Source organism: Littorina saxatilis, linkage group LG5 (genome assembly GCF_037325665.1).
Source record: "Littorina saxatilis isolate snail1 linkage group LG5, US_GU_Lsax_2.0, whole genome shotgun sequence".
Taxonomy (NCBI): Eukaryota; Metazoa; Mollusca; class Gastropoda; order Littorinimorpha; family Littorinidae; genus Littorina; species Littorina saxatilis.
The window spans coordinates 19,103,017-19,247,195 of record NC_090249.1 but is presented as its reverse complement, the minus strand read 5'-3'; the positions used below and the strand labels follow the sequence as shown (position 1 = coordinate 19,247,195).

General features: G+C 42.5%; 2 protein-coding genes across 3 annotated transcripts; one reads left to right on the top strand and one right to left on the bottom strand.

The window, feature by feature from the left end:
- The first annotated feature begins 4,881 nt into the window (after positions 1-4,881).
- Positions 4,882-30,720, top strand: LOC138966487 (dynein light chain Tctex-type protein 2B-like). Of its 2 annotated transcripts, none has more exons than XM_070338755.1 (4): positions 4,882-5,144; positions 26,407-26,475; positions 26,951-27,200; positions 27,761-30,720. In XM_070338755.1, the coding sequence occupies exons 3-4, from the start codon at positions 27,040-27,042 to the stop codon at positions 28,176-28,178; spliced, it is 579 nt and encodes a 192-aa protein (XP_070194856.1). In that variant the 5' UTR covers positions 4,882-5,144; positions 26,407-26,475; positions 26,951-27,039; the 3' UTR covers positions 28,179-30,720. The 2 variants fall into 2 exon arrangements, with proteins under 2 accessions (XP_070194856.1, XP_070194855.1); XM_070338754.1 differs by having other exon boundaries at positions 4,883-5,144; positions 26,407-26,513.
- Positions 30,721-85,645: 54,925 nt separating this feature from the next.
- LOC138965931 (transcription factor AP-2-epsilon-like) lies at positions 85,646-135,134 on the bottom strand. Its single transcript, XM_070338011.1, has 7 exons — positions 135,126-135,134; positions 132,992-133,465; positions 107,650-107,707; positions 103,330-103,528; positions 93,705-93,823; positions 91,239-91,383; positions 85,646-90,900 (listed from the first exon to the last, which is right to left on the bottom strand). The coding sequence occupies exons 1-7, from the start codon at positions 135,132-135,134 to the stop codon at positions 90,567-90,569; spliced, it is 1,338 nt and encodes a 445-aa protein (XP_070194112.1). The 3' UTR covers positions 85,646-90,566.
- Between the last annotated feature and the right edge of the window lie 9,045 nt (positions 135,135-144,179).

The following is a 144,179-nucleotide window of genomic DNA, read 5'->3' as shown; positions in this document are numbered from 1 at the left end:
AACACACACACACACACACACACACACACACACACACTTACGCACACAGACCCAAACAGGTGCCAACACAACAGCGCACTCTCTTCCTCTCTCCTTATGTTGAAAGGGAAAAAAAAAGGCTGAGAGAGAGAGAGGGAGAAAGAGAGAGAGAGAGAGAGAGAGAGAGAGAGAGAGAGAGAGAGAGAATATGAGAGAGAATGAGAGAGTGAGACAGACTGACAGACAGACCGAAAGACAGCCACAAACAGACAGAGAGAGAGAGACACACACATACACTGACACTAAGATAGTAAGGCAGCGAGAGATGTCACTCATAAGCACACACAAACACACGCACACATGCACACTAAATTACAAGAAGTTACACTACAATTCAATACAATGATATACTTTAATATCATAATAGTAGATTTTATACATATTTGTGAATCGCCACACAACATTAGGTGCGTAAATAATTACATGTTTTGTAAGTTTGTTTTTCGTCTGCTGCAAATCTAGTCTTGTTGGTTGACGGAGAGAATAAAGCTTCAATCGTACCTTCATCAACAGGAATAAATGCTCAATCCGCTGTCAGTTCGCAACTGAACCTTGTTTTTTTTCTTTAACTTTTTGATTAACATTGAAACGGAAATCCAAAAGAGTGTTTCAGCTGTTTCAAGACACAGGCTTAGCTCCTTCTTTTGAGTTGCTTTTCAGTCTAAAATGACACCGGAAGCGAACAAATTGTCGCGTATACTGTCGTCACAAAAAGACTTACACGCAAAGCGAAAGAGACTTTGACGTCATTGCATTTTTTCCGCAAGACCGTACACTCGTAGCATCGTCTGTCCACCGCTCGTGGCAAAGGCAGTGAAATTAACAATCCAGAAAAGCGCTGTAGCGGTTGCGCTGAGGAGGATAGCACGCTTTTCTATATCTCTGTTCTTTTTAACTCTCTGAACGTGTTTTTAATCCAAACATATCATATCTATATGTTTTTGGAATCAGGAACGGACAAGGAATAAGATGAAATTGTTTTTAAATCGATTTCGGAAAATTTATTTTAATCATAATTGTTATATTTTTAATTTTCAGAGCTTGTTTTTAATCCGAATATAACATATTTATATGTTTTTGGAATCAGAAAATGATGAAAAATACGATAAACGTAATTTTGAATCGTTTTATAAAAAAAGTGATTTTAATTACAATTTTCAGATTTTTAATGACGAAAGTCGTTAATTCGTTTCTGAGCCTCCAAGCTGAAATGCAATAACGAAGTCCGGCCTTCGTCGAAGATTGCTTTGCCAAAATTTCAATCAATTTGATTGAAAAATGAGGGTGTGACAGTGCCGCCTCAACTTTTACAAAAAGCCGGATATGACGTCATCAAATATATTTATCGATTCTGGGGATATCATGCCCAGGAACTCTCATGCAAAATTTCATAAAGATCGGTCCAGTAGTTTACTCTGAATCGCTCTACACACACACACACACACACACACACACACACACACACACACACACACACACACACACACACACACACACACACACACAGACAGACACACACACATACACCACGACCCTCGTCTCGATTCTCCCCTCTATGTTAAAACATTTAGTCAAAACTTGACTAAATGTAAAAAGAAAAGAAATACGCGAATTTAACAGACCTTTATGTATTCCAACAATTAATGAATAAGCACATCATGTCTGAAAAAATGACTCGAACCAACCTATTGAATACCCAACCGGGACTCGGACCAGAATCAAGAATAACACTGACATTGTCAATTAATTGAACAGTGAGTATTGTATTTGTATTGATTCAAAGTTCTATTGATCATATCAGTGCTTGTTCCCGGTCCCAGACCCGGAGGTCTGGGTTATGCGGAGGCATTTGCCTGTGTGAACGGTGACATTCCGGAACTAGTTTTAGCGCCATTTTGTTGTGAAATACGTCATCAGTTTGTGTACACAGAAAGTTGTGACATCCGTCACCCTATGGGAGGTGTGAAGGCAAAATTGGTCATCACTGAGTTTGTGTAACACAGGAAGTTGTGAATTACAAAATTGTTCAACAAAAACATGATAGAAAACATCATAGATCGAATTGTGCAGGGTCAACCGCAACAAACTCAAACCGAGCCATGTATACTTACTTGTATTTGAGTGACTTATATACCAACATTTTTATTTCTTATTTTCAGCACAGGTGTAGGAAAAATCATGAACCAAAATGTTATTTATTTTCTATTTAACATTTGTTTACAAATGTGACCCTGTTCTTTTAAACAAACAGTGACATTAAACATTGTTATGTTAAAAAAAAAGAAAAAAGAAAAAAAGCTTTTGCGCACAAATCAGAAAATACATTGTACATTTTACTAAACCGTGAGTTTCTGTGGCAAAGCCCGACCGAGGAAATTGCACTGGTTTTATTTTTAGATCAGTGGGAAATTTTCAAGAACAGACGCTTGCATTTGGATGTGTCCAATGATAGTAGCGGGTTTGGTTGTGATCAATCAGAATAATGTAGGCAGGGATGTCGTTAGGCGTCGGACATCGGACATAGATGAAAATCCCCAAATGTCCGATTCACATTGCCGCATGTCGGCCAGATGTCCTATCGTTTTAGCCTGAGCGTGGTCATTGTCCGATATGTACTCCATTCCTTCGGACAGCGCGATATTCGTTAATTTTCATTTCAAGATACAAATCTTCTGAAAGACCGAACGCTCTCGTGTTCAGCTGACACTGAAGTTGCCCGTGCCGTGTGCGGATCTGTTCTTTTGTTGGGAATTCCCGAACCGTCTCGGTGCAGCGCACTGATCTAAACTGAATAGTGGATTATGTTTAGATCAGTGCATGCTACAGGAGTACGGGAGACAACTCCAACTGACTAAATTTGTCGTCTGCTTTTGCCTTTCGATACGAGACGAAGCACTGACTTATGCCGCTGAAAAAAACTAAAGCCTGCAAAAGATCAGCATTAGATCAAACCGATCAACTTTTATCCAAATCATGCAGTTTGTAATCAAAGTAAGAGCTCTGAAGTTGTTCATGTTGATTTCTTTTTACATTTAGTCAAGTTATGACTAAATGTTTTAACATCGAGGGGGGAATCGAGACGAGGGTCGTGGTGTATGTGCGTGTGTCTGTGTGTGTGTGTGTGTGTGTGTGTGTGTAGAGCGATTCAGACTAAACTACTGGACCGATCTTTATGAAATTTGACATGAGAGTTCCTGGGTATGAAATCCCCGAACGTTTTTTTCATTTTTTTGATAAATGTCTTTGATGACGTCATATCCGGCTTTTCGTGAAAGTTGAGGCGGCACTGTCACGCCCTCATTTTTCAACCAAATTGGTTGAAATTTTGGTCAAATAATCTTCGACGAAGCCCGGACATCGGTGTTGCATTTCAGCGTGGTGGCTTAAAAAATAATTAATGACTTTGGTCATTAAAAATCTGAAAATTGTAAAAAAAAATAAAAATTTATAAAACGATCCAAATTTACGTTCATCTTATTCTCCATCATATTCTGATTCCAAAAACATATAAATATGTTATATTTGGATTAAAAACAAGCTCTGAAAATTAAATATATAAACATTATTATCAAAATTAAATTGTCGAAATCAATTTAAAAACACTTTCATCTTATTCCTTGTCGGTTCCTGATTCCAAAAACATAGATATGATATGTTTGGATTAAAAACACGCTCAGAAAGTTAAAACAAAGAGAGGTACAGAAAAGCGTGCTATCCTTCTTAGCGCAACTACTACCCCGCTCTTCTTGTCAATTTCACTGCCTTTGCCATGAGCGGTGGACTGACGATGCTACGAATATACGGTCTTGCTGAAAAATGCCATTGCGTTCAGTTTCATTCTGTGAGTTCGACAGCTACTTGACTAAATGTTGTATTTTCGCCTTACGCGACTTGTTCAAGTTGTGGTTTCTTTGAAAGTGAAACTAAACAAATACAACATTATACGCACACTGTGTTGAAGTATTTACTATATTATGTGTGTGTTCTACAGCGCCCGCGCGTGGGTGTGTGTGTGTGTGTGTGTGTGTGTGTGTTCGTGTGGGCGCATGACTTTGGGGTTCACATGGTTTGTTTGTTTGTTTGTTTCAGACCACACCCATATACACACATTTCACATTTAAACCATTTGTCGGCCCCCTGTCGATATTTATCGACTAAGTTCCTTTGTGTTGCATTGTTGTGCAAGATGACTGAGTGTGTGCAAGAAACCACTTTGACCATTCACCTAAAAATTACACGAAGGAACGTCTGGGAACCTGCTGATTTGAATCAGCAAATTTTCTTGTTGCTGTTGTTGTTATTTCTATGTATGTCACAGGGGGAAGGGGAAGGGGGGGGGGGGGGCATTCACAACCTGAAAAGATGGCAAAGTAACTACCAACACGGCCAACACTCAGTCACCTCACAAGTGGATCACCTACAAGTAAATATCATAGAGATGTAAATATCAAACATTGTCTGCAGACGACGCGAGGTGATACGTACATTCCTGATTCCAAAAATATATTGATATGCCATGTTTACTCAGAAAATGTACTCTGAGAAGCAAGAAGAGGTATATATATAGTAGACACCAACTTTAGTCTTCTTCTTGTCGTTCGCTGTAGCTATTTATCCGGCGGGATGTGTGTGTCTGTGTCCTTCTGTGGCCGAGAAAAAAGAAAAAAAAATAGAAAAAAAAAACAATCAAGCAAACCAGGAAATTAAGAAAGCACAAACGTTGTCATCAAAAATGATGGCCGAATGCTTCTTGTGCCTGTGACTGATCATGAGCCAGTGAGCGTACTTGTCCAAACAAGTCAGGGGAGAGTAATCCGTTGAAAAGAGTTCCGCGTCGCAGACGACACGAACCTAAAAGGGGCAGCAGACAACAAGTTGGGGTAGAGCCGTTTGGCTGACAGACAGGTCGATTTGGTTTCTATTAGTCGAGTGGTTCTGTTTGTATAGTGTGCTTTGGGCAATGACATGACAGGAGAGATCTTTCTGTTTGCTTCGGTGCCGCTCGGTGTGTTTTAGTTATCGCATGGGTTCTTTTCCGGAGGACTGGAAGGAATTGTTTCTGCTATCAACAGGATACTGGATAGTCTCCGACTTCTTAGCGGCAGGTGAGCAGCTAGTAATCATTAGTCAGAAAAAAGGAAAGAACAGTTATAAGAAAAAGCGTGTCCATGTACAGTGATGTTTAAAACATCAAATTATAATTCAAACTTTACATAACGTGTATGTGTTGCTAACGATTTTCCATGTTAATCTTTTGTATCTTTTTCTTGTCACGTTTAGTCCAAATTATTTTATTTCGATAGTATACACTATTCTTAGTTTGTTTTGGTTTGTTTGTTTTATTTGTTGTATAATCTCTCTCTCTCTCTCTCTCTCTCTCTCTCTCTCTCTCTCTCTCTCTCTCTCTCTCTCTCTCTCTCTCTCTCTCTCTCTCTCTCTCTCTCTCTCTCTCTCTCTCTCTGTTTATATCGAATGATCAAGAATACAAATTTATTTTAAATCATTAGCTTCAGAAAAGAAAGAAACAAAAAAATCATACTTTTAATATCATTGAATGATTGACAGAACACTATCATTAATCCAACCTTTCACGCAGCTCATGGTCCACGATAATTGTTATCTCAGTTCTTTGTTGTAGCGTGTCCAGTGAGTAGATCAAATAATAATATCCATTGCCTTTATTTGTCTTAGATCAATGACAACGCAATGTCGTTCACAATACGCCCAATACAATCATGACTCTAACAAGATATTATAGAAGACAGTAGGATTCTTCGAGCATTTGACGAGGCAATGTTTGCTATCATTGATTTAGTCTGTGATGCCAAACACTTCTGTTTACCCTGACTGGCGTGATCTGTCTTCTCAAAGGAGTTGCTGTTTACCAGATTGCGATTGGCGATTAGAAGATATAGTCAAGATACGTGTTGAAGTACGGAGCTTCGCTGTGTGCGTAAGGATACCATTTATTCACGCAGGGGTAAAACTATTTCAATTTGTTATCATTTTCACGAGTTTTCATTCACAAACACATGGGAAATAAATCTCATGTTCCCCATGCAATAAATCGAGGTGGTGAATGGGTTTGAGCTTTCAGGTGAAACGTGGATTGTCAAAGTAAAAACCAATCAGGCTGATTGTTCGATGTGTGGAACCATCGCGGCTTTGGATTTGTGTTTCCGAGGACAACGATTGTAAGCATTCACTCTCAAAGACCCAATCTTCTTCTTCTTCTTCTTTGTACGACGGTTGTGTCAGGCTCGGAATCCCGAGGATGCCACGAACATGGACGTTCTTTCCAGGTCCTCCAGTGCTCCCCACATTTTGGTCCTCAGATCTGTTGGGTCAGGCCATGTCTGGATAAAGACCCAATCAATGTTGATAATTACCGCGGCGACTCATGGTCAATTTGCAACTCAGTATCTCTGTAATCGCAAAATCCACAGCGAAAAGTCATAAACACTTAAAAAGAAAAGAAATATGCTCAACACTTAGATCTACTGAACTCACACGTATGATCGCAGCTCTGTACATTTTCAGACTGGAAGAAAAGCGTCAACAAGCTACGTTTGACGTCACATACAAGGTTGACGTTATCTCGGGCTACTGTGACGATGCTTTGTGGCCCGGAGTTGGATTCTAAAAATTCGTCTCCCTGTGGGTTATTGTGCATTTTGTTGCACAACCAAAATGATGACAAAAACGATGTTTGGTGGCTTGTCGTCAGACCAGCATTTTGTTGTTGGTCCTCGGGGAGCATATCGCCTTTTGTCTCATATTTATCAACCGCGGCCTTCGGCCTTGGTCGATAAAGATGAAACAAACAAGAAATTCCTCCGAGGTAGGAAAAACACCCCCGTCAAAGGGAAATAACCTTCTCAGTTGGTGGCAGTGACTGAGTGAGAATGGTTATTTCCCTTTGACCATTAAGATGTCCCTCTATAAGTCCTTGTATAATTTTAATCCACCAATAACTCCCTAACCGTGTGTTTGACTGGTCCCAATTTTTGTAAGGACCGTCTCAGGAATGTATAGAACCTGTTCACCAAGTTTGGTGACGATAGGTCCGTTCATTCTTGAGATCTATATGCGAACACAAACACACAAACAAACAAACAAACAAACAAACACACACATCGACCGAAACCTATACACACCCCTATACCGGGGGTGTAAAGACGATATGGTCCCCTTGGACCAACAAAAAAGCTGGTCTGTCAACAAGCCACCAAACATCTTATAATATTATACGGGCCGGTCTTTTAGCCTCCTACTACTACTTTATCATTGTAATCTTGCACAATTGCAAGGCTTCTGAAAATGGTGAAATATAGATATCTTTATTGGCAGTTATTGTTACTGCTTCTGAAAAGTTTGATCTTTTAAAATTTAATCATTTCGTCATTGACAGTTTGTGTTGCTGTTTGCTGTTTTGTGGAAAGAGTACTTCTGCTGTTTGGTTGCAAAGTCGGACGGCACAATGTCAGTCGGAAGATTTGATTAGAAACCTCCATGTTGAGTGAACTAAATTTCTTTCTTTTTTTTTAAATTTGTTGGACTTTTTCTATATTTTAACCTTCAAGAGTAGGTCGTGTGTTACACACGTTTTCGGCCATGGAATAATTGACCAGAATGTCCTAGAAAGAAAAGCAAACTGCTTCCTTTGTGAAAGAGAGTAATTGTGAACTTACGCGGTCAGCCGCAATGACATGACAAATCATTTGTATTTACGGAGTGTCAGTGCGCATTTGGCATATTTTTTTATTCAGTTTTTCTTAGGTTAATCTGTTCTCTTTTTGGTGAGGAGGGGCTGAGTGCGACTTTTTGAGGCCGACTGGGGTTTAAACATGCATTCTAGTAAGCTTTCATCTATAGATCTATTGATCAAGTAGCAATGATTCGTGAGTAAATCGCTATAAACCCGTTTAAATTCCCGTTTTTCTACGCAATCTGTTTGCAGTTTGAATCATGAGTTTTGTCTACTTAGCATTTCCACTACGGCTGTGAAAACCTTGCTCGGTTCGTAAGACATGTTCAGTCACCAGAACTATTCCCCGTTGTCACATGCAACGGACCTGACTGGGTGGGGGCGTTCTTTTACAAAGTTAGTGTCCACAGTGACATTCTTTTCTCAACAATGTGTCAACCAAGGCTTCTGAATTCAGAAACCATCTTTTGTTGTGAAGATTAAATACAACAGTGACTTTGGTCAGTTCGATCGCATATCGTGTTGTCGCGAATGGCAGGCAAGGTTCACCGCTGGCAACGCCGCTTCCTGTACTCTATTCTATGACAGGGATGGCCAAATCTCAAAATTGTAACTCGTCAGCCGGGCGAGAAATTTCAAGAAAGTCGCTAGCCCGCCAGAAATTTCGCTGGGCCGGTACATACCACAGTTGCTGCATCTGCAGTGTTAACATGATTTTGAAACTCGATATTTCAACCAAAAGTGTTGCATTGGACAAGAATTTCCACTGGCCAGCCGGGCGAGTTGCCAGGCGGTTTCTACTAGCCCGGCGGAATTTTTACTCGCCCCTAGCGATCGGATGGACGATTTGGCCATACCTGCATGAGTTACGCCGTTTTTGTTGGACGAAGTGATTTTTACTTGTTAAATAAAGTGGGACAGTAGAAAACGAGAAAACTTAAAACGCATTGAAGGTACCTTTTTTGCTAAAGATTTAACTCAATAATGGCTTTCATGGATTAGTTTGACGTGTTGTCTAGATTGGCAACGCTGAAAATGTGAGTTATAATTGTACTGTCACACAGTTGGACGAGGTGGTTTTAGATGTTCAGTGGGGTTTTTTTCATTCTGTGAAAACACAGGCACAGTGAGAAACTTAAGGAAAATGTTAATTTTAAGAAATAAATATGAATTCAGATTTCATCCAGCAGATAGATAGACGGGCTCTGACTTTTCGATATTTAATACATTTTCTTTGCATGGATCACTGCTGACAACATTGAACAAACGTTAAATAAGTACAATTGCCTTTTTTATTTTTATGCCTCTCTAAATTTGTAAGAACAAGAACTCATGCGTGTATAAAGATATCACTTTTGTTTTTACTGTCTTTCAGCAATTAACAATTGCTGTCTCCGTCAAAGGTAGTTAACAGTAGATCAATGAGTTAATGTGTAGATTATTCTATGTCTACAAGCGCTAAAACGCTGTGAGGGGATTTACGATTTCGTTTTACCGTGACTAAAAGCCATCAAAGCCGAAAAGCACTGTTGAGTCGATACCAACCCTTACCCTGACCCCTTCAGTAAGGAATTGATTTGTATTCCAAGCACGCTTTGATCCTTTTGACAGTTCCTAGTTTCTATCAACAAGGATCTATTCAACTCCGCTTCCATGGTCTCACAGTCGTCGCTATCTGTTTGACTGCGAAGTGTTTGTGTAAATATCTAAGGGTCTGGTTTCGTGCATTGTGGACCTGCAAAATAATATATATCTCGTTCAGTGGCACAACAGACTCTGTTTCGTTCTCACAATATGCACTTTTTTCAATTTGCACCTACCATTTACTGCTGAGCACATTGAACTTTTAGTCTCTCAGACTTAGTTTTAGCAGCGTTGAATGCGCAGTAATCAAGTAGGATTAGTCTAGAGAAATGTAGCGTGTCAAAGTTACAGGTTGCCGGGAGGTGATTTTTCCTGTCCGTGGCTCCTTGTAGGCCTTGCCTTGGAGCACCTGGATTTGTTGTTTTGTGGGCGGAGATGGCCGCCGCTCTGGCACTGTCACGCCTGAGTGACTCTGTGACACGGTTGGTTTCTGTCAGAGGGCAAGATTTAGGGTATGCAAACTTCGTTTAGTATCCACAGTTTGTTTGTTGTCCTGCTCGGACATAGTTGAAATGGGTATTAGTGCTTTAGTGCTCATGTTCTTTTCCGCGAGTTAATTGCACTAATTAGATTTTCGAAGTGCTTTTAACTGCATCCTTGGGTTAATGAGTTCACAAACGCACCGGTGAAATTGGTCACACAAACACACACAGACACACACACAAACACACACGAGCGCGAACGCACACACGCTATGGCAGAGGGAGACAGACAGGGCGGCAGGTAGGCAGACACTAAGACAGATGGAGTGGAGTGGAAATAATGTTTTTGAAAAGTAAGAAAGACTCATACAATGTTAAGTTTTTGAACAGCTGAGAATACATGAGACCAATGCCTCTAACCATGTCCAAATTCATAGACTTGCGAATTCTCTGTCCAAGCCGGGATAGGGCAACAAAAAAACAAAAAAAAGGTGTGGTTACGGTAACATAGCCAAAAAAAAATAGGGTAGGAAGGTAGGCAATCACTTTTTTTTTTTAAACTTTTTTTTCTAATGTGTACAAATTAAACCTACTTGACAGGGAAATAAGTGTGCGACTCGAGCGCTTTCGCTTTCATTGCGTTTTCTGCACTCGTTTTTGACTCACATGCGAAGCAAAAGTGAGTCTATGTACTCACCCGAGTCGTCCGTCCGTCCGTCCGTCCGGACGTCCGTCCGGACGTCCGTCCGTCCGTCCGTCCGTCCGGAAAACTTTAACGTTGGATATTTCTTGGACACTATTCAGTCTATCAGTATCAAATTTGGCAAGATGGTGTATGATGACAAGGCCCCAAAAAACATTCATAGCATCTTGACCTTACTTCAAGGTCAAGGTCGCAGGGGCCATAAATGTTGTCTAAAAAACAGCTATTTTTCACATTTTTCACATTTTCTCTGAAGTTTTTGAGATTGAATACCTCACCTATATATGATATATAGGGCAAAGTAAACCCCATCTTTTGATACCAGTTTGGTTTACCTTGCTTCAAGGTCAAGGTCACAGGAGCTCTTCAAAGTTGGATTGTATACATATGTTGAAGTGACCTTGACCCTGAACTATGGAAGATAACTGTTTCAAACTTAAAAATTATGTGGGGCACATGTTATGCTTTCATCATGAGACACATTTGGTCACATATGATCAAGGTCAAGGTCACTTTGACCCTTATGAAATGTGACCAAAATAAGGTAGTGAACCACTAAAAGTGACCATATCTCATGGTAGAAAGAGCCAATAAGCACCATTGTACTTCCTATGTCTTGAATTAACAGCTTTGTGTTCCATGCTAGGTTTAGTTATTTGACCTTGACCCTGAAGGTCAAGGTCATGTAAAGGTCAAGGTCAAGCATGTGAGTCGTATGGGCTTTGCCCTTCTTGTCTTGTTTTTTGTGGGGTTTTTTGACAAATGTAATAAAAAGTTATAGGGTCGGCCCCTAAAAATAGGGTAGGTCGGGTTACCGTAACCACACCTATTTTTTTTTAGGCCTAGTAAACGAGAACAAACGCCTTTATACTCTGGGCCGCTACCGAACCGCCAACCTTAGGCCCTATCACCCAGTCTGTCTTGGATTGCTCTTCAAATAATCGTCCTTTCACTGTTCCACGTACGTATACGGATTATTGGTAGAGGTGTTTGAAAACGCTGGTATTTTGTTTCTTCCACAGGTTGTTGGTGTGATTCTTTTAGTTTTTTGGTGCACGGGATTTAATTTACCCCAGTGTACACTGCATGTTAAACCGTTAGAGTTTTCAGGCATGGGAACTGTCAGACTCGGAAGTCGATTTTCAGCGGTTTCAGATAATCCGGACGATTTTCAGATGATGAGAAAATCAAGTTCTGACGTAATACTGATCCACGCTTTTGACTGTATTGCAGTTCTCGTGAGTGCTGTCACGGTAAACGCTAAGTTGAATTCTTCCTACAGATCAACCCAGACTGTTTGATAACCACAATTAAAATCATTTAAAAAGGTATTTGAATTAATGCCTTTGGAAGCTAAATAGTATATAAACCATGTTTTTCCAAGGGAGTAGGCCTACGTGAGAAAATTGTCCCTCTTACTGTAAGATTTTTTGGACTGGGGGACTTTTCCCATGCCTGAGCTATAAACGTTTGCAGAACTAAAGTCAGACGGACTTCAGATTAGTTCATTCTGCAGTGATTGCACGGACAGTCAAATCCAACCACAGCAGATGCCAGAGATGTGGAATCAAGGAAAATATATCAGTCTATAATGTACTTAATTATCAAGTCCATGGTGAATATTCGAGTAAGTAATACATGTAGCATGTGACTCCTGAAACGATACAGTGAAAAACTGAATGCATTTGTACCCCGCTTTTAATCAATCAATCAATCAATCAATCAATATGAGGCTTATATCGCTCGTATTCCGTGGGTACAGTTCTAAGCGCAGGGATTTATTTTTATTTTTTTATTTTTTTATTTTATGCAATTTATATCGCGCACATATTCAAGGCGCAGGGATTTATTTATGCCGTGTGAGATGGAATTTTTTTACACAATACATCACCACGCATTCACATCGGCCAGCAGATCGCAGCCATTTCGGCGCATATCCTACTTTTCACGGCCTATTATTCCAAGTCACACGGGTATTTTGGTGGACATTTTTATCTATGCCTATACAATTTTGCCAGGAAAGACCCTTTTGTCAATCGTGGGATCTTTAACGTGCACACCCCAATGTAGTGTACACGAAGGGACCTCGGGTTTTCGTCTCATCCGAAAGACTAGCACTTGAACCCACCACCTAGGTTTGGAAAGGGGGGAGAAAATTGCTAACGCCCTGACCCAGGGTCGAACTCGCAACCTCTCGCTTCCGAGAGCAAGTGCGTTACCACTCGGCCACCCAGTCCACTAACACTAACCACTTATTACTAACAATCTGAGAATATGAGATCTTAGAAAGTGACATAGTCTTAAAATGGAGACAAATGTACAGAGGTTATGAACAGAAAACAAATAAAGCAGGGTCTTCAAAGTGGAAGTCTTAAATCAAAAGGTCTTAAACAAGGGATTCCAATGCTACGCCAATGGGTTGTTTTTTTTTTTTAAATCCAATACACTGTCTTTCCCTGCTTTGTTTTGCGTGTGATAGATACCTTTGCCGAGCGCATGAAGTTCACAAAAATAAAACAAACTGCGCCAAGTTCAATTTGTCAGTCGGGGTTTGAGAGTGCCCGTGTCACAGAATGTCGGCACACCCAGCGGCTCCTGTGTTGACACAGTAAGTGCTCGCCGTAGCAATCGAAATGGGATCCTTTTTTGTTCCCTCTGTTCAATGACTGTTGGGATCACTAAAAGCATTGGCAGATCGGTGTGATATGGCTGCATTGAATTACCTCTTACACTTCTCTTCGCACCAACACGTGTGCACTGCAATAGGTTATTTAAAATACTGATTATGCATTTACAGTGGAACCCTGGGCCTTCTTTACTAGGTAACTTTTTTTTTTAACGAAGTTGCCATGGAAACATTGAGGAGAAGTCCTTGCAACTATTGTAAACCGAGAACACACACACGCACATACGCACGCAAGAACACAAGCATACACACACTCGCATACAACTACTCGTACACACACACACACACACACACACACACACACACACGCACGCACACATACACACGCACGCACCACACACACACACACACACACACACGCACACGCACGCACGCATATATATACACACGACGTTAAATAGTTAATGATTCAAAGATCTGATCAGACTGATCTCCTCAATCTCTGGAGGAAGTAAGAGAGAGATTACGTGACTGGAACAGTAACAACAAGAGAAGAACGTTGTGATCGTCTAAATCCCATATTGTGTCTGTTAGCCGGCCTCCTGTGGACTTTTGGCTTTGCGTTAAATTTCCCCGTCGGCGATGTTCATGCGTTGAACAAAGCCTGTGTAACACCCCAAACGTGGCTGACTTATCGCTTGTACGTTTTATTACCCAAACATTGGATGGCAATTGTGTTCGGTCTTGTTTTTTGCTTGCGGGTTTCTTTGACTGCAACGAAAAATGCAGAATCATCGTGCGGTGTTTTTTCAACTCACAAGGCTGCAGTGGAGAACTAATGTATAGTTGAGGCACCATGCAGGAAAGCCGCGGGTAAGTCCATCTGGACAAAATGACATGCATAAGGATAAGGCCTTAAGGTTTGCTATTTTACATACCCTATTAGCAAAATTGTCCCTGATGTGTCCGCCATCTGTGCAGTGTTTTGTTTTCTAAACTATTTGAGCTGAGGATTCATTATTTTACAATCTAACTACATAGTATCGTTATTTATCGGTAGGCCTACTGGGGGAATACTCTGGCATACACCATTTTTTTTTGTATCGGTGATCAGGGTCAGGGTTACTTTTAAGATAAATTGGTAGATAGTGCATCAGTTTGTCACAAAAATGTGTGTTATAGTTTAGCATCCTGTTTTTAAGTTGGAGACTGAGAAACAAAATCATTAACGATTATTGAATCCACACATTTGGGCAGCTCAAAACCTTTGAATTACGAAAGCTTTTAGAAAGAAATTTGTAAAAATAAATCTTTCATGAAAAAAGCACGGTGCTGCAACCACTACAAGCAGAGAACGACTTGCAAAGACTCAGGGACTTAACGCCACTCGGCGTTGTTCTTTTTCATTTAATTTTAGTGACACTGACAACATGACCACACATTATCCTTCCCTTGTTTACGTCGAGTCCAGAGGTATGAAGACAAACAAAACAAGTCGAACATGATACGCATCCAAAATAAACATTAGAACATGACTTTGCTCGCATGCTTGTTTGCTTTGTTTTGACAAATAGAAGTATAAATAGTGCTAGTGAAAGCAAGGAAATGATGCGACAGCAGAAGTGTTGAAACAAGTGCCTGTGGTTTTCTTTCAGTCTCGATCAGCCGCGTTGCAATCGTCACAGTGAGTCTCGATTAGCACAGTCTTACTGCTTGGGACCGAGTCTATGTGGGTCACAGTTACGTCATTGTGTCCTTTCTAATGACGTAAATCTATTGCATACTTCGAAGGAATTCGTGCGACAGCCAATTGATACGCTCACCTGAATCCGACACTACTACACAACAGATATAGGACTACGAAACTTCAACGGCAAGTCTTTGGGCGACTTTTCTTTGCCTCTTGAAATTTGGCACCCAGTTGATTCGTTCGTTCGTGACCCTTTGTTGGTATCACAACACTTGTTTTGTTGTCAACGATGAACGGAAATGCGCTTGCACTTGGCCTTGTTCAGACCACAGGCGGAAGGTATCGTTCACTGGACCACTACTTTCATAGTAGTGGTCCAGTGAACGATACTTTCCGCCTGTGTTCAGACATTGTGACTGTCATTGTGTGTGTGTGTGTGTGTGTGTGTGTGTGTGTGTGTGTGTGTGTGTGTGTGTGTGTGACAGTGTGTGTGTGTGTGTGCGCTGTATCTTTGCTTGAGCATTTGAAACATCTGTGGTGCTGATTTAAACTTGGTTTTGTTTGGTTGTTTTTTCTCCCTTTTTCTCTGATCGGCCTCTAATTAAAAGTTGCTTGTGTACATTTTTGATATTTTCTGAATTGACTTCAAACTTTTGTGAAATAAGTAGTTTCTAGCTTTTTGAATGATTTCAATTTTGTTTCAAAGGCAAGCATCGGCTAGAGAACTAATTGGATATTGCAAGACACTTTGCTTCTACATAGTTGATTTAGAATACAGCAATGTTCTGCATGCAGGTATAACCCTGGCCCTACCTGTTCATTTCCCCACCTGCTCTGTGCGAGAGGCGAAACTTTCGGTCTCCCTTTAATTAAGCGCAGTTCTCGTTGCTAGCTTTAAATGAGACTCTTGGTATATTGACGCAGTCTTACATTTCTTCATTTGCTCGCCAGTCACGCAAAGACAAGTACATGTATGGTAAATACCCTTAACCCTTGTCCAAGAAAGATCAATAAACCGTGTCTTTGCCCCTTTCTGTGTCTGACTGAGCCATCGATCTGAGCCATCGATCGTGCTTTAATCCGGTCCCGTCGCGTGGTGTTTTTTTCCTGGCATTGACAATTATTTCTTTGATTGTGGAAGGTACCGTCCATCAAGCACGCCGCCACAGATCTGTCCCCAGGGTTTATAAGTGATTATACCATTCATTCATTTGGGCCACATACACACATCAACAGCCTGGCTGCTTCCAAGTTCCAATGCAGAATATTTCTTCGGTTTCGTGTACATTATCAGTAGAGCACTTGTAGTATTTTTCTTTAATAGCGAATCATTGACGGTGAAGACGGACAAAAAAAAAACCCACACCAGCTCAGTATCCCCATTACTGTCGGCACAAACCACACACATGTAGTCAGCCAAGGTCCACTTGCTTAGTGAGATTTAACAGTTCTTCTCGTTGTTCGAAGTCTGCATGAAACGCTTCAGGAAGAAGGTATTGTATATATATGGTTGCTATCAGAACCTTGCTGGCCTTCCTTTCTACAGCGTCTTGCATTGTCTGCACTATTGATCGGTTGGCTTTCAAAGCTCAGATAGCTTGAATAACTACAGTTGGCATTCTTTCCATAGCTCTCTGTTGTGAAGTCTTTTATGATAAATTGTGCACATTGGCAAACACGAAACAAGAGGCAATATGGTATGTTTGCTGGTTTCAACCAGCAGATCGGAATGGGTTCGTACTCGTTGCTTTTACCCTTTAAAATGGAACTGGAAATCATATATCAAATCGCTTCTCAAAATAGGGAAATTGTCAGGTTGATACGGTAAGTACATTTTTCAACAAAAGCACACTATGATAGTTGACCACCATAAATCTTAGATCTCATCGGAAGTAGTTCAGGCACTAAATGAACAGGTATGAAAAACAAAATACAGCTTTCCGATTCAGGTTAAACACGCACAGTGGAATGTGATCGATCTTTTGTTCGGAATGAGGTCTGGTAGTGCCATAGAACTATTGAGTCTGTACGCTACGAATTAAATCATCAACCGGAACGCACACGTCAGCCAAACAAAAGCGTTATTCGGCAAATTGGGAGAGCGCGTGGGAAGGAAAAGGTCGCACAGAGGTAGCTTTCTAGCTAATGTGATAAAAACGCTGAGAGTGATCCAACACTGTGAAAAATGACGGTGAACTTCGCGCGTCCTATTGTCTGTGTCCAGCTGATCGATACCACAAAAAACGTGATTCGATTTGTCAAGCTAAACTCAGTATAGGCAATGTTGGCACTTGTGATCATTGACAGAAACAAAATTAGTTGTTATCGATTTATTTCTCTCTATGATATCCTCAGTTAACTTTTAGTATTATACCTTTAGTCATAAGAAAGACACAGCTGGTCTCCAAACTTAAAGGCACATTCCTTCTCGTGTAAACGATTCCGCTCAACGTATCAGATCGATCTTGTCAGTCTTTTACACGGGTCGGATGAGGCCATCCCCCCACTTGGACGTATACCGAAAATCATTATCTAGACCTGTGCATAGTGTTTCGTGAAATAAAATCCGAAACACGAAGATTTGTCTGTTTTATGGTATGCAATTTATGCGCATGGAATTTTGGCTCAATCAGTACTCTCAGCGTACTCGCGTTACCGTTGTAGCCAAGATGAATTTCAATCAGTCCCACGTAATCAGGTTCGTCGTCATATCTTATATTGCTAAGGAATGGTGTGATGTTCATCATGGTGCTGTAAAAAAAAAAAAAAATGTGCATGCTGGAATGGATGTGTCATTTACATGATGATGTGGAGGGAATAGCTAAGATGTTTTGAAGTTTAACATACTGTGCTTGGAAGGTCTTGCTTGCCCTAGTTTAGTATTGCAAATATGGTGCATATAAAGTAAGCTAGCTTATTCAGTGGCTGGAATATCAAATCAAATCAAATCAAATTCACTTTATTATCTTAGACTTAGAAATTAGACCAAATTACTGTGGGACAAATAAGACAAAAACAGCACAGCACTTAACAGCACCTCCTGAGTCGCCCCTTGTGAAACGTCCCTCCCTATCGATCAAATGCTAAAGTTTTTCGAAAAACACAGTAGACACGAATACACACAGCCGGTTAGAATTCATCATTACATAGGCTACTGCCTACACTAACGTGAACGCAGGGGCTCACATCCACGTCGGACATCGGACATACACGGATATTTTTTCCAAATGTCCGATACATTTTTCATGCAAGAGGACATATGTCCTATTGTTTTTGTCACTTAGTGGTCATTGTCCGATTATGCTTTCATTTGATCCGAACATTGTCAGTACTTTCCAATTTACAGTAGTTTGAATTGCTATTTTATCGATGTTTTGCGAAGCGATGTGTCTCTCCAAGCTGACGAAACTTGGATGTAGATTTTAAGGGGCTTATTGTCCGTCAGGTCTTAATTGCCTATATTGGACATGAATTGGTTTATACGATTCGAGTTTTACGCCCTCACGGCTTTTTGATGTTTGCGTGTTTAGGTGGTATCAGCCATCTGCACTTATGGTAGAATGACCAAGATCTTTAACGTGCCATTGTGGTGACACGGGGGTGGGAGATGGATACCGTCTCTGGGTCTGCACATAAAGTTGACCCGTGTCCGTCCCGGCCCGGATTCGAACCAGCGACCTCTCGATCACAAGTCCAGTGCTCTACCACCTGAGCTACCCGGGCCCCCACGAAACTTGGGGGATTTTGTGTGCTTTTTATAGAGAAGAGCTTCCAAGGGTCGCAACTCTGAATGCTCTAAGCCGGTTGATAGTTGCCTCCCTTCGCGGTTTGTTTTCTCCGAAAAAGCAACATAACTAAAACAAATGTCCTATTGATTTATTTTTGTTCAGGACAAATGTCCTATCACTTTTGCATTGTCCATGACATTTGTCCTTTAATATATGCCACCTCTCATGGATGTGAGCCTCTGTGAACGGCCAAAAATGAGTACGCATTCAGCATTACCCCCAGGCTAAGCTATTACCGTTATGTAAGGTTGCAGCTTACAATAATTTTAATTGTTTGACTAACGGATACGCTTCCACGGTGGTATAACTACTACTCACCTTTGTGTGCTCACACTGGCTCGGTTTTCAATCATGTTTTCTTGGGTTATTTGTGCTTCTTCTTGTCGGTTTTTAACTTTGTTTCCTTGTACGATTAATTTACCAAAAATACCTCAAGTACTTAGTACTACCACTTTAATAACCCCCCGCGGGTTAGGGGGAAGAATTTACCCGATGCTCCCCAGCATGTCGTAAGAGGCGACTAACGGATTCTGTTTCTCCTTTTACCCTTGTTAAGTGTTTCTTGTATAGAATATAGTCAATTTTTGTAAAGATTTTAGTCAAGCAGTATGTAAGAAATGTTAAGTCCTTTGTACTGGAAACTTGCATTCTCCCAGTAAGGTAATATATTGTACTACGTTGCAAGCCCCTGGAGCAAATTTTTGATTAGTGCTTTTGTGAACAAGAAACAATTGACAAGTGGCTCTATCCCATCTCCCCCCTTTCCCCGTCGCGATATAACCTTCGTGGTTGAAAACGACGTTAAACACCAAATAAAGAATGAAAGAAAGAACCACTTTAATAAAAGAAAAAAAAAGAGAAAAAAGTGGGCGCACGTCAATGACCCCGTTTACCCACTGAGTACATTGTATTTACTAAAGACGTCCGCCTCCTCCTCCTCCCCCCCCCCTCTCCGAACCCCTCTGAACCCCCAACCTTCCCCGCTACCTCTTCCTACCTATTATTTTTTTCTATTCCCAGATCACCCCTTGTGGTTGTTGCTGTTTTCACGAGTGATTTATTTGGCAGTAATCCAAACCGTAAACAGGCTGCTGGCGACACCAGATCCCGCCAGAACCCCATTATGAAGAAACGAACCCTGTCATCTTGTGTCGCGTCAGGCTACATGCCAGCTTAACTGTGTTAAAGGCTCCAGATGGGCGGATCACCAAGAAGCATAGTGTCACTTTGATTTGTTTTATGCTTCGTACAGCTTCAAAGTTCAAGCCAATTATAGTTACAGCGTGGCAACGATCTATGTTTGTGAGTTTCGGCAGCGTTCTTTGATTCTGCACGGAAGAGCGGTTATGTACCATGATTTTGTTTGTTTGCTTGTTTGTTTGTTTGTTTGTTCAGTCATTCAGATAAGAACACAGATGACTTAATTAAGCAATCAAGCAAAATGATCTTGCATAATCACAGCACATTTTGCAATTTTGCGCACTGGAGAATATTGATAAGCAGCAAATGCTAAATGACCAGTTAACTTGCACTTTGTCTTTGGTAATAATTATGATCAGAAACGGCATTCTAGTGATTCGTAATGCTTTATTAGTAAGCCAAAGATAATCAAGACAAAGTCGGTCGCGTGTTTTTTCAGGAAGAGTGAGCCAATAAAGGCGTGAGTTTGTACTTACTCAGGAAGGGTCGTATCACAACCGGATTGTCTCAAGTCTTGAAAACCGGCTTTGGACGGGGGTAAGGCGGAGGCGTAGACCTTGGGCAGGGGAGTGGGAGTAGGGACGGAGGCAAGATTGCAATCAATGGGTTCACCGATCGTGTGTGATCAGTGTCCATTTCGTGTGATCGGTCTCAGCAGTAATACACAACTGGCGAAGACGATGAACAACTTGAATGTGAGGCGACGAACCGTTTCCAGAAAGGCCTTTATGGTTTGTCACGATATAGTACTAGTTACAGTAGCCATCAGATTTGGCAGGGTTACGGTCTTGGGACGTTCCTTTTCTTCTGGACTACTTTTGTTCTGGAATATTCGTGGTGGTCGTGATACAGTTTTATGGGCGTCAACACGGAGGCCAAGGTGTTCGCTGTACGATGAGACGTTTTTGATCAGGCTTTCTCAACCGTTTCGTCAAAACTAATGCATTGAGGTTTATGTCGAAATGAAATCTGTCTCTGTCTCTACCTCTTTGTCTGTCTGTCTGTTTGTCTGTCTGTTTCTCTCTCTCTCTCTCTCTCTCTCTCTCTCTCGTGTGTCTCCTCTTTCTGTCTGTCTGTGTGTGTGTGTGTCTCTCTCTCTCTCTCTCTCTCTCTCTCTCTCTCTCTCTCTCTCTCTCTCTCTCTCTTTCTTTTTCTCTTGCGTGTCTCCTCCCTCTGTCTGTCTGTCTGTCTGTCTGTCTCTCTCTCTCTCTCTCTCTCTCTCTCTCTCTCTCTCTCAATCTAACGTGTGCCCTGTTGATGAAATGGATAGCGCCGATAAGCGATGTGATCCCTACGTTTGCACCAGGTCATCAGAGGACAAGGTGGCTAACCAATTTGGTTGGGAGCTACTTTCCCTTTGTACATCTTTTAGTATCCATATTTTCCCTTTGTACATCTTTTAGTATGGATATTTTAAACGGAAACTGCACTCCTGATTTATCAGAACACTATATATGTTTCTGTACATGGAAATAGCGTCATTGACTACTTTGTTGTCACTGATGAATTATCGTCACGTTCTAAACGTCTAGCCGTAGATGAGAGGGTTGAGTCATCGCATATGCCCCTCTTGTTAACGTTTAGCGTCGATTGTGCCCATGTCCGTCCTCCCATCAGTGAAGCAACACAGCCATCTACAAAAATACTCATATGGGACAGAGAAAAAGAGCAAGAGGTCAAAACTTTGATCCAGTCTGAAAGCTTTGTAAACAAACTGGCAGCTGCTACAGCTAGGATCAAAGAGGACGCAGAGGGGTCAGTGGAGTTGTTTACGTGTGCTTTGAAAGACGCTGCCAAACCAATGGAAAGGGTGTTTAACGATGACTCACCTTTAATCTCCGAAAACAACAAGTGGTTCGATTCTGAATGCCGAAAATTAAAAAGACAAACACGCAAGGCATTTCGGATGTACAAAAAGGAAAAGACAGGACAAGAGAAAGACAGGTTAAAGGGGTTATACCTAACGGAGAGAAAGTCATACTCCAAAGTGCTCGAACAGAAAAAAGACAGTCACAAACAAAATAGAGTAAACAGCCTACTGTTGAATATTTCTGACCCTTATGCATTTTGGAAGGAGATAAAGAAATTCAGGAGGAAACGTAAACCCGCAGGAACTATTGACAACAAGGCATGGTATGACCATTTTAAGAAAGTACTTAACGAGGATGATGATAAAAGGCATGTTCAAGAACATGACCCTACTGACACTGAAGAAGAAAACGAACTTGACTGCAACATTCTTAAAAGTGATATTACCGAAGAAGAAGTGAGGACTGCTTTAAGTGGCTTAAAAAAGGGGAAAGCAGCGGGACCAGATGGCGTTTTAAATGATCTCTTAAAAACCTCAGGTGACACAATCGTCCCCTATCTTTTGATGTTGTTTAACGACCTTTTTAGGACTGGTGACTACCCTTCAGATTGGGCAAAGGCCATTCAACCAATATTTAAGAAAGGTGATGAACCCTGACAATTATAGAGGCGTCTCTTTGAACACAGGCACTCGAATCCGGGTGGGGGTTGGAGAGCTGAGAGCAGAATTCAGCGCAGAATAGAATTTTTTTGCTGGGTTAATTTAGTAGATCGACATCGGTGTTACTTTACGAAATTAATTCAACACAAAATCCCCACTCTGTAAAGGAAGCAGCCATGCTGTTGGTTTTAAGCACGGGTTTAGGTCAAACGATACTCTTATCCCGTGTAAAAAAAAAAAAAATAAAAAAAAATCTGTGCTGGTTAACGCGATCGCTCAAACGAGAAGGAATGCACCTTTGATATCGAAGTTCCGTTTTCCACCATAACCAAACAGAACCAGAACAAAATGCGACCGCAAGAACATTCCTGCTTCTGTGGCCAGTCTGGATCGGTGTTTTGCTCACCCTTATCTTTTATCTAAACTCTTGAAGTCTTGTCGGGAGTTTGACAACAGACTACCTGGTGGATCAATGTAAGTACACACCCACCCCTGCCTTCAACCAGTCTACTTTCGCAAAAAGATAAAGTATTATTAATTAATCAAATAAAAAAAGTGCCTTTTGTCTGGTATTCTGAAGTGTTGGGTCATTTCTCTTTGGACAATTCTAGTGAAGCAGGATTCTATGCAGGTGGTTGCAGGGCAAAACCAATCTGAAATGCCTTGTGCCTGTGATTTTAAAGTGTCGGGACTGATACTGTATTTGTGTTTGGACAATTCTACAGCGAAGTAGGATTCCTATGCAGGTGTTAGGTTTCTTTTTGTCACCAATGTGTTAACCGTGAAGTTACGACGGTAGAGCAATAAAGGAGTCGGCAAACATAATGGAAGGCGAGAGTGTTGCGCCAACGCCTACATAAATACATGCATACACTGCCGTTACTTCAGAAGAAACCGCATTGGGAAGACTTCTGTATAGCTGGCATTCTTGCTGTTCACATGGGCATAAACATACAGAAGAGCAGGTACAAAATAATGATACTGGCGTTTTGTTTTGACATGCGTAACTAAGAAAACGACATGACTGAGCCTTACTTATTGTGTCGGTCGGCTTTATCAATGGCATGGAGGTTTGTTCTGTTGTCATTCATGCTATAAACTTGGGCGTACCAGTTTTATTAGCCGGTATATTGATATTGGCGTTTTCTTTTGGCATGTGTAACTTTGAAAACGGCACGAACCTTATTAATTTGTATTGAATAACATGTAGATTTGTTGTTCTGTAATTCTTGCTACAAACATGGGCATAACAACCTGTTGAGCTGGTACAAATGGTATTGGCGTTTTGTTAACGGCATGATCGAGCCTTCTTGTGTCAGAAGTTTTATTAAGGATAGGTAGTTTTGTTCCTCCGGTATTCATGCCAAAAACTTGAGTATAAAACGCCTGTTAAGCCGGTACTAAAGACATTGGTGTTTTGTTTCAATGTGTGCATAAGAAAACAGCACGAGACTGATAAAAAAAATTAAAATGAAAAAAAATGAAACAAATTAAATGTATAGTTTGTTTATGCTGTCATTCTTATATACTTAGACATAAAAATGCCTATTGACCCTGTACACACAATGTGGATGTTTCGTTTCGGAATGTGCAACTAGGAAAGACGGTACTGGCACAGTCCTGCCTTGCCGTGGTTGTCATACTGCTTAGTTGTTGTGTTTGCTTTTGAAGTTTATTGACAAGCACAGGACAAAGAGTCTATAGTCCTGTCCCTACGACAGTACGTAAAATGTGTGTCAGGTCGGATTGACTTTAAAGGCATATGTACGCGCTCCCGTGTTTACAAAGTGTAGTTTGCCCATAATCGATGTCAAACGCACCATAAGACCATATAATGACGATATGTCACCATGCGCGGACCATAATACATGCATTACAGCTTGTTCTAGCCTCTGAAAAAGTGAGGATGTCAACAAAGCCGCGGTGTTAGCTCCCTTGCATCAACGTTACATGTGTTGCCAAATCTATAAATAGGACGATCCAGATCAAAATGAAAATTAACATATCTCAACATTGAAGGGGTCCTAGACCACAATATTTTGCAGGGAACTTAATTTAGCATGTCTCCAGCTGTTGGTAAAGCAATTAGCGCGTATAGTCATCGAGTACATATGCCTTTAAGGTATCTCATAATGTGTACCGGTTTACTCTTGCATAAGTTTGGGCGGTGATGATGAAGGGGAGGCACCTCTGTCGGTATTACGTATGCATTTTCTCGTCATTTTCGTCAGTGAAATGACCAAATTAATTAATTATACTTAAAGTTTGGAGCTCAAATTTTCAATTAATTTCACGATAAATATTCTTTTGTTTGATTAAAAGGACTTTAAATCAAAAATGCCACTTGGTTGTGAGCTATGAATTTATTTACAACGCTAAAGTTCAACATAACCTTTTTAGGTGGCGATCAGGCACAAAACGCGTTTCTTTACACTGCCGCGGTTCTGGACGGGAAAGAATGTAGGTCATGGCTTATGTCTCGAACGGTTAACGTTACATTATGTGATACTGATAATTACAAACAAAATTACACGCAGACCTCTTTTTTTGTCGTGTTGAAGTTGGCTTCGGCCTCTATCCGTGTCACTTGCAAGAGAGTTTTAAGGGTATCATGTATATATATATATATATATCCCTGCGTGTGTGTGTGTGTGTGTGTGTGTGTGTGTGTGTGTGTGTGTGTGTGTGTGTGTGTGTGCGCGCGCCTTCACGCGCGTGCTTCGAAGCTCTCCTTTTTTGCATACACTTTGTACATCTCAACAAAAAATAGACTGTTCAGTGTACAGTTCAGAAATACCCACAAGAACGAAAAAAATAGGTACCCGCACGTTAAATCTAAACACTGCTCGTTCCAGTCTGTTAGCTTGCATGCAGTGCTTGATAACAAAAGCCGCTCGCAGAACAAACAAGTGGATTTACCGTGACTAAGCTAGGCTCGTGGCGTGGCCGTGTGAACTCATGCTGGTATATATTGCAAACAATCCATCATTCTTCGGAAACCAGTCTTAATCACAGGACAGTAGAGCATACTGATTTGTTGTTAGGGCCGTTGCTGAGAGATTACAATGGAGCCTTAAAAAAAACACCTCGTGATCTGATCGAATTATATTGGTGAAAGAAAGTGGGGAAGTTGGGCGTGTGAATCTCAGTCTGTCTGTCTGTCTGTCTGTCTGTCTGTCTGTCTGTCTCTCTCTGTCTGTCTCTCTCTCTGTCTCTGTCTCTCTCTCTCTCTCTCTCGATGTGCTCCATTCAGACATACACACACCAACGCACAGGACCATTTCTTCAAACTACCTGACAATTATAGATTGGGAGAGGATTTTCTGTTCTTAGCAGTGTACTTCTATCCACGTTGTCTAACATAGTTCAGATGAATAAATCTGTCAACATGTTCAATACCTTTTGCGTCAGTGACCCACTGTAAAGGTCCATGGACGAGTGTCTCGCGATTAAAATATGTCGAGTCTTGTGAGGTCTTTGTTGACACTGCACCTTAGACATTCTGGGCCATGTGGATTTTGTCCTGTATGTTCGAGACTCTCGGAGTTACTGTTGAACTGTGATAGAGGCACACACACACACACACACACACACACACACACACACTCTAACTCTCTCTGTCTCTCTCTGTCTCTCTTTCTTTCTGTCTCTCTGTGTCTGTCTCGCTGTCTCTGTCTCTCTGTCTTTTTCTCTGTCTCTCTCTGTCTCCCTGTCTCTCTGTCTCTACTGATCTTGCTCTCTCTCTCTCTCTCTCTCTCTCTCTCTCTCTCTCTCTCTCTCTCTCTCTCTCTCTCTCTCTCTCTCTCTCTCTTTCTTTTGTTCGTTGTGGGTGTTGAGTGTAGATAACATTTACTGCCAGTGCTGAGAGAGGAAATCTGGCCATTGCCGGAGTCCCTGCACAACAAGCTGTACGGGCCAGTGGCTGCGCTGCAGAGGACCACTAATTATATCTCAAGATCTGGACTCCAAGTGTGATCGGCGATCGAAAAGAAGAAGACATTTACTGCCTTGTTCAAGCCACCGTCTTTGTAGTGTCTTTTTTGGTTCCTTCTGTCTTGTATTTGGTTCTTTGGCGCTTGATCGATAAGGCTGTCTATTCGTTTTTGTTCTACCCAGATTTCAACGAACGAGCCCCATCTGATCTGCCAAGTGCTCTAACGACAGTCCCATAGCCAGAGACACAGAGTGTAGATCTGTTGCCATTTCCCTTGGAGCAGGGCAAAGTGAGTATATAAGTAGTTGTTCAACCTTGTCTGTTTTCTACAAGACTGTCGATGCTGGCTGGCCGACTCACAGAACCTTGTATCAAAATACTACCAACAGTACGATACTTCGATCGACTGGCCTTGATACAAACGCCTGTGGGCTGACTATAATATGTACCGATGAAGAAGTTTGACTGGATTTAGAGGGCCAGGAAAAAGAATAAATGAGAGAAAAAAAAGTATTGTTTGACGTGAGTTGCGGCGGGTGCGGCTAGGTGACAATGACCTAGTTTACTTCTGTTGCCTATACATACTTGTAGGTTCTCTTCGGGGACCCCCTTAATCGAAATGAGAAATGTGACTTGTGCCACGCTACAGAGAATATAGTTTCAATGAGAGATTTCAGATACATGTGCCCATGACACTGTAATCAGTCTCTTGAGGGTTTTTTTCAGCAAGCTTCAGCCGTTGACAACTCTGACCAACATCGCGACCCTGCTTTGACCTTTTCAGACGACAACTCCGTGCTCACACGTCATCCATCATGGCGGAAGAATCGCAGGAGCTCGCTTTGTCGCGCAAGAGGCGCAAGTCGCAACAGGTGGACACTCAAGGTCCGATTATACGTCGCATGTCCCGCCTGGAGCCCCGCCATTCCGTCCAGTATGGGGGAGCCAATTCACGACGTATGTCCTATGCCTCAAGGTAGGGTACACGGACAAGGGTTTTGCTTTTTTGTTTATCTCTGCCTCTCTCTCTCTCTCTCCGTCTCTCTCTCTCTCTCTCTCTCTCTCTCTCTCTCGTGTTTGTGGTGTGTGTGTGTGTGTGTGTGTGTGTGTGTGTGTGTGTGTGTGTGTGTGTGTACGCGCGCGCGCTCAATGGTGTGTGTGCTAGCGTTTGTAAGTGTGCAAGTGTGTTTCTATCAATTTGATCTATTTTGGTCTTGAGAAGGAATTTAGTTAGGCATGAGTACTTTTGGGACTACTCTGCGACTACTTAGCTTTAATAAAGGAGTGTTTTGTCTGTGTGATAAATGTTTGCCGTCAACAGTATAATGGAATTTTTATGGCAGCCCCTATTATGTGGTGGGCACCAAGGTCAGCCCATACAGGCTGTGAATCGTATAGGTCCAAGGTAGATCATGCAGTAGGCCACACTGATACAACCCGATATGTGTACACACTTCCAGTCTCTAGGGCTGATCATCACGAATAAGGCTGCGTTGCGACTGAAGGGACCATAACTGATGCCTTGTGTGTTTGCAGGTCGTCCATCTCGGGCATGAGCTGGTCCGGCCTGGGGGGCATGAAGCCGGTGACCCGCATGGCCAACACGTACCGCATGGCGCCACGGCCCGAGGAGAAGTTCAACGCCAGCACCGCCCAGCGCATCATGTCCTGCACGCTCCAGTCCTACCTGGAGGGCGAGCGCTACGACAAGAACCTCAGCATCAGCCTCTCCAAGACCCTGGCTGACGTCATCAAGGAGCGCATGAAGGACCAGGGCTTCTCGCAGCGCTACAAGTTCGTCTGCCTGGTCACTATGGGCGAGAAAAAGGATCAAGGCATGGCCGTGTGCTCGCGCTGCGTCTGGAATACCGACACCGACAACTACGCTTCGTCTTCCTTCACCAAAGGAGACCTCTTCGCTGTGGCGACTCTCTACGCACTCTACTTTGAGTAGAATCTTCCATACCATTTCCTCTCTCCTTTCCCCCACATCGCCATCCCTTGGGCCTGTGTGTGTGTGTGTGTGTGTGTGTGTGTGTGTGTGTGTGTGTGTGTGTGTGTGTGTGTGTGTGTGTGTGTGTGTGTGTTGACTTCTCAGAGTGTGTATGTTGGAGGTGCTGTCCGAATGCGTGAGTGTTTGCAGTGGTGATGCTGCTCCGGTAGGATGGTGGTTTCGTTCTTGGTTCTGCATGCATGAGGCCTGAATGTTCCTGCTCCACTGTTCACTTAGAGATGTCATACATACTGTTAAAAAAACGTGCACCGCGGAGATTGACGTACAAACTGCGACACAAGACAGGACGTAGGAGGACCATGGTAGGAATAATTATCAATACATAACTGCAATAACTTAAGGACAGTATCTTATTTCTAACCTAAGTTGACTACAAATAAATAAGTACAAGACGCGTAGAAACGCGATCAGAAAAACAAGGACACACAAGACCGGGCAGAGTGATAGTTATAAAAAAAAAAAATTCTGAGCATATGTGGATGGTCCACGACACTTAATCGAACGACATTTGGTCGAGGCGACACTCAGAAGTGGAACAACATTCAGTCGACCGATATTTTATCAAACATTGGATAAATTATACATGAAATAGAAAAATGTGATTTTGAACCAAATGCATGTCCGCGTGAATGCGTGCGTGGACTCGTGCATTTGTACGTGCGTTCTTGTCAGTACACACAGCCAAGATTCGACCAAGTGCTCAACATCAAACACACATCTACACAAAGACGCACACTCACATGAAGCAAAAACATACACGGCTAACGTTTGACGAAGTGTCGTTCGAGTCGCATCGGCGCACATTATTCGACGGAGTGTCGTTCGACCACTTGTCGCTTTGACCTAAGTTTGACTGCAAAAATATGAAAACTCTGTTTTATTCAGATCTCTACTTTAGGATACACACGACCGTCGAACGTGGATTGAACTTTGTGATGATTTCGACTGAATACATTATTTACACGGTCATGCACTTGTGACTAAGTGGTATGAGTGGTCAGAATTAAACTGCCTTTACAATTAAACGTGTATGCATGTTGGTCTGTGTGGTGTTTTCTTTTTCCTTTTCTTTCTCTTTTGCAACATATCTTTGAATGTTTTATTCCCTGCGTGATAAATGTCATCCTTTTGGCGTTGTCAGTTCGTTTTAAGCATGGATGTCGGTCCTTTTTGACTCACATGCGAAGCAAAAGTGAGTCTATGTACTCACCCGAGTCGTCCGTCCGTCCGTCCGGACGTCCCTCCGTCCGTCCGTCCGGAAAACTTTAACGTTGGATATTTCTTGGACACTATTCAGTCTATCAGTACCAAATTTGGCAAGATGGTGTATGATGACAAGGCCCCAAAACACATACATAGCATCTTGACCTTGCTTCAAGGTCAAGGTCGCAGGGGCCATAAATGTTGTCTAAAAAACAGCTATTTTTCACATTTTTCCCATTTTCTCTGAAGTTTTTGAGATTGAATACCTCACCTATATATGATATATAGGGCAAAGTAAGCCCCATCTTTTGATACCAGTTTAGTTTACCTTGCTTCAAGGTCAAGGTCACAGGAGCTCTTCAAAGTTGGATTGTATACATATTTTGAAGTGACCTTGACCCTGAACTATGGAAGATAACTGTTTCAAACTTAAAAATTATGTGGGGCACATGTTATGCTTTCATCTGAGACACATTTGGTCACATATGATCAAGATCAAGGTCACTTTGACCCTTATGAAATGTGACCAAAATAAGGTAGTGAACCACTAAAAGTGACCATATCTCATGGTAGAAAGAGCCAATAAGCACCATTGTACTTCCTATGTCTTGAATTAACAGCTTTGTGTTGCATGACCTTGGATGACCTTGGGTCAAGGTCACATGTATTTTGGTAGGAACAATGTGTAAAGCAGTTCTTAGTGTATGATGTCATTGCTAGGTTTAGTTATTTGACCTTGACCCTGAAGGTCAAGGTCATGTAAAGGTCAAGGTCAAGCATGTGAGTCGTATGGGCTTTGCCCTTCTTGTTTACCTACTGACGATGCAAGGGTATGCACATTCTAATGCAAAATGATAAGGTCACTTGAAAATAAAAATACAATTTGAATCCTTCGAATTCTGTCAGTAATTTATGTATTTGCGTATATTTTCTTGTGGATGATCAATAAATCCTGTGTGATTATGCATTTTGATGAATTTAGTTGAAACATTAAAGCTTCGTCATTGTTCTTACAGGAAAAGAAGTTTGAAGTTTGAAGTGCTTATGTACAAAGAAAAGAGTATTCAACGCAACATCTGTTCATCAATTAGTACTACTTGGGAATGGTTAGAAGTGGGATTTACATTGCTCTCATTTCATAATGCTGTATTTTTGCTCAAAAGTAATTCATCGCATATAATTATGTAGTTTGCTTTTTTTTTTAAATCTTTGTAATCGAGAAGTTGAAGTGCGGTTAAACTACAAGCAATAAAGGAGCTGTGATAATGAACAATACAAATGTTTTGAGCTGTGTGTGTGTGTGTGTGTGTGTGTGTGTGTGTGTGTGTGTGTGTGTGTGTGTGTGTTTCTCTCTCTCTCTCTCTCTCTCTCTCTCTCTCTCTCTATCTCTCTCTCTCTCTCTCTCTCTCTCTCTCTCTCTAGCACGACACCCAACTTGCGCGATAGTCACTAATCATGCGACACATACTTGTGTGAGTTCACTCGCGCGACACACGATATTCTTTCTGCCATGACTAATTTTTGTGAGAAAAATGAGTAAACTCTTTTTAAGCAGCATAGTATAAACTCAGAACATTCTCTGGGCACATCCACTCAGAAGAACTTCTTTTTAATGGCTGCAAGGCTAACGAAAGGGAATTACAATGATTTTTGAGTCACTTGAGAAAAAGTGACTCTATGTAATCGGTCAGTGTTAGTCTGTCCGGCCGGCCGTCCGGCCGGCCGGCCGTCCGTAGACACCACCTTAACGTTGGACTTTTCTCGGAAACTATCAAAGCGATCGGGCTCATATTTTGTTTAGTCGTGACCTCCAATGACCTCTACACTTTAACGATGGTTTCGTTGACCTTTGACCTTTTTCAAGGTCACAGGTCAGCGTCAAAGGAAAAATTAGACATTTTATATCTTTGACAAAGTTCATCGGATGTGATTGAAACTTTGTAGGATTATTCTTTACATCAAAGTATTTACATCTGTAGCCTTTTACGAACGTTATCAGAAAAACAAGGGAGATAACTAGCCTTTTCTGTTCGGCAACACACAACTTAACGTTGGGCTTTTCTCGGAAACTATAAAAGTGACCGGGCTCAAATTTTATGTGAACGTGACTCATTGTGTTGTGAATAGCAATTTCTTCCTGTCCATCTGATGCCTCATATAATATTCAGAACTGCGAAAGTGACTCGATCGAGCGTTTGCTCTTCTTGTTATGCTCTCTCACTCTTAACTTCTTCGCAAGAAAACGAGCTACATGTAGTTATCAGCATGAAACAAAAAGTGGTCCAGATTCGGGCCCTACGAAAAAAAACCCAAGTAGTCGCGTAAGGCGAAAATACAACATTTAGTCAAACTCAGTCGAACTCACAGAATGAAACTGAACGCATTGCATTTTTTCCGCAAGACCGTACACTCGTAGCATCGTCTGTCCACCGCTCGTAGCATCGTCTGTCCACCGCTCGTGGCAAAGGCAGTGAAATTAACAATCCAGAAAAGCGCGGTAGCGGTTGCGCTGAGGATGGCACGCTTTTCTATATCTCTATTCTTTTTAACTCTCTGAACGTTTTTTTAATCCAAACATATCATATCTATATGTTTTTGGAATCAGGAACGGACAAGAAATAAGATGAAATTGCTTTTAAATCGATTTCGGAAATTTAATTTTAATCATAATTTTTATATTTTTAATTTTCAGAGCTTGTTTTTAATCCGAATATAATATATTCATATGTTTTTAAAATCAGAAAATGATAAAGAATACGATAAACGTAATTTAGGATCGTTTTATAAAAAATCATTTTAATTACAATTTTCAGATTTTTAATGACCAAAGTCATAAATTAATTTTTAAGCCTCCAAGCTGAAATGCAATACCAAAGTCCGGCCTTCGTCGAAGATTGCTTGGCCAAAATTTCGATCAATTTGATTGAAAAATGAGGGTGTGACAGTGCCGCCTCAACTTTTACAAAAAGCCGGATATGACGTCATCAAAGACATTTATTGAAAAAAGGAAAGAAACGTCTGGGGATATCATACCCAGGAACTCTCATGTAAAATTTCATAAAGATCGGTCCAGTAGTTTACTCTGAATCGCTCTACACACACACAGGCACAGACACACACACACACACACACACACACACACACACACACACACACACACACACACACATACACCACGACCCTCGTCTCGATTCCCCCTCTATGTTAAAACATTTAGTCAAAACTTGACCAAATGTAACAAGTCGCGTAAGGCGAAATTACTACATTTAGTCAAGCTGTCGAACTCAGTCACGGGATAAAACTGAACGCACTGTACTTTTTCACCAAGACAGTACAGCTTCGTCAATCCCCGCGTGAAGGAAAACGCTCACCTTCCATGTGCAAAACGTAGTGATATTGACACGCCAGATAAGCGCGGTAGCGTATTTACTCCGTCACGGCGGAGGGCTGACCGTGCACCCAAAAGCGGACTCAACCAAATGGGTATTTTTTGAAAGCTTGGGGCCTGCCGAACATAAAAATCGATGTTAACAAGAAATATTCAAGGGCGCACTTTCTCTTCTCAGTCAAAATTCAACTATACCCTGAAGAGTGATGCACGAGCATTTCAGACGCTTGCCTCTGAAAAAAGAAGTTCTCAGCCAAATTACGAACTCAAACTGGTACGTTTTACATATAAATGTGTTAGTTGGTGTCTTTTGATTATCACAAAACAATTTGCGACTGCTTTGGCCGAGGATGCTGGTGACAGTATCATTATTATGAACCCTACCCTAAATCCAGGAAAGACGTCGTCCAAAATGTAGGTAAGTTTTGATTAAAAATAAATTCACACAAGACTAGTATTGGTGTTTGGCTTCAATGGATATATACTGTTCAAAAAAAGAAACGCATAGCTTGTAATATTTGGTTGATTTAGTTATATGGCTACAAGGATATCCACCAAACTGCAGAAAATGTTTATCTGGTCGTCGACCTTTCGTCCATTGCCACAAGTGAGCTCTGCACGTGACGCATGCGTTATCAGTGGCTACAATGTCAAAATTGCTCATTTGGCAAGACCACTCGTCATGCTTCAGTGTAATCTCGTGAAACTCGGGGAATATTGAGCTCTCACCATGTCTTCCAAAACCCATAAAAGCGGATTGTTCGCCACAAAGAAATCAGACGACAATTCAGCGACGAAAGATGGCCCGATTGAGCAGAGAAGACCGCCAAATTGCATTGGGTCGTTTACAAGCAGGCCAAAGTCAAAGTGCAATCGCCAGGCACTTCCACGTGTCCTAGAGCACCATCAGTAGACTGTGGGTCAGGTTTCAAGCCACTGGCTCCGTTGCTGACTTGCCACGAGCGGGAAGACCAAGGGCGACAACTGCTGCTCACGACCGCTTCATACGGCTCCGCCACCTCCGGAATCGTTTCCTGTCGGCCTCATCTTCTGTCCAGGCTCTCCCCGGGCCACACCGATTATCGGACCAGACCGTGCGGAACCGCCTGCATGAAGCTGGTTTGAGAGCTCGCAGACCTCACAGAGGAGCTGTCCTCACCCGCCGCCATCGCCAGAACCGAGTGCAGTGGGGCAATCAGCACCTTCGCTGGACCGTCCGGAATCACTGGAGACACGTGTGGTTCAGCGACGAGTCCTACTTCCTGCTCCAGCGACATGATGGTCGGAGGAGGGTCTACCGGAGAGTAAACGAACGTTACGCGCCCAACTGTGTGGATGAGGCACCCGTTCATGGTGGTGGAGGCGTCATGGTGTGGGGGGCGATCAATACCGCTGGAAGGAGCACCCTGGTGCACGTCCAAGGGCGCGTAACTGCCCAGCGATACGTGGAGGAAATTCTGCGCCCACACGCCCTTCCTCTTCTGGCTTACCAGGATGCCATATTCCAGCAGGACAACGCTCGCCCGCACACAGCACGACTCACCACCCAGTTCCTCACCGACCACCATGTCCAGGTGCTTCCCTGGCCATCCATGTCGCCAGACATGAACCCGATAGAACACCTCTGGGATGAATTGGACAGACGTGTGCGCAGGCGAGAAGAAGCGCCGGCAAATCACCGCGATCTATTGCAGGCACTTCAGGAGGAGTGGGACACCATCCCACAGCAAGATATCCGGCATCTGATCCAGTCCATGCCCAGAAGGTGCCGGGCAGTTGTTGCTGCTCAAGGCAGTCACACCCCCTACTGACTTGACAGCCTCGGCACCCAATCGTATTGATTGACTGATTGATTTGAAGATGCAAATGAACTGTGTGTGCATTCAACTGTGTCCATACCAAATTTCAAACAAATAATCTAAATATTGGATTTTCTGTTAATTTTTTCGAAAAATAAAACAAATTTGGCAAGTAGCAACTATGCGTTTCTTTTTTTGAACAGTATATTTTCGTCAAGTATGATGTCTTTACATAATATCTGTAAAATATGAATGGATTTGAACCATATACTATGTCACTATGACCTTCCAATCTTCCTAACCCCCAGCCCAGTAAGGCGTGCGAGACGTTTCCTGAACAAATGTCGCTTTGTGGTGCGAGTTCAGTGTGACATGATTAGTTTCCAGAACCCCATTTCTGACTTTCGAAGTTTATCTACATACATTTAGCAATGCACGAGCAAAATATGACAACTTAATGGTGCCTTTTGGTTTAATGCTATGGTAAAAAATCCTAGTGATAGTGTTTACAGCTTGAAACAAAACATAACAGAGGGGAGTAGTCTTCCTCAATCTAGTTCAGAGCATAATGTATTTCTATTTTCAGAGGTAGCATTATTTCTGATAAGAGCTAGAGCCAATATAATTATGCTGAATATTTGAAAAATGAACTTTGTGACTCATCTGAGTAGCAGAAGAGCCTTCGTGATCGTCAGCGTAAGGCTGGCTGTCTTCAAGGCAATTCCTAGATGAACAACTTAACACTGCGTTCGATTATTCGCCCGTTTCTTAAGCTAGAGCTTTGAAACTTTACACGCGTCTAGGGCTACATGAACGCTTTACAATACATACAATATAGTTGACTCTCGCGTTATTTAAAGGTCACAACAAGGTCATTACCAGGCAAAAACGAGGGAAAACCGACGGAAAGTACCATTTTCTGCAACTGTTTGTTAGAAAAAGCTTTCAAATTCAATTATTTTTGTGGGATTACCGCATCTCTAGACATGACAATCATCCGATTATCAGACATCAATTGTGGAGGTCACGACAAGGTCATTACCAGGCAAAAACGAGGGAAAACCGAGGGAAAATACCATTTTCTGCAACTTGTGTGAAAGTAAAAGCTTTCAAACTCCATCTTCTTCTGGTATTGGCGCATCTCTAGGCATGACAATCATCTAATTAACAGTCCTCAATTTTCAAGGTCACAACCAGGTCATTACCAGATAGAACCGAGAGAAAACCGAGAAAAAATACCATTTTCTATAACTTTTTTGTAAGTAAGAGCTTATAAACTCCATCTTCTTCTGGGATTAGCGCTGATTTCTATGACCCTGAAGTCCGAGGAAAGTTTTCTTGGCCCATGCCTAGTTTGAAGGTCATGACAAGGTCAAGTTTACACGTTTTCTATTTGTGTTCGGCTATTTTCTAAGCTAAAGCTGTTGAGGCAGATTCATGACATCTTCCTTCGCCCACAGGGGCTCTAGGGGGGTGGGCGTGGCTGGATGTAATAGGGGTAGAAGAGAAGGGGAGAGAGAAGAAAAAGTCAATGTTAAGGTGTTCATCTACCGATAGCCTTGCGGTCTGCAAGCCTGACTCTGAGGATCACACCGGCTGTCCTGGCACTCAGACGAGTCATAAAGTTGATATATTTTCCGTCGTTTTACCCAGTAATGACCTTGTTGTGTGACCTTTAAATATTACGAAAGTCAACAATATTTGTTTCATGTCTTATAATGCCCTAGACGTGTGTAAAATCCCATCCTTGTCATGACCTTCAAACATTGCATGGGTCAAGAAAACTTTCCAAAGACTTCAGGGTCATTGAAATCAGCGCTAATCCTAGAAGAAGATGGAGTTTATAAGCTCTTACTTACAAAAAAGTTGCAGAAAATGGTATTTTCCCTCGGTTTTCCATCGGTTTTATCTGGTAATGACCTTATTGTGACCTTGAAAATTGAGGACTGTTAATCAGATGATTGTCATGTCTAGAGATGCGCCAATACCAGAAGAAGATGGAGCTTGAAAGCATTTACTTACACACAAGTTGCAGAAAATGGTATTTTCCCTCGGTTTTCCCCGGTAATGACCTTGTCGTGACCTCCACAATTCATGACTGTTAATCAGATGATTGTCATGTCTAGAGATGCGCTAATCCCAGGAAACAATTGAATTTGAAAGTTTATTCTTACAAACAGTTGCAGAAAATGGTACTTTCCCTCGGTTTTTCTTCGGTTTTACCTGATGATGACCTTGTTGTGTGACCTTTAAATATTACGAGAGTCAACAATATTTGCGTTATGTCTCATAAATCCCAAGACGTGTGTAAAGTTGTAATTAAGCTTTAGCTTCGAAAATAGTTGACGTCCAGAAAGTATTTTATTTGACCGTAAAAGATATTCCCAAATAGAAATCGTGTAAATTTGACCTTGTCATGACCTTCAAAGTGGGCATGGGTCAAGAAATCTTTCCTCGGACTTCAGGGTCATTGAAATCAGCGCTAATCCCAGAAGAAGATGGAGTTTATAAGCTCTTACTTACAAAAAAGTTATAGAAAATGGTATTTTCCCTCGGTTTTCTCTCGGTTCTATCTGGTAATGACTTTGTTGTGACCTTGAAAATTGAGGACTGTTAATCAGATGATTGTCATGCCTAGAGATGCGCCAATACCAGAAGAAGGTGGAGTTTGAAAGCTTTTACTTACACACAAGTTGCAGAAAAATGGTATTTTCCCTCGGTTTTCCCTCGTTTTTACCCGGTAATGACCTTGTCGTGACCTCCACAATTGATGTCTGATAATCGGATGATTGTCATGTCTAGAGATGCGTTAATCCCAGGAAACAACTGAATTTGAAAGCTTTTTCTTGCAAACAGTCGCAGAAAATGGTACTTTCCCTCGGTTTTCCCTCGTTTTTGCCTGGTAATGACCTTGTTGTGACCTTTAAATAACGCGAGAGTCAACTATATTGTATGTATTGTAAAGCGTTCATGTAGCCCTAGACGCGTGTAAAGTTTCAAAGCTCTAGCTTAAGAAACGGGCGAATAATCGAACGCAGTGTTAAGTTGTTCATCTAGGAATTGCCTTGAAGACAGCCAGCCTTACGCTGACGATCACGAAGGCTCTCTTGCTACTCAGATGAGTCACAAAGTTCATTTTTCAAATATTCAGCATAATTATATTGGCTCTAGCTCTTATCAGAAATAATGCTACCTCTGAAAATAGAAATACATTATGCTCTGAACTAGATTGAGGAAGACTATTCCCATCTGTTATGTTTTGTTTCAAGCTGTAAACACTACCATTAGCAATTTTACCATAGCATTAAACCAAAAGGCACCATTAAGTTGTCATATTTTGCTCGTGCATTGCTAAATGTATGTAGATAAACTTTGAAAGTCAGAAATGGGGTTCTGGAAACTAATCATGTCACACTGAACTCGCACCACAAAGCGACATTTTTTCAGGAAACGTCTCGCACGCTTTACTGGGCTGGGGGTTAGGAAAATTGGAAGGTCATAATGACATAGTATATGGTTCAAATCCATTCATATTATACAGATATTATGTAAAGACATCATACTTGACGAAAATATATCCATTGAAGCCAAACACCAATACTAGTCTTGTGTGAATTTATTTTTAATCAAAACTTACCTACATTTTGGACGACGTCTTTCCTGGATTTAGGGTAGGGTTCATAATAATGATACTGTCACCAGCATCCTCGGCCAAAGCAGTCGCAAATTGTTTTGTGATAATCAAAAGATACCGACTAACACATTTATATGTAAAACGTACCAGTTTGAGTTCGTAATTTGGCTGAGAACTTCTTTTTTCAGAGGCAAGCGTCTGAAATGCTCGTGCATCACTCTTCAGGGTATAGTTGAATTTTGACTGAGAAGAGAAAGTGCGCCCTTGAATATTTCTTGTTAACATCGATTTTTATGTTCGGCAGGTCCCAAGCTTTCAAAAAATACCCATTTGGTAGAGTCCGCTTTTGGGTGCACGGTCAGCCCTCCGCCGTGACGGAGTAATTGTGCTAAGCAGGAAAGCGCGCTTTTCTGTATTCTTGTTAACTTTCTGAGCTTGTTTTGAATACAACCTATCATATCTATATGTTTTTGGAATCAGGAAATGATCACGAATAAGATGACATCATTTTTAGATCGATTTCTTACATTTTAATCGTAAGACTAATTATTCTATTTTCGTTAATTGTGATCACATTTTAAGAGTAAACATGACATATGTATATATTTTTAGATTCAGAATGTGATGAAGAATACGATGTAATCAATTTTAAATTTGTTTGCGAAAAATCGATTTTAATGACAACTTTAATGAGCAAACTCATTAATTAAATTTTAAGCCTCCAAGCTGAAATGCAATACCAAAGTCCGGGCTTCGTCGAAGATTACTTGACCAAAATTTCAACCAATTTGGTTGAAAAATGAGAGCGTGACAGTGCCGCCTCAACTTTCACGAAAAGCCGGATATGACGTCATCAAAGACATTTATCAAAAAAATGAAAAAAACATCTGGGGATATCATACCCAGGAACTCTCATGTAAAATTTCATAAAGATCGGTTCAGTAGTTTACCGTCTGAATCGCTCTACACACACACACACACACACAGACACACACACACACACACATACACCACGACCCTCGTCTCGATTCCCCCCTCTACGTTAAAATATTTAGTCAAAACTTGACTAAATGTAAAAACGAAGAAAAAAAACACACCAGAATTCTCAACAACTTTCTTTTCTTTCTTTCTTTATTTGGTGTTTAACGTCGTTTTCAACCATTCAAGGTTATATCGCGACGGGGAAAGGGGGGAGATGGGATAGAGCCACTTGTCAATTGTTTCTTGTTCACAAAAGCACTAATCAAAAATTTGCTCCAGGGGCTTGCAACGTAGTACAATATTACCTTACTGGGAGAATGCAAGTTTCCAGTACAAAGGACTTAACATTTCTTACATACTGCTTGACTAAAATCTTTACAAAAATTGACTATATTCTATACAAGAAACACCAAGGGTAAAAGGAGAAACAGAATCCGTTAGTCGCCTCTTACGACATGCTGGGGAGCATCGGGTAAATTCTTCCCCCTAACCCGCGGGGGGTATCTCAACAACAACAAATTAAAATAATAATAATAATAATAATAATACTCACAAAAAAGTTAAGCCACTGATGATACATAATGCTGTTACCCTTAAACAAAGATTTCTCTCTCTCTCTACCGGCACGGTTGGCCTAGTGGTAAGGCGTCCGCCCCGTGATCGGGAGGTCGTGGGTTCGAACCCCGGCCGGGTCATACCTAAGACTTTAAAATTGGCAATCTAGTGGCTGCTCCGCCTGGTGTCTGGCTTATGGGGTTAGTGCTTGGACTGGTTGGTCCGGACGGGTGTCAGAATAATGTGACTGGGTGAGACGTGAAGCCTGTGCTGCGACTTCTGTCTTGTGTGTGACGCACGTTATACGTCAAAGCAGCACCGCCCTGATACGGCTGGGCGTTAAGCAAACAAACAAACAAAATTCTCTCTCTCTCTCTCTCCCCCTCTCTCTCTCTCTCTCTCCCAAAAAGCAAGGATCTTACGGACCCTAACAACTTTCGACCAATTTCCCTCTTACCTGTTTTATCTAAGCCTTTGGAGAAGCATATTCAGAAATATTTACTGGAATATATTTGTTTCATCCATTTCATGCCACACTGCTCTCAGCTCTTTATGTGAAACTTGGTTATCAGCTATTAATGAGTCCGAAGTAACAGGAGCGTTATTCCTGGACTTTAAAAAAGCCTTTGACCTTGTAGACCACTCCTTATTATTAAAGAAATTACAATGCTACTTAAAAGATGACTCTGCTTGTGCCTTCTTCGAATCATATCTTTCAATTCGTCGAATGATTTTGTGCCTCAAGGGGTCTGTATTAGGACCTATATTGTATATATGATTTACCTCTTCATGAGTCAGATGAGAAAGTAAGATGTGAGTTCTTTGCGGATGATTCATCAATCACACCAGTCAGAAGTCTTTGGTAGCCGTCAACCAATCTCTTCAAACAAGTATAGATGAGATGACAGAATGGTGCACCACTACTGCAATGGTTATTCACCCTGTTAAGACGAAAAGTATGGTGATTACAACTAGACAAAAACACCAATTAAAACCCTTACAGCTTCAACTGTCAATTGATTCAACTCAAGTGCAACAAGTTAAATATAAAGAGCATAAATTATTAGGGGTTACCGTTGATCAAGAATTGAAATGGCAAACTCACTTGAGTAAAATTTGCAAATTAGTATCCAAAAATGTGTACTTATTGTCTAAATTAAGACATTATGCCGATGTGGAAGCACTCAAGTTGTTTTATTACGCCCACATAATGCCCCATATCAACTTTGCTTCAACACTTTGGGATAACTGCAGTGATGTTCATCTCAAACGACTCAATTCTCTTCATCGCCGTGCTGCAAAACTAATTCTGCATGAGTCAAATAAGCCAACAGATGATAAATTAAAGCTCCTTAATTTCCTTCCCTTGAAAGATCAGACGCTAAACAAGGCTGTCTTTATGTACAAAGTAATTAACAATAATGTTCCTGGATATTTAAAATTACATTTCAGACATGCCACAAAATGATCCTGATCCCCCCCCCCCCCCCCCCCCCCATCCCTCGTCTAGACTTGTATAAGTCAAGTTTAGCCTTCTCAGGAGCGTCTCTATGGAATTCCATACCCCTACCTCTCCGAAATGCCTCTGTTAGGCGCGTTTGATCGATCCGCGCGATCGCGCGATCGCGCTGCGCGTTTGGTGGATCGATCAAACGCGCACACATCGATCGATGTGTGCGCGTTTGATCAATACAAAGAATACAAGAATCGTTAAAACGTGCAGCTCTTATATACTTGCGCATTTGGACGATCCGTCTCACAAATCACCATACTACGCACACACACGTCTGCTGGCAATGACCGGAAGTTATGACCGGAAGTAGGCCTAGCTATAAGTGTCTAAACAACAATCTGTAAGACATTTTAAACAAGTCGCGTAAGGCGAAAATACAACATTTAGTCAAGTAGCTGTCGAACTCACAGAATGAAACTGAACGCAATGCCATTTTTCAGCAAGACCGTATACTCGTAGCATCGTCAGTCCACCGCTCATGGCAAAGGCAGTGAAATTGACAAGAAGAGCGGGGTAGTAGTTGCGCTAAGAAGGATAGCACGCTTTTCTGTACCTCTCTTTGTTTTAACTTTCTGAGCGTGTTTTTAATCCAAACATATCATATCTATATGTTTTTGGAATCAGGAACCGACAAGGAATAAGATGAAAGTGTTTTTAAATTGATTTCGAAAATTTAATTTTGATAATAATTTTTATATATTTAATTTTCAGAGCTTGTTTTTAATCCGAATATAACATATTTATATGTTTTTGGAATCAGCAAATGATGGAGAATAAGATAAACGTAAATTTGGATCGTTTTATAAATGTTTATTTTTTTTTACAATTTTCAGATTTTTAATGACCAAAGTCATTAATTAATTTTTAAGCCACCAAGCTGAAATGCAATACCGAAGTCCGGGCTTTGTCGAAGATTACTTGACCAAAATTTCAACCAATTTGGTTGAAAAATGAGGGCGTGACAGTGCCGCCTCAACTTTCACGAAAAGCCGGATATGACGTCATCAAAGACATTTATCAAAAAAATGAAAAAAACGTTCGGGGATTTCATACCCAGGAACTCTCATGTCAAATTTCATACAGATCGGTCCAGTAGTTTGGTCTGATCCAGATCTCGTGAAGGCCCTCTCGACAGCAGTTGCAGCACAGGTGATCAGCGAGTTCCGCAAGGAGTTAGGCGAGCTGAAGGCGGAGGTGGCGCACTACAGGGGCGAGCTGGAGAAGCGGGACGACGAGATCGACCAGCTTCGGGACAAGGTGGACGACCTCGAGCAATACAGCAGGAGGAACTGTATCCGCATCAACAATGTTCCGGAGCTGGACGGCGAGGATACTGATAGCGTCATCAAGGCTGTCGGCAAGGCGGTAGGCGTCGAGCTCACCGACGCCATGCTCGACAGGAGTCACCGAGTTGGGAGGAGACCGGGACCGGGTGACACTTACAGCAGAGCCATTATTTGTAAGTTCGCCTCTTACAGGTTCAAGTCAGCTCTGATGAGGAGCAAGAAAACCTTAGCCAAGACCGATGCTAAGAAGATCCTCCCCGACCGCGCATGGGCTGCAGCTAGGACGCCGACCCAAGTCTTCATCAACGACGATCTAACTCAGGTGCGTTCTGAGCTGGCTGCCAAGGCAAGAAAGTTGAAGAAAGACAAGAAATTCGAGGAGACGTGGGTACGGGATGGGACAATTTTTGTGAAGCGCGGTAGTGCAGTCACCAGAGTGACCACCATGCGCAACCTGCTCGCTTTGATATAGGCAACCTAGATGCATTGTCTCAAGTTTCCTCACATAGTCATGATAGTGCGATGCATTGTTTAGAATATATTATATGTATAGTGACTAAACGAGTATCCACAATATAGCCTACTAGTGGTACCCGTGCTACGCACTTTGTGTGCTGCGCATGCGATGTCATTTTGTTGGTTATGTGCTTGTGAAAATGTTGTTTGCACCCCTCCCCCCCCCCCCCGCACATTATCCCGCATATAATGAATTATATTCTCTTGGTGAAAAATAAAATGTTAACCCTTACACCGGTGCAATTCTGTAACACATGTTACATAGCCACTGGTGAATTAACAGAGAGAAAAATAACAAAAAACAGTCATATAGGTTTTCGCATCAATGGGAGGTTATACGGCGACTTATCAGGTGATAATGTTTCGAACTTATCTTTTAAAAATTAAGTAAACAAATCTATGGAATATTTTGGAGTTCCATTAACAGATAAACAGATCTATCTATCTTCTTATATAGGTTTTCGCATCAATGGGAGGTAATCGGAACTGACCAAAAAGACTGCGCGACCGCACGCGACTATACAAACAAACAAAATAAAATACAGCAGGTATGACGTTTGCATGAATCCATGATTACGTCTACATGAACAACAGTGATAAAAGTGCGCATCTCTTCCCAGCCGTGCAGCGCTTTGAAAGTTGGAAGCATTAAAATTTAAACGGGTAAAAAGCCATCGTGAAGATACGAAAAAAAGTATGACGTCTAAAATACTTAATGATTCAAACGCATAGTATAACATATCTAATTGACAACATTGACAACAGAAAATATATACATGGTTCACACACACAATCGAGTGCACACATCCATCCATGCTTATTTAAAGTCATGTACACACACACACACATACATACATACATGGCATCAAGCAACACACAATTAAATGACACATATGGAATATGGAAAACGTATAATGGACATGAACATGGCAAGTAATTTACACCGTTACCTACTATAAAATTGATGATATATATATACCACTCACTTGCTATTCGCCTAAAAGCTTGCGGTGTGCTGTGACACATATAAGAAACCAGAAGAAAAAAGGACTTTACTTTGGCGAAAAGAGCATATGCTGCTTATTTTTGTACATAACTGCTATAACTGTATTTTTTCCGAACACTTACATGTAAAAAACATAGAGATATATCTTACCATTTCACTAAGACAGCCAAAATAACGGTCAAATTAAGGGGAGATCATGATGACGTACATGTCTATGGTTGCACCGGGGAAAAATATTTAGTCGCTGGAACCTATAAGGTATAACACATGTTACATAGCCACTGGTGAATTAACAGAGAGAAAAATAACAAAAAACAGTCATATAGGTTTTCGCATCAATGGGAGGTAATCGGAACTGACCAAAAAGACTGCGCGACCGCACGCGACTATACAAACAAACAAAATAAAATACAGCAGGTATGACGTTTGCATGAATCCATGATTACGTCTACATGAACAACAGTGATAAAAGTGCGCATCTCTTCCCAGCCGTGCAGCGCTTTGAAAGTTGGAAGCATTAAAATTTAAACGGGTAAAAAGCCATCGTGAAGATACGAAAAAAAGTATGACGTCTAAAATACTTAATGATTCAAACGCATAGTATAACATATCTAATTGACAACATTGACAACAGAAAATCTAAAATACTTAATGATTCAAACGCATAGTATAACATATCTAATTGACAACATTGACAACAGAAAATATATACATGGTTCACACACACAATCGAGTGCACACATCCATCCATGCTTATTTAAAGTCATGTACACACACACACATACATACATGGCATCAAGCAACACACAATTAAATGACACATATGGAATATTGAAAACGTATAACGGACATGAACATGGTAAGTATTTTACACCGTTATCTACTATAAAATTGATGATATATATATACCACTCACTTGCTATTCGCCTAAAAGCTTGCGGTGTGCTGTGACACATATAAGAAACCAGAAGAAAAAAGGACTTTACTTTGGCGAAAAGAGCATATGCTGCTTATTTTTGTACATAGCTGCTATAACTGTATTTTTTCCGAACACTTACATGTAAAAAACATAGAGATATATCTTACCATTTCACTAAGACAGCCAAAATAACGGTCAAATTAAGGGGAGATCATGATGACGTACATGTCTATGGTTGAACCGGGGGAAAATATTTAGTCGCTGGAACCTATAAGGTTATACGGCGACTTATCAGGTGATAATGTTTCGAACTGTTTAGTAAACAAATCTATGGAATATTTTGGAGTTCCATTAACAGATAAACAGATCTATCTATCTTCTTATTATTTTAGGTTCGTCTGGGGTAGAGAAATAAAACACACAGCTAGGTTCGTCTGAGGTGCGGTCGCGTGTTTAGTCGAACCGAAAGTTGAAGAAGAACCAATCACAGATCTCTTTCGCCGCGATGTCAAAGTTCAGGTCAAAGTTCACTTTGTCTGCTCAAATTTGCGAGACAAACCTCTTCAAACTTTGTTCGTGGACAAAATTGGAAGTCGGGACCTAGCGGAATCGATTTCCTGGGTCACGTTGGCATAGCAACCGAAGGAGAAGGCACAAATCCGCGCGGTTTGGTGACAGGAATCGAAAAACCACCGAAAATCCTACCAGTATTATATAGTAGATATACAATATATATAATATACAACATGCAGTATTGCATATCAAATATTCTGCGCTTCTATGTACTATGTACTACACACTATGTTGATGATGGTTTCATGAGTATAGTTAAGCCATGGTATGCACATCTTATGATAAGTTTAAACATTTATAAAACATGCAGTGAAAAACAAACAAACATCCTGCGCCACTTTGTACTCTTTTGATAATGGCTCAATGTGTACAATTGAGTTGTGGTATGCACACAATAGCGTAACATAAAAAATACTATGTCATATATCTCAAGTACATTGTACCTGATTCGATGATAAAAAAAAAAAAATGATGATAAAATCATGTACCTATGAACCATGTACCCGTTGCAGCCGTTGTGTCAAACAACTTTGCCTTTGCTCACTCGGCGCCTCGTTTCCTTTTGCCACCAGCTATTTGTGCACGTTTTCGCACGAGGACTGTTCACGTATTTTCACGTGTCTTTTAAGCTGGTCTGCGTGTCTCATCAGGTGTGCCACGCCTGCCCTAGTTTGTGCACGTATTGAAAGACCACAGGCCAAACGACAAAATTTAATGCGGTCAGCATTTTACCCTTTGTCTTGCATGTGAACATTAAATGTTGTTCAAGAGAGCAAGTGGCAGTACTTTCTCTTCTATTATCTCTGGTTGTTTTAGTTATTTTTTAGTTATTTTTGAAATAGTTACCTTTGATTGATACCTTAGTTTACCCTATATTTTACATTAACACGCGAGACTGCGTGTCTAAATATTTTGTTTTCGATTGTTTTTGATTGTTGACTTTAACTGTCGACGTTGTTGATTGTGTGTCTGTTTGATTGTTGGTTTGTTTGCTTGTTGTTGTTTGTTGTTGTCCACAATGACTTCATGCCTGATGCAAAAGGATGGGGCGCACGTGTCGGGGAGATTGTCTCACACCCTTGGCTCTGCCTTGTTTGATTTTTTGCAACGAGCTGTGACCTAGATGGGTGGGTGTAGTCTGTCTCAATACAGAGCCAGTGTGGGAAGTTATCTCCCTGTTGCGTCAGCGCTATCTGTGTATAAACTATCTTTTCTTAACAAGGGAAATATCCAGTCGCTTATGATTATTCTCGTTCGTGGTAGTGCTGGCTTGTCTCTTGCGTTGTTTTTGTTTTTATTTCCTGCCCAGAAGCTTACTCGTAACGACCCAATATGTTGTTACGACATTGCTGTGAACTTTGCTGGTTCGATGTGGAAATATGCCACCTCACTCATTTTTTGTGCTGATTCTGTGAATTTTACATCTCAAACCGTATCTATTGCAATTTGCTTATCGTTGTTTATGTGTGGTGATATCCATCCTAATCCTGGACCAAGCACAACCCGAGGGGATGGGATCTCTATTGTTCATGTAAACACTCGCAGTCTTCAATATAAGACACCGTTCCTTGAGGCCGAATTGGGGAAGTTTGATATAATAACTGTATCTGAGACCTGGCTGTCGGACAAAGTTGACCAAGACTGCATCTGCTTAGAAGGTTACCATCCTCCAGTTAGACGTGATAGGCCCGGGGATTCCCACGGCGGCGTAGCCGTTTATGTAAATAGTAATCTGATTTGCAAACCGAGGATCGACTTGTGTATACCTGATTTGGAAGCGATCTGGATTGAGACTAAGTTGGGTCAAGATACTCTTCTCGTTGGTGTGTTTTATAGACCACCGAGTGCAACCGTCGACCATTGGCTTCTTATCAACGATTCCGTTCAACTTGCCATGAATACCCCACATAAGTTTATTATCTTTGGTGATCTCAACGCTGATTGTACTGTTAACCCCCCGTTTCATCTGCGGGAATTAATGAACACAAACAGTTTATCTCAGTTGATATCAGAACCCACTCGAATAACCGATACCTCGTCAACTATAATCGATCTGGTATTAACTCCGTGTCCTAACTTGGTAAAAAGAGTTGGTGTTCTACCACCTGTATGCAGTGACCACTCGTGTCCTTTTGTATATTTGAATTATGACTTACCGTCGGGTGGTTCATTCAAACGAACACTATATAATTATTCCAAAATCGATGTTGACAAGTTGTTGCAAGATATGGAAAGTGTAGATTGGAATAATATAGTCGATTTAGAATCCATTGATGACGCCGCTGAAATGTTTTCCGATAAGTTAATGATGATAGCTAAAGAATGTATGCCTGTAAAGGTAGTGACAATGAACGGACACGATGCTGTATGGATCACCGAGGAAATCAAAAAGTTGATTAGGAAAAAGCAATATATTCACGCATTAGCCAAACGTCTGGATACTGTATGGTGCTGGTCTCTTTTCCGACGGTTGAGAAATAATTTGACTGATGTTATAAGAAAAAGGAAAGAAGAGCACATTAGGGAACTAGAAAATAGAATATTGTCACCTCATAATTTTGGCAATAAAGACTGGTGGAAGGTAGTCAACTCTTTTTTGAAAAAGAAAGGAATGAGTACAAATGAGATTCCGCCCATTGAAAGCAATGGAATTGTGTATTACTCTGCAGAGGACAAAGCCGAGGTTTTTAATGAAGCATTTCTACGACAGTCGCATATACAAGGTCATGATGATGACGTTCCACCAGTTGAAGAAGAGCCCATTTCCATTAGTCCTCTCGTGATAACTACCGAAATGGTGTACGCTGTTCTAAACAACCTCGATGTTAGGAAAGCAGTAGGTCCTGATTTGGTTCACAATAAACTTCTTAAACTTGCTGCTTGTATTATTTCAAATCCGCTTGCAACCCTTTTCCAGAGATCGTTGGCTGAGGGAAAGTTTCCGAAAATTTGGAAAGTAGCTCATGTGAATCCCATTTATAAGAAAGGTGAAAAAGAACACTGCAGTAACTATCGTCCGATTTCATTACTCAGTTGCATTGGAAAAGTATTGGAAAAATGTGTTCAAGCCCATGTTTTTCGATATCTCACAGAGAATGATTTATTAACGGTTTCTCAGTCAGGGTTTATTCCTGGTGATTCAACTAGTTTCCAGTTGTTGAGTATGTATGACGATTTTTGTCAATCCTTAGATAAGCAGTTGACGACTCAGGCTGTTTTCTGTGATATATCAAAAGCCTTCGACAGAGTGTGGCACAAGGGTTTGTTGCATAAATTATATGCTATAGGCATAAGAGGTGTTTTATTAAAATGGTTTGAAGATTATTTGACAGGCAGGTTACAAGCCGTTGTTATCCAAGGCAGGAAATCGACATACGGACGTGTTTGTTCAGGTGTTCCCCAAGGTTCTGTTCTGGGGCCCTTGTTGTTCCTTGTGTACATTAACGATATTGTCATTAATATCGAATCTGTCATTAAACTTTTTGCTGATGATACCAGTTTGTATTTATCTCTAAATGATGCAAACACGCGGACACAGATCTTAAATGCAGACTTAGCCAAAATTGCACACTGGGCGGAAAAATGGAAAGTTAATTTCAATAATTTAAAAACAGATTTGATGACCTTTTCTGGAAATAGAATGCCAGAAACCCTTCCTCTTGTATTTGATGGAACAATTCTGAGAGAAAACCACGTTCACAAACATCTTGGTGTACTGATTCAGAGCGACTGCAAATGGGAATCACATGTTCAGTCAATTATATCTAAAGTACGTGTTCTTCTCTCATGTTTTCGGTCCTATAAGTATCGCCTTAGCCGAAAGGCACTTGAACTTATGTATAAATCTTTTATTATTCCCCATTTTGATTTTTCTGACGTCATTTGGGATAACTGTTCTGACAGATTAGCTACTTTATTAGAAAACTTGCATCTTGATGCCATAAGAACCATTATAGGTGCAGTTCGTGGCACGAGTCACCAAAAATTGTACGATGAATCAGGATTTACAACACTGAAGGAGAGGCGAAAAAGACACAAATTGATTTTGTACTTCAAATTAGTTAATGCACGCGTGCCACCATACTTACTAGAACGTCTGCCTCCTCTCGTTGCTTCTGTGAACCCTTACCATAGACGAAGACCACTTGACAGACAGACTCCCCACTCTCGAACTGAATTGTATAAAAAGTCATTTTTTCTGTCTTCGACTTCCCTGTGGAATGAGCTTCCAGATACTGTAAAACAACTTGATTCTATTGGGTTATTTAAAAAACGTATTAGTTCTGATGATTCTGTTGTTCCCTCGTATAGATACACATCTGATCGAAAATCAGAAATTATCCATTGCAGACTGAGATTGAGGATCAGCAATCTAAAGAGTGATCTATTTGACAGACATTTAATTCCCGACCCGTCATGCACTTGTGGTTATCGTGTTGAAAATGCGGAGCACTATATTTTTCATTGCCCCTTATCTCTTCAAATACGTGAAGTCACCTTGTCAACACTGCCCAACTATGATTTGCTAACCGCTGATGATTTTCTGTATGGCAATAGAGACAAGTCAGACAGCGAAAATGCATTGATATTTGACCAGTTATTCAGGTTTATCTTATTAAGCAAACGTTTTGAATAATGAATGCATTTATCTCATCCATGTTCGAAACGACCATGTGCAGTACTGTTTACATTTCCTTGTTCTGGTAGTATTCTATTTTCAACCATGTGGAAGTCATTGTATGCGTGTGTGTGCGAGTGAGTGTGCGAGCGCGTGTGAGTACTGTTGTTAGTTTAGCATTGGTTTTTTTTTTCTTTTGTTTTTTTTCCTTTTATTGTTACATGTTTGTCTACCATAATTTACCATTATTATTTTGACATTATTTCAAATTTGTTATATTAAAATCGTCCGCCAAATTTCATTTGCTTTTAAGAGTACGCTTATAAGCCTAGCTTGTTGTGCTCCATGTTCCTTATTTCATGTATGCGGTAATAGTACCAATGGAATTTATTGAATAAACTTGTTTAAACCAGTAGTTTGGTCTGAATCGCTCTACACGCACGCACACACGCACACACATACACCACGACCCTCGTTTCGATTCCCCCTCGATGTTAAAATATTTAGTCAAAACTTGACTAAATATAACAAGTCGCGTAAGGCGAAAATACAACATTTAGTCAAGTAGCTGTCGAACTCACAGAATGAAACTGAACGCAATGCAACGCAGCAAGACCGCATACTCGTAGCATCGTCAGTCACCCGCTCACGGCAAAGACAGTGAAATTGACAAGAAGAGCGGGGTAGCAGTTGCGCAGTGGTTGCGCTCAGAAGGATAGCACGCTTTTCTGTACCTCTCTTTGTTTTAACTTTCTGAGCGTGTTTTTAATCCAAACATATCATATCTATATGTTTTTGGAATCAGGAACCGACAAGGAATAAGATGAAAGTGTTTTTAAATTGATTTCGAAAATTTAATTTTCATATTAATTTTTATATATTTAATTTTCAGAGCGTGTTTTTAATCCAAATATAACATGTTTATATGTTTTTGGAATCAGCAAATGATGGAGAATAAGATGAATGTAAAGTTGGATCGTTTTTAAAAAAAAATATTTTTTTTACAATTTTCAGATTTTTAATGACCAAAGTCATTAACTAATTTTTAAGCCACCAAGCTGAAATGCAATACCGAAGTCCGGGCTTCGTCGAACATTACTTGACAAAAGTTTCAACCAATTTGGTTGAAAAATGAGGGCGTGACAGTGCCGCCTCAACTTTCACGAAAAGCCGGATATGACGTCATCAAAGACATTTATCAAAAAAATGAAAAAAACGTATGGGGATATCATACCCAGGAACTCTCATGTCAAATTTCATAAAGATCGGTCCAGTAGTTTAGTCTGAATCGCTCTACACACACACACAGACACACACACACACACACACACACACACACACACGCACATACACCACGACCCTCGTCTCGATTCCCCCCTCTAAGTTAAAACATTTAGTCAAAACTTGACTAAATGTAACAAGTCGCGTAAGGCGAAAATACAATATTTAGTCAAGTAGCTGCCATTTTTCAGCAAGACCGTATACTCGTAGCATCGTCAGTCCACCGCTCATGGCAAAGGCAGTGAAATTGACAAGAAGAGCGGGGTAGTAGTTGCGCTAAGAAGGATAGCACGCTTTTCTGTACCTCTCTTTGTTTTAACTTTCTGAGCGTGTTTTTAATCCAAACATATCATATCTATATGTTTTTGGAATCAGGAACCAACAAGGAATAAGATGAAAGTGTTTTTAAATTGATTTGGACAATTTAATTTTGATAATAATTTTTATATATTTAATTTTCAGAGCTTGTTTTTAATCCGAATATAACATATTTATATGTTTTTGGAATCAGCAAATGATGGAGAATAAGATCAACGTAAATTTGGATCGTTTTGAAAATTTTTATTTTTTTTTACAATTTTCAGATTTTTAATGACCAAAGTCATTAATTAATTTTTAAGCCACCAAGCTGAAATGCAATACCGAAGTCCGGGCTTCGTCGAAGATTACTTGACCAAAATTTCAACCAATTTGGTTGAAAAATGAGGGCGTGACAGTGCCGCCTCAACTTTCACGAAAAGCCGGATATGACGTCATCAAAGACATTTATCAAAAAAATGAAAAAAACGTTCGGGGATTTCATACCCAGGAACTCTCATGTCAAATTTCATAAAGATCGGTCCAGTAGTTTAGTCTGAATCGCTCTACACACACACACACACACACAGACAGACAGACAGACAGACGCACATACACCACGACCCTCGTTTCGATTCCCCCTCGATGTTAAAATATTTAGTCAAAACTTGACTAAATATAAAAAGAAGAAACAAGTCGCGTAAGACGAAAATACAACATTTAGTCAAGTAGCTCTCGAACTCACAGAATGAAACTGAACGCAATGCAACGCAGCAAGACCGTATACTCGTGGTCCACCGCTCACGGCATAGGCAGTGAAATTGACAAGAAGAGCGGGGTAGTGGTTACGCTATGCTGCATAGCACGCTTTTCTGTACCTCTCTTCGTTTTAACTTTCTGAGCGTGTTTTTAATCCAAACATATCATATCTATATGTTTTTGGAATCAGGAACCAACAAGGAATAAGATGAAACTGTTTTTAAATTGATTTGGAATATTTAATTTTGATAATAATTTTTATATATTTAATTTTCAGAGCTTGTTTTTAATCCGAATATAACATATTTATATGTTTTTGGAATCAGCAAATGATGGAGAATAAGATAAACGTAAATTTGGATCGTTTTATAAATTTTTATTTTTTTTTACAATTTTCAGATTTTTAATGACCAAAGTCATTAATTAATTTTTAAGCCACCAAGCTGAAATGCAATACCGAAGTCCGGGCTTCGTGGAAGATTACTTGACCAAAATTTCAACCAATTTGGTTGAAAAATGAGGGCGTGACAGTGTCGCCTCAACTTTCACGAAAAGCCGGATATGACGTCATCAAAGACATTTATCAAAAAAATGAAAAAAACGTTCGGGGATTTCATACCCAGGAACTTTCATGTCAAATTTCATAAAGATCGGTCCAGTAGTTTAGTCTGAATCGCTCTACACACACACACACACACACACACACACGCACAGACAGACAGACACACATACACCACGACCCTCGTTTCGATTCCCCCTCGATGTTAAAATATTAAGTCAAAACTTGACTAAATATAAAAATGGGATTATAGTGTACCAAACACTTAGACTACCTCAAAGACATCACATCACAGGTATATATATGCGTCGAGGTTGCACCTGATCATCCATTTCACATGTATTAGCTCATTGAGTGTTTAATTGTCCTTTAATAGCAAATGATTTAAAAGTTCAGCTGTTTTCATGAGATGTCAGAGGGATGGACAGAGATGAGGAAGGAGGGATTGGGGGGAGAGACTGAGAGACTAAGAGAGAGACTGAGAGAGAGAGAGAGAAAGTGTGTGTGTGTGAGAGAGAGAGAGAGAGAGAGAGAGAGAGAGAGAGAGAGAGAGAGAGAGAGAGAAGAGAGCAGAGAGGAGAGAGACAGAGAAGAGAGAGAGAGAGAGACTGAGACTAAGAGAGAGAGAGAGACAGAGAGAGATCCTGAGAGACTGAGCGACTAAGAGAGAGAGAGAGACAAAGAGAGAGAGAGACAGAGAGAGAGAAGAGAGAGCGATAGAGAGAGAGAGAGAGAGAGAGAGACTAAGAGAGAGACAGAGAGAGAGAGAGAGAGAGAGAGAGAGAGAGAGAGAGAGAGAGAGAGAGAGAGAGAGAGAGAGAGAGACTGAGAGACTAAGAGAGAGAGAGAAACATTGAAACATAGAACTTTATTACAGGAAAGATAGCATTAGATCCGTAGGACCTTTCTTCCAGCTAGTCCTGATCTAAGCAAAATGGTTATAATCGAAATGGGAATACATAGGAACAAACTTTTTATGATGAAACGCAGACACACGCAATAATAGTACGGTAATATAAGACATAAGATCATAAGAGAGAGAGAGAGAGAGAGAGAGAGAGAGAGAGAGAGAGAGAGAGAGAGAGAGAGAGAGAGAGAGAGAGAGAGAGAGAGAGAGAGAGAGAGAGAGAGAGAGAGAGAGAGAGAGAGAGAGAGAGAGAGAGAGAGAGAGAGAGAGAGACTGTTTGAAAGATTAAGAGGCCTGACAACAAACAAATCAAAAACGTTGTTGGGGTATATTTCGGAACATTCCTGTATTTGAAACTTTTCACTTCCGGCTTGCGATGTGTGTGTGTGGTAGGGACTTACTTTGTGACAGATCGTCCAAATGCGCAAGTATAAGAGCTGCGCGTTTTAACGATTCTTGTATTCTTTGTAGCCTATTCTTTGCATCAATCAAATTGATTGATCCACCAAACGCGCAGCGCGATCGCGCGATCGCGCAGATCGATCAAACGCGCCTAACACCTCCTCTGTGAAAACCTTTAGGCGCCATTGTAAGCCATTCCCGCTTAATGGGTAAATAGAACATTTTTCATGTCCGATATTTTAGTGCTTTTTACATTTAGTCAAGTTATGTTTGTATTATGATTTGTTCTTTATGTGTATGTATTGATAATGATATACATGCAAATGATTGGGACAATTCCTCCCCACATTTTTTTCTCCCTTTTGTAATTAGTTGTTTTGGATGTTTATATGCAATGCATTATTGCAACTATGCTGCAATTTCCACACTATATTGTTTATCCCATAACCATAACCCTTTTCCTTATTACTATTTACATTATGTACGTCTGTAAGAAACAATAACCTTGTCAATTTTACTATCTATATTCTGTGCGTCTGTATTAAGTGTTTGTATATGGGACAGGTTGTAAGATTAGGCTTTGCCTAAAACCTCTATCCTTTGGTAATAAAGTTCAGTTTCAGTTTCAGTTTCAGTTTCCCTCTCTCTCTCTCTCTCTCTCTCTCTCTCTCTCTCTCTCTCTCTCTCTCTCACACACTCTCTCTCTTTCCTGCTTTTCCTCAATATCCCTATCCGAACCTCCACCACCCTCCCCGGCCCGTCAACTGAAACACACTCCGCCGCCACGGATCATCAAAGACACAACACAGGGGTACTGAGACAGAGCGCTGACATAACCAACCCATGAAACCTATGGTGCGCCAAATTGATATTACTATCGTTAACTGTTATATAGAGTTTCGAAACTATCGTTATCTGTTATATAGAGTTTCGAAACTATCGTTAACTGTTAAATAGAGTTTCGAAACTATCGTTAACTGTTATGTAGAGTTATATCAATAGCGCGTTTGTGCGCGCTATTGCTAAAACTATGAATAACAGATAACGAGGGTTTCGCAAAACGGCGGCATGGTGCGCGCAAGTGATATTACTATCGTTAACTGTTATATAGAGTTTCTAAAAATAGCGATGGCGTGGTCGGATGTTTCCATGCCGGCAAAATGGCTGCTGAACGTTTCATTCGAGCGAATTTGCACTACTTGCTACAACATTTAGTAGATCATATTCAACTAACTGTCGTCTGATAAGTCCATCATTTCACTGCTTCGTTTAATCAAGGAATCAAATCTTCGTAACAGCTAGCACGCTTCCTGTTTTCACAGAAATATTGGTCAGTGTCAGCTTGACCCGTTCTAGCTACCGCGCTGTGTGCGGGTCAGTTTGCCGGTACACATACGGCTGGCATGCAGTACCCAAAACACGATGCGAAAGCATGCAGTGTTTTCCAAAACGCGTCGTGGGGGATGTCACTCGGAAACTGTGACACGTTGTTTTGTGTTTGTTTTGAAAAAAACCCCACTGTTTTGTGTAGTGCGTCTGTCATGGTCTTTTCCGCGAATATTCAGTAGGCCTACCCGTCTTCAAACCGCACACGTGGAAAACGGTACGGCCGAAAGTACAAATGATATGATAAAGCTAATATTAAACAAACTCAACAATGATTTGAGAAGACGACAACAGAAGAACGGTCAATAACTAATTTTGTAGTTTTTTTAAATTGTGTTTCTAGTTAAAATGTACATTTCGTAGCAAAAAGACAGTGTTGCAATGGCATTTCAGGGTTTTCCCGTTTTGGGAACGATACCGACGCGCCGTTTTGATAAAACTATCGTTAGCTGTTATATAGAGTTTCTGAAACTCTATATAACAGATAACGATAGTTTCGAAACTCTACATAACAGTTAACGATAGTTTCAAAACTCTGTATAACAGTTAACGATAGTTTCAAAACCCTATATAACAGTTAACGATAGTAATATCAATTTGGCGCACCATATAGAAACCTCCCTGTCATCCCTCGCCGACCAGAACACCAGACGTCATCCTAGCCTCAAGAATAGCACAACACGCTACACAATGTTATGACCTTCGCGCTAAACCCATGCAGGCGGCTTGCAGCGCCGTTCTCTCTGAAGGCACGTGCAAGGGAGACAAGCGGCCGCGAGGGCATAGCGGCCGGTACCACTCGACTGTTTGACACCTAGGTGATCGGATGCTGCCGACAGACATTATGTCACCCGACTTGACGCGGGAGGATCGCTGCTTCTGCCGTACGTAAGGGCCAAGAGATGTGCCAGTTGGGGATGTTAACATTGTTTTATGGCCTCTGACAGTAAAATATTAAAAGAAATGTTCAGGTGGTTGTATTGTTCTTTCTTTATTTGGTGTTTAACGTCGTTTTCAACCACGAAGGTTATATCGCGACGGGGAAAGGGGGAAGATGGGATAGAGCCACTTGTCAATTGTTTCTTGTTCACAAAAGCACTAATCAAAAATTTGCTCCAGGGGCTTGCAACGTAGTACAATATATTACCTCTCTCTGTATTGAGGGAGAGAGAGAGAGAGAGAGAGAGAGAGAGAGAGAGAGAGAGAGAGAGAGAACAGGGGCAGGCAGGCAGGCAGACACAGACAGTGAGAGAGAGAGAGGGAGAAAGACAGACAGACAGACAGACTGACATACAGACATAGACATATAGAGAGAAAGAGATACAGACAGACAGACAGACAGACAGAGAAAGGAAGATAGACAGGGACAGGGAGAAAGAGAGACAGCGGTATTGAGTTCCAGTAAACTGTTGTTGCTGGTGGTGTTTTGGGAATAATATTTTCATCGGGGTGTTTCGTTTTTGTTTGTTTGTTTGTTTCCTTTATTTTTCTTCTGAATGAGAAATACAATGCAGATTCAATTGCCTGTCTGCATGTACCTCGTTCTGGGATATGTTTCCTCTTCTAATGTGTATGTGTGTGCTGGGGGGCATGAATCTTTTCACGAGCGCTTTTCCGTAGATGCAAGACCTATGCTCGATTTTATTAGCCTTCTGCTTCTTGTCTAGAAACTGAACCATGCATGAAAGCAATATCATACAAAGGAACAACAAACAGACAAACAAACATACACAAATCCACCAAAATCCCAGTTTATTGTAATGAGAGAAAAAAAAACACCTTTAAAAATCAACATAAAAACCTTAACCACTCAGCCATAGCAGCCAGCCAGGTCTCAGCAGAGAACAAAAAGTACCATCCCACAAATCGCGCGGGTGTCCTTCAAGGTAACGGAACATATCACTTCCAGCCAGGGGTGTCCCATCCCCTGAAGGGCAAGGAGCAATGTTATGCCCCCTTGTCTTTTCAGCATTAATCACCCCTCTGTGTGAACAATGGACCTGTCTGATGACGGCTTGAATGTGATCAGGAGGGGGGGGGGGGGGGGTGAGTGCGGATGGGTCACGGTGGAGAAAGTTCGGACAGAGTTTTCATTGGAGGACGGAACTTTGGCGGAGATAATTGCTTGTCAAGTAAGTGTGAGTTCATTTGATATGCACTCGTCAGGCCGCGCTTCAGTGAATCAGATGCAGATGCATTTCACAAAGGTCATTTCTGTAGCATCTTCAGTGGGGGACACTTGGTTAGAGCGGATTGTGGACTGAATTTTTTGCTAATAAGAAGAGACGCAGTGGACTGCAGGCTGATATTGACCACAGTTTTGTGAATACCAGTTGTATTGTTTTGTGGTATTCTGGCATAACTGCTTCATTGATTTGTGTTTCTTTTGGAACTGCTACTGAAGTTGTTCCCACTGTACCTTCAAGGCTTCACTTGATAAACTGTGTGAACTTATGTGACAAAGTGAATGTGATCTCTTGTGGGGACTAGAAAGGAAAACAACAAGCAGAAAAACACAAAACTTCTTACAAATATCTTCTGACGGTACCCGACTGCACAACTCGTGAAAATGGAATTTGATCTGTGCAACAATTTCAGAAGTTTAGGACTCTTCAGTGATCCTGCTGCGTTCCGCGAAGACAACAAAAACAACAACAGCAGCAGCAACGACAACAACAACGGCGACGGTGGTTCCAGACAAAGTGAAAATCTCGCCCGCTGGGGATGGTCGACTCAAAGAAACTCTGTCACCGCGGCTAACGTTAACCAAAACACAACAGCTCGGCCGACAACTACACCCGCAGAGCTAAAGCCGCCCAGCGCCAACAGAAACCTGTACGTCGAGGTTTCGACCGACACGCTTTCCCCATGGAGTACCCTACGACCCATACCTACACCAGCAACATCATCCTCGTCGTCGTTGTTATTATCAACATTATCACCTCTACCGGCGTCTCCAGTCTACTTCCCTCGATCATCGCACCACGACAAATCCCGCTGGTCCTCCGGAGATTCGTCACTCGATAGCCCAGCGGTACAGAGGCCAACTTATCACTACCAGTCGTCACAGTCCCCTGCCAGTGCTACCCGTCCTTTCTTCGGGGACAAGTTTGTGTCTGAACGGCGCGGGGGGTTCGGACCTATTGGACATGGCAGACAGGTATGTAATTCGGTACCCATGTAACTTGCTGTTGCTGTTATTGTATGTTTTTCCTGACAAGCTAAATTCAAACACAATGTCCGAATTTATTATTATTATTATTATTATGGGGAGCTTATATAGCGCGAACCACAACTGTGCTCTCCGCGCTTTACATATTAATTTCTGCCGTTTGAAATGGAATCAGTTTCAAGGATTTTTTTTTTTTTTTTTTGGGGGGGGGGGGGGGGGGGGCGGAGGAGGGGCAGGGGAGGTGTGCTTATCAAACTTTGCAGGTGACCATGAGAACAGTGGCAGGGTGTTGGAACTAAGGCAACATTGGGCCATGGGGTGTACAATGATAATTTTCAATTTAAACTTCTATTCATTTCGATTTTAAGATGGTTCCTTTTGAAAGTGAATAACTGATTTGCCAAAAATAAGAAACATTTATGCAGTCAGTCTCGCATATTTAGCAGGGGGAGTAGGTTTCTACAGAAGTTTTTCCAGTCATGCCCTGCACTGATTACGAATTAAGTGTTATGCTGGTGTTCGCTCGTGGAATTACATATTAATGTTCAAGTCTTCCTTGGGCGAGAAGGGCTTATCGATCTGGGAAAAGGCTGCTGTGCTATAGTGAAAAAAATAGGAAGTTTTAGACAGCGGTATGAGACCAGAGTTGCCTGACTGAAGCGATCTGCGATGCAAGGGAGCGAACCGCGTTCCTTCAATGCGTGGTCGCTCGACTCAAGGGAGAGAACTACGTTCGCATTAGCGCAACCGTTACGCATGATGTTTCTCTCCCTTTGACTTTCTTCCGAATATCAGTTATGGCCAGAAAGTGGTGTTTTTTTCTGCTCGATTGTTTCGATATTAACCCAAACAGATACATGATTATTTGATTTAGGTAACACTTCCTTGAGGAACTGATATAAAATGAAACGGTAATCTTGAACTTTAGCGTGTTAAATTCATAGCTCAGAATCCAGTGACATTCTTTACTTATGTTTGATACAAGTCCATGTAAGCAAGCCAAAGAACATTTGTCGTGAAATTAATTGACGGATTGAGCTCCAAACTTAAGCATAATTAATTAATTTGGTTGTTCAATCGACGAAAATGCACCGAAAATGGCGTACGTTGTCAACCATGGGACATCATTTACACGAAAGAGTTGTCTCCCTTGTCCACTCTACGGATAATTCCTTCTTTGACCCATGTAGACGAAATGCATTCGTACAGTCCATCGGAGTTCATTCCGTAACTTCAAAGGGATCTAAAATGACTTGTTATGATTACAAGTGCAGGTTCTACAAATTTGGAGACTTAAATGCCTCTGAATTATGAGCTATGTATTTAACCCGCTAAAGTTCAAGATTACCAATGAAACTGCTACTAAAGCAATTTTGACATGAAGCCAAAAAACTCCAAAACTCCAAAACTAAAAGTGAGGGAGCTAAGCGGGGGAGGAGGGGGTCAACAGTTCTCCTGATACACTGGCCAATAACACTTTTTTGTGATTTGCGTGATGCAGCGCTTTTTGGCACCCAGGGGGTTCCGCATCTCCGACTTCGGCCTTGGACGTTGGTCAGGGGTCCCTCCCCTAGACCAATTGCCTTCCTGGGCTGTTGAGCTTGGTCTGCCCGTGGTTCTATTTCGGAGTTTTCCTTCTCCTAGACTGGTTACCTGCCAGGGTTGACGAGTCCAGTCTACCCGTTTGGAGGTTGCTGAGATGACCGCTTGTGTCCTTGGGCCTCTGTGCTGTCACACCGGTACTGTCCAGCACACCTCCGTCTTCACCAGAGCCCCGTTAGCCAGCAACCAACCTGTCCGCCAAGGGAGAGCCCTACCAGTATACTTCTCACAATGAAAAATCACCCCCATGTTTTAGGGACAGTGAGATTTCAGCGATTTTCTTCCGACAGCATAGCTTGGTTCTGTTTCACCACCATACCACGATGAGGAGGGGATGGTCTTTATGGTGGGCCAATAACACTTAAAGTAAAGGTACATTCCTGATTATGTGAATCTGAATGTGAACGATCATGTTGACCATAACAGATTTGTAAAATACTCCAACAAAAAGACACCATCCTTTTCCCTAAACAACAAAAATCAAGTCTCTCTGTGTACTGTGTTGAAGTGGGAAATTTTTGCTGAATTAATTTTTCATGTAGACACTGTTGTCATGAAAATTGAGATCAATTAAGCAAGATATTTCCAATCTGTACTCACAGTTGCCACCTATGCCAGGCTGTAGATGTTTAGTTGGTGTTCAATAGACCTCGTGGGTATCTGAGCAGCTCTCGGGAGATATCCGCGAAACACACCAGGGGCGGACGGGGGGGGGGGGGGGGGGGGGGGGGGGTTCTGGAGTTTCCGGACCCCCCCCCCCCCCCCCCAGCCAAAAAATAAAAATATTTGTATAGTGCATTTGTTTATTTTACATTGAGTTTCAATTTTTGGGGTATAGGCCCATTGCAGAAACTCAAGTTATCAACAGCATTTCTACTCGGCGCGCGCGGTATGAGAATCACGGGTCGTAACTCTCTGGAATTGGTCATCCGCCGCCATGTTGGATGCCTTGCACGATCTCTGACAGTGCTTGAGCGTTGGGTGGCGACTCGACAAAAGTGAAAATGACACGTTGTGTGGCCAAAAACTGCAGTCAGCAGGCACACTTTAGGATCCCTAAAGTTGTTTACCATCAGGGTGACAACTGGAAGGAAGTTACTGAGCGGAGAAGACGATTATAACTGGTTATTTTTTGCTGTGTGCAGTGCGCTAATCAACAATTGCCCATCGGTTGTGCCTTTAGAGTGAACACTGTGATAGGATGCTTTGAAAATTATACTTTGCAGTAGTTACCTGAGCTGCATTGTACCTCATTTGCCTGTCTTGAGAGCTTTATCTTGTGAATTTTGGTGCACTGTCTGCATGGTAATTTGAGATAAAGAATAAATAAATGAATATAATAATGTATTCTTGCTTTACTTTTTATGTTGTGCTGTTGTGTTAAAAAGGCAGATCCCCTTTGGACTCATGCATGCACAGTTTTCTTCATTTTGTCTGCATACACAGTGAAATACGCAAAAAGAACAAGAGTGCAATGAAGAAAACTAACAAAGACGGCATCCAATATGGCGGCGCGAAGAGAGTATGAGCGGAGTTGTGCCCCTTAGGGCTAAAGCTAGCCGATCCATTTGATGTCACGCCGAGTAAGAAGAATGAATTGGACCTATTAATCAGTGACAAAATCTGCTGCCTGAAACTGGTAATGATCATCCTCAGAATGCACCAGATTGCATCATTTTGCATCCTTTTTTTCAACATTTTCCGGGGGGGCATGCCCCCAGACCCCCCTAGCAAGCTAGGCGCTTTGCGCGGTCGGCTCGGCGCTTCGCGACTTCACTCCCATATCTTCACAATATACTTTTGGAAACCCCCCCCCCCCCCCCCCCATAAAATGAACTGATCCGCCCCTGCACACTCTTTATCATACTTTGAAAGTCACGAGAACTTCAAACCTCGGCTTTCACAGCTCGCACGAGATAGCTGTACCACATGCTTTGCTATGCTTTGAAGTTTGCGAGAGCTTGGAATACCAATAAGGTCTATTGTAAGGACGGTCTTATCCCGTGTAAAAGCTTGGAGAGGTCTGCTGGGGCTGTCATGATGATGGGTTAAATTCTTTATACATGAGAAAGAATGTATCTTTTTAAAGTAGCACAGTGGATTCCTCTGTTTTTAAGACTACCCCCTTTAATTTAAGACGCTTGTTTTCCTTTTTTAATTTTTTTTTTAATGATATCTGTAAATTTATCTTCATTTTGAAATTCCCTCCTTTATAAATATTAAACCTTATTTTCTTAGATGTGTGGAGTTCTTAACACTTAAAGGGGATTTGCATTGTACAGCGCTTTGAGCAGGGTTTAACCCTGGATACATGCGCTTTATTAATATTATGCATTATTATTTATCATTATAACATTTTTAGGGCAATGGAGAAGCTGATCATCCAGCAGAAGTAAACTACTTCGAGAGGAACGTCAGGTGGCTGACCAATGCTAACCTTCACCCTCCGCCCCCCGCCAGGCTCTCAGCACCATCAAGCACCTGTCGCCGTAGCAACAGAAGACCGGGTAAGTCAAAATTGTAGGCTGTGGAAAGTTTACCGGGTAAGTCATAATTGTAGGCTCTGGAAAGTTTACCGGGTAAGTCAAAATTGTAGGCTCTGGAAAGCTTACATTTAATGGCAGTGGAGACTGCTGTCTTTTGAACGGATGCTGTATTTTTATAACAATAATGATAATAATAATAAATAACTTTACTATAGCGCGAGTATGATCAATTAGCGCCAAGCGCTTTACAATTTCATTCTTAAACAAACGAGCAAAAATGTAATGAACATAGTCTGTGTTAGAAAGTTTACAACAAAAAACATGACTGTGTATTCCAAAAATGAGGAGGTGACTCTATCATGAGTTAAATGCTTTGTCATTCAAAAAACCTTTTTCTATTTTTAATAACAGAACCAGTACACTGGAACCCCCCTACTTAAACCTCTAAAAACAATCAGTGGAATCACTCAAACTAAGGCCTAAAAAAAAAATAGGTGTGGTTACGGTAACCCGACCTACCGGGGTACCCTATTTTTAGGGGCCGACCCTATAACTTTTTATTACATTTGTAAAAAAAAAAATAAAAAAAAAAAAAAAAACCGAGTGCAGAAAACGCAATGAAAGCGAAAGCGCTCGAGTCGCACACTTATTTCCCTGTCAAGTAGGTTTAATTTGTACACATTAAAAAAAAAAGTTTAAAAAAAAAGTGATTGCCTACCTTCCTACCCTATTTTTTTTTGGCTATGTTACCTTAACCACACCTATTTTTTTTTGTGTGCCTAAGGTCTTGAAAATGAGAGTGTCTTGAAATAATGGAACATTTTCAGATGTTGTTGAAAATCTAGAAAAGTTCAAAACGTAAGATCTTATAACTAGGGTATGTAGAGGGTGGTTCCACTGTCTTCACATACACAAGGTGTTTCCAACAATTTTCTTATTGCTTGATAATAATTAGGATATTTATATGGCGCAAATCCTAAAACAGTTCTAAGCTCCTCACAAAAACAGACACAATTCCAAATCAAATAATAATGCACATTGAAATATGCTTATTCCTTGCTGTACATTTTCAGTTCTAGGGGGAGCATCGAGACACCTCCAGCAACAAGACAACTTATTCCAACAGGCACAGCCAGCTGCACCAGCCCGCCCCAATGCAGGACAGAGGTTCACCCCCAGACACCAGTCAGGGGGTTCCGTGATGTGTGCCCTGTGCAGGAAGAACGGGGAGATGCCGGAGGTTTACAACACCCACAGACTGAAGGACTGCTGGGGGCGAGTGGTTTGCCCCGTACTGCGTGCCTACGTCTGCCCTAACTGCGGAGTGAGCGGAGACACTGCCCATACCCTCAGCTACTGCCCTTTTAAGTAGTCGCTGTAATATACTCGTTGTTGGTCATCCACAGATTCACATTCGTATATTATAGACAAGACCGTTCGGTTTCATGTCTGCCGTTTATTCCATATCAGGATACAACTCCCGCCTTGCCGCACTACATCAATCTCTGACGTCATCCACCCGTCTTATAAGGCTAAACTATCAAATCGTCTTATTAGACTAATCTAGTACAAAGTCATGGATACGACATCCCTCCCCTTCTGGAAAATAAGCTCCCTTCAGCTTATTAAAATTATATTACATTTATTTCTGACTTTTAATTTCAGGTTAAAATAATATGCTGTGGTAACCCTATAAATTTACTTTACTTTGAAATTACCCCATGTACACTTTTCTCCTCTTTTTCCTGGAACATTTTTTCTTCTCTTTAAACTTCAGCATGCACAAACACAACATTCAATGAACAAAGATAAAGGAAATAATCTCAACATACATGATTCTAAATAATTGTAAATTTTGTTTAGACTATCTCATCTGCCTTGCACTAAAACACGTGCTAAATCATGACTGTTGTAGACTGTTTTGGTTGTCCTTATAGAGGTTGAAAACATAATGATTGTATCTTTTCTTTTTAAAATGTTCATTCATGCACCACAGTAGTAGCATACCTTGTCAGGATTGAGAGCCTTTGAAATGTTTCTTCTATAACACTGTTGAACGTTAGAAGAGGGAAACAAAAATATAAGAGAAACAAAATCTTTCCTTCTATGATACAAGAACCACACTCTGAACATAGCAAACGAATGAGTGGATCTCGAATGCACAAACTAAAATTTGAACACATCACGAATTGAGAAAAAAATAATAACTCTTGGAGACGACTGCGATATCCTTAAGCACTGGGCATGGCACACTTGTGACTTTGAAAACTTGCCAGACACGGGCACCAAGCTTTCACGAGTGAACATCACCTTCACTTTAACTTCACCACATAATCTTCTAGCTTCTTGAGCGCAGCACTGATCCTGGTGGGCCTTGTTGGAATTTTGTCCGGAGGTTTTTCTTCTTCGCCCAGAGTTTTGTCCGGAGGTTTTTCTTCTTCACCCAGAGTTTTGTCCGAAGGTTTTTCTTCTTCACCCAGAGTTTTGTCATTGTCGCGTTCCTGGTATTTCTTTACGAACGAAGAATTGCGGCTATACACAGCGCCGCTTGGGGTTTGGACGGTGACCTTGCTCCCTGCTTTCTCGATGACCTCACATGGCTCTGGATGGAACGGCGTGTCAAATTTCCCTGTAGCCTCCTGGCGCAACAACACAGTGTCGCCCAGATTGACGTCGCTTGCTTTGGCGTTCCTCTTGTCATCTGCATACATCTTTGAGAGCCCTTTCTTTTCGGCGTCTCGATCCCGAACATCCTGGTCGCAGTCAGAGAAGAATTTCAGCTGCGGCATCTTTGTGCGAATTTGCCGATTGAAGAGAAGCTCTGCTGGGCTGCGTCCCGTTGACGGATGTGGAGTTGCTCGATACGCAGCAATGTACTTCAGGACTTCATCTTGCCAGTGTTTCTTCTCTGCTTGAGCAATCTTCATCCTCTTCACCAGCGACTGATTTTGGGGTTCGATTTCTCCGTTTGCCTGCGGCCATCTTGGTGTTACTCTGATGTGCTCAGCACCAATGTCTCTCATATACTCTGAAAACGTCTCTGATAAGAATTGTGGGCCATTGTTAGAGTGGATGGTGAGGGGTAAGCCATGTCTTGCGAAGACGATTTTCAGCGCGTCCACGGTCTTTTCCGATGTCGTGGACTTCATGATCGCCACTTCGTTGTATCGACTGTAGTAATCGATCACGACCAATACAGAATGCCCCGAAGGTAGTGGTCCTAAGAAATCAATCGCGATGTCCTCCCAAGGCCCCGACGGTAACTTGCTGCTTCTCACCGGCTTTGGTGGATTGGGTCGGCTGACCAGTTGACATCCGTGACATGATTTGCAGTATTTCTCGGCTGCTTTCTCCATTCCGGGCTACCACACCTTCGTAGGTAAATTCTGTTTGGTCCCAACGATACCCAAATGACCCTCATGAGCTAAGGCTAAGATTCTCGGCCTCAACTTCTTTGGGACGATGATGCGGGATCCCCTCAGCACAAGGTTCCCTGCAGTGCACAGCTCAGGACTCACTGCGACATACAGCTTGTCACAGTTTTCCCAGCGTCCAGTCTCTAAACACTGTCTCACCGCCTGCAGTTTGTCGTCTTCACTCGCTGCCTGGTCGATCTCCTCGGCTGTCACATCATTCGGTGTGGCGCTTGAGGCGATGAAGTGAACGTGGGCCTCCGCTTCCTCCGCGAGGACGGAAGGCGACGTTGTGGAAGACTGCAGGAGCCTGGAGAGGGAGTCCGCGATGTTCTCCTTCCCCGGGATGTAGATGACATTGTATGTGTAGGCCTGCAGACGGAGGACCCACCGTTCAATGCGAGCGCTTGGCTTCGAACGGGGTCCATAGATGATCTGCAGAGGTTTATGATCTGTGAGGAGGTCGAAGGACAGCCCGTAGATGTAAGGGTGAAACTTCTCACATGCCCAGACGATGGCAAGCGCCTCCTTCTCCGTCTGGGAGTACCTCCTCTCGACGTCAGTCAGACAACGACTGGCATAGCTGATGACTCGGGGACCACCGGTCTGCTTCTGCACCAGAATGCCGGCAACCCCGAATGGCGATGCGTCGGTGATGACCTGTGTCTTCGCCTTTGGGTCGTAGTACCCGAGAGTGTGTGCACTGGCCAGAGCGTCCTTCAACGATTCGAAGGCTGCTTGCTGTTCTGGGCCAAACACAAACGGCTGGTTCTTCCTTGTCAACTTCCGTAGTGGCTCCTTCCCCGGGATGTAGATGACATTGTATGTGTAGGCCTGCAGACGGAGGACCCACCGTTCAATGCAAGCGCTTGGCTTCGAACGGGTCCGTAGATGATCTGCAGAGGTTTATGATCTGTGAGGAGGTCGAAGGACAGCCCGTAGATGTAAGGGTGAAACTTCTCACATGCCCAGATGATGGCAAGCGCCTCCTTCTCCGTCTGGGAGTACCTCCTCTCGACGTCGGTCAGACAACGACTGGCGTAGCTGATGACTCGGGGACCACCGGTCTGTTTCTGCACCAGAATGCCGGCAACCCCGAATGGCGATTCGTCGGTGATGACCTGTGTCTTCGCCTTTGGGTCGTAGTACCCGAGAGTGTGTGCACTGGCCAGAGCGTCCTTCAACGATTCGAAGGCTGCTTGCTGTTCTGGGCCAAACACCAACTTCTGGTTCTTCCACGTCAACTTCCGTAGTGGCTCGGTCAGAGTCGCAAAGTTGGGAATGAAACTCGCACAGAAGTTTACAAGACCTAAGAAGCTTCTGACCTCGCTGACGGTTTCCGGTTCTCGTGCGTTTCTCACCGCCTCGACCTTGGCGATGGCAGGGTTGATGCCCTTTGACGTCAGTTGATGTCCCATGAAATCTATCTCAGATTTTCTCAGTTTGCACTTATCAACGTTCAGCGTCAGACCAGCATCTTGTAACCGTTGTAGCGCTTGACGAAGTCTCTCGTCGTGTTGTTTCCCGTCGGGCGCGTGTATGATGATGTCGTCAGAGAGGTTGGCGACACCCGGAATGCCTTGTACCACCCGCTGAATTTCGTGTTGGTAGATTTCAGAGGCAGCGTTGATACCCATCACCAGGCGTTTGTACAGGTACAGAACGCAGTGCGTCACAAACGTGGTAATGTCTCTGGAATCAGGGTGTAACTCACACTGGTGGTACCCCAATTTTAAGTCCAACTTTGAAAACACTCGGCTCTCAGCAATGTCCTGTAGAAGCTCATCGACGGTGGGGATTGGATGACGCTCGCGCATGACAGCTTCATTTACGCGGCGCATGTCTACCGTCAGGCGAATGTCATTGTTCGGTTTAGGCACGATCACAATCGGGCTCACCCATGGGGTGGGTTTCTCGACAGCCTCGATGATGTCCTAGTCGACCAATTCAGTCACGAATTTTTGCTTCTACCTTCCTCTGAGACCGAATGGTGTTCGTCGCACTGGGTCGCACTGGCTAACGGAAAAACAGATCCTTTAACAGAGGGAGTCTCAAAATGGGGGATATGTTGGCGGAGGTTGTGAATGTGAACATAGAATCTGAAAAGGCGGTTTTAGTTTTAAAAGCTGGGGGGGGGGGGGGGGGGGGGGGGGGTAAACTGTACCATCTAGTACTGTCTTTTATGAGTAATTTATTATGTCAATTAGTGTTGAAAATGAAATTGAAATTTCTTCCACTGGGAAATTAATTTATTATGATGTCAGGGCATGGAGAAATGCTTGACAATATTTGTATAACTGTTCAAGCGAAAGCAAGCACATGTGTTTTTTAAACATACAGGTACATTGTTCTGTGAGATGAGATTTCTGTAGTGCCTTAGTTTTGCAAGAGGTTGCATAACACTGGTGCCTTTCTAATTCTTTCATACAAACTTCCTGTAGATACAATTTTTTAACAGTATTCAGTGTTTGTTTGTGTAAATATATGACTGGAAACGATATTCTGTTTGAGACAACTTAAATGTTACTTTTATTTTTCAATACAGCATGCAGGGTTGTACATGTTACAGTAAATTTACAATTTTTTCAGTAAACTTGTAAATTTGTTGTTTCACTCCGGGATTTTATTTATTTCCAAGTTTGAAGGGCAAGGAAATTAGTAAATTTACTGTCACATATTTCAAGGAAAACAAGTGCTCTTTTGATTGAGTGAAACCCATTTATTTAGTTTGGCAGCATGCACACTGCTAACAATGCCAAAATTAGTACATAATAGAATCTCTCTCTCTCTTTCTTCCTGTTCCTCTCCGCCACTCTCTGTATTTCTTTCTTTCTCTGTCTGTCTCTCTCTCTCTCATTGTCCCTGTCTCCCTATCTCTCGCTGTATCTTTCTGTCTTCTCTCTCTCTCCCTGTCTCTCTGTCTCTCGCTCTGTCTATCTGTTTCTCCTTAAATAGTCTGTCTGTCTGTCTGTCTGTCTGTCTGTCTGTCTGTCTGTCTCTCTCTCTCTCTCTCTCTCTCTCTCTCTCTCTCTCTCTCTCTCTCTCGGCCTCTCGCTGTCTCTGTCTCTCTCCTTGTATTGCTCTGTTTCACTTTGTTTCTGTCTATCTCCTTTTCTGTCTTCCTCTATTCCTGTATCTGGCTCTCTGTCTCATTCTTTCACGCTCTCTTTTTCTCTCTGTCTTCCTCTTTCTTTCTGTCTGTCTGTCTGTCTGTCTGTCTGTCTGTCTGTCTCTCTCTCTCTCTCTCTCTCTCTCTCTCTCTCTCAAAGTATTTTTAAACAAATTGACACATTCCCTGGGACTCATTTTTTCCTATTCAGCAAAATCATCCAAATCAGCTTGACAAATTCATCTAATTCACATTTCAAAGAATTTGTAAGAATTTGACAAATTAATGAACACCTAGACATTTCCCAGAAATATCCCCAAGGAAACAGTTAATTTATAAATTTACAGAAATTTTCAGGATTATTTTAATTTCCTGGTTTTGTGAATTTACTGTAACATATATATATGTAATACATATACTTTTCTTTTTTCTTTCACAGTCTTTCTCCAACTTTCTTTTTTCCTTTTCTCTCTTTCTCTCCCTCATTTCTCCTGAAATGCAGTGCTCTGAATTCATGTACTGCTTAAAAGATAATCAAAAACTTCAACTCTCTTTTTGTAATACTGTAATATTTTTTATTTAGCAAAGAAATATTTTATTTTGTTTTGGAGGAAATGTATGGTTTATTCATTGGAGATCCGTGCTCAATCAATTGATCATTTATACTGTGTTTCTGAAGTATTGTAAGTACTGTGCACTTGTGTTTTAAAATTGACTTTTTTAAACTAACACCAATGATTTTGCTATTCAAAAGACATTTTACTTAACTTTTTATAAGGTTTGAGGTCTGTTACAGATTTGTTGCGCATCGTTTCATCTTTCACGGAATGTAATGCCATGCCAAAGTGATAATTTTTTGCTGCTGTTGGAAATAATTCGAAAATCTGTTTGAGTTTGTTCTTTCGTCATTTTACACAGATGGCACACTTATTTACTACTCATTGTTGGTATGGCATACTGCCTTTATGGTTCCGGACCTCCTGTTAATTCTCATCCTGCATTTTGTAATTATTATGCTTTATTGTTGTAGTTTTTTTTAATAATCTAATGTTAAATACATGTACAATGTATATATACCTACATTCGTGTGGTCTGGTACTTTTTCTCTTGTTATGGTTTAAATATTGCAAGTCTTTTTATTGACATTTTAGCATGCGAATCCATTTAGTCAGATAGCTCATGTTTTGGGTCACAAAAGACTGAAAGTCTTTTGAAACATTTTAGCATGCGAATGCATTTAGTCAGAATCATAGCTCATGTTTTGGGTCACAAAAGCCTGAAAGTCTTTTTAAACATTTTAGCATGCGAATCCATTTCGTCAGATAGCTCATGTTTTGGGTCACAGGCGATTTTTGTGTGCATAATGTTCTTTTTATTTATATTTTTTTTTTGAATGAAGGTAGGAAGCTAGAGTAACTCTGGTATATTTTGTGAATCAGAATGTAAGGCCAAAAAAGAAAAGGTCTGTTTACGGTAACATAGGCCAAAAAATAGGGTCGGTAGGTCGGGATTTTTTTTTTTTTTCCCAAAAAACCATATTTTTACGTTATTTATTTATTTTTTTTTTCCCAAATGCCAAAAAAAAGTCTAGGGTCGCGCGAAAAAAATAGGGTCGGTCGGGTTACCGTAAACAGACCTATTTTTTTTTTTTGGCCTAAACTACAGAGGTACTTGCCATGTTTTCTGTTGCTGCTTGTCCGTTCCTTCTCAGAGTTATTTCAGTATACATTCATCTTAAGACTTACTCAGAGTGTGTTCTCAAAAATGTTCAGTAATAAAGACTTTATGTATAAACATCTTTTCATGCATTTTGCCTCTTGGTGTGTGTGTGTGGTTTTTTGTGTGTGTGAGTGTGCATGCATGCATGTATGTGTGTGTGTGCTTGCATGTGTGTGTGTGTGTGTGTGTGTGTGTGTGTGTGTGTGTGTGTGTGTGTTTGCATGTGTGTGTGTGTATTTGCATGTGTGTGTGTGTATTTGCATGTGTGTGTGTGTAGTGAATCAGAGTGTGTTGTTACCGTGCATCTTAAATTCTTTCACTTGATGCACCTTTTACATTTCTGCTCACTGAGTAATTTTTAATAGTCTCTTTTTCACCATCTTACTACTGTGTTGAAAAGAAGAGGCTATTTCACACACATTTTTGACCAAAACTTAACCTCAGATTTAAAGACAAGCATAATTTATTGCAAAGACTAGGTCATGAAAATCAAGATTAATAGTCAACATTTTATTTGTGTGTGCAAAAATCATGACCAGTAAATAATCTCCTTATCAGTAATACTTAGTGTTAGTTCACACTGGAGTAGAACTGATGTTCCTTTCTTGTTCTAGGAAGTTCAAATACAGAGCACTGCAGTGTAATTTTGAGAAAGAATTATTCAATTAATAAAGAATGCAGCTAGTTCCTTGTCTTATCTGCATACATTTACAAACAGATAAAACGTATTTTACAGATTATTGCAGATTTGTGCTCATGAATAAATTATAACACTATTTATCAAGTGGCGAAATGCAATTCCACAGTCCGGCTAGTCAAGCAAAGAATCTTTGTTTGAAACTTTTTTTTAGAAGTTTAATGCAGACACAGTTTATCAATAAAACAACACATGTTAATGCATGCAAGAATTGGGCATGTTTATATAATATTAGCTTTTATAGAATCGTGTGCGCAAACGAGAGAGAGAGGATTAGCAAGCTCAGGGGAGGTAATGTGTCGACCATGTATGCCCGTGATGAATAGGGGTTATTCCCCTTGTCTCATCAAGTGCGAGTTTGAAGAGCACACCACACTGCCCACAAACTCGTACTCGTAGGGGAAAGCTGTTCTTCTTTTCTTTATTTGGTGTTTAACGTCGTTTTCAACCACGAAGGTTATATCGCGACGGGGAAAGGGGGGAGATGGGATAGAGCCACTTGTACATTGTTTCTTGTTCACAAAAGCACTAATCAAAAATTTGCTCCAGGGGCTTGCAACGTAGTACAATATATTACCTTACTGGGAGAATGCAAGTTTCCAGTACAAAGGACTTGACATTTCTTACATACTGCTTGACTAAAATTTGTACAAAAATTGATTATATTCTATACAAGAAATACTTAACAAGGGTAAAAGGAGAAACAGAATCCGTTAGTCGCCCGTCTTACGACATGCTGGGGAGCATCGGGTAAATTCTTCCCCCGGCTAACCCGCGGGGGGTAGGAAAGCTGTTCTCTCCCAGCCTGGGTTTTGAGGAAGAAAAAAAGAGAACGCTTAAGGGACCTGCAAGTCCATAACAAAGCATGTTGTTTAATTTCTTTTTCTTTCTTTTTCTTTTATTTGTAATACTGAGGATGGTGTTGTATAATTTATACTGTATATTGGTTTTCGGAACTATTCATCTCACATGTAGCTGAAAGCCACATACTTGCCAGGGGAGTAAACCCTTTCCTTGTAAATCTTTTCAACGTCATTAACGAGTTACTCCCCTTGTAACGTTACTTGTGACCTCAGACTGATACTCGTGATGAATGGGTCTAATTCTGTCGGGTTTGTATGTGTTGTGAAAGAGTTACTCCCCTTGTAACGTTACTTGTGACCTCAGACTGATACTCGTGATGAATGGGTCTAACTCTGTCGGGTTTGTATGTGTTGTGAAAGAGTTACTCCCCTTGTAACTTTACTTGTGACCTCAGACTGATACTCGTGATGAATGGGTCTAACTCTGTCGGGTTTGTATGTGTTGTGAAAGAGTTACTCCCCTTGTAACTTTACTTGTGACCTCAGACTGATACTCGTGATGAATGGGTCTAACTCTGTCGGGTTTGTATGTGTTTTGAAAGAGTGAATACCCTTGTAACGTTACTTGTGACCTCAGACTGATACTCGTGATGAATGGGTCTAACTCTGTCGGGTTTGTATGTGTTGTGAAAGTTACTCCCCTTGTAACGTTACTTGTGACCTCAGACTGATACTCGTGATGAATGAGTCTAACTCTGTCGGGATTGTATGTGTTGTGAAAGAGTTACTCCCCTTGTAACGTTACTTGTGACCTCAGACTGATACTCGTGATGAATGGGTCTAATTCTGTCGGGTTTGTATGTGTTGTGAAAGAGTTACTCCCCTTGTAACGTTACTTGTGACCTCAGACTGATACTCGTGATGAATGGGTCTAACTCTGTCGGGTTTGTATGTGTTCTGAAAGAGTGAATACCCTTGTAACGTTACTTGTGACCTCAGACTGATACTCGTGATGAATGGGTCTAACTCTGTCGGGTTTGTATGTGTTGTGAAAGAGTTACTCCCCTTGTAACGTTACTTGTGACCTCAGACTGATACTCGTGATGAATGGGTCTAACTCTGTCGGGTTTGTATGTGTTGTGAAAGAGTTACTCCCCTTGTAACGTTACTTGTGACCTCAGACTGATACTCGTGATGAATGCGTCTAACTCTGTCGGGTTTGTATGTGTTGTGAAAGAGTTACTCCCCTTGTAACGTTACTTGTGACCTCAGACTGATACTCGTGATGAATGGGTCTAATTCTGTCGGGTTTGTATGTGTTGTGAAAGAGTTACTCCCCTTGTAACGTTACTTGTGACCTCAGACTGATACTCGTGATGAATGAGTCTAATTCTGTCGGGTTTGTATGTGTTGTGAAAGAGTTACTCCCCTTGTAACGTTACTTGTGACCTCAGACTGATACTCGTGATGAATGGGTCTAATTCTGTCGGGTTTGTATGTGTTGTGAAAGAGTTACTCCCCTTGTAACGTTACTTGTGACCTCAGACTGATACTCGTGATGAATGGGTCTAACTCTGTCGGGTTTGTATGTGTTGTGAAAGAGTTACTCCCCTTGTAACGTTACTTGTGAACTCAGACTGATACTCGTGATGAATGGGTCTAACTCTGTCGGGTTTGTATGTGTTGTGAAAGAGTTACTCCCCTTGTAACGTTACTTGTGACCTCAGACTGATACTCGTGATGAATGGGTCTAACTCTGTCGGGTTTGTATGTGTTGTGAAAGGGTTACTCCCCTTGTAACGTTACTTGTGACCTCAGACTGATACTCGTGATGAATGGGTCTAATTCTGTCGGGTTTGTATGTGTTGTGAAAGAGTTACTCCCCTTGTAACGTTACTTGTGACCTCAGACTGATACTCGTGATGAATGGGTCTAATTCTGTCGGGTTTGTATGTGTTGTGAAAGAGTTACTCCCCTTGTAACGTTACTTGTGACCTCAGACTGATACTCGTGATGAATGAGTCTAATTCTGTCGGGTTTGTATGTATTGTGAAAGAGTTACTCCCCTTGTAACGTTACTTGTGACCTCAGACTGATACTCGTGATGAATGCGTCTAACTCTGTCGGGTTTGTATGTGTTGTGAAAGAGTTACTCCCCTTGTAACGTTACTTGTGACCTCAGACTGATACTCGTGATGAATGGGTCTAATTCTGTCGGGTTTGTATGTGTTTTGAAAGAGTGAATACCCTTGCTTTTTTCAGGGACAAATAAATTCACACGTGCTCCTGCCCACGTGTTTCAGACACACTCCTCGCCAGTGATTGGCCCCTCCAATGTTTGTCCCCGTAAAACGCAAGGCCGGGTATTCACTCTTTCACAACCCATAAAACCCCGACAGATATTTTTCGAATTCGTCTATTAGCAACACTTTCACTCATGCATCGGTATCCTGACATGTGGACAGTAGGACAGACAGACTCATTATTCGGTCATAAATATTTGCCTTTGTTTGCCGATTTCCAGCCATATTCATGAAGATAAGAACCAACGATTTAAATCCACTATAATATTCTATGTAAAACTCGTGATGAGAGAATGCAGTTCCCAACCTAGCTTCAACGTTTACCATGACGTACCCGAACATGGGGACGGGCAGACAGACACGCCCATTATTCAGTAATAAGTTGACCAGTTTCTGCCTATTTCCAGCCATATTTATGTAGATGAGAACCACCGCCGAGTTAAATCCACTATATATGTATAACTCGGTGATGAGAGAACACAGTTTCCAACCTAGCCTCAACGTTTACCCATGACGTACCCGGACATGAGCTACAGAAGTGAGCCGCGGTCACAAAAGGTAAACTTGTGCAACCTACCCCGAAGCGAGCAGCCACCCCGATCAGAGCGGGTGCCAGACGTAACTCGCTTACTGTCTCACTACACCCGAGATGGCGGCGCCGGGTGGATTAGCTAGCCACCCCGATCTTTCCGGCTCCACCTAGGACACGTCGGAACGGGTAGACTGGCCTGCCACTACCCGCCCTATCACGCCTCGCTGCACATGTGGGTCAAGCTTCTTTTTGGAACCGTACGAGAGATTATGTCGCGGTCGTTGGACATGACGAGTTGTGTTTTGGGCGGATGGAGGTGGGGGTGAGAATGTTCAGACAAGTTAGACTAGTGGTAAATATACTATGTGTGTGTGTGTGTGTGTGTGTGTGTGTGTGTGTGTGTGTGTGTGTGTGTGTGTGTGTGTGTTTGCTGGTTTGTTTGTATGTTTGAGGGGCGTCCAACAGATCACGACAAGACATTGCAAAAGCGTAGCCGCGAAGACCTCAGGATGACCAAGAGTCAACAATAAACATACGAACCAAACACACAGAGTGAAAGACACCATCGGTCTTTCACCACGCATACGAAGGCTGTTCTGAAAATCCTTAGACTCTCATATTATAAACAGCTTCCAATTACTTTTTTCATGCCATTTTCTCAAAACAATAGTTCCTGAGCTGCAATACAATCTGACGTTCTGTTGAAATACCTTTCGAGTACGTCAGGCTCAGCGCGAGCGGGTTTTTTTGGTGTCGATTCCCTCAACCAGCCTTGCTAACTCTCGGAACTTGAGCAGCATCCAAGCTCCCGTCCGGCGGCCACAGACAATAATTTATTGGCTTTTGGAAAAGTGTCTGTTGCCATGTTGCACGCATAACAGCAGTGCAATTTAGTATTGTTTTTGTTGTGGAGATCGCTAGATACCACTGGAATCGAATGGAAGGATAAAGAACATTATGGAACTTACTTTGATTTAGTGCGCAGTCACTCATGACGTAAGCGTAGACGCTCATCGGACAGACGGAACTGTGTAGATCTAACCAGATTAGTGTCGATGTTTCCCGAATATTCTCGTATGTCCATTAACTATATAAGTAGGGCTGCGCACACGTATTGTTGTTCTTTACCAGTCTTGCACTTGTTCTTTCTTACACTGTGCTGAGAGATATTGTCACCGTTGTTCCAGCTGTTAATAAATCTACAGAACCTACACAACTCGTTGTGTCTCCTTTGCGACTGAGAGTGGCGAAAGGAAAAACACGACAACTGGCGTCGCCGACAGTTATTTCCCTTGTCTATTCAGAGTGACTTATTACTGCAAAATGACGGAAACAGAGCAGCTGATAACGCTTCTAAGGGAGCAGTTGGAGCAACAGCAACGCCAGCACTAAGAAGATATGGAGCAACAAAAGCACCAGATGGAGATGATGATGAAAGTGTTCAGTGGTGCCGCAGCTCCTGCCAGGGAGGAAAGCTACGACGATCCGAGTGCTTCGAATCTACGTTTTCCCATTACTAATAATAATAATAAGAAGAAGAACATTTATATAGCGCTAAATCAAAAACTTTCGTTAAAAAGGCTTGCTCTAAGCGCTTGACATCTAAACTAAAACGTCATTCACACTCTTTACAATGATGTACAAGAACTTCATGTCACACTCTTTCATTCAGTATAGCACCATTCACACAGTTGTTATTCTGTACAAAACAATAAGTTAGTCTAACATTTAGAATGTTCATAAGATGAAAACAAGAGAAAACCAGACTGATTAAAACAACTGCTTAGTGCTAACAAAACATGAATCTTAATAATAACGTAATACATGTTTAACTATTAAGACCATAAAAAACCTATATGCTAAAATAACTTCGAACTTTTAAAAACTTCTTATAAAATACACAACACATCTAGATAAACACCAGAATGATAAAACAAAAGGCAACTCGTTAAAACTATTAAATGCATCAATGTCTAAAACACGAAAGACTCAAATATAAAATACACAATTCTCTAAAATTGTTTATTAAAACTGAAACCGACCTGCTCAAAGTAAACCATACCCACCCCCTCCCTACCCACCCCCAACCCTCCTCCTACACTAAATACTAATTATTTCTACTCTTAACATCCCAACTACACAGGCAGCTGCAATCCCATCTTTTGTTGCGTTTGATGCAACATCGGAACTGTGGCCTGACTACTGGTCAAGATTTTGCACGTTTGTGGTCGCCAACTCCGTGCCGGAGCAGCGCAAGGCTCAAGTTTTCTTGACGAATCAGACTGCTACGGTCTACAAACAACTGGCAAATCTGGCTACTCAGCAAAATCCGCCCAAGGACATCAACAGTTTGACAATGGACGAAATTGTCAAATTCATGAAAGAACAGTTCGACCCGAAACTCTTCTTAGTGCGTGAACGTTTCAAGTTCTGGAGTGACATGAAACGGAAGCCAGACGAAACTCTCCAGGAGTTAGCAGCGCGCATACGCCAAGACGCCGCTACCTGTGACTTTCCTTCGATAAAAAAAACCCCACAAGACGAAGCTCTCAGACAGAGATTCATATGTTCTGTCAACAATGAGGCTGTCTTAAAGGCTCTATTCAAGATCAAGGACACAGAGCTGGATTTCGCACGTGCTGTCCAAGTCGCGATTGAGACTGAAGACGCAGCGAAGGTTGCCAAGGAAACTGTCTACGGTTCCAAGACTGACCATGCCAGTCAACAAGGTCCACCAGAACAAGACTACGGGTCCACGAAAGAACCACAAGCAGTCTAATTCCACAGACAGGAAGTACTACCGATGTGGAAAGGCCCACAAAGCAACAGACTGCCCCTACAAAGAAGCCAAATGCCGATACTGTGACGTCACAGGACATTTGGAAGCTGTCTGTAGAAAAAAGCAACCTCAGAATCGGGAACGACATTCCCAGGCTTCCGTGAAGAGAGTCACGAAAGCAGAGCTTGTCAACGCGATCCTCGGTGAAGTTCCCCAAGATACTCCTAGGTTGGATGTACCCATAACAATCCAGGACCGACAGTTTACCATGGAACTGGACACCGCAACTACGGGAAATTTTGTTTCTCTTCCGGTCTGGAGACAACTAGGAAAACCGAAGCTGGATGACGTCACACATCGTTACGAGTCTGCCAGCAAGCACGACCTGCCCGTGCTGGGAACTTTCATGGGCCAAACCAAGGATCCAGTGACTGGTAAGCAAAGCTCAATTCCGTACATCGTCACCAAGATCCCTGATCTGCATCTGCTAGGACGCAACGCAATCCAGACTCTGGGAATTTCTGTGGACAATGCTCTAGGACTGAGGAGCATAGAGAGTCACGCTAAGAGTGAGGGTGCAAAACCTACGCATCCAGCGACCTCCAACGCGCCTTATGCTGCCCTGCAACGCGATTGTCACAGACTGTCTGATAAATTCCCAAATCTCTTCAAACAAGAATTGGGATGTCTCAAGGACTTCGAACTGGACGTGAAGTTCAAGTCTGATGCGAAGCCGGTTTTTCACAAGGCACGTCCGGTACCTTTCGCTCTTCGTGATGACCTCGCCAAAGGCTACGAAGAAGGCATCGCCAAAGGAGTCTGGAAGCCAGTCCAGTTCAACGAATACGGAACGCCAGTGGTACCAATTCGTAAGGCACAAACCTCGGGCACCCTAAAGCCCAAGCTACGGATCTGTGGTGACTACTCAGTGGGCATCAATGATCAGCTTGAAGATCACCGTCATCCAATGCCACTCCCAGAGGAACTGATGCAGAAGCTAGGAGGTGGATTCGGATACACAAAGATCGATCTTGCTGATGCCTACAACCAGATCAAGCTGGCACCAGAGAGTCAACGCAGGCTAGCCCTCAGCACTCACCGTGGGGTACTCCTGCAGCAACGACTTCCTTTCGGGATAAAGTCAGCACCTGGTTACTTTCAAGAGATCATGGAAAACCTGACCTGTGATCTACCTGGTGTTGCCGTCTTCCAAGATGATATACTCGTCAGCGGGAAGGACGCCAACGACCACCTGAGCAACCTGGAACGTTTGCTCACTCGTCTGAACGACAAAGGACTCAGATGTCGTCGTGAAAAGTGCAAGTTCGCACAAGCCAGTGTGGAATACCTTGGACATACCTTATCGGCCGAAGGGATCTCCAAAGGATCGAAGGTCGAGGCAGTTTTGAAAATGCCAGCCCCTACGGACGTCTCAAGCTTGAAGTCTTTCTTGGGCTCAGTTCAGTTTTACGGGAAGTTCATCCCTAACCTGGCCAGCATGGCAGAGCCGCTCTACCGCCTTACGAAGAAGGCGAACCCCTGGAAGTGGGGAGATGAGGAACAGGCAGCATTTGAACAGTTGAAAAATGTGCTTTCCTCGGATCAAGTTCTGGTACACTTCGATCCAAACAAGACTTTGGGACTAGCTTGTGACGCGTCCAACGTTGGAATTGGAGCAGTCCTATTTCATCGCTATCCAGATGGAAGCGAGCGCCCAATCGCCAACGTGTCCAAGACTCTCACGGCTGCAGAAAGGAACTACAGCCAAATCCACAAGGAAGCCCTGGCCATCATCTTTGGCTTGCGGAAGTTCTACCAGTATCTCTACGGACGTCAGTTCACACTGGTGACAGATCATAAGCCACTGACATCACTGTTCGGACCAAAGAAAGGGACTCCACTGCTCGCAGCTAACAGACTAGCTCGGTGGGCTGAACCAGTTTAACTACACCATCGAGTACCGGAAAACAGCGGATCATGGCAATGCAGATGCCCTTAGTCGCTTGCCATATGGATGTGACAGGGGAGGCTACCGCTCCTTTCACAGCAGACTCTGCACCCGAGTTGTTGGCCTTTAAGTCAACACCCGTGGTTTGTGGAAATCTGTTTGTGATGGGGTCTGGTAGTTTCCGATTGTCTGTATGTTCATGGAAACCTTCGGGTTTGCATAACAGTTTTTATAGGGCTAAGAAATTAGCCCTAACATTTTCAATCCTGTTTGATTGCACTTCGCTTCCCGAGGTGATCGTAGTGTTTCGGCACTCGGTTACATGGAGATGACATCGACTTCGACAGGGAGGAAAGTGGTGAAGACATGGACATGGTGTGTGCCATCAAGGTTCTCAGTCTTCAAGTCCAGTCTGTGGATGCCAATATCCTCCGTCAAGAGTCAGGAAAAGATCCAGTGATATCTACTGTGATGCGCTACGTCCGTGAAGGCTGGCCACCAAAGAACGCTGAGATCAATGAAGATGTCAACAAGTTCCGGAAGTTGTCGGACTCTCTCAGTATCTGCCACGGATGCCTCGTCCATAGATCGAGAGTGGTGATTCCACAGAGCCTGCAGTCCAAGATCCTTGATCTGCTGCATCTCGGACACTTCGGCATGGAACGCATGAAACAGTTGGCAAGAACTGCTGTTTACTGGCCCGGTATCGATGCTGCTATTGAGATGGCTACTCGACGATGTGACTCGTGCGGTGAACATCAGAACAAGCCATCCAAGCCTCCAGTTCACCCATGGATGCTACAAGAAAAGCCGTGGAGCCGCTTACACCTGGACCATGCAATCAACTTCATGGGTAGAGACTGGCTGGTGATCACGGATGCTTACTCCAAGTATCCATGCATTCATCCTACGTCATCCACGTCCTCTAGAGCCACTCTAGACCTGCTGGAAGAAGATTTTGCTCATTTTGGATTGCCTCACACGCTGGTCACTGACAACGCGCCGACCTTCACTTCTGAAGAATTTCAGAGCTGGTGCAAGGAACGGGGGATCACGCACCTGACAGGGGCACCATATCATCCTGCTACCAATGGAGCCGCCGAACGTTTGGTGCAGACATTCAAACAAGCACTGAGAAAATCTTCTTTGCCACCGAAGCGTGCTCTTCAAGAGTTCTTGATGCAGTACCGGAGAACGCCGACATCCTGTGGTTTCTCTCCGAGTGAACTCTTGAATTCCAGGCAGTTACGGACAAGGATCGACACTCTGCTGCCCTCGCCAGCCCACATCGCTCAGGGCAAGCAATCCAAGGAGGCATCCAAGTCTCAGATGACTCCAGACTCGAAAGCTGTCGTCAAGGTAACCAGACAGTACAAGGCCGGAGATCCTGTGTATGCTCTGTACCATGGACCTCGCCGAGACAAACAACCCCGATGGGTACCAGCAGTCGTCAAGAAGTCTCTGGGTACTCGCTGCTTCAACGTCATGGTCATTCCTCATGGTCCAGTATGGAGACGACACTGGGAACAGCTACAGCCACGCTACACCACTGAGGAAGACAATGAACCTGGTGAGGAAGTGGACACTGTTTCTGAACTTGTAACAGATCACCCCAAGGAGATCTTGGAAACTGTGCCACAAACTCGGAGACAGACCAAACCCAAAGGTACTCCATCCGTTCCAGAGTATGGACCAGACAATCCAAGACGGTCAAAGAGAACACGCAAACCCACAGAGAGACTTTGCTGTTGATGCTTGAGGAGTAGCATCAGTTTAGGTGGGGAGGTGTTGTGGAGATCGCTAGATACCACTGGAATCGAATGGAAGGATAAAGAACATTATGGAACTTACTTTGATTTAGTGCGCAGTCACTCATGACGTAAGCGTAGACGCTCATCGGACAGACGGAACTGTGTAGATCTAACCAGATTAGTGTCGATGTTTCCCGAATATTCTCGTATGTCCATTAACTATATAAGTAGGGCTGCGCACACGTATTGTTGTTCTTTACCAGTCTTGCACTTGTTCTTTCTTACACTGTGCTGAGAGATATTGTCACCGTTGTTCCAGCTGTTAATAAATCTACAGAACCTACACAACTCGTTGTGTCTCCTTTGCGACTGAGAGTGGCGAAAGGAAAATCACGACAGTTTTGCTCACACAAAAAAAGCATTTGCTTGAGTTCATGTCCTAGTTGCATATTTTCAATTGTTTCATGTCATGTATTTTGAATAAGTGTCAACTCAGACAACTGAACACGGTAGAGTTAGACAACGGCAAAGGGCTACATATTTCTAAGACTTGATCGAGCCCTAGCAGGCTAAACAAAACGACAAAGCGCAATGTTACACGACACTTGAGATTGCCACAAGTTCTCAAACGTCGTATAGTTGTGTTCTTTTATTCTACGTCGCCCGTCTTCGCAGCAGCAGAAAACAACTCGTCAAATTGAGTTCGAAGATTTATTTAGCATTCCATACATACAACTGCACATCGTAGCAGAACTCAAAGTAGAAGCTTTTTAACATACAAATCACGCTGGTCTATATAGTAAATACTCAATCTCGAGAATATTCCAGACCGAACATGATACAACTAAAATTAGATGAATAGAATGGACTAGAATAGTGACATTCTCTGTGACGTACATCAAAAGCGCCGACGCACTTAATCCGAGCGAACGCCACGAACCCACGACTCAAAACAACGTGGTAAACAACTTGTTTTGACAGGACTAGAAAGTTCACCTGCATTCTCGTTCAAACATAAATATTGTGTTTACAAAATATAATATCGGTACTTTCCCACAAAGTACAAATAAGTCAACTACATGCAACACACAAAACTGAACCAAAGTTCAGCAACGGCAGCGTTTCCTAACCCGCAACATTGGCAGTGATACTGTAATGCAAAAAGATGAGCCGGACCCAGGAAGCTGCAGCCAAGGACCATCATCAGATTGAATCGATTGACGACACACTCAGCAGTGATGATAAACAGCGAACACACCGCAATTGTCCCTAAAAGCAGCCATATTGACCAACTGAAGGCAAACCCTTGTCAAGCAGAATCACAACAGGCAGTCATCTTGAACACGCGGCCAGTACAACTGGCCTTGACACGGAACGATTCAAGGGGGGCAATCTCAAGTCATCTGAAAGAGGGAAATCCAAACCCAATCCGCCTTGTTCGATGTTATGGGCTTGGACGATAGAGAAAAATAAGAAAAGCAAAAGCTGGAGTCCAGTCTGGACGAAACTGCTATCAAGAACGCAGAATTGATTTTTTCTGAGTTTTTTTTAGCCGTAAGCGCCATGTTTATCGGAGCAGGAAACTCTTCCAGAGTGAGGCCCCTTTGTTGGTTTCACTGCGGTGAACAGCAGTTATGAGAAATTCGAAATGAGAAATGGCGCTTACGGCTAAAAAAAAAACTCAGAAAAAATCAATTCACCGTTCTTGATAGCAGTTTCGTCCAGACTGGACTCCAGCTTTTGCTTTTCTTATTTTTCTCTATCGTCCAAGCCCATAAAATCGAACAAGGCGGATTGCGTTTGGATTTCCCTCTTTCAGATGACTTGAGATTGCCCCCCTTGAATCGTTCCGTGTCAAGGCCAGTTGTACTGGGCGCGTGTTCAAGATGAACAGGCAGTGTGAGTTACATCAAAGCCTGGATAAAAGATGTACCGCTTTGGATAAGTCATCCACAACTCAACGTCCCGGCACATCGGGTAGTTGACCTTGCGGAGGGTCAACAAAGTAGCGGTGCTCAGCCTGTCTCGAGACACTGGTCACTGCACGGACAGCACTGACCACTGACCGATGTCTGTCAGCCTTGTCTGCTGGCCTGATAAGAATAACAAACGGTGCTGTGCGCAGCCGACCGTGCATCCCAGACAGCCCGTCGTACCGACACGAGACGGTAGCGAGAGAGGTGGTTAGTGGTGGTGGTGGGAGTCACAGTTGAGCGATGCTGGGTGTGTGGGTGTGGTGATGGTGGGTGGAGGTGTCACTGAGCAAGTCGGACAGGCGTCACGGTAGTGGACTAATACCTCGCGATGCTGCCTGTCTGGCGCCGTTGACATTGTGACGTCATCATAGGTTGCGTGCATGCCAGTCAAGGTCAGTCACCACCACCCCACACACACACACAAACACACACACGCACACACACACCCACACACACACACACAGTGTCTTAAGTATTACAGCTGTGCACGGGTGGGTGTGTGTGTGTGTGTGTGTGTGTGTGTGTGTGTGTGTGTGTGTGTGTGTGTGTGTGTGTGTAGGGTATGCACCTTAACCAAACAAATCGAGTTTGAGTGGAGGTGACAGGCCTGATTATCCTCAAGATAATTATCGGGCGACAACGTTAGGCCACCGTGACGTCACATGCGGTGCTGTTGCATAGCGAAAGTCAATGCTGTGTGTGTGTGTGTGTGTGTGTGTGTGTGTGTGTGTGTGGTGTGGGTGTGTGTGTGTGTGTGTGTGTGTGTGTAGGGTATGCACCTTAACCAAACAAATCGAGTTTGAGTGGAGGTGACAGGCCTGATTATCCTCAAGATAATTATCGGGCGACAACGTTAGGCCACCGTGACGTCACATGCGGTGCTGTTGCATAGCAAAAGTCAATGCTGTGTGTGTGTGTGTGTGACTTTTGAATGTTTGTCTTTCTCTCTTTTTGTCTGGCTTATTGTCATTAATCATACCTAAAGTAAGCCTGCACAGAATAATGTTGGTTTTCTTACATCAGATTGAAATAGATAATCAGGCTTTTTCATGGAGTTTAACATTCTAGTTTACATAAACTAGCATTCAGTGCTGATAAACTGTTTTGTTGTTTAATTTTCACGTTCCAAGATTTTTGTAACATCAGTGTTTTGTGATTAATTACTCATGATTCATCAAAACGTGCGTACATTTTCCACTCCTAGAAATTCCTCAGTGAAAAGTATTAATGTGTTTTGATCTTTGATCTGTGTTGCACCACCAGCAAATATTCCTTTTCCCCTTTGAAACAGAACACAGCGCTATCTATAGAGAGAGTGAGAGAGAGAGGGAGAGAGAGAGAGAGAGATGTAGGGCGAGAGAGAGAGAGAGAGAGAGAGAGAGAGAGAGAGAGAGAGAGGGAGAGAGATGTAGGGCGAGAGAGAGAGAGAGAGGGAGAGAGAAAGAGAAAGACATGAGACAGAGAGACAGCAACAGAGTAAAACGTTAACCACATACATTTGTTTTTCCAAAAAGGAGACATTAACAAGAACCAAATTGTACAATTTTGAAAAATGTTTATTCCTGTATTGGTTGTGTTCATTGACAGTCTATGTCAAACGGCGACACACACAGAAGTTGAATTTTCGTTCAGGCATGATCACGACCAAGCGAATACATTCAAGTGACGAATACCCCCCCCCCCCCCCCTCCATAATAAAACAGATATTTGATGAAAACGAACATCATGAATCCAAGTTAAAAACACCATCAACTGTGTCGTTATAGTAATAATAATAATGATAATAATAATACCCAAGGATGAAATTGAGAAAAGAAACATAACAAGTGACAATATTCATACGGCATTAAAAATCGAATAGTTTACAGCCGTCCAAAATAATAATAATAAAAATAGGCAATTCGAATACATTTGTTTGCCTCGTTGGCAGTTTGTATCGTGGACTAGAATAGATAATGCAAATATTCTCTCATTCTCGTGAATGCATTGTGAATCAGTCAATTCGACTCACGCTCTCGACTCAGTCTCGCGCGTAACATTTTCCCATCTGATGTCAAAGAAGCTATGATGGACAAATGGGTTCATTACACCTCGGTAAAAATGTCACGATGGATTTTTAGTTTGATATTTATTTGTGTTGTTTCACCTCACACACGAAGCAAAAGCTCTGAGACACGCGGCTATATCTTTCAACAAGGTATGATAATAAACAGAGTATTTCCGTTTTAAAGAAGAGTGGCCTTTTGCTTCTCAACAGTTCAGATAAAAAAGTTTTGCTTCAACTGTAACTACTGTTGTTTTGTTTAAACAGAAATGAGTCCTGTAGTGTTATGGCAAAAAAAGATGCTCCTCCTGTTTTGTTGCTACAAACTTGAGATCAGATTTAATGTTATAAGGTGGACAATTTGACCTGCATAATCGAGGTGCATTCTTCGAGTTAACATGGCGTCTCTCTCTCCCCCCCCCTCTCTCTCTCACACACACACACACACCCACACACACACCCACACCGATACCTGGTAGATGGTTAATCTCATCATTATTATTCAAATCTACTGGAGCCCATGAAAATTCACACTGATCGGCAGTTTGTATAAGCGCAAAAACAAAACAAAAAAACTTAAAAAAATCTTAGAAACGAACATGATTCCACACTATCCACGCAGTTGTGTTCGTATGCAAATAAGAACATCAGAAGGAGAAAGTCAGACAAAAACAATCATTGATTTCCTTTTGTTCAAGAATAAATGTGGGTTTTAGACCTGTTCAGCTATACACTCAACACCATATACAGCTCCACCGAAAATTCATCAGGGAAAAATGAAGTATAAACACTTGGAACAATAACAGTATAGATCAAACCCATCCATCGATGTTCAAATAATATCTGGAATTCTTAAAATGGATTTTTTTCTGTATTCAATGAGTGCAATGAATGGACAGAAGCATGACATTAAAATACGCGTTAGTATGGGAGAGGACATGCACATGATACAATGACTGTTAGAAGATATGTCATCAAAATCACTTCAAAATGTACTCTACAGACAAATGCAGAGGAGGGGGAGTATAACCAGCTGACTAGTCTTTAAAAAGTGTTGTTAAAACATGTTTTAAAGAGGAGAGCACGCTTACCCTGAAGGAGAGGCCCCAGATTTTATTTTTCTCTGTTTGTTTTTGTGTTTTTTTTTCAACGTATGTTTCTTATTCTTTTTTTTATTTCAACGTGTTTATTTTTTTTATTTTTTATTTTAACGTGTGTTTCTTTTTCAGAAATGAAAGCATGAGAACTCCAGAAGAAATCAAATTACTTTGGAATACAGATTGGGAGAAAATGTGCAAAGCGACGCGCATGTTCCCCCATCTCGGTGAATACAAAGAAAAAGATTTTCTTTTCTTTCTTTATTTGGTGTTTAACGTCGTTTTCAACCACGAAGGTTATATCGCGACGGGGAAAGGGGGGAGATGGGATAGAGCCACTTGTCAATTGTTTCTTGTTCACAAAAGCACTAATCAAAAATTTGCTCCAGGGGCTTGCAACGTAGTACAATGTATTACCTTACTGGGAGAATGCAAGTTTCCAATACAAAGGACTTAACATTTCTTACATACTGCTTGACTAAAATCTTTACAAAAATTGACTATAATTATTCTATACAAGAAACACTTAACAAGGGTAAAAAGAGAAACAGAATCCGTTAGTCTCCTCTTGCGACATGCTGTCCCCACAACTGATTTGGCATGCTTTTTGATATCTCTGAGCACAAAGAACATGACACACTGAGATAGCTGAACACCTGCTCAAAACATAGTTGACATATGAAAGGACGTTATACGTGGCAGTGATATATTTACAGATGCTCCCTGAAATCATTTCTTTTCAAACAACGAAAACAGATACCGAGACATTGTCAATTAGTCTCATCAATCTGTTTTGTCGCACACAATAGGAAGAAGTGGCAATGTCTTCAACACATTTCATTGTAAAATAAAGCCTCTGTATTCTTGTCAGTACCAAGTTAACACTGAGACAGTATCCCAATTATGAAAAAAAGGAGAAAAGAATACGGAAAAAGCATGGAGAGACAATTCAAATCGAAGCAACGGAATTCATCATGCTTTCAAATGGCATGGCATACAACTGTACAAAATGCACAAGCAAGGTTTGTGTTCCATAATATCATATTTCAAGGTACATCACTCAGAAATGAGGCCGGCAGAGAAACAGGACACAACCAAAACACATGCTCCCCAAAATTCATCGTGAAAAACAGTGCGACAAAATGGTGGCCTCTTGTCTGAGGTCCTGCGATTCCAAATCTTTCCTTTCATTTTTATTTTGAGATACCGAGGGGGGAAGTTTAAAAAAGGTCATCTCTATCTTGTTTGTTACATGATCAAATTATTCTGTTGAAACATAAAAGAATCACTCCAGATTTGAACACGTCACAGACTTTATCTGAAACCAATACTTTATATTGTGAAACCGTATCTCGCAAGAAAACTAACGCAGAAATGTTGCTTCTTGTTTGCTTGTTTCCTGCGTCAGCATAAATGTAATTAAAAGAAATCCACAGGTAGATCCTAGCAAAGAAACCAACAGAAAATATCAACGCTGCATGATGAAACAAGTTTTCTTCACCATTAAATATTCTAAGTATCAGGAAGTGCTAACCTCCAAACAATGAACACGCACGCTGACAGTGTCAAAATGCACAAAGTGCACAGGTTGGGCGCCTGCACAATATGGAGAGCTCTGAAAGGACAGGGCGCGGATGACGCGATTTCACGTGCAATACCCGTTCACAATGACGTCACAGTCATTAATGACGTCACATTCACCATCAATGCAGTCTCGCCGCCACAGCCACCCTTCTTTCAGCTGTCGGAGGACGCAGAGCCGCGTGCTGAACTGGGCTAAGACTGGAGAACTATGGAATTTTCGGAATTACATGTATCAACATCATTCACTGAGTTGATGGTAGATTCACAGTCTAAGGCAAACAGAAGAAAAAAGACAAAAACAAACAAAATAACAACGGCAGTTAAAAAAATCTAATCGATGAGAATGGCAAGGAACCCACGGTTTTGCTACCAAAAAGCCTTGAGGAATGATGATGCGCTGGACTGACAAGTGTTTTCCAGATGCTCAGTATTGCCACAATCATGGCAACAACAATTCCACTCCAGTCAGTTCGGCATCGTCGTTTGAGGACTGACATTGTTCCAAGTCAGTGACAGTGAACAAACAGACACATTTCAGTCAGTACTGAAGGATACTGGGCTCGCCGACCGTACAATTCTCAGGAACGCCACACACAAAACACACACGAATGGATGTGTTACAAGTCTGTCAGTGGAGCTCCGCGTACCAGTCGACGGCCATATTGGCACGTGGTTGAGGTCACGTGATGCAGTCTGTGACGATGGCACAAATCACGTGTTATGTAGATTTTCACTCTCTCTACATCTCTTACACGTGATTTAAAACGGGATTTGATTGCTTCGAGCAAAGGCAATGTAATAATCAATGCTTTGTTATTTAGAGAGTCATTTTTTTTTTCACTGTGTTGCCCGAATGCGTTTCAATCCAATCTAAAAATCAGGGGTCAAGGCCGGTTTCTTTGTTGCAGTTCGTACTGTAATCAGAGCAGTCGGTTTTTTTTCTTTTTTCTTTCTCTCTGGTCCGGTATGCACAGGGTTCTGACACTGTCGACATGTCAGAAAACCTCCAAGTGTTTGACCAATAATTTGTCACGACAGGCTGAACGACACACAAAGCCGTACCGGGCACACAACGCGGCACTGCTCCGTTTCGAAGAAAGAACACCAAGGTCCACAAATCCGCAAAATCTTCATCGTACACTAACGTTCATCTGGATATTTTTCGCGCCACAAACCACATCTTATACAAATAGTATATCCCCACTTTTTAAAACAGTTTATAAATACAATTACAACAACAGGGACGCCTCTACAATAGAACACGCAATAGTCCCGTTTATTCTCAGGCTCCCAAACCGTGATCATTCAGCACTCCCAACATTTCAAACATACAAGCTTTAAATTAATATCTATAAATTGAGCACATTAAATCATTACTTCACTCTCTCACATAACACCAAACGGAAACTCCAGGCAGTCAAACCAAATAATCACTCAGACACTTTCAAAACACTGAAGAAATCCCTCCAGATCTGTCTTCAAACCTAAGCCGGACGGGCGTTGCCGCAGCAACCTTGTAGTGTTGTTCCAGAACCCCAACGAAGACTCGCTTGAAGAGTCTTCAGTTCCTTGTTGACGAAATCACCACGACGACCCGGTCTAGTTCCAGCAGCAGAGGCAGCTGAAGCTCAGGAGAAGGTCGACAACTCCTCAAGCCAACACCAGAAGGAAAAACCAAAAATAAAAATCTGCTAAAAACTCCGCGGCGGAATTTGACTCCGAGGCGTAGAATCATTCGCGCCTGACGTCTTCCTTGTCGTTCTTGACTTTGCCCGAAGAGTCCAAGCCGTTGCCTCCTCCGTTGCCCCCTCCTCCACCCACCACCTGCTGCCCTCCGTTGCCGCCGCCACCGTAGCTCTTGTCGATGATCTTGATCATCTCGGTGAAGTAGCTCTGCACGGTGTTCATCACGGCCTGGAAGGCGGGTGTTCCGAAGCCGTGGGTGAGGAGGCTGAAGTGGGTGAGGGCGCACTGCATCTTGTGGTCCAGCACCGGCGTTGGCCGGTTGTTGCCCAGGGGAGACCGGTCCTGGTTCATCAGGTCCTGGACCTCCTTCAGCATCTGTCTGTAGAGAGGAGGAGGAGAGAGAGAGTGTGTTAGTTGTATATAGGTTTTGTCAACACACACACACACATAAATACACAGAAAGACAAGAGACAGACAGATTCAAACAGATTCAAACAGATACACACACACGTACCAACACACACACACACACACACACACACACACACACACACACACACACACACACACACACGTACCAACACATACACACACACCATCCGAATATTTACACACTCACGACTGTTCTTCCACCAAATAACACTCAAAATGTGTCCGAAACAACTACATTCTACAACTGATCATTAACACTGTCAATAAAGGTTGTCATATACTTACTTGGCAGCGAGCACCATGTTTTTACGGTTGTGATAGTCAGCGGGGTCCACCACGTTGTGTCGCAGGTTGTGCTCAGCACTCACACGTGACGGGAACTCGGTTTCACACAGGTAGGTAAAGTCACGCGCAAGTCGTATCGTCTCACCTGCAAAGAGCAAGAAACGGTGTGATTCAAGGTAAGTGCGTGCGTATTAGAAATAATAAGCTGTGGCTCATTGGCTCTTGAATCTTAAAAATGAGCGTACGAACGCGGAAGAGAGAGAGAGAGAGAGAGAGAGAGAGAGAGAGAGAGAGAGAGAGAGAGAGAGAGAGAGAGAGAGAGAGAGAGAGAGAGAGACAGACAGACAGACAGACAGACAGACAGACAGACAGACAGACAGACAGACAGACAGACAGACAGACAGACAGACAGACAGACAGACAGACAGTATCTGTGTCCGGGTGTGCGTTTCTTTTCCTGTTTGCCTGTCCAAATGTTTTTTGGACACCCAGACTATTTTGTATCCCTCACATGGCAGACACGGGAAGTAATATTCATGAGAGGTCGTGCCACCTGCGTGAGCGAGTGCAGGGCGATGGTATCAGTTGTTTTCACGATGAGTTCATCAGACACGAGACTGTCACACGCTTTGCTCTTGCGATCAGTGTTACGCTCTGTTGACAATGGGACCCCCATGGGTGTTCGGGTGTTGAGGGGGAGGAGGACGGGGGGGGGGGGGAGGAGGAGGAGGGGGACGGTGTGGTGTGTGTGTGTGTGTGTGTGTGTGTGTGTGTGTGTGTGTGTGCAAACGTATCCAAAGGTTGACAAAGTAGTACACATAAATGAGAGTATCCAACAGAACAGCACGCCTGTTAACCCGTGATTTGTAAAAAAATGTAAAAACATTTTACAAATCACGTCGAACCTAATACCGCGATTTGTAAAAAAGTAAAAATGTAAAAATATCGCATTCCACAAAGTAATGCATGCCTTTTATTATTATTATTTTTTTTCTTGTTTAGAGCCTCTACGCTGAGTGGTGGGGGTGGTTTTAGATCCACATCTCATTTTGTTGCAATCCCATTTCACAAGCCAAGCGTCATTTTACTACCGTGTCATAACAATAGCGCGACATCCCATTTTGACACCATCCCATTGGCCGCCATTCCATTTTTGATTTATTCTTCTTGCCAAGCCTCACTATACTATTATACTGCGTTATTCAACTAGGAAGACATTCCGTTTACGCGAAATCCCATTTTTGCCACAATCCAAAAGATGTCGCGAAATAGGGATGGCGGCGAAATGGAATGACGGCAAAACGGCATGGCGACAAAATGGAATGTGGCGCTAGTGGTAGAATGACACTTGGCCGGTGAAATGTCGCAAAAATGGGATGGGGGCGAAATGGGCTAACGGCGAAACTGGGTTGCGCCAAAATGGGATGTGGGCGAAATGGGCTAACGGCGAAACCGGATTGCGCCAAAATGGGAAGTGGAGCTAATGGTACATGATATGGTAGTAAAATGTCACTTGGCCTGTGAAATGTCGCGAAATGGGATGGGGGTGAAATGGGATAACGGCGAAACGGGACTAATAGATCCCTTGACTTTGGGGTAGTGTGACTGTCACTGCTAGCTTTCCACTGGGAGGAAGCGACCGGAATTTCCCAACGATGGGACATCCTAGTAATGAAAAAAATAAAACAAGAAGAGCAAACGCTCGATCGAGTCACTTTCGCAGTTCTGAATATTATATGAGGCATCAGATGGACAGGAAGAAATTGCTATTCACAACACAATGAGTCACGTTCACATAAAATTTGAGCCCGGTCACTTTTATAGTTTCCGAGAAAAGCCCAACGTTAAGTTGTGTGTTGCCGAACAGAAAAGGCTAGTTATCTCCCTTGTTTTTCTGATAACGTTCGTAAAAGGCTACAGATGTAAATACTTTGATGTAAAGAATAATCCTACAAAGTTTCAATCACATCCGATGAACTTTGTCAAAGATATAAAATGTCTAATTTTTCCTTTGACGCTGACCTGTGACCTTGAAAAAGGTCAAAGGTCAACGAAACCATCGTTAAAGAGTAGAGGTCATTGGAGGTCACGACTAAACAAAATATGAGCCCGATCGCTTTGATAGTTTCCGAGAAAAGTCCAACGTTAAGGTGGTGTCTACGGACGGCCGGCCGGACGGCCGGCCGGACGGCCGGCCGGACAGACTAACACTGACCGATTACATAGAGTCACTTTTTCTCAAGTGACTCAATAATGAAAAAAAATCTTAAAGTTAACAGTCGCGCTACCCCAAAAGTCAAGGGATTTCGTTTTTGTCCCTTGACTTTGGAGATGACAAGAAAATATCGGGCACAAAAACGTGATTTGTAAAAATTTTTACAAATCACGGGTTAACAACGCCTCATACGGCAGCAAAACGGTAAATACATCTGTCATTTCAACTTAGAACCAAGGGGAGGAACCTACCTTCGACAAGGGAGGTAAGAAGGGTGACGTTGGCGGCCTTCCTGCGGCCAGCAGGCAGACTGAGTCCGATCTTCTCCAGCTTATCGCGCAGTGACCGGCCTCCGTTCTTCGACTTGGCCCTGCAACACACAATCATCGTCTTAAGCACACGGAAAAATGACAGTGTCATCTTGAAAATGAACACAGAACACAGTGAGCAAGACAGGTCACAAGTTTGCAAGATCTGTATTTTGGGAGCATTGAATACAAGGCGCAGAATACACCACCAAACATGTTCTTTCCTCCCTCTTTGAGCTGTTTTAAAATCGAGAGACTATACTTGTTCGAGAAGAGCAGTCAAAGAATGGCACTGTACCGAAACATGTATACACATGTACCATGATCATAATCCCGCCTTCAGACACTGACATGATGATGAGAAAGAGTGAGAGTGAGAGAGTGAGAGAGTGTGAGAGAGAGAGAGAGAGAGAGAGAGAGAGAGAGAGAGAGAGAGAGAGAGAGAGAGAGAGAGAGAGAGAGAGAGAGAGCGAGAGAGAGAGAGAGAGAGAGAGAGAGAGAGAGAGAGAGAGAGAGAGAGAGAGAGAGAGAGAAAGGGGAGGGAGGGAGCGGGGGTGGTGTGCGTGTGTGCATGTGAAGGGGGGCGGTTCGGCACCAGAGAGGGAAACAGAGACGTTTTCAAACACCTTTCAACACATCTGCATTCGAAGATCATAGACGTTACCCAGTAACCCTCCCCCCCCCCCCCCACCCCCACACACACACACACACCAAGCCCTCATTTCCTTCCCTCCGCCAAACTCTCCGGTTCTGATTTTCCCTTTTTCCGAACAAGTAGACCCGAGCGTGCAGCACTAATGTCGTTGCAGCTACCCTGGCGTAGAAGCGACGACGGCAGATGTTGTGGTAGTGTGAAGAAAACACAATTTGTCGCCACCTCCTATCTCTCCCTCTCCCTGTATCGGAGGGCTCGGCGGAGGCTCATTACGGTGGCAAATTTCTCCCCCCTCTACCCCTTAATTCTGTTAATTTTGCCGCCTTGCTCGGTGTAAAGGGGAATCAGGCGAGAGAGAAAGAGAGAGAGAGAGAGAGAGAGAGAGAGAGAGAGAGAGAGAGAGAGAGAGAGAGAGAGAGAGAGAGAGAGAGAGAGAGAGAGAAAGAATGTGTGTGTGCGTACGTGTGTGTGTGTATGTGTGTGTGTTTGTCTGTCCGTCCACCCGCCTGTCGGTCTGTTAGCCTGCCTGCAGTTCTATGCCATGTGTACGGCCAAGAGATTTGGGTGGTTGTTGTGGAAGGTGCAAGAGACGTTCGATCGATAGACAATACAAGAAGACAGAGGCTTTGCAAGTGATTATACACGTACATGAACCTCCTCCTTGGCAATTCAACAAAAATTTCCAACACCCAATACACAACAAAAACACAGAAGAAACTAGGGAAGCGTGCCGTGGCGTAAACGAAATCCTTGAAGATGCACCTCTCAAAATATTCCAAACTCTTCTTTCACCTCAAATTTCAAGTGGCCCTGACACCGCTGCTGCAAACGGAGCTACGATGAACACTATGGTAATGTGGAGGAGCGGCCACGATGCCCAGTAACCCATCCAATTTGCATAATTCACCCGCCGTTTCCGGGACGCCTGCACCGGACATCTGTCGGGTCAAGACTGGTTATCATAGTGTCCACTCCAGCTACTGACCATACCGCACAGTACTGAGTACGGCTGCATGAGAGGGATGTTTTTTCTCTCAATAATCATTGATACTGCTGCCGAGTCTTATCCATCGTGGAGGATTAAAGTCCGAGTAAATTTGCTTCAACTTCCATGAACAGTTCCTCCTCCCAGGAGTCGACTAATTTCAAACAACGGACACAATATTTGCTGCCACATGGAACCCGGCCATACACAAATAAAATTATTGTGTATTATTTCCTCAATTTTCTACAGAAGAAGACAAACGCCTAGTATCATTAAACTCTCTTTTTTTTCTTCTTTTTTTTGGATTGAATATTGAGGGGGAAAAAAGAAGAAAGTGCAGGATGCAAAACGTACAACCTTATAGTTCAAAACCTTGCTAATGGCGACGAAAACCACGTAGATTTGGTCAGCTCCTAGCCTACCCATATCCACCAATCCGCGTACAATTAAAGGCCCCACCACAAGCGAGCACCAGGCACTTGAACAGGCGTCCCGGGGAAAACGAGCAGACCACCGATCACTCTTAAACCGCTCGCTGCCTCCACCTTAATTGATATTTCGATCTCACTAATCAGCACAATTAACTCCGACGAGTTAACTCTGAGCACAGTCAGCCGCACGAACAAGTGGATGAGAAACACCAACACCTCGCCCACCGAGCCTCTCCACCGATCCGTTTTGGGACCTGCTGATTTGCCCTAATGGGGTGAAGTTCGGCCTGATGGCGCTCCTGGGAAGCTGAGCTCGGCCAAGAGGAAGAATGAATTCCACCCTGGTTTCTGAGTGGCGAGTGAAAGTTTTTATATACACTTTGCTTTCGTGCGCAAGCCATTAGACTGCAGACACTTTCGGGACTGATTTCGAACTTGCGTGAGATTTGGACTACCACGTATCGAAATAAATTTGGACGTCAGCCTGGTTTCTGAGTGGCTGGAGGTTTTTAAAAACAGTATGCTGTCGTTAAAATGAAGATATGGGTCTGAAAAAAATCGTTTGTTTTGGTCTACCACATACTTATGGAAAGACATTTGAACGCATGGCTTCTGAGTGGCGGTAGTTTTTATACAGGTTTGCTTTCGTGTGCAAGTCACAAAAATGAATTTCGTTGAGACCACTTCTGGAAGAAAATATGTTAGATGACGCCCACAGTTATCAAGAAGTCTTTCCATCTCTCTTCTTTTGTTTTGCAGTATAACAGAACAACTGAGTTTAAACAAAAATAACAAAAACTGTCACAATCTTTGAAGGTGAGCTTCACACACCCTCGTGTGCGGTTTCGCTTTCTTAACACACACAGACAAATGAGTTAGAAAAACAAAACGCTGCATGAGCCAACTCTTTGAAGATGACCTTCAAATTGTCATGTCAGGCCTCTGCCCTGCCCTGACCCCCTGTGTGTGTGTGTGCCCAGCCAGCGAGGGTACACCTCATCAGACCCATCAAGCTCCATGCAAGAAAAGGACGACGAGGGGTGGTGTTCATCGCCCAGATAACCACGCAACAATTTTCATGGGCCGAATTAATTTCAAGGCGCAAACAGCTCCGGTCAATGGCAAGGAGAATTGCAGACAGCAGGGGTGGGGGATACAGAGAGGAGAGAGAGACAGAGGAGAGACAGACAGAGACAGAGAGACAGAGAGCGGGGCCAAGACGACCCGATTCCCAGCCATCCCTTCCCGGCAGTCTCTGATCTCTTCCCGTCATCCTCTTGGAGAGCTCCTCCAGCGCCACCTTCATCAGATCAGGGCCGGCAACCCTGGCCGCTTCCTTTTCACGGCTCATAATGGCGGCGCGGCGGGGCGGCTGTTTGCAAACTACTTTTGGCGCGTAAAAAACACGACCAGATCCTGACCGGGGTGGGGTATGGAGGGGAGAAGGAGGGGGAGGGGAAGTGGAAAAGGGGAGGGGGAGGACAAAGACATCAAGAGAGGCACCACGTTGGGCTCGACTCTTCACCACGACTCAATGCCAGCTAATTGGGCCACACTGCACAAGCAAGGGGAAGGGGAGGGAAAGACGTCTCCAAAGCTAAAGGATCGAAAATGGATTGAAGAATGGTTTAACGAACGAGCGGAGAAAAAGACCAAAAACCAAGGTTTTTTTATGCAGTAAAAATGAGAAAAAAAATCAGGAAAGCCATTCTCTATCTCTCTCTCTCTCTCTCTCTCCCCGCTCTCTCTCTCTCTCCCCGCTCTCTCTCTCTCCCCGCTCTCTCTCTCTCTCCCCCCTCTCTCTCTCTAATTCAAAAACGTTTCGGCGATGATTTTGTGGGGTGAATCCTTTGTACATAATTCTAATATTTTTAAAAATTTAACAGCGGGCATACATAATTATGCTTTTTTTTTTTAAATGTCCCTCTCCCGACAAGAGCTGGGGAAAAGTTTCTTTTGATAAAAGATTTTATCTTGTTTTCTACATTATATATATATCTCCCCTTCCCCTCCCCCCCCCTGTACCCTTCGCCTCTGCCAACATGTTCAATACTCATAAGAAATCCGATTAACAAACGATTATTCATTAAAAAAAAATCAATCCTTATTTTGTTCTTTATCTCACTCTCCTTTTAACGCTTTCTCTTCATTTTCCCCCCCAACTTACTTCTGATTTCAGTTTGTTTCGCCAAGAAGAAAAAACCCACATTTCCTTGACTGTTTTTGGAAGGCAAAAATAATCCCACGGCCGTAACAAAACAAGAGCGGGTGCCCGCGTTCCAAGAATTCCGACATCAAAGACTGTTTGTGAAATTCCTAGTGCAATTCTTCGGGGAAAATTGAGAATTTCCCCCAATAATTTTGATAAGCCACGACCTTGAAATTAAACTGAGTCACTCCGACGCCACCGCTACTCGCCGGCCAAGTCTTCGTTTCTCACACTCCCTTGATCCCTGATCCGAATCGTCCTCAAAACTCCAAATTCCTAATCTGCTTTGGGGTCAGAAAAATATTAATTCTGTCTCCTCCGACCCAATCGTTGGCGCGGCGGTATCGCCCTCCTTCAGAAATTGAAGTGTTTGATGTGAGCCCGATAATGTCAAAGGGCTGTTTTCACAACGAAAACCATCTAGTGAATGAAGAAATGACAACTTGCGTCAGTGCAGTTTAAACACTAAGACATCCACAGACAGTTTTGTGTGTGTGTGCTTGTCAGTACAGCGCGCTATAGCAAAAGGGAGCGGGGAAAGATTTTTTGGATTTTGTTTTTTCGTCGAGTGAAGTAGATGGCTTTACAAGTCGTGAATGAATACTGGCGTCCATGGTGGTTGAAGCAGTCTGTATTTGTCGCCCTGGCTACCCAGTGTTTGTTCTGTCTACGCGTTTACAGGCTTTACGTTGATAAAATATCCTGCAATGTTAGACGAATAACTGTCTGTCAGTGTCACATCTATCGTCCTATATCGACAACAGCTTGAGCATTGCTGTGTCACCTAGCACCTCCCTGTATACATTTGACACCGAAACAATAATTGTATCCCAAAAATGCAATGAAAATAAAGGAAAATAACTAGTGCAATGGCCCGCATGAAAGATCTCATCAAAACTCTACTTCGCAAAACAACAAAAATGTATTAATCAAAGTATGTGAACAAGACGAACTGATAAGATGGCTTTTGGGGGAGCCTTCGACACCAGTATGGTAAGCATGACGAGAAGCAAACCGGAAAGTGTATACTGCACGTACCTAAACATTGGCTAAGCCAAGAATCACGTATCGACAGATCGAGAAACGGTCCAGTGATATTGATTTGTCTGAATACAGATGGTGTCACCAGTCTACTACACCCAATGAACATCATCTAGCTTCAACGGAGAAGACGCACAGTTGGCCTAGTGGTAAGGCGTCCGCCCCGTGATCGGGAGGTCGTGGGTTCGAACCCCGGCCGGGTCATACCTAAGACTTTAAAATTGGCAATCTAGTGGCTGCTCCGCCTGGCGTCTGGCATTATGGGGTTAGTGCTAGGACTGGTTGGTCCGGTGTCAGAATAATGTGACTGGGTGAGACATGAAGCCTGTGCTGCGACTTCTGTCTTGTGTGTGGCGCACGTTAAATGTCAAAGCAGCACCGCCCTGATATGGCCCTTCGTGGTCGGCTGGGCGTTAAGCAAACAAACAAACAAAAAACAAAACAAAAAACGGAGAAGACAGAAAGCGAAGGATGGGAAGAACGAAGAAGAAAAGAAGGACAAAGAAAGTATGGGCAGGAACGGTCTGAACCCAAAGAACCTCATGCAACGATCCTCTTAAGAGAAACATGAAGAAAGAAAGGTACGTACAAAAGGAAGGGCAAGGATTTAAGAATGAGAAGAAAGTTCTCTAGGTACAACCTTAACCAGCGTCAACGATCATCTACTTTCTTTCTTTCTTTATTTTCAACCACGAAGGTTATATCGCGACGGGGAAAGGGGGGAGATGGGATAGAGCCACTTGTCAATTGTTTCTTGTTCACAAAAGCACTAATCAAAAATTTGCTCCAGGGGCTTGCAACGTAGTACAATATTATTACCTTACTGGGAGAATGCAAGTTTCCAGTACAAAGGACTTAACATTTCTTACATACTGCTTGACTAAAATCTTTACAAAAATTGACTATATTCTATACAAGAAACACTTAACAAGGGTAAAAAGAGAAACAGAATCTGTTAGTCGCCTCTTACGACATGCTGGGGAGCATCGGGTAAATTCTTCCCCCTAACCCGCGGGGGGTGATCCTCTACTATTAGAAATAGAACTACGTGAGAAGAAGGAAGATGACAGAGAGAAGGAATGGACAAGGAAGGGGCAGGGAGGACGAAGACGGAAAAGAAAATCCTTGGCCATGCCAGCGCGGGGCTGAAGAGAAGAGAAGAGAGCAGAGCAGACCACACATCTTTCCTCAGCACCGCCTCCTTTCATTCGGCCTGGGTTCTCCGCACCAGACCACTCGCTTCTGGGACGTTGCCATGACGACGCGTCGATCACCTAATCGTTGGGGACAATTGGCGGGCTGTGTTTCCCCGGTGAAAAGCGCTTCTTAAAACCTTTTCCCCCCACTGCATTAAGAACTGAAATTGATCACCCAGGCATTTATCATCCGCCAACGGCTTTTCCCACCGTACCAGCGTTTTCTCGTTCTGCTGCCGATTCTGCTGCTGCAGTGGTGTAGTTGTCTGTAGCTAACATGCGCTGCAATACCCCTACACTACTGGGAGGAGCTTTGAGGTGTACCAATCGATTCTATGTCTGAAAACCGATTCAACAAATCTGTCCTCAGCCTAGCGACTGAAATGGACATCGAAGTGTCGTACAATACATTTTATTGACACTTTTTAGGCCCCATAAAATGAACATTTTACATACAGCAAAGACCGTTTGCCGCGGCTTTCCTGGATCAGACTTAGAGCAAATACTAATCAAAATCATGTCGATACGACCCTTGTTCAGTGTGGGAAACGAATATTTCTTTTTTAAACTTCCCGTTCTGTGATTTCTTCACGTGTTTAAGACAAACATAGTACCTTATATGCGCCTTGAGTCGCCTTGTGTTGAGATATGTGCGCGTTATAAATTTTCGTATTATTATTATATGGATACCTTCGATTCCGAAGTAAAAGCCATAAGCTTGAGCTTGTTGCTGATCCTTAACATGTATCATGTTCAAATACCTATGAATTGTTGAATAAACACTGTTTGAACCAAAGCCAGATATTGAGAAGTACGAATCTCCCCACTAAATACTTACATTTCTCGTAACATTAAGGAAAATGCACCAGATCACCTAATACATGATATACTTGATGAACCCCTAACTGTTCAGTCATTGACTTTGCTGGAAGGCCATCAGATCGTTCGGAAAACCTCAACAGAAGCCTTTTGTAGATTACCCTGACATTTCGTAATCCCACAGTGAACACGGCATTGTTTGAAACCAGCTGATATCATATCTTTTGGGACCCTTAACAGTTTAAGGACAGAACATTTTGTTCTATAAGATGTAACCTCAAACCTGCATTGAAGCTCAGATTTTAACATCAATATGGCTATCAATCTCATAGATGGACAACGTTTGGACTGACCATCCCATGTCGAATCAAAAGTCTTCTAGCATGCTGCGATCAAAACAAAAGGTGGTTTTGTAACGAGTCCCTTGTGAGTCCTGTCTTGACCTGAACGGTACGGGGGTCATGACCGCAACTTCTCACTCCAGCGGAAACAACATAGATGTAACACCTACGCTTGGCTGGACTAGATGGCAGATCAGGTAAATGTCAGATGACCTAGCTGGTCCAAAGAAATAAAGCACCAGTGCCAGACGTCGCAGAAGCCGGCGTGTCAACAGCAGCACAGTGTGCAGTGACGTGAGCACGGTGCGTTGATCACGGGTGTGTGTAAAGGAGCGTGAACGCCGCGTGGCTCAAGACCTGGTTATTGGAACTGTTGCACGCGCTGATTCACCGTCCTTTCCCTCACTTGGCCCTGCAAGTCAGTGGCTCGGTCTTCTGCTTGACTTGATCGTCTTCGCCCTCCTGCCCACCGTCACTGCCTTCCCGTATTGGTTATTGGCTTGTGCCACACTGATGAACACCGCATCAACACCCACAGTCTGTAAGGGTGGAGCGCTTTGTCTGACTCTGCTTATGTGCTAGTGCATTGCTATCAGTGGACTGGAATACTAGTAAACAAAATTATTTACAGTACAGACTGTCACTGACCGAATCTCACATTCAAAGCTGCAAACTATCAACAACATGTTCGACCATGCCCATATCCATGCTACCGTCGCGATATAACCTTGAGCGGTTGAAAACGACGTTAAACACCAAATAAAGAAAGAAAGAAAGATATCCATGCTAGTGCATTGCTACCAGTGGACTGGAATACTTGTGAACACAATTATTTAATGTACAGACTGACCGAACCTTACATTTAAAGCTGCAAACTAACAACGAAGTTTTCGCCCATGTCTGAGTGGAACTATGAGACAGGTCAGAGGATACAAAAACTGCTGTCGTATGTGAAACCACCTTCTGGGTGCCCAAATATACTCAACGCAGACAATTTACGGAAACACAAACAAAAGCAGCAAGCCTGCAATATTCTTTCTTAGCTGGCAAAAAGGTGACGAAGAACAACAAAATCAGCCTCCATATAGCTACCTGCTTGAAAACAAAATCCACAAACCTTCACACCTTCGCAACCCCTGCTGGCGTAGGGCTGTTCCCACCCCTCGAATTTCCTACCCCTCCCAACACAGATTCTACCCGAGATCTCGATAGAAGAGGAATAATCTGTAAAGTAAATTGGCGAGTAGCCGTGTAGGGGCGGTTTTTCAGGTGAAACCGTCCCTAATCTGGCGTGAAAAACCTAATTCCCGCGCACAAAGCCCGCACGGCGCGCGTCTCAAAGCACCCTCGTGTTCCGGCATTCAGGGGTTCCCGGTTTTGTTGGCTGGTGGGGTGAAGAGAGAGAGAGAGAGATTGTGGGTTTTCAAGCAGAGATGAAGGGCTTGGAGATGAGTGGGGAAAGGGGGAGGGAGGGGGGGGGAAGGAGAAGAAAGAGAAGAAAATCAAGTTTGTGTTGCAGAAGGGGTGGGGTGGGGGGTTATAGGGAGAGATGAAATGAGACACAAAACATACATACATACACATGTACTAAATGAATGCATGTTACGGTTTGCAACGATGAACTAGAAAACCAGTCCTAATATGTCCCTTTTTTCAAAAATAAACAGATGGTTGTTTTGTATGCTCCCTGTGCAATGTTCTACCAATAGGAAGCATAAGCTCTCAAGGGCTAGTTGAAAGTATTTTAAAAGGTGGCTGGGGAAAACACATCACATGCAACATTATCACTTGGACGAAAACAAACATACATACGCCAACCCCACAAACAAAATCAGCAAACAAACAAACAGAAAATGTACACAAACAATTAAACAGCAAAAGGTCAACTCACCGTCTTAGAACTCCTCCCAGTAAGGAAGCGTTGAGACACTCAGGGGCAGATAACCGGCGTTGCACTTCCGCCACGGTGACCTTGTATTTTGAGGTGGAGCTGAGCAGGGAAAGGCGACCAGGTACTGAGCAAAAGATGTCGCTAGGGGCCGCAACTCCCGAGATGATGAGATCTTTGTTGTCGTTCTTGTTTCGCATACCTGTGCAAAAAAAGAGGTTAAAATGAATATTTCAGCGCGTAAACAATCTGATAATTTGATACTGAGATGGGTGAATCACAAAACACAGACAGTGTCGAGTTCACAAACAATATTATACTGTGACGGAATCTCTGTTTTCAAAAAACCCATACATGTTCCGTACATTAGTGCCACAGGTGACAATAAGTGTGTAACCTGAATGCCTTCTTGTCAAAAACACGCAAGCTCCACCTACAACTCAAGTTACAGGCTACCATTCCCCATCCACAGTTTGACGTGAATAAAGTCTCACATGCCAGACTTCAGGCGCCTGTGCTGCGACGGAGGCATGAGATCGAAGGTCAAGCAGCTTGCGATGAGAGGACAGATTAAAGTGTAAGGCACGTGAATCGCAGAGAGGTTTCGATTGGCCGACAGCTCTGCCACAAAACAATTGTACCAAGATCAACGCCTTTCGGCTTCCGTTGGGGATCGTTCGCACAGCAAGCTCGCTGGTGACACAGCACTGCAAATTCTTCTTGTTTGATTGGATTTTTAAAAAAAAAGTTCTAATTTGTATTGTTGGTAGTATGTTTGTTTGATGGTGGTTTCCTTTTTGATCGATTAGAGGACACATTGCTACAGAGGTTTGTTGTTCGTTTGTGGTTTGTTTATATTTTGTTTGTGTGTTTGTGTTGTGCGCGCGTGTGTCAAGTTCAGGCGTGTATCCACGCGTGCGCGTGGTTTGTGTGTGTGTGACGGTGGTGCTAGATGAATTTTCAGTTTTGTTTCTACTCGGAATTGCTAGTATCAGTTTTCTGTCTCTTTGCTCTTTATCTCTCTTTCTCTCTCTTTCTCTCTCTCTCTCTCTCCCTCTCTCCCTCCCCCCTTTCTATCGCTGAATAGAGTCTGAAGTAGAGTGAAAGACAGCAAACTTCTCAATCCTTTGATCTCCGCTTCGCGCCTGTTAATTGATCCATCACCCTCTCGTCTGAAAACGTGTCAGAGATCAAAAATTGGATTTTCATAAGACTCTCTCCCCGTGGCAGCTTGCACTACTACCAGGACGTAAAGGTTAGGATAGGCCTTAACGTGGTCGCAAGCTGATGATGCAGTTTTATGTCAAGAATGGGCTTGAAATCGCTTCCGAGCAAAGATGTTGGCTTCACTTCTATCAGCGATGACCGATTAGATTTTCATTGGTGTTATTAAAAAGAAATAATGGGCGTGATTATATCTGAGAGTCCACCATTACACCTATAGTTGTCATTAATATATTTATTGGTTTGCAATTCAGTGTTACCATCGAATTTGAAAGCGGAATGTGTGTGTGTGTGTGTGTGTGTGTGTGTGTGTGTGTGTGTGTGTGTGTGGTGTGTGGTGTGTGGTGTATGTGTGTGCGCACACTCGCGTGACTGTGATTGTGTGCGATTTTTGTTTGTTTGGGGGGAGGGGAGGGGAGGGGGGGGGCCGATGTAATCAAGGTCAGCGAATACAACCCAATATTTCTTCAGTTTGAATTGCTGAAGCGTAAAATATTCCAGTAGGTCATTCCTTACTTCCATGCACGTGGGCACACTCCTATTACGTGTGGCGAACTGATAGCACCTGAGTATTACATGTGTTCTGTGATATTTCTGTCGAGCGAAATCGATCACAGCAGCTATTTTTTGCTGGCTAGCAAGTTGGTAAACATTTTGATTTTCTTAACCACGCCTACATCATTGCTTTCCTTTCTCAAAAAAGTTCACCCGATCTATAGTCCGATACAGAAGGTTGAACCTCAACCGTCTCTTTCAAACACACCACATGCATTGGCCATTGCACGTGAGTTTTAGATATTTTGTGTGTGCTCCAGTAAAACATGGTTTTCAATTCCCTGGGCTTCGTTAAATGTTCTGTTTTGTTTTGATTTTGTCTTGTGTTTGTTTTTCGCTTGTTTGTTTTTTGTGTCTAGGGGAGCGGGTGGGGGTGTGGTGTCGTTGAGGGGGTGAGGGGGCTAGAGGATGGTTTTTATGTTAAATGTACCTTCCCCTCCTACTTCTTGGGGGGGGGGGGGGGGGGGGAGGGAGTATGGATCCGTAGTATTGGGGTTAGGGTTGGTTGATATGAAAGTCAACGACCTCAAAAAATTATCTTGGCCAATTGCAAGGTGAAAAACAATAGAGTTTTCAACAATAGTTATCAGCATGACTAGCTGACGACTGTCATTGGCGAACAGAGAAAAAATATTACCATCAAATGTCAGAAAATTTGACAGTCAAGCTGCAGAAATAATAACGGCATAGACAGGAAAATGAGAGCTGTCCCTCTTTTTTTCTCTCAGTTCAAGCTCGTCTCTAAGCAGATGACATAACAGAGTCATACGACAAAGACCCCTAAGCCAGCCGCAAGCCGCACTGTGATTGGTTGGAACAGACTGACTAATATTAGGCGGCGGTTTCGCTGCAGCTCTGCCATTGCTGAACACACTGAGACTGGGAAAAACACCCCACACAAAAAAAACATGCCGTTGACGCCGCGCGGAACAATCATTATTACTCGTTGAATAGTTTTGCCTGTGCCAATAATTCAGATCATGGTGATTGCTGGAGAAAGTAGAATATACATTTTCTCTTTCTGAAATGATCAATTTTTAATAGAAATCCGAAGAAGCTAGACTCGATTTAAATTAACAATTCTTGTGTTGTTTTGCTGATTATTTATATATTTAAAAGACTCTTTTTTCGTGAAAGAATGTAAGGGTTTGAAGGGTCCTAAAGACACGATATAGGCATTTTAAAAAGGATTCTCTGTGAACCAAAATTAATGTGAAAATAAGACCAATACCGTTGAAGAAATTAGAAAATAATGTACCATTTTTTTAAACATTATTCTTTAAAAAGCTCATTTGTCATTTAAGAATTTAAGCTTTGCGGTTCACTCATGCAAACGATAAAAATAGGAATTAATTGATGATGGGTGACTGAAAATAATTCTGCAGATTGTAGATTGTTTTTCTGGGTAAAACTTTAATGTTGGATTTAAAAAAGAACTCCAAACGACAGTAAGTCAGAAAAACAATAATACTCTATAAAAATGTTAAAACAATATTGCCAGCAGCTTACTATCTCAGAAATTTCGTTAATTCACTTGCACAAACTCTTTACCTTGTGAAAAGGCCGTACATTTATATTTATAACTGCAAAAAATTCAATTTAACCATAAAAATAAAGCAGCCTAACCAAATATACTGCACAAATACACTGCACTTATGTGTAGAAAATCCCTTTTACATCTAATGAGCCCTATCCAGAACATATGAGACAAATAACAACAAAAAAACCAAAAGTGTATACATACTATAATGACCTTACATTTTGCACAGCAGCGGCAAACAAAAATGTAAATATTTATAAAAAAACAAAAATATAAAAAACACCACCTTCAGTGCACATCAGGATCAATCCTATTCACACCAAGGCGACCAAGCGACAGCAAAAACTCGAAACGATTCAAACTATTGTGTAGCAGTAAAGATATAGCATGGTGCTCTCAACACTGAGTTGTAGCACCTTCGGAGCACAACACAGCCAATCCCCTCCACACCAAGCGACAAAACTGGTACAGTAGCCAAGACCATTAATGATTCAGGCTAAATGATTCAGGTTTTTTTGGAGCAGTATAGAGAGATATCATGGCGCTCTCAATACACCGAGTAGTAGAAAAGAGAGAGAGGGAGAGTGTATTATTTTCCACTAGCTCACAGGGCGACAAAGGGCGACAAAGGGCGACAAGGGGGTTGGCAAATTGCTCCACGGGGCTGAGAGGGGCGAACAAGAAGGACTGTCAGCTTATTCATACTTGTGACACATTAATGGCCCGTCTCCACTTCCCCAGTTAAAACTCGCGCGAGTCGCTCGCCTGCCGTTCCCCTTCGCATGTGTTTTTATCCCCACAGTGCCGGTGAGTGGTGATTGATGGGAGTGTGATGATACTGTTTTAAATGATGGTCTTGTGGCAAGACGGAGTGCGAGTGCCTGAATCGTGGTGGTCAAGGTTAGCTGATGGCTGCTATACAAAATGATCTTTACATGACTTATCCATGTTCGGGAACACAGACATGTAGACAGACAAAAAGAAGAAATGAATGCCACATTTACCTTTACGAATATGAGAGCTCTGGTCGGCGGTGAGGTAGCTGTTGTCATCTCCCATAGGCTGAAAACAAAAAACAAAAACAAAATTAAGAACACGTCAGCCAAAAAACGTTAACGCATAATGAACCCATTATTATATACTCTCGCATGAAAACACACACACACACACACACACACACACACACACACACACACACAAAACACACACAAAACACACACACACACACACACAAACACAAAACACACACACACACACACACACAAAACACACACACACACACACACACACACACACAAAACACACACACACACACACACACACACACACACACACACACACACACACACACACACACACAAACACAAAACACACACACAGAAGGGAGGAGGAGGAAAGGACAGGGGACTGTCGTTGTGGTAGTGCTGATGGGGACTAAAAAATATGCTTAAACTTTAGTGAATACTGGCGTGAACATCTCCGCTCAATAGTTTGCTGTGGTTTATTTTGCGTTCTGTTGATGCTACTGCCTTTACATACCAATAGGCTTACATTCATTATCCCATTTTATTTCCTTGACCTTAATATTTTTAACAGTGAGTGTATCCAACGATTTCATAGCAACGCAAAAATTAAACATATAAAAGATGAAGGAAATTGTGAATATCGTACACTGGTTCCAACATACTACAATCACAGATTCGCGATAGACAATAAGTCAGAAAAACGTCACACGAAAGGAGGGTAAAACAGAAATACGAAAGACAGTAGCTATGGCGGTGAGATCAAAGAAAAAAACACCTGTCATGATCGGCAACATTAAAAGCCGTGTTCACCTTTTGTCTCTCGTTTACCTGTCCATGCAGGTGATGAACAGGTCATGCATGAACGAGTTTCATTTTGTACACGAGAATACGATGGATCATGTGGCGTAGTGTGTATTCTTGATTCAAATGCATGCACTTGTTGGAAATGTTGGAATTTGAATTTTATGTGTAACGCGCCCTACATAAGAGCAAAGATGATCTGCAAGAATAATCTGCACTTTTGATAAAAACAATGTACCCCGAATGATTATGAAAATCATACCAATAAAATATCTCTTGAACTCTTTTATGTTTGTTATTTCCGCCATTCATTTAATTTTATTCATCAGAGTGTTTTTATCAGTGAATTTACCTTATTTAAAAATGGTATGCATTTCGTGATCACATTTACAGGAAGGATGCGCATATACATATTCATAAATAGATGACACAAAAGCAAACATTTTGCTTTCACTCAATCAAAATCGCAAGTACATAGCAGAGATTAGTTCTTTCTATATAAAGCGTCTGTCTCAACGTACCAAGGTCACGGGGGTGTCATGTGACATGATGGAGTCCTCAAAAAAACAAAAAAGAGAAAAAACGATAACACGAGACTGAAGCGCCCCCAACATCAATAAGTTAAAGGGTGCTCAAATCGCGTGCTATGCACATGTGCACATTTTTTCTCTTTACTTTTAATAAATCCTAAAACAAGAAAGAAGAAGAAAAAAAGCCTGTACGATCCGCGCGGGCCTGGGTACATCGCATGCACTTAATAAGTATTGTCAATGAAGCGGGAACGTTTTGTCACAGCAATTGTCGCTCATGTGCGACAAAATATTGCCCGGGCCGGGCTCTTTTCTACGGGGCCCGTGCGAGCCAATATTGACAGAACACACACCCAGCCCGCTCTGTTGTGGCGCAAAAACCAAAGCAAGGGTTTGCAGTTTTACAACCCACCCCAGCTTGGTTGACGGAAAAGAAAAGCAGTGCGGTGACGGGGGTGGTGGTGCTGCTGGTGGTGGTGGTGGTGCTAGTGATGGTGGTGTTAGCTGGTAAAGGTGGAAGGATACGCCGATTCACAACCAATCGCAAGGTAGCGCCGAGTCGCGGCGGAGTATTTGCACAGGCAGGTGTCGAGAAGGGAAAGGTGTCGTTCATAATTCATCCAGTGTACACAGCCGTCCCGTCGGCAGAAAGGGAAAATTCGTGTAGAGTGCACGCCGCAATAGGGCCATTGTTTCACTTTCGTTTCGTCCCTTTCGATTTCACGCCGGTCGTTGTGATACTCAGGGACGACCTGCCAAGGCCACTAGGTACTGTTCAGCGTCACAATCTGAACATTTCTGATGCTGGATGCCAACGTCATTTTGAGCAACCACTGCCGTTTCCTCCTCGTTCTTCTTCACGACAAATTGGCCGACAAAATGTATGCTACAATGGTATTTGTAATGTTCTATGTCCATATAATCGTGTCTCTGTGCTTTTAATTCGCTGCTGATTTCAACTTCGGAAAAGCCCACATTTGACATCTGTGATTAGAGTCGCAAATCTTAGTTTTCAAGAAATAGGAACAGTCTTGTCCAAGAACTTCCAAATCTTAACGCTTTTATGCCAGCGGGCAATAAAATCTCCCCACGTAAAACTGATACAAAGAAAATGAATAACGGGAACCAGAATCTGACCTGCTTGGGCTGGTCGCAACCTACCAGCCAGCCATCGAGCCGTACAACTCACGGACCAAAATCTCCTTGCTCATAACAGATAAAAGAAAGAAAACAAGTCGCGTAAGGCGAAATAACAACATTTAGTCAAGCTGTCGAACTCACAGAATGAAACTGAACGCACTGCTTTTTTCACCAAGACCACATACTCGTAGTTTCGTCAGTCCACCGCTCGTGGCAAAGTCAGTGAAATCGACAAGCCATGCAGAATAGTGCGGTAGTGGTAGCGCTGAGCAGGATAACACGCTTTTCTGTATGTCTATTCTTTTTAGCTTACTGAGTTTGTTTTTAATCCAAACATATATCTATACGTTTTTGGAATCAGGGACCGACAAGGAATAAGATGAAATTGTTTTTAAATCGATTTCGGAAAATTAATTTTAATCATAATTTTCATATTTTTAATTTTTAGAGCTTGTTTGTAATCCAAATATAACATATGTATATGTTTTTGGAATCAGAAAAGAACGAAGAATAAAATGAAATTGTTTTTGGATCGTTTAATAAAAATAAAAATTTAATTAAAAGTTTTCGATTTTTAATGACCAAACTCATTCATTAGTTTTTAAGCCACCAAGCTGAAATGCAATACCAAAGTCCGGCCTTTGTCGAAGATTGCTTTCTTTCTTTCTTTATTTGGTGTTTAACGTCGTTTTCAACCACGAAGGTTATATGAAGATTGCTTTGCCAAAATTTCAATCAATTTGATTGAAAAATGAGGGAGTGACAGTGCTGCCTCAACTTTTACGAAAAGCCGGATATGACGTCATCAAAGGTATTTATCGAAAAAAAGAAAAAAACATCCGGGGATATCATTCCCAGGAACTCTCATGTCAAATTTCATTAAGATCGGTCCAGTAGTTTAGTCTGAATCGCTCTACACACACACGCACAGACAGACAGACAGACAGACAGACAGACACACACACACACCTACACCACGACCCTCGTCTCGATTCCCCCTCTATGTTAAAACATTTAGTCAAAACTTGACTAAATGTAAAAAGGATAACAGGAATCAGGATATGAGCTCCACGGACAGGTCATACCCAACCAGCCAGTCGGTCAGCCAGCCAGCCAACCAGCCAGCTCACGGACCAAAGTTCTCATCACAACGGCTGAGACGGACTCAGTCTGTCCCTAAAATGGGTGCCGTGAACGCTCGGACACAGCACATTGTCCCGCGTCAGCCGCGATTACTTCCCCTTAAATTGCGCCCCTTTACAAACACACCCGTTCGAGTGCTCCCCCTTTGCTTACCTTCCAAACGAGGCTGACAAAGGGAGGTAATGTAGGTAAACACAGGGCGCTTCCGTCCGGGGAGGAGATGCGGCAAGGGGTACTACCCTACCCCCTGTGGCGCGCTCTCTACTTCGTGCAGGGTGGAACATGTATTGTGAAAACTCAGGCGTTAAATTTATCTTTTTCACCTCGCTGTTGTATAATTTCACCTGTCTTATTATTCCACGGGAACGGTGAAAAGTGTATATAGTGAAACTCAGGCGGTAAATTCCTTCTACATTTTCTTTTTTTCCTGACATTGACAAAATAAACATGATTATGCTGACAAAAACAATTTTGGTGGAGTGTCCTGCATATGCATGCCTTCTTATGACTTGTGCTGAACAAATCTTTCACAGTAAAATAATATCCCCGTTTGCGTTGACAATTTGTTGTCGAGAAGCACTTTATGGATATTTTGTAAAATAAATTACAAAATGTATTATTTTTCACACAAAAATACGTGAGAACGAGAGGAGTACATGGCAGCACATACGTGAAAACTGCACAAGCGAAGATTTTTAAAAAAACAGTGACAAGCTTTTTTTTCTTAAATTAAAACGCAAAAAGGGAATGCAAATATTAGTCATAACTATTCTTCACTTCTACTAGTACTACCAGCAGGAACAAAACGCATGTTCAAAGAGTGACCTCCGAAGGGGGAAAGAAAAAAAGGAAAAGAGGCAAGCCGAGGCCGGACATCTTTGGAGCGCGCTTATTAACTTGTTAAAGTCTGGAGACAGGTTAAATCCAATCACAGACAGACAACATTAGGTCCTTGCCGTTGCCACTTTTCTGCCCTCAAATGGCTCTTTAATGGATTGAATTTTTGTACGCTTTGTATAGTTGGATTTTTTCCCTCTCCGACACTGCGTCAGTTGTCCCAATTTTCATGATTTTTGTTCTTCTCTCTCTGTGTTTAGTTCCCTTCTCTTTTTCTTCTTCATCTTTTTCTTTAAGCTTTCCGTTTTCTTTCTTTATTCTAACCTCGTTCATCGGGTTTTTTTTATTCTTCAACAAAGTCCAAGTGCAGTCAATTGAATGGTTATGTCAATAAATGCCGTTATGTCGGCACAACTTGAATATTGATGTAGTGTCGTGTTGTGTACACAACCATTCGAAACGACAAAGCGTGCACAAATTCTAAAAATTACCATAACAGAAAATCAAAAATACTGATGGCCAAGGGTATTTTTGCTTCTAAATATTTTCAATTTGTTTACATAGCTAGTTCACGTAGGAAATGTCTTGAAGCCAGGAAAATAGGCGCATTAAAATAATCAGTCTCCACGCGCAGAGCGCTTTCATTATTTTCCGGAAAAATGCCGAGAACCTTTTCTGTACCATAAATAACAGTTTTGATTCCCAAAGTATAACTCAGTCCAGACATTTATCTATTCAAATTCAGCCTTTGTCAATAATGCACGAATAGATTTTTTTTAAAGAATGAATTACGGTGAAGAAAAATTGCTAGACATCCTGCCTAGCTATAAAGGTGATTCGTGGAAGAGAAAAATCCCAGATAATTTTATCGCTAAAAAGAAATCTTCCAACAAATCCTCGTGTGCGGATCTCGGCAACTAAAAACCTGGATTGAGATCAATACACGAACCAAAGAGCAGAGAAAATGTGGTCATTGTGTCTCGTTCAGCGTCATAATTCCACGCACTTGAGATACTGTTCACCATCCATTCCCGCACACACGCGCTCCTTTTACTCCCCCTCCCTCTTCTCCCAGACATCTCTTAAAAAAGAAAGAAAAAAGTGGTAATTCTGTTTCGAAAATCGTCATAATTCAAATCAATTCCAACATCCAAACGTCATAATTCAAATCAAATCCAACATCCATCTCCATCCTTTACTCCCTCTCTCTCTCCTCGCGATACATACAGACAAAAATGGACTGTCATTGTGTCTCGTTAGACGTCATGATTCCACTCACTTGCAATACCACTAAAAATCTCTCCCCCATCCACCCCTCCCCCCTGCCAGACCATCTCTTCTCCCCCCTGCCAGACCATCTCTTCTCTCTCTCCCTCCAACCATCCATTATAGCTACAGTCCCCGCCTGGCCCCACCCCCCTTGTTGAGAGCTGAGCAAACAGACGTATCAATGCGTCTTGCCAGCGCGATCGATGGAGCAGACGAGCCGTGAAAGATTCTCCTCTGTCTCCGCTACACTTCCATCTTGCGTGTATCCCGTGGAGTCAGCCCTGCCTTGTACTGACGGCTTCAAAACAAAATGTTATAATAGATTTTTGTTTCTACTACGAGCACAGGGCTAGCAAGCAGCAGTCTCTGGGTCAGTCGACTCTTCTTGTCTTCCTGGGATTTTGAAAATCAACACGGCAACTTTGTGTTCGTGGTGTTTAACCACCGCGGCAGGGGCGAGCTCGGATAGGAATGGGGTCATGGATGGTAGAAAGAATGCGTTGAAGAAAGAGAAGAAGAAGAAGACGACGATGAGACGAGACGACGATGATGAAGAGAAGGAGGAGGAGGAGAAGGAAGACGAGAACTGGGATGCTAGTCCTTTTTGACCATACCAAACTCAGCACTAAATTGCCAGACTTCCTTGGTCCATTTTCTCGAAAATAAACGAGAGAGAGAGCGAGTCTCAGACAGACAGAGATTACACCCACAAAAACGCTAACAACAATGTGCCATAAGGTAACACACAGAACTCAAAACGTCTTAGCGAACAGCACTGCTTCGCGGGACTAATGGACTAGAGTCCTTTTTGGCCACGCCTGAACTTGGCAGAAGCTTTGTGCGGTGACAATGTCTTGCTCTTTTTGTCATAGCCACAGGAAAGGGAAGAGAGGACAGGGTAAAAAGACCACAACAGACAGGAGGGAGAAGGGACGACGACGCCACAGATTATCTGAGTGAATCTGTCAGAACTAAAGGCTAAACATTCACAGAGACAGACGGACAGAGATGAAGAGATAGAGAGATAAGAGAGAGCAAACACATGACAGAGACACAGCCATGCAGACAAACCCTTACCTACCGTTTCTTCCCCAAAACAAACAAAAAAGCTTTGATTCACTTCTGACCTGACGTTCACCTCAATATCGTAACACTGCACAGAACTGTTTCCAATGGCAAACCCCTACAAGGAACACAACACTACACCATCAAACAAAACCTCAGCCTCACGACTCATCTCACACTCCCATTTGTCCCCTTTCTCAACATTCCTTTCAAAGACGTTTTAGCTCGTATTTGTGGTGATTTCACCCCTTTAGACGCCGCTTAGTCCTCTATCAGATGGTCAGCCAGCAAAGTTAATAACCACTGAAAGGAGAAACAAAAACCACACGATTCGACCCCTGCCTTCCCACCGTCGTTGAAACCAAAGGCCAAAAAGGCGCTGCCAAAAATGCAATCATATATGAACGAGGGAGAAAAAGGAGAAGAAAACTTGATCAAGTTTGTCGTCGTAACGACGATGATTTGAACGAAGGGAGGCCGTGTTGGGAGGCAAGGCGAGCGGTACAGTGGAACCCCCTTTTAAGACCTTCAACAATCTGACAAAATCAGGTCTTAAAAAGGAGGGAGTCTTAAAATGGGGGTAAATTTACAGAGGTTGTGAACAGAAAATCTCAGATAACAGGGTTCCTAAAAGGGGGGAGTCTTAAAATAGGGGGGGGGGTGTCTGAAAGGGGGGTTCCACTGTCTAGGAAGACCCGGGAACCAGGCAGGAGGAATTTTGCGGTCCTGCAAATAGAGTGCTATGGGACACCTCGTGACAGCAGGCGGTCCTCGGCAACACCCCGGTGATTGCTGGCTTTGCCTCCATCCATCGTTAGTCCCCTTGTAACAACGGCGACACAACAAAATGGGGGCGTATGATCAGAGGTAGGCGGGCAAAAGGGGGGGACCAGAACAGAAGAACTGAAAGCGGACGTGGAAAAAATAGGGGATTCGAAATAAGAAGCTAAAGACGTACAGTACACGACGAGGGGTGGGTTGGTGGCTACAGGGTTGCGATGGCTGAACTTAGGCGCGACAAAATACCCAAATACCCCCACTGTAACACTCGTGTCCACTGAAAGGGATTCACCGAGAGAAAAGAGGGGACACAATGCAGGTAAGTGCGGATCATGGTGACGAGAGTGTTTTCCCTTCAATTACAGGGCCGGGCTGAAGGGAACGAACCCCGATCATTGGGAGAGAGAGAGAGAAGGAACAGGAAAAAAAAAGAAAAAGAGAGTGTCGGAGCAAGGGTTATAGAGACGTGTCGCGGTCCCAAACGGTACATTTCCGCACCTAATCGGACCCGAAGCTGCGCTAATTGGGGTTCAGGGGCGACATCAAAGTGTGGGGACGACAAAGACATCCCAGCGCGAGTTCTCTCTCCGCAAACCCAAACCCCGCCATTTGCTCTGCTGCCTCGCATGACCCTCTCTCTGCACGGGCGGCGCGCCCACCCCCTTCTTTTTCTTTACGGCGGAATGGAATGGGGAGAAGCTTTGCTACTGTCTTGTCTTGGGTTCTCTTGTCTTGTACCCCCCTGTCTTGTCCTATCTGTCTGTCCGTCTCTTTGTCGATATCTGTCCGTTTTGTCCTTCTTGTCCTCTCTTGTCTTGTCTGCCCGTTTTCCTGCCTGTCTGCCTCCGCCTGTATGTATGTCTGGTATATAGTGACCACCGCAGTCTTTCTTCATAGAAATAAATGAAAACAGGAATGCCCTTCCGCCTCCTCTTTAGATCTATCTTCTCTGTTTCCTGTACTTTTATAATCGCCAGGTTTTCAGGGCGTCCAAGTCTTTAATTCTGTCTACCAATGAGCTCTACTGAAGTTCTCTCTGTTGCGTCATCATCCACGTCCTGAGCAGGGAAGCATTGCATTTCTTTAGTCTGACTTAATCTGTCTCGAAAACCGTATTTCTTCTTTTTCCCACAATGTCACCTCAGCTTTTGTTCCACGTCTTCAGTAAGCTCCTCGCTCGCTCGCTCGCTCTCTCTCTCTCACTCCCCCCGTTATAGACACACTACCCAGCCGATTATCGGGCCCGTGTGGGGGAGACCCGGGCCCCTTCTAGGCCCGTCGTTTGTCGCGCCTTTCAGTCCTCTCCTTGCAGCTCAATGCCCAGAGATGGGCCAAAGACGGGCGGAGAAGTACAAACAACCTCTTGAACAAGTCTGAACGACGGGAGGTACCGCTCAGAAAACACGAAGTATCTCATGAATGCCTTCTACTTCGTCCTGTAGCAGAGACTCTTTCGTTCTCAGCCTCTGCTGTTCCTTCGTATAGCTCAACCTCTCTGCCACCTCCCGAGTCACGAGACAGAGAGGGATCACGAAAAGGATGAAAACGAAGAGGAGGGTAGTTTGCAAAGTGGTTTGACAAGACGGTTTGTGTCTGGGGAGAAGGGAGCCAGGGGGAGGGGGGCAGTAGGTAGAGAGCGAGTGAGACGAGACACACTATCAACTGCAAGAGGAAGAAGCCTCTGCTTGACGTCCCAACCAAGCCACCTCAACCACTAACTCCTCAAACACAGCACTTGAAGAAACACTTGTTTCCCGCATGGTCCAGAACTAGCAACTTTATTTGGAGAAAAAAAAAGATGAAAAGAAAGAAAAGAAAAGAAGTGACGGGAGTGAACGAATAATGACCAGCAAAGTCTCTGTGCAGATGAACCAGTTGTCGTGCAGCAGATGCGCGAGCAAAGCACTCAGAAAGTACTGAAGGGACTGGACCCGGCCAAGCACTTTATTACAATGGGAGTCGCGGACTCGTGGACTGGATGGCTTGTTGACTGTGTCGCGGTGTCACGAAGCCGTGCAGAAGCACCATGAAGGAGTCATCCTCCTGTCCTCGGACAGGCATGAAGAGGACATGGAGATGAGCACAGAGCGAAAAAGACAGTAAACAGACACGGACAATTTTGGTTTGGCGGATGGTGAGAGACCAAGAGCTGTAGTCAAAACAGCAAACAAAAACATTCTGGTGGTCAACGGCTAAAAAGAATAACATGGGGCGGTCTCATAGCCGATAAAGTTCATTGCTTTCTTCATTTTGAAAATGAAATATTTATTTAAAAAAAAATAATATAGAGTAAGCTATTTCAAAGACATACCACATCCCAAAAAAGCAAAACATCTGTCACCAGTCAAAACCCAACATCTTGGAACAAAAAATTCTTTGTATCTCCTGCAAGAGAACAACCGAAAAGAGCTATTTTCCCATCAGCAGAAGAAGACGGCGTGCTGTCTGACACGGAGAGTCAGAGGTCGGGTGCACGGAAAACGGGGGATAGAGGCTGGCAGGGTTCCTGACATCTCTCACCTGTGTTTCACACCACACCTGTCACTGAATCCGGCCTCCCCACTTTCCCTCCCACTCTTCACAAACTGCGGTTTTCTTTTCCTTTACTGACGGTCTTTGTTACCTCCCAATTCCCCCTTGTTACCCTTCACACATCTCTTTCGCGCTCACTTCTCTCGCTTCTCATTCTCTGTCTGTTTGCTTGCTTGCATGTTTCATAAACACCCCAGATACTTTCTACAAGCCTTTGTTCTTCCAATTTTCCAAAAGAACAGAATAGAAGACACGACTTTTGAACAAAAAAGCGTGAATTAAAACAAATGTACTGGTACAATTCCATTCGTATTAAAGGATCAAAATGTCTGGTGAGGCCATATGTAGCCTGCTTTTAAGGCATGGAATGCACTCAAATTACAGTGTTCCGTTACTCTCTTTCTTTCTTTATTTGGTGTTTAACGTCGTTTTCAACCGTTCAAGGTTATATCGCGACGGGGAAAGGGGGGAGATGGGATAGAGCCACTTGTTAATTGTTTCTTGTTCACAAAAGCACTAATCAAAAAATTGCTCCAGGGGCTTGCAACGTAGTACAATATATGACCTTACTGGGAGAATGCAAGTTTCCAGTACAAAGGACTTAACATTTCTTACATACTGCTCGACTAAAATCTTTACAAACATTGAGTTCCGTTACTGAGTTTACATTCACTTTTCAGTGCGGATAGTGGCAGAAGGTTAAATTAAAGCATTTCTATAAAAGTTGCCCTTTCTCAGTAAAAATACAAAATAAAATAAGAGCAACATAATCAGCACCAGTTTAAAAAAAAAATCAGCCAATTATTCCAATACAGATTTTCCCAACTATTACTGCTGTCATGTAAAAAAAAAAAAAAAGAGAGAAAAAAGGTCTTAAGCAGCACCGTCATGCAACCGACAGAGCAACTCAAATAACAAGAAGTTTGCAGCCGCAACATCATGACATGACAGGTCTACTTGACATGGCTGACGTGCGTACAAGGGGAGTTAACTATTCCGGGAGCGTGTCATTGCTAAAGGGCAAACGACAACAGTATCGTTGCATGCATGCAATCACCGAGACTAGTCTATATTTAACTCACTACATGCGATGCATTATGACGCCATTCTGGTGCCAAAGGTGTTATAATCAAAGCCATCTTTGCTATTAATACTGATAGAACGTTGCTGAAATACCGATATAATTACAATTGAAAAATGTGGCCCTACTTTGCTGCCACTAAGCAATTCAAGAGTGACGTTTGTCAAAGTAAAAAGCATAACTGATTATCATAAAAAGCGTTGTTTTCCTGGCAATTTACATTTTTGTCAGGTGGCGTTGTATTGGACATTTTTGGAATCTGCTGTGATACTCACAAAAGAACCTCTGTTATCTTTATAATTATCTTTATCTTTATAGTTGCTGTTCTGGATGCTTACTGACACCAAAAGTGGAAACTGTATGTAGTGTCCTGTAATTAAGCCTCATGCTATTTTATCATTACACCCCCGGTATAGGGGTGTGTATAGGATTCGGTCGATGTGTTTGTTTGTTTGTGTGTGTTTGTGTTCGCATATAGATCTCAAGAATGAACGGACCGATCGTCACCAAACTTGGTGAACAGGTTCTATACATTCCTGAGACGGTCCTTACAAAAATTGGGACCAGTCAAACACACGGTTAGGGAGTTATTGGTGGATTAAGATTCTACAAGGACTTATAGAGGGACATATTAATGGTCAAAGGGAAATAACCTTCTCAGTTGGTGGCAGTGAGAATGGTAAGGACGGGGGTGTTTTTCCTACCTCGGAGGAATTTCTTGTTATTATTAGTATTAACACTTGTGGCTCCAGAACGCTGCCATATAGTGCATCTTCCCCATTGCTGATCCCAGGGTTGATGCATCACTGCCCCACATCCCCCGAGACCAAGCAGGGCTGCCATACATAAGCTTATTACTGACGAGGATGCAGGTCTCAAAATTACTCGGCACAAAAAGAAACAAAGTAGGAACGCGTGCAAAGCAACGCGTGAAAGGTTGTGCTCTTTGAGACAGTGACAAAATGTCGAGCTCTGTGAATAAGCACGTTTTTGGATGCTACTCTGGAGGCAGACTAGGTTTTTTTATATTACATGTTATTTTTAATTTCTCCAGACTAGAGTCTCATGATAAATGTATGTTCGCTTAGAGAATTCCTGTGTTGGCTGTAGAAGATCAGGACATTATTTGCTGTGTGCACTGACAAAAAGGAGGGGTTGCGCGTGGAAGTTGGGACAGGGAAAGGTGAAGAAAGAAACACAGACTACTGTTTGACTGAGTAGACCCTGAGAGTACGTCTTCGACAAATACTCAGTTTCAGTCATCAAAACCCTGACTTTTCAAAGTCGTGTGATCGTTGTTCGTTCCTATTTGATTAATGCGTTGATGTTTTTTATTGATTCGGAAAAAGTATCACTCTACACACACCTGTTGGATTGCTCATGACTTTTCTCAATATTTCTCAATACTTTATATCAAAGCCAAAACGCATTTCGATATGCATAAAATGTAATGTACTTCCAGTTTTGTGAGGTCACCACCGATTTGAATTAAATTTCTTCTCTACAGTAAGTACCAAGCATAAAATCCCCCTTCATACAAGAATGTTTTTATTTTAATTCTAATAATAATCCGCTCTGGGAAAAAAAAGACCAATATTGACCTCACAGTCCGCCGCACAGTACCGATGACAAACAGAAGAGACAGTGTTGCCGCCATCTTGTCACATTGATTTTCACCTGGCCTGCCCTGGCACCGTCCTGGGAATTACCTTGTGTTCAGGTGCGACAAAAAAACAGCGCTGTCACAACTACTAGGCCTGCTATAGCTACAGCTGAGCAGTGTGGACACACGCAATGCTTGATGCTGATGCTAGCAGGGAGAGAGTCTCGCAGTCTCTGATCTATGCTGCTGTCATGGTTTGGTCTGCAAATGTTGTGTGCTGGGTGGGGACTGATGTTTGTGGACTTTCTGTGGATTGATGGTACTGAGAAGCTGGGATGACTCTTGTTTGAGTTATGGTTCATCTTGTTTGTGTCATTACTTTAATATCCCCAAAGAAGGGGGGGGGGGGCGTATTGATCTTATATTCTTTTCGGAAAAGGATTTTACATATTGAACGCTTACTGGTTGACAATTAACTAATCAATTACTCAATCAATCAATAAACCCAACCATCGACCAGTTAAGCAAGCAAGTCAAAAGTCCAAAAGCTGGCACATGAAATGAGATGACCTGTACTGGGGCCAAATCAATCTAAGATGCCCGAAATAAGCTTTTTGACTTGGATTAAAAAGTGGTGTATTTTTCATTGATGCTTTTGGCGTACGGGATGTCAGGAGAACCATCAACACACCTTTCATGCTCCGTTCCGAATGAAGTTGGGGATGAGAGGAAGGATATATCTGAGCGGAAGGGGTTTCGGGGATGGGTTTACTGTGTGGTTTACTGAAATCCAGCTGAGCATGGCGACATTAATTTACTACAATTCATTTTAACAGACAGAATAATAGGTACTGGCGAAGCATACCGGTCACGAGCCAGGCGTCTAGACATCCAAAGAAACAAATCAAACGAAAACCGCATTTAGACAGACGACGTCGCGTCGGTGACATCTGAAATAACCATGCAACCTATAGCTACCCTTAACACAAGAGTGACCACTTCAAACAAACTGAAATCATGTACTGAAGAGTGACCACTTCAAACAAACTCTGACCCGTAACTGTCGCGTGCCTTGATGACCGTTGAGAATTTAAAGCAATACTGTTAGGTGAGTCTCCCAGGTGATACAGGGTGCTCGAGGGATTCAATCGGTAACTGGCCACCGGTAGCCTGAAGCTAAGGGCAGTAAAAGTGTCTCAGTAAAAACTTTGTCCACTAGGAGCACAACACTGGAACAGTGTCAATATTGTGCGGAAAAGTAAACATAATTAAAGACTCGGGTCGTTATTCAATTGGTTTTGAAGTCGTATAAGCACGAAGGGTGGATGACTTTTTATAATTTATAAAGTCATTCACGGTAAAATGGCATTCAGTTATTTGACCACTTGGACTGATGGTCAGAAAATGATACGGTATTTCCGTCATTGAAAGCAAACAGACTCTTACATGTTCTTCTGATATATTGTAATACACCGTCTTCTAACTCTAATACAGTTTGTTGGCCACAGATGAATAATACAATCGCCCTTTGCAATTCAAATATGTCAAAACTGTCTTTTTAGAGGGACAAAATACAGGAAAGAAGACGTTTTCACTGCGAACCTTGTAACCTCAGAGATGGGAAAACCTATTAGTTTCACAAAACATGACATTTTAACTGCGACAAAATGCCTCCTTCGTCCAGTAAGCTGAACAGGCAATGGTTTCACTTTAATAGCTTTATGTTTATTTATTTTTGGAATTGCCCTACACAGATGCGACAAGGCATTTATATTTTCAGTTTTAAGCACGATTTTCCCATCTATATGCACAAAATTGCACGACATCTTAATGAAACTTGGGAGCTTAACGTTTCCTTACATTCATTTGTGTCAACTTCAACTTTCATATTTTTTTTAAAAGACTAGACGAGAGTTCGCGTTCAACCGAATAGTTCGGATATTTTACAGTGTTATATTTGAAAATACTGGAGAAAAAATTCACAACCGCTCAGTCTTACTGGTTTTGATGGGATTTTACAGTGGTTTTTTTTCATCAGATTAAAGCTAGTGCAACGTTACTTTTGTGTTTGTTTGTTTGCTTGTTTGTTTGCTTAACGCCCAGCCGACCACGAAGGGCCAAATCAGGGCGGTGCTGCTTTGACATATAACGTGCGCCACACACAAGACAGAAGTCGCAGCATAGGCTTCATGTCTCACCCAGTCACATTATTCTGACACCGGACCAACCAGTCCTAGCACTAACCCCATAATGCCAGACGCCAGGCGGAGCAGCCACTAGATTGCCAATTTTAAAGTCTTAGGTATGACCCGGCCGGGGTTCGAACCCACGACCTCCCGATCACGGGGCGGACGCCTTACCACTAGGCCAACCGTGCCTGCAACGTTACTAAACCGACGGTTGTCTGGTTGCCATGAACAAATAAACACGTTTTTTGTGGGATGCATTCTTCTTATCTCGTAGGGAATACCGGCCTCTGTCCTCTGTGTCTCTATGTGTGTGTCTCTATGTGTGTGTGTGTGTGTGTGTGTGTGGGTGCGTGTGTGTGTGTGTGTGTGTGTGTGTGTGTGTGTGTGTGTGTGTGTGTGTGTGTGTGTGTGTGTGTGTGTGTGTGTGTGTGTGTGTTTGTGTGTGTGTGTTGTGTGTGTGTGTGTTGTGTGTGTGAGATTTCCGTACCACTGTTGCTATAGTTATCGTTCTTGTTTTCATTTGTTTAAATATCATGCATTTAGAATATCGTCCGCCACATTACTCGTTTGTTTCTAAGAGCACATTTATAAGTTTATCTTGTTGTGCTCCCTTATGCTCCCTTATTATAACTTTCAATTACGGCTTTGTATTTATGCAACTGAATAAAAAAAAAACCTGTTTAAACCAATACCGGCCTCAAAACACGTAGCGCAATAACAGCATGCCCAAACAAAACAGTGTTGGCAGAATTTAATTGTACAGCTTTTTAGTTTGCAAATATACCACAAACCATGAAACCAGGAGTCGTACGGACACCAGAAGGTGTGAACATCGTAAGACAAAATTGACACCGCCACCGCGGCTCACCAGGAAGACGCCACGACTCTTAACGACTTTCTTTCTTTCTTTATTTGATGTTTAACGTCGTTTTCAACCACGAAGGTTATATCGCGACGGCTCTTAATGACTGACTATTAGGGTTTAACGTCCTCTTAGACCAACTGGTCTATATTGGGACAGGTATTGGTAATACGCTGAAGATATGGTGTGATATTTAGATTCGAACAAGCCCTCTGTGGCTGTCTTCTTCGACACACCAGCATTGTTATATGAAGTCTTATATCGCGCGCGTATCTCCAGACTCGGACTCAAGGCGCAGGGATCTATTTATGCTGTGTGAGATGGAATTGTTTACACAATACATCACGCATTCACATCAACCAGCAGATCGACTTCATTGGGTTTGTCTCGTCAAAGTATCGAAATACGATCATGATAATCAGAGACGAGAGATGATGCATGCGTGTCTTCGTGTTTCCAAGCCCTGAGACTTTCGCTGTGAACGTGGGATCTTTTTCGTGCGCATGTGTGCACACGGGGGTGTTCGGACACCGAAGAGAGTCTGCACAAAGTTGACTCCGAGAAATAAATCGCTCGCTGAACGTTGGGATCGAACCCACGCTGATAGCGACCAACTGGCTACAAAGCTAGCGCGCTACCAACTGAGCTACGTCCCCGATGGCCACAAAACAATTTCACGGTCGCGGCGCACCGCAAGGGGACAAGAGGGAGGGGCCCTTGATGCTTTTTGGCACACTGCTAACACCATTTGCACCCACAATGGAAAACCTCCAAATGTGAGGAATTATTGCGCTGTCCCTATAAAGAGCCACACCGGAGAATTGGAGGTGACGAGGGATTTGGAAAGCTGCAATAAAATGAGAATAATGGCTTGCTAGATTACTGTGAGAGTTACTTTACTGACCACCTTTTATTGCCTGGACAGTCCATTTTTAAGGTATAGACTTTTCTATTACGACCAAATGACCGGTGACAGGTGCTATGACTCAGTAGATCGGTGAGACTTAGCTACGGGTACGGACTAAGCCATGCAGGTGAATCAAAGGGACACCACAGACGACTTAAGAAAATGTGGATGTGCTGTGAATGGATATAATGAATCCACTCTCAACTCATAATCCTGAGTTCAGTGTCACTGCTGGACGAAATTGACAGTGACAGAAGATCATAAGATTACGATAAAAATGGAACAATAACCTCTCTTGCAACCGAGGCTACAATCGTCTTGATTTATGCCTTTAACGATAAAAAAGACAACAAACAACAAGCAACAACAACAAAACTATCTGCGATTGTTTAGAAGGTAAAAATTAACCCAACTTGCTGCAACAATTACAACAAACCACGACTTTTGTTTAAAACAACCATGCTGAGCCATACTACAAGCAGATCAAAGACAAAACCTCCGCATAAAAGCAAACTGATGGGTCGCGATACCCCTAACTCCCGTCGTCACCCTGACTTCCTAATCCCCCTTCCTCTTTGGTCCCGTGTCTTTTAGCCTAGCCACCCTCCCTGTATTGGCACTGAGGCCACAAAATGGGTGACATGGCGGCTAAAAAAGCAAATCTGGCCAGCCCATTTCTGGCCCCGCGTTGTGGACAAATCGAATTGCTCACACAGACGGTGCCATGTCAGTGTTTAGCCGAGACAACTCCAGTCCCGGACGCCCGCCCGCTCTTCTCGCTCTAATCTCGCGTGAGATCTCGTTTTTGCGTGATTTGGGGAGCCCGGTTTCAGCACACGACGCGTGCCTTTGTGGAAGTCGTGTTGTGTCTTCACTCTTCAGCACAGCCCTCACCCACTTCTTGGTTTTGATTTGAAGGTTTGGGGCTGTCACCCGTTTGTTTTTGCGCCTATTACAACCTCCTTTCATTGCGGCAAGGATGGATGATGGTTTTGATGGGATGGCTTCCACGTGTTTTGTCGTGCTTGGAAAGGAAACGAATGACGTGACCCAAATGAAACCTTCTAGCCCAAATATTGGCAGCGGTACCACTGTAAATGTATAATTGCTGTCCTTTTTCCACTTTCTTTAAATCTAGGTTCTTTCATTTACTGAAAATAAGCGTTAAAATTACAAATTCATTCCAAATTCTGGAAACAAATTTGACAAAAATACATATTCTTCCCTTGACGTTCGCATTTCCGTTACATCCTGGCAGAGTTCATTGACTTTCGTTTTTGAAAACAGTATGACCGAGTCACTACTTGGATGTTTTGTTATATTTACCATCAGGTTTAAAGATAAAGCAGGAATCTATGCTATCCACTACATTTAAGCTGTCAGTCAACTGACATCCAAAGTCACTGGACTCCATCCGAACACATTCTGCATGGAAAGTGGTTCAGAGGATTAGTTAGCACAAAAGAAAGATGGTCGGCGGGGAAGGGGAAGTCGTTTGTAATTCTTTAAGTTCACCGAGAGAAAAGCAGCAGAAGTGGTGTTGGTCGTGGTTAAAAGGTCCTAACTGTGGAAGATCTCCTTGGAACAACAACAACAACATCAGCAGCAGCAGCAGCAACGACAGCAGGCCAACCCTGTTCCCACGCGGAGCCATTGTCCACAAGATGATGCATGCGGAAGCCTCGATGGTGGTAAATGAGAGAGTGGCAAATGAGAGAGATAAGGGAGGGAGAGAGAGAGAGATAAGGGAGGGAGAGAGAGAGATAAGGGAGATGGAGAGAGAGAGAGAGATAAGGGAGATGGAGAGAGAGAGAGATAAGGGAGATGGAGAGAGAGAGAGAGAGAGAGAGCGAGAGAGAGAGAGAGAGAGAGAGAGAGAGAGAGCGAGAGAGAGCGAGAGCGAGAGCGAGCGAGGGAGAGAGAGCGAGGAGGGAGAGAAAGAGAGACATAGAGAAGGGGAGAGAAGAGAGATAGATGGGGAGGGGGAGAGGGGGAGAGGGGAGGGAGAGGGGAGAGAGAGAGGGAGAGAGAGAGGGAGAGAGAGAGAGGGAGAGAGAGAGAGGGAGAGAGAGAGGGAGAGAGAGAGAAAGAAAGAAAAGGGACAGAGAGGCCGAGACAGACAGAGACAGAGAGCGAGAGAGATACAGACAGACAGACAGATAAACAGAGACAGAGAGCAGGAAACAGCAGCAGCAGAGGGGTCGCGTAATCACAAAACGCCATTCGATTATCAAAGCGCGGGGCAGGGCGATTACGAAAGAAGCGAAACGGAAAGAAGCCGATCCGTGTTTTTTTAACCCCTCGCCTTATCTCCTGGCCGCTCCGCTCCGCATTTTTCCTTCACCCCTGGAACCCGGGGACCCCCCGAGAGAGCGCTAGGGGAGGGGGAGGGAGGGGGCTCCTTGTTGTTGTGAGAGACAAGATAGAATTACCATTTCCTTCCTTGAAAGGACATTCGGCGACGTTTTGTTTTGGAAGTGAAATGAAAACGGTGCGAGATGGAACGTACCCTTTTCTGTCTCAGAGGAGGTGTGGCGTTCGCAGCCTCAAAGTTTTGTTTTCGGGTTGAAACAAAAACTGGCGCCATTTCGACATAAAAGCTTATTCGCTGTTCCGTTGAGCAGCATGATAACACTTTCTCGGCGTTTTGAGGTTTCCATAGAAACAGAACACTGCCTTTGTGATCTAAATAATCAGAAACACGTTTACAGCCTTCAAAGTAATGTTTTTCGTACAATTTACAGCAGAAGCAAATTCAAATAAATCAATCGACCAGAAAGGCCTTGAAAGCAAAACGACATTCCAGAGAATTTATAAAAAGCAGAACATCCGCAACAGTGCAAGAAGAGTTTAGCCAACTATAAAACGAAATGTCAGAGAGTTTTAAACAAAAAACCTTCGCATCAATCCTAAAAGCGTTGAAACAACAGAATGTCCGCATTTGAAGTCACAAATCAGTGTTATTCCACACTAGTGGTGGCGCGTGGACTCTCAAAGACTGTCTAATCGTTTCAAACACTCCCTGCAGGGACCTCACCTGCCCCTGTGTTGCAATGTGTCTTCAGTCAACACGTTGCGCAAAGACAGAAAAGCTGACCAGAGAGAGAGAAAAACTGACCACCAGAGAACGCCGAAAGAACAAATAAACTGGGCAGCGGGGCAGTGGCGGCGGGAGGTCTGCAATGACTGACCAGTCTGTGCTGATTGTTCCGATAATGGGTCTTTCAAGCACTATCCTGTCGGCTCGCGTGTTGATCCTCGTAGCTAATGCTCGCGCCCTGGACATTAGAAACCTGCTGAACGATTCCTGAACATCGGGCCTCCCAGGTCGTTCCTATTGCAGTGATTTTATTGAGGGGAAACTACTGAAGTATTTAGTGTCAGTCAGGTTAATAAAGAAAATGCGTGGTTAATTTGCAACTGATTCAGGCAACGCCGCCTCTTTCGTTAACCAGCCACTATGTAATAAAGCTTATAAAAGCTAGCTGCTCCATTTGTAATTTTGCAGGATTTCTAATCAGCTGTTACTGTTAGGACTTTTTCATATGAAATGGGTAGATGCATGCGTGAGCGTGAAAGACACTTTGTAAGAAAAAACTTACAATCGAAATAAGAAATTCTTGCATGAGTCAGCTATTCATTCATATAATGAATTTCAAGCGTCAAAATGTAAGGGTTTCTAAGCTACCTTTGTGCATCCCCCTCTTTGTCCCCCATCCTCTCTCTCTCCCTCTCCCTCTCACCCCCCTACCCCTCCTCCTCCCTATCCGCCTTTAAAAAAGATATCCTCCAACTTCACTTGAGGAACAATTTTCAACTCCAGTGCATCTCAATCAATATCACCCAACGTGTCATTTCACATGTCGAGGGAAAATTGAAAATGGAGAGAGAACACCCAGGTATTTGCTTCGTCGCTCCCCGAAAATTACCCTGAACCGGAAATGAAGATAGGCATCTTAATCGTCAATTTCCTGTACTTTCCATAAAACTGCTGATTTGTTAGGAATTTTCCGCTTAAATGAGAATGTTCGAAATCATTCAAAAATTATATTTCCATATTTTGATGCGTGAAAAATGAATCATCTTCAAGATATAGAGCTGTCGACATATCCTGTCCCGACTTCAGCTTTTACGGTAAAACCCATTCCTTTTAGCAGTCCTACCAACCTTCGCTTCAAACACTACCCGTGACATTTTCCGCATGATTTCAGCTTTTAGTCACTTCTAATTTTACTCCTCATTACTTATAGTGTTTGAACAAGCCTTCGTCTCTGTAGCTATAAGTAAACTTCCCTACATAAGACACTTAAAAACTAGCACTCTGGAAAACAAGAAATACTCAGTACTCAACCCTACATAAAAGGACAGCACTCCATCAAATAAAAATTCTACAGCCCTGCTAAAACAAGAATGCAAATCGTAGATAAAGCGAACTTAAAGACTCGACAGCATTCCTCATGACTGATTTTTCCCTCGTGCAGTGCCAGGACGGTAGAGGCCCAACACGTCACGCCTGACTGAACGCCGTCAGATCACAGACCAAGTGTGGCGACGATTTGGAGGGACAAAAAGCACCCGCCGTTATTACAGAAAGAGCTTTTATATTAGTAGGAGGGAATCTAATCATTCACTGTAAAGGTGGGGTTGGAATTTGGGGGAAGTGGTTAGGAATTATTGCACAGGTTGATAAGGATCGACTGACTTGAGATGACTTGGTTTTTTTTCGTTGTTCCGCTTACTTTGCTAGGTTTTCTGAATCAAAGGTACACGCGCGTACACTTAATGTAGTCATTTAATTATTGACGCTAGTTGGGGTTAAAGTGACAGTGAGTGAAATGTTAAAAACAAATAAATCTGTGAACGAGAAAGTAAATTCACTTATCCGGTCTGCAATATTACGTCTGGTAGCAAAAACTCTGAATGTATACTAGCCGTTCACAGGCTAGCAGAATCAAATTATTTTACGATGCTTGTTTTCTTCTTATTTTAACAACTTTTCATGTTGTACATTAAAAGCTATCTTAATTCAGAAGAGACTATTTTCTCTGAGTACTGGACAGAAACATGTCCATATAACCTTTTACCAGAAGAGAAATAAGTCAATATATTATACGCTTTTAGCAGAAGAGATATGTCTATCTGGGAAAGCACTCCCAAACGTTGAGGCTACGCTCAGCGGAGCGTGACGGGAGTGAGTGATGGATGAGAGACAGGAGGGGACAGGTATGCATAAAAAGTGTTCGTCAACGTTAAAACACAACCAGTCCAAGTTCAGGGTCAAAGGCGACGATATTACTTTTAAATTCTCTACATGTGTTGATTTTGGGCGGGGTGGTAAAACAATATATTTTTGTATTTCAAGTTGCAATTTGTTTATTTGTTTATTCATTTATCTATTAACATTATGTCACATTAACGGTAACAATTTTTTTAGAAGAGACTGACTGAAGTTGACGTAGCAGCTGAGTGGTAATTGGGATGGGTGGTTGGGGGGGAGGGGGGAGGTGTGACACGTGTATATAAGGCAGGACAGCGAGATATTGGGTGTGGGGGATAGACAAACTGACTTTATTAACCAGCCGTACTATGGTGCAATAAAGAGTTACTAATACAGGAAGGCCGAAGTGTAGAGCATCGCGGGGGGACACAAGGGGACAGCAATCAATCAACTGACCCCTGGCGCACACACATATCATGGCCGCTGTCGGGGACAAATGACTCGTTATGTTGGCCTTCACGCCTGACCGAATTCCTGATTTCCATCTTTTCTCTTCTCCATCTCTCCCCTTCCAGTTTTTGGTGTACACATAAAGAAAAGAAATCTTCTGATAGTTTGCATCTCCGCGTCACATTGAACAGCACATTGTGCTAACTAAAAGTGATCCTCCTAAATAAAAAAAGAATTTAATTCAGTGAGTTAACGAGTAAGCTTTTAATTAATGTATTTATTCGTCTATTCAGTTGGTTATTCAGTTATTATTTTTGATCCGATTGTTTTCATTACAACAACAATTAATTGACTGGAGAGGGCAAAGTACACGATGAAACGAAGTCTGCCTTTTCAATGTATTAATGGTGTGTGTGGTTTTTTTTAGTTTTTTTAAGGCAAATCCAAGTGAATAAACGAAACACAAATGAAGGAATTTAGCTCTTTTCAAACAGTAAACAAGTCGCGTAAGGCGAAATAACAACATTTAGTCAAGCTGTCGAACTCACAGAATGAAACTGAACGCAGTGCTTTTTTCACCAAGACCACATACTCGTAGTTTCGTCAGTCCACCGCTCGTGGCAAAGGCAGTGCCAGTTCTTTCTTTCTTTCTTTATTTGGTGTTTAACGTCGTTTTCAACCACGAAGGTTATATCGCGACGGGGCAGTACCAGTGAAATCGACAAGCCATGCAGAATAGTGCGGTAGTGGTCGCGCTGAGCAGGATAACACGCTTTTCTGTATGTCTATTCTTTTTAGCTTACTGAGTTTGTTTTTAATCCAAACATATATCTATATGTTTTTGGAATCAGGGACCGACAAGGAATAAGATGCAATTATTTTTAAATCGATTTCGGAAAATTGATTTTAATCATAATTTTTATATTTTTAATTTTCAGAGCAAATATAACATATGTATATGTTTTTGGAATCAGAAAATGACGAAGAATAAGATGAAATTATGTTTGGATCGTTTAATTAAAAATATTATTTTAATAACAAGTTTCCTATTTTTAATGACCAAACTCATTCATTACTTTTTAAGCCACCAAGCTGAAATGCAATACTAAAGTCCGGCCTTCGTCGAAGATTGCTTTGCCAAAATTTCAATCAATTTGATTGAAAAATGAGGGTGTGACAGTGCCGCCTCAACTTTTAAAAAAAGCCGGATATGACGTCATCAAAGGTATTTATCGAAAAAAAGAAAAAAACGTCCGGGGATATCATTCCTAGGAACTCTCATGTCAAATTTCATAAAGATCGGTCCAGTAGTTTAGTCTGAATCGCTCTACACACACACACACACACGCACAGACAGACACGCACAGACAGACACACACACACACACACACACACACACATACACCACGACCCTCGTCTCGATTCCCCCTCTATGTTAAAACATTTAGTCAAAACTTGACTAAATGTAAAAAATGGAAAAGAAAGTCACTGACGCATTTAATGATTTATCTCATTTAGTACAGTTACATCGATATGCCATTACAGAAAGTACAAAGCATTCTTTGACAGATAACAGCGACGGAATGCTATCAAAAGAGAGAGAAAGGGAAACTTGAACAAAAACAAAACTGCAAAAATCCGATTGCGATTAAAGTAGAGTCACACAGCATCGCACACCGTCAACTCCTGTATGTGGACTTTTCTCCTCTGTTTCTCTGCCTCGTATCATGTGCATATAGCTTCTCTCTACACTGTGACTGTCAGCACACGCTTGGCTGCGTTGTTTGAGAAAATAATGACAGATCGAAATTGACGCGCGGCTTAGCGGGCTGTGTCAACTGCAGTGTACAGCTCTTTGGGCCAGGCCGGCTTACGTGTGCCGCCAGCTCGCAAAACAAATAGAATATGATGCTACTGCATGCCTACTGCCTGCATCTCATTCATTGAAATGAGTGGTGCATTGGTGCAGGCAGACAGACAGACAGACAGACTGCACACACATTCTCTCTCTGTCTCTGTCTTTCTGACTCCCTCGGGTGCAAGGCTGAACTTCAATCCATACATTCGATTTTCTAACAATGAATTATTTTGTACTTTCGTCATATTTGCTCTGAACCTAAATCTACACTTTACGTTATACCGAAAAGTCGGAAAACAATAACATAGTGATTACATGTTTTATTTATAATCTTTGCGCGCATTGACAGACAAATGTGAAACTGAGTCTTCGTGTTTGCTCTTGCCCTTCTCACTCTGTTGATCAATAAACATTTCATCAGGCACGGAGGTGCAAACGATCCTGACAAAAAATTAAAACCATTTTGCCGCATGGTCTTGTATTCTACATCAGGGAGTTAAGTGGACAGTGGAAAGTCACGAAGGATATGTAGGGTCAGGATAGGTCACAGACATAAGAATGGACACACGGCCAACAACACAAACATACGAACACACACACAACACACATGAACACACAACACACACACACACACAAACATGAACACACACACACACATGCACACACACACACTCACACACACACACACACACACACACACACACACAACCACAACCATCATCACCATCACCACAACCATGCAAGGGCAAGGTTTAAGCCAGACGTAGAAAACCGGTCACTGCCGCATTACACTTTTGATATAACAGCTCATTCTGGCAGGGAGAATCGGTCAAATAACCGAACACAATTTTTATAATGAGATGGGCATGCTTTGATCAGACCGACGACTGAGCGATTTTGAAAAGAACAACGATCATTGTCATTATCATTGATTTTGCAACTTTTTAAAATTTATTTTTTGATGATTCGGTCCGCAAATGACCGTTATCTAGACCTGAACCCAGCCAAGACCCTTCATTCAAAGCACAAAGACTGCAGATTGAACATGACACTGACCTGATTGGCGTCTTCTAGGCCGGGCAGGGCAGGCGGGTTAGTGGCGTGGTGGAGGCTGAGCAGACTGGGGTCTTGGTCCAGTGACAGACCGGGGTGGCCCCCGTGGTGCAGCACGTCCGTACGTCGCATGCCCCCCATGTAGTCCGTACGCCGAGCGTCGTACGATCCGCCCAGCCCGGCAGCCGCGTGCATGAGGGAGTCGTCCCTGTGTCGTTGCAGCACGTTGCGGTCGCCAAGCTGGTTGTAGTGGTTCTGCTGGAACGGGTTGACGTTGGAGTAAGGGTCTCCGGCGTTGACGTGAGCGTGGTGGAAGTCCATGGGCTGCTGAGGGGGGTAGGGAGGGGGGAAGTAGGGGGGCTGAAAGTCCCCGGCGGGGGTGTGGGTAAGTCGGGGGGCTGAGGAGAAGGTGGTGGAGTTGGAGGAGACGAGGTGGCTGAAGCCGCCATGGCCGCCCACCAGGTCCGACCGCCGGTCCTGTTAAAGGAGAGAAAAAAAAGGTGGGTAAGATATTGTGACTTGAGAGAGAACCGAAGACATTGTGACTTGAGTGAACACAAGACATTGTTATTTTGCTAATTAGGCTGTTATGGTCGGTTAAACGAGGATTGTGAACAATATTGAGATTGTAAGGTATGGTAAGTTTGATATCAAATTAAAACTACAAATTAAATCGTTCAAGTCTGCAGCAATTTCGAGAAAAGAGAGAGAGAGAGAGAGAGAGAGAGAGAGAGAGAGAGAGAGAGAGAGAGAGAGAGAGAGAGAGAGAGAGAGAGAGAGAGAGAGAGAGAGAGAGAGAGAGAGAGAGAGAGAGAGAGAGAGAACCGTTTTTTTCCTTCTCGATTTCTTTTTGAAACATATTATTAACGTTTAAATGTTAAATTAGAAGGAGAAGAAAAAAAAGAAAAGGAGAAATAAAAAGAGAAGGACGAAACCCCCGTGTGCCATGCCTACTATACAGTTTTCTTTGAAGCCTTCACACATTTTGTTCATCTATTAATTTTATCCTGTACCTTCTGTTAACATCTATAACACGCATTACAAAAAAAGGACATTACGAAAGAAAAAAAAGCCTACACAAAACAACACCCAGAGAGCTAAAGAACATCATATTCATATACTTGAAGATCTAAAAAGTACGCCAATAAACGGCTTGATTATAACGAGTGGGAAGGAAACGAAGAATGAGTAATAGACAAGGAATCGCATACCATGCAAAAGCTTCAAAACTAAAACAAACGCAACAATGACGAACGAAGGTGATAAGCGAACATGCCGGCAACATGACTTGGATCATACGACCTTACTAAACAACCAACAAGAAAAACATCTTTAATCAGACACAACTATAAATAGCATTCGTATATATGTATATTACATTCCATCTTCATGTTAACATGCAGGGACATCAAGAGATGAACGAGGAGGAGAAAATATGCAGGTAATATACAGAGAGAATGTATAGCACACACCTGTATGTGTATATAGGTATAGGTATAAGACTTCCAGGTAAACATTATACACGGCTACTGACTAATGGCGGCGATCAATCTATCCAGTCATGTGTATCATACGTGACCTGACCAATCATGCGAATCTGTCTGTCACTGACCTGGGATTGACGAGACTATGAATCACTATTTCCTTTCACCGTGTCTCTCCCATAATGTCGCAGTTTCCCTCCTTCCCACTCTCTCTTTTCTCTTTTCTTTTGATCATCACGTCACAGTTTCTCTCTCTCTCTCCCTTTGTTTCTCTCTGTTTCTCTCTGTTTCTCTCTCTCTCTTTCTCTCTGTTTCTCTCTGTTTCTCTCTCTCTCTCCCTTTGTTTCTGTTTCTCTCTCATTTTTTTTTCTTGTAGTTTTTCGACTCATTTTCTCTCATCTCTTTTCGTTTGATTTTCTATCCTTATTTCACTATTTTTCTTTTGTTTTTGCATTCCTCTTTGCTTCCAAAGGGTGGTATACGTGTGTTGCTTTGTCTTTGAAAAACAATTCTAATAACAATCAATTCCCGTGTTTTGTTTTTGTTCTATTATTCATGGTGGTGCGTATTATATCCTTATTACTCGTATAAGGATAAATGTGCACGGAATTATTCAAAACGCACATGACATCAATTGTCCTCAAAGCTTTTACCCCATCCATTACACATCGTCTATAAATAGTGCTTGTGTCCTTTGATCCTATACTGCGCACTATCTGACTAGATCGGTGAGAAACCCACGAGCTATCGTGATATCAAAAGTATACGAATTGTCTTCCTCCAATTCCAGACTACCCGCAGTCAAATCTTCTTAACAAAGAAAAGTATCGGCCCGGCCAATGGTATACTTACATTATTCGACAAACATGTATTTCGACATAGTTCAATGCTGCAATTTGTATAGCTTAATCGATGCTTAAATGCAGTCATCTTCAGGACGATAGCCGAGTGTGGCTTGTTCAGATCCGTACATGCATACAATTAACACGACAGTTCACACTATATACTACACCATGTCAACACACGTAGCGTGTTGTCTATTCTAAACACAGGGAATATTCACACAAACAAAGCAAAGGCATGTGACCCAACAACAATGTACGTACACACTCCATTTTTTTCTTTCAAAGTCCAATGTTGGTGTTAAAGTAGGGCCGCATGCTAATTTCTAACAACCGAAACATCTTCGCATGCATAAATTATGCGTTAAATAAAACAGCGCGTCCTTGTTTCAAGACAAAGACAACGTTCATGCAATCTGTCGTGACAACAATCATAGGCACTTGCATTTAGAACTTACAACATTTCATGAAACACTTCAAACACAAAAATTCTTATCACTTTCAAAATATTAACTTTATCAAAAAATCAACTTTTTCAAATGATCTATTTTGTTTGGGTATTATTTTTTCTTTAACATTGAACATAATTTTCAAAACAAAAATCACGTTAACGGTATGAACAAATTGTTAGCATTCTTTTTTAATTTAAATCGTGATTCTTATTATTAAGTTTGATGCTTGTATGGATTTGATAACAATAAAAAGTCAGAATGTCTCAGAATTGTCCTTTGTGAACAAATAATATCAACTCATCATTCATTACAGAAAAAAAATGAACCACATGCCTGCAAATCATTGTAGAGAAAATTCCCTGCCAGTGATCTGTCGTTCTGCCCAAGCCTCTGTTCGAATGCAAATAAACAGAGGAACGATATAATATAAATATATATATATATATATATATATGATACAGCAACCAATAAATAACATCGCATTAAGGATTGAAAAAGGTAAACAGAAATCGAGATCAAAATATAAAGTTCAGGTCAGTCACAAAGAGTAAATAAGATTTTTTTTAAACAAACTACAAAAACAAACAATCAAGATCAAATATGACGTAAAATGTGTGTCACAGTCATCAACCTCACACACGAGTTAAACATATTTTGGAAAATGATAAAATATTTATGTAAAAAATACGATAGCCTCAAAATGTCACAAAATAAACAAGTCATCACTGGAATATTGGGGATAGACAAAGAAGGAAAGAGAAAAAGAACACACAAGTAACTCAAAAATTAATGTATATTCAATGTAGACAAATCAAAAAAGCTGTGCAGATCTGTAAATATATAACAGATACGCTCGACAACATATTCCAGCTTGTGTGTGGATGTATAGGAAAAATTGGTAATATAAGAAAAATGCATGATATTACAAGTTATTTTTGTCACCGTCTGATCTGACAGCCTTCACACAGAGACCATATTTTCAAGATGGCAGCTTTGTAGTTTCGAGAAAAACAAATTCTATTTTCTGTATGCAAATTCTATTTTCCAAATATACTGAAATCCGGATCAGGTGCATGGTGTTTTTCAAATCGGGTAAGTTTTAGTTTTGTTTAACAAGGGGAAAAACAGAAATAAATAAAATCCGAATCGGTATTATTATTGGCTGAGAGAGGACAGAAAGAACAAGACGGTTTGACTGCGAAGGCAAATAATGTACATAGCTTAATCATCAAGTACATTCCCTGACCATGAAAATATTGCAGTGACATACATACCAGGAATTGAGGTCAGAACATTCAAATCCCGTTTTTCGGCCACATACGATTTTGAAATTCACGAAGTACATTTCCAGTATCCGGGCCACACAAGCCAACCAAGTCCGGCAACTCTTGTGAACGTGATAAACGGAGAAAAAGACAGTTTCACTTGTAATGAACACAACACAGCCGAGAAGATTTCTGTCAGACAAAACTCTACATCGCAGTACATCCATGGACAGAAATGAAAGAAAGAAAAGAAACTCTGAACGGTTGTACACTGAGAGAGCTAAAACTGTTTCACTGCGGAACACGGCCACGGGCTGTAGATATTATTTTGTGTCAGACAAAACTTCACATTGCTGGTCTTGTCATAAAAAAACCTGCACATTGCATGCACATTGCAGTGCTTCTACTGACAGAAAGACGGGTTGATCCAAGCAGTATGGCCGAGGTGGCGGTAGAGAAATGAAGTGCTTCCCGCCTCAGCCCCCCAACTAAATAAGGTTCATTTCACCCTCCCTGTGTTTTCTATGCCACCACTCCACCGAGCCCTGGCGGCTGCCTCAAGGCAATACACTTAATACACTCTTTTTCTCTCTCTCTATCCCCCTGCTTCTTTCTATCACACACGCTGAGGACTCATTTTTGTTCTCTCTTCTTCTTTTCTGTGTGTGTGTGTGTGCTTGGATACTTTTTTTGTGCTAGTGTCTTTGAAATAAAATTAAATGGAAGAAAGGGGGACACGGGAAGGGAGAGGAAAGGTCAGGATGAAAAATAGAATCTGTCTAACTTCATTAAAACGAAGTGACAAAGATCTAGGAGCAAGCACCTGCGTTTTTGTTTGTATCAAACCTCAAAACGAAATAAGCAAAAGCCCTTTTGATAAGTAACATTTATATTTGGCATCAAAGTGTAGAATCATTATGCCCATTTCATCCTAGTAACAGATGATACTTGCTATAACAATGTCCAACTTTCTCGTACATTTTAATGGGAATGAATACGCAGCAAAACTATGTTTAATTCTTGCAAAAATGCTAACAAAAATCAAATGTTTATAAAATGCGATTATCCAAAACATCTCCAGACCGAAACTCTGTTCTCGTTCTTATTTTAGACTTCTCAACTGGCATCCCGGACCCAGACCGTTACCCCCAAATCCCATTTTTCTTCTGAGGTTATTCTGAGAGTCTGAGAGAGAGAGAGAGCGAGAGAGAGCGAGAGAGAGAGAGAGAGAGAGAGAGAGAGAGAGAGAGAGAGAGAGAGAGAGAGAGAGAGAAAGAGAGAGAGAGAGAGAGAGAGAAAAAAGAGAGAGAGAAGGGGAAAAAGAGAGAGAGAGAGGAAAAAAGAGAGAGAGAGAGAGAGAGAGAGAGAGAGAGAGAGAGAGAGAGAGACACACACATTTAATACAGTGCCCGCTCCTGATCATGATGTAGTTCTATTAAAGATCCCTCACACCCCTCGGGGGAGAAATGCTTCCATGCAATGCCCAGACATAGCTCGTCTGTACGTAGAGAGCTTTTCCGTGTTATTCCTCTGTATAAGGTCACCTGCTTTGAGACACTTTGCTAAGGTCATTACACTGGCAGTGTGTACACAAGTTAAATGAGATTTGTTCGCGGTGTTATATATGTGGAGAGTGTGAGAGTATATATATACAAGCTCTATAAAAAAAAAAAACTCTACTTTTTTTTCTTTCTTGTTTTCTTTTCGGTTGGACTGCGATGGCGAAGGTTAGGACAGAGTGGTTGATTAGTTTATTGATACAGTTATCTCTTTAACTTTTTGTTTTTAATCTTAATTGTACTTTTGTACAGCACAAGGAAAAAAGATTTATAAGGAAAGTCTAAACAAAAAATGACTCACGTCAAATGAAATGGTGACATCCTTTTCTCCAGCCTTAAATTCGAAGAATGCTTTTTTTGTCTCGTTTATTTGAGTGTTCCTATATTTTTGTTTTCTTTGTTCGAGTTAAAACAGTAAAAAAAAAATTTGTTTAAAGAAACAAAAAATATTAGAAAGACAAAGACTGTCTAAAGAGGAAGGATTTGTGCTGTCCAAAAAAAGTGACACAGTACAAAAATACGGCATCGGAGACACTGACACACAGTAAAAGTTAGCAAATTGCCAGCGATTCATAACTAAATAAGATAAAAATGCTACACCATTTACAGCGCGAGGCCGCCCAAACGAGTATCTTAATGTTGTTTCTGGCAAATCAAATGCGGTTTAAATACCACAAGTGACAAGCGCAGAAGACGAGAAGCTGAGAAACCACGTTCAAGCCATAAAAGGAAAAGTTCCGATTTTCATGCTAAACCCGACAAAGCTAATACATGTACAGCAACTCCTCTGCCTTCGACTGCGAGCCATAAGCAGAGTGATCAGAATGACTATAATAACAATTGCTATAAACTCCACCAGTAAGTAAATGCACGAGCAGAAGATAATCAGCTGATCGGCAGGATAAGGCACTCGCTCTCCTACGTGAAAAAAAATTCCTAAACGAAGGAACAAAAATGAATTCACTTTAAAAGAAGGAAAGAAACAAATCAACACAACACAACAAAACAAAACACACACACAAAACCCCATGAATAATTAAACCAATAAATTTGAAAATAAATTACGCTCTGAATCGGAAACATCATTCTATTCTTCTGCAAATACTGCAAACTTTGTAGAATATTTGTAGAATAACCCAAGGACATGTACTCAGTCGTAATAGGGCCTTTTACAGCTGACCGCGCGCTGAGTCATTTCGAGTTACTCCCCTGGAGAAACCAACAACTCATTTGCATCCATAGAAATGATTTTAAAGCACTTGATGACAATTATAATTAATACAATTAAAAAGATATCTATAATAGATGAACATCTGATATAAAAAAAGAAACCTTCGGGCACTTGAGGGGTTTAATTAACTTTAAAATAACATGTCACCAACAAAGTTTCAGTTCGTTTAGGTAATTCAATTTGGAACTGCCCAAAGCTTATAATTAATACGCATCCCCCCCGCATTATTATTTTTGGCTACCAGTAAGTTCGTCACACGGTAGATTCGTCACGGGTGACGAAGTTACCGGCAGGGTGGGCGGCTGTTTATGCTTAGAGCTTATGCTTTCAGATGTTTGATTTGTGGGAGAGATTCAAGATTCAAATTTTTTAGAGAGAGAGAGAGTGAGAGAGAGAGAGAGAGTGAGAGAGAGAGAGAGTGAGAGAGAGAGAGAGTGAGAGAGAGAGAGAGTGAGAGAGAGAGAGAGAGAGAAAGAGACAGAGAGAGAGGGAGAGAGACAGAGAGAGAGGGAGAGAGAGAGACTGACAGAGAGACAGAGAGAGAGGGAGTTCTCAACTGAGCAGTTTTCACTGACACGGCACAGTCCGAGCGTTGTTATTTTAAAACGCGAGATCTACTCATTGAGCAGTTCTCAACAGCCTGTAGTCTGAGAGAGGGAGCGAGAGAGAAAGAAAGAGAGAGAGCGAGAGAGAGACTGAGAATAAACAATAGAGAGAGAGAGGGAGAGAGAGTTTATTTATTTATTTATTTATTTGGTGTTTAACGTCGTTTTCAACCACGATGGCTATATCGCGACGAGGGAAAGGGGGGAGATGGGATAGGGGAAAGGGGGGAGATGGGATAGAGCCACTTGTTAAGTGTTTCTTGTTCACAAAGCACTAATCAAAAAATTGCTCCAGGGGCTTGCAACGTAGTACAATATATGACCTTACTGGGAGAATGCAAGTTTCCAGTACAAAGGACTAAACATTTCTTACATACTGCTTGACTAAAATCTTTACAAACATTGACTATATTCTATACAAGAACCATTCAACAAGGGTAAAAGGAGAAACAGAATCCGTTAGTCGCCTCTTACGACATGCGGGGGCAGAGAAATAAGGATGTGGAAAAGAAGACTTTTGGTAAGTGAAATAAAGGTGATGGATCCAGTCAGGTAGAAATAAGACAACAAGAAAAGAATTGGAAAACTGCAGGGAATAGTAGGGAGAGTTTTCTTGGAAGGAAATATAGGTGAAAGGACTGGTAAGGCAGAAATAAGACAAAAGAAGAGAAGTAAAGGGGTGGGGTAGCTCTGTGGAAACACTCCCGCCGCGTGAAGGCGACCCCATGGGAGCCAGGGAGAGAGAGAGAAAGAGAGAGAGGGAGAGAGAGAGAAAGAGAGAGAGAGAGAGAGGGGGGGAGGTGCAAGGTTGTATTACCATTACATAAAAGCCGCGCTCGGACTACTGTGGCGAAGTTACCTGTGGCGAAGTTACCGGGACCGGTGACGAATCTACTGTGTGACGAACTTACTGGTAGCCATTATTTTTTAACGCTCTGAGGGGAGTCACATTCAAGGATGAAACCGCTCGTGTTTTTGCAAGAATACTGAACAAAAATGAATGAAAGACGTACCAAAATAAATGCAGCATAATTCCAGGTTTAATTATTCTTGAAGACCATTTCTCGATTAAAAATGCACGTCAATCCTGGCGGAATGTTGACGCTCTACTGAACCGAAATGCCATGCGATAACTCCTACAGAAAATGCCATGAGGGCTTATATATATATATGTAATAAGCTTAATATTAATAACCAAAGCTAAATTCTCGACAGGTTCTTAATTGATACAATGACATTCAGTACGTTCACCTCTTATTGAAGAGAGAGAGAGGGGGAGAGAGAGAGAGAGAGAGAGAGAGAGAGAGAGAGAGAGAGAGAGAGAGAGAGAGAGAGAGAGAGAGAGACTAAGACAGAGACAGAGTTAATCGACCTTATTCCATACCACAAGTTACAATAAAAAACTTACAGAAAGACCTAAAACAGACAGACTAACAGCGGAATACATCGTGTTCGCCCCATCATAATTCTATACGAACAGACAAAGAAGCATAAAGTCGGACGGACAGACAGACGAATAGTAAAGTAACACATCCGGATTATACTTTATAGGATTTTCAACTAAAAACCGACAAACAAGCAAGCAGACAGACAGGTACGACAGACAGCTATACCGGCATACAGAAAAAGAAATGGTGATTACTAATATATAACATGTCCTTGCACAAAATTACGACCAGAAATCGACTAACAAGCAGTAGACAGATAGACAGATATATAAGACAGGCATTACCGACAAACAGGAAAAGTATTGTAATACGTACAGTCGGTTCACTATCTATCCTCAATGAACTTGAAACTCACAACGAATTGAATTTAAAGCAACAATCTCCCACAAAACATTCGTTCGTCTTCTTCCTTTTATCCGCGACTGCTATCATAACTTTAAAGACACCCCAGAAGCTCGTCCCTTGCAAAAGAGACCTTTTCTCTTTCTGCTACTATAAGTTTTAATTTAAAGACACACGAGAAACTCGTCTCCTGCAAAAGACTCTTTGCTACTTATAAAGTTAAAGACGCCTCAGAAGCTATCTCCTGCCAAGAAAGACTCTTGCTACATGTACTAATTATAAAATTAAAGGCACCTCAGAAGCTGCAGTGTCGATCATGCCAAAGGCGGAGGCGTGCGGCATGTTGGCGTCGATGTGTCCCTGATGGTTGTTGTTGTCGCGGTAGTGGGGGCTGCCCTGTTTCAGGGAGATGGGCCCGGCCTGGGAACACACGACCAAGGCTCCGTTGGGAGACACGCTCACGCCGCCGTTCACCAGTGCGTTCGTCGACCTGTTCACGCTCTGGTCCATAGCACAATGAAAGGGGGTCTCCTCACCGTGAGGGCTGTGCATGTCACACACACACACTGACATGCACGGCAAAAGAGGGAGACTGAAACCAGACGATCGCTCCAAAGTTGCTAATCGTTGACTATAATGTCTGGCACCCTTGCCTGCGAGGATGTTCCGAGGTTCTGTCACACGTTTGTTCGCCGAGCTGGGGTGGACACAATGTCGCAGAACACTGAATGTCGTGGTGTTGTTGTATCCGACTCCTCACTGAGCTAACTACAACTAAACTTCTTCCGCTTTCTATTCACCAATACGGTATTATGGCAGAGCACACTGATTCTGGTACCGCACCGTTTCCACGTCAGGTATGCTTCCAACTACACAAGACCGGAGGTAGGCGAAGGCATCACAGACGTAAACACAGTCGCGAAGCCCCGACAGCTGACAAACTATAACCACAAACACGAGAGTAAAGTACAAGGCTTGACAAGAGATTACTACTACAACAGACTGACTCCCTGAAGCCTTCCTCTCTCACAGACAGCTAACCCTACGAATGACAACGGTGACCAAATCATCGTTCCCTTGTAACAGTAGGCACATCCCTCTAGCCAGCCGCAGTCAACAACCCCTCAGTCGATCTCTCTCTCTCTCGCTGTAGCCACTGTGCTGTGTCCAAAAAGCGCTTGCAGCAGAAGGCAAAACTCTCTCGCTCTCTGCTTTCTCTACCGCTGAAGTTATCTGGGCCAGCCACTGCCTGAGGGCGAATGCGTATAGGCGACAGCAGTATTGACGGGGAGAACTGGGGCGGGTACTAGCCACAGGGAAGCCAGCTTCGGCCAATCCCGACCCGTCGCTCTAGCCGGCGGCGCGCGCGAGCTTTGAGTCGATTGACGTGATTGGGTGATTGGGGGAGAGGGATATTGAACGCTGTGACAAGGGGGTGGGGGATGGGGGAAGACGTCGATTGTCTGCTGACGGGCGTGAGTTATGGTGTGTGCCTGTGCAGGTCTACACGCTAAAAATAGTATCTCATTGTTGATTTTAACTGAACTTGAAGTAAAAAGCGCATTTAATAAGTAGCTCAGAAAGCAAACAAACAATTCCGATTCATAAACTAACTCAATTTAACATTCGACCTTATAGTCCTGAAACTGAATAGAAATCCATATAATGACACGTTACCCCCTGCTAACTTAAGGTGTGTGTGTGTGTGTGTGTGTGTGTGTGTGTGTGTGTGTGTGTGTGTGTGTGTGTGTGTGTGTGTGCGTGTGTGCGTGTGTGCGTGCGTGCGTATGTGCGTGCGTGCGTGCGTGTGTGCGTGCGTGCGTGTATGTGTGTGTGTGCATGTGTGTGTGTCCGTGCGTGCGTGTATGTGTGTGTGTGTGTGGTTGTGTTTTCAGTATCAGTATTCAGCACCATGGCTTAATTTCGTTGTAATCTAAATCAACAGACATTTTTCTTTACCAGC

Coding starts and splice junctions, on each gene's coding strand:
- LOC138966487 (XM_070338755.1), top strand. CDS start 27,040: ATGGCGGAAGAATCGCAGGAGCTCGCTTTGTCGCGCAAGAGGCGCAAG. Junction 27,201..27,760: donor CGTATGTCCTATGCCTCAAG/GTAGGGTACACG, acceptor GTGTGTTTGCAG/GTCGTCCATCTCGGGCATGA.
- LOC138965931 (XM_070338011.1), bottom strand. Junction 103,529..107,649: donor GAGCTCTCATATTCGTAAAG/GTAAATGTGGCA, acceptor TTTTTTGCACAG/GTATGCGAAACAAGAACGAC. Junction 90,901..91,238: donor AACATGGTGCTCGCTGCCAA/GTAAGTATATGA, acceptor TCCTCTCTACAG/ACAGATGCTGAAGGAGGTCC.